This window comes from Vanellus vanellus, assembly GCF_965231255.1.
Source record: "Vanellus vanellus genome assembly, chromosome: 5".
NCBI lineage: Eukaryota > Metazoa > Chordata > Aves > Charadriiformes > Charadriidae > Vanellus > Vanellus vanellus.
The window spans coordinates 8070547-8188169 of NC_138910.1; the positions used below are offsets into that span (position 1 = coordinate 8070547).

Consider the following 117623-nt stretch of genomic DNA (forward strand, 5'->3'; position numbering starts at 1 on the left):
GAGTCAACCGGAACAACTATATGCACACCCACGAGTAAATGGCAAACCCTATGCTTCAGATTAACAGCAAAACATGCATAATAGAAAGGTGAATCTTTGCTTACCTGAAAAAGCACTTTGTTTTCATTAATAACAGCCATAGATTCATTGAAATTGGTAATGCAACCTTGTGTTTTCAACCCACAATAGTGAGTTCCATCCCTGAAGTTTCCTCTAATTCAGATAATTTTCATAGCTGAGATAATTTGGTTCTAGTTTCCAAACTCGCACAGATTGGATTAAAAAGGATCTAAGGAATTTTATGTGCTGCAGACTGAGAGGGGGGACAGATCACAGTCCATGCTTATGAATCCCACCTCTTTCACCTTGCCATATATTTGGATGTTAATTTCTCATGTCCCATGCAGGACAGGAAAAAAAAAGTCACTCTACTCTTTGAAGAGAAAATAAGTACTAGTAAGCAAACTGATTAAGTTGATTTACACTGAATCCCAACACTGGCCATAGACTGGATGGCGATACAGACCAATATAGGTCAGCAGATTTTAATGAGAGGCACTTGATACCTCTGTCCTAAAATTATCCAAACAGTTGAAAGGACTGAATATTAGTGGTAGAACATTACCTGTTTTTGCACTTAAAAATTCAAACAGCTAGCAACAGGTCTCATGAAAACAGCCTTCCAATTTTAGTGCCTTTTATAGGTGACAACAATAAGCACCTACTTTAATAGGCAGGCAGTACAAGGACTTGTACAAGTACAGAAAAGTGTAGGATGACATGTCATATTTATCTTCTTTAGCCTTCAGGATTGCTGACCCCATCTAAACACTGTTGAAATGTATGCTCCTCCCCTTCTTCATCATATTGGTAACACTATACCACCACCATTCGTCCTAAATTCTATTCTCTGTCTGAAAAGTGATAACCACTTTGTCTAGGCAACTATTCTGAATGTAATAATTTTCTGTCTGAAAAGGAGTATCAGCTGTGAGATGAAAGTCTAATACTATGTAGACATATGCTTTTCAGTCAGAAGATCATAAAAACTGTCAATGCTGCACTCTCATTGCTTTCTTTTGCACAACTCAGAGGACACGTGATAAAAAAGACAACATTGAGAAACCATTGCTGAGTTTTATGACAGAAGCCTCCTGAATCATGATACATGGAAAACCACTGGGTCCTTTGTTTCAGGTTCTGACTTGAAAATGATCATATGCAAACCCACTAAATTGACTTATAATGAGCGAGGATATTTCTGGGAACAGAATCTACTCAATGTAATCCAATTTCTCTAACAGGCATCAAGACTTCCATCTCCTTCTTGTTAGCAATGTAGATGGAGATAGGAAGCTTTGCTCTGCCCATGATGGAAGAAATCAATTCTTTTTCTTTTAAAATGAAGGTAAAAGACAGAAGGTGATTTTTTTGTTCTTTGTTAATGCTATTATGGATATCATTGCTGTCAAACAGACCCCAGGAACAGCTGTCAAAATAACTGGTATCAATCAAATTCAGGGCAGGAAATTGGATTAGAAGGATGGAGGTGAAAAAATCTACATTCAACAAACAAAGCGTACACACTGTCAATGGAAATGTAAAATGAGAATTTATTTCTTAAACAGGCTTCTGTTCACCAAGTATTTCAACAGAATCCTTGTGCAGGTCAAAACAGTATCCCTTGTCATAGACAATATCCACCTACCTCATTTTTACTATGATTACGAGTAGTTTACCCCCTAACCCAACATTCAAAAAAAATCAGTCAGTGCTGAATTTCCCAGTAAGGCTTGTTGCAAGTCACTCAGAAATCTCCAGACTGTATGCAGCACCTTGTCTTAGCTCTCAACATTTACTCTAGTTACATGTAAGGCTGTACTTCTCTTCACAAGTTGCTTTAACTTCATTATTCGAGCACTAAAGGCTGGAACTTAATTATCCATCTGTACTGTCCCTCAAACCAGACCAAGTTTATGTGAAACAGTACAGAGAAAGCTGTACTTGCTGTACTGTATATCTATGTTAGAGTTGAAAGAAAATAAAGCAAAACCAATCAATGTATTAAAAATTAAAGCAGGAAGCAGCAGTAGTTGAATTGTTTGTCTATCCCAGCACTGGAAGGCCTGCAACCACAGGAAAGACAGGTGAGATACAAGATCAAGAAGCAGTTGAGGCAGACAGTGCAGTAATATTAAGGCACAGAGACAGGCAGTAAGAAAGTCTAATATTTGCCCCAGCTTTTTACATACATGTGAAAAATTTGTACAGTTTTTTTTTTTTTACATTTGTTATATAGTTTCCATATGCTAAATGTGAAAAGACATACAGACAGAAACTGATTCTCTCTAGTACCTCTACATTTCCTGTAAGCATTTCCAAAACACCTCATACTTCCAAGGTCTTTCAGAAAAGCAATCCTAGGGAAGATGAACATAGGATGCAACACAGAAGATTTCTGACCAGCAACCAGGAATGCTCCATTCACAACTACAAGAACCCTACAAGAATGCTTTTCATGACCAAATTAATTGAAGAGGCTGGGAATGTGCTCAAAACAGCGGGGACAGAGTTGAGAACAGACTACATTAATTAAATAAAAGATATCTACAGTTACACATTTTTGCTGTTAAGTTTGCTTTCACTACAGTTATTTTCTTAATTCCCTAGCTTGGAGTCACAGAGCTGACATTCCTCTACTTAAAAGAAAGACCCTTTTATGCATGTACGTAAGCCAGAGGAATCACAGCAGTAGGTTATTTTCTACACTATTTATATTGTATTCCATCACACTGAGAAGAATCAATGTTGGGGTTACTTACTTCTATTCTCTTTGAAGCAGGATTATAAGGATAATCTTCCCTAGAGAGTAAGTATCAGGAAGGGGAAAAAATACATAAGAGATGCTCTGCACTTAACAACAATTACCTTTACTACAAAAAGACTACAGTAGTGTTGTCCTCATCAGAAGGTGTATTACTACTTAAGGCAAATCTACAAATTCACCTGTTTTTCCTTTGGGAGACCTGAGCTTTGTATAGGATCCATGCTATTTCAAAGACTCTGTTATAGAAGTAGCTGCATGAGAAAAAAAAAACCAAACCAACAAACACTGGCCTCTTACCATAACTTACACAGCAGCCTTGTGCAGCAGGTCCCTCCACAGCTTAAGTGGAAAAAATGATTGGTAAGTACAGCAAAGTCTCTGGGAACAGAGTCTTGCCTTACACCTAGCATATTGGTGATACAAGCCTTCCTTGTATGTGAAGCGCTTTTTTTGTGTGTGTGTGGTTTGGTTTTGAGAAAGGTCAGGACCTTCCCTAGAAAAAGAGATCTTTGAAGACTCATATAAAAGACTTGCCACAACAAGAGCTTTTCCAGCTATTTTTCACCTCAATTATTTTAGGAAATGTTTAAACACAATATAAACATATTTATATTAGCATCATAACCTCAGGGTTCCTGTGATCAGAACAAACACCAGCCCTCCCAACCAACCAAAAACACTTACAAAAAGTTACATGCATTTCTTTGTTAGGTTGAAAGGGGAAAGTGTTCATGCCTTAAGCAGAAAGATATTGATCAAAATTATCTCATTTTTACATGAACAAAAGCTATGGGTATAACTAAAAGGGAGTTACTGCATCCAGCTACTGCTTAGTTCTTGAGGAACACTATTTACACATAGTTTTCAGAAACAATTAATTTTGGGCAGTTAGACCATGCATCAGACAGCTAAATCAGCAGAGAACTCACTGCTCTCAAAACAGAGAGGTCTCGCTGCTGCTTGTTCTCCCTGTAGCCTCTGCCCAATGCTCTTGAAGTGTGGTCCCACCTCTACCTTTGGATCAGCTCTGGTGCTTGCTGAGCTTTTCCATGCTGTGATTCAACAAGAAGTGACCAAAAACCATAAAGCTCTTTTGCTAGGGCAGTTTGTGCTGGGCTGCTGAGCTATGGCGGTGCACAGGAAGTTTATACGAGCACTAGCCAACATGAAGTAAGCAGCAGGAGGGACAGAGAAACAGCTGTATCTCCCTCTTCTTGCAGCGGTGACTTTTATATCAGCTTTGGCCCAGTAGTCAACTAAGGACACTCCTTAATAGCACCAGCCTAATTAAAATAAAGCTGTGAAGGTGCAGATTAATACTTTTTTTGGGGGGAAAGAAAGGTCTCTTAACTGAGACAAAAGATGGACAACTGATAGGCACCTATATTTGGAACAAATTAGTCCTTCCTGGGAAACTTTTCTTAGGGGAGGGGTGGGAAAGGACCAGAAGAAACTGCCTCAGGTGATAAAGGAGAGGAAAGGAGAAGGAAAAACAAAACCAAAAAATCCACACCACCTTAAAAACCCTGAGAGCAAGGGATGATTCTAGAGGGAGCAACAGTTCTGCCCACCAACGGACCAAGCTACGCTCACAGATGCTCTGACAGCCATAAGCCAGGGTCTGCAGCCAAAGTCTCACTCTCCCTCTCTCAGTGCTTTACTTACCTCTGTGGCCCAGGGATTCAAAAACTTTTTAAATCTAACATGCACCTTTTATAATAATATAGCAGCTGATCTTAATATTACCATTCATTTTAAAGAAAATTCAAAGCAGCTCTGTATGATTATGAGACATAGAAACTGGAATTATGCAGAGGCAGCTATTCCCTTTTTCCAAAAAAGCCAACACACATAAACTCTGTGCCCATGCTTTCTGCATGTTGTCTTATGCTTAAAGTTTGAGGCCCATTAAACAACTAATTCAGGAGCAGAGAATCCCAGCCTCCCTACTGAACTATGACATTGTGCAGGTCTGATCTTATTCATAACATAGCATTTAAATAGGAAATTTGTCCATTTTTGAAGCATAAATCAAAAAAATCCCTAAATTTGTTTACATCTATGTACTGGAAAATGCTGTACAAATGAATCCATGCTGCATTGACTTAAATACACTTAAATCAAAGATTTATGCTTTTCCCAATGATACCACCTACACAGGTCTTAAGGTTGTACACTAACCAGTTAACAACTGAATGCTATTTACTGCCTTAGCATTAGAAGATACTTTTTATTTGATTCAATTTCCCAAGCTATTTAGTAATCAGATTTTCAAAGAAACTGTATGATGATAAATAGGAATACAAAAGCATAATGTGCAGTTACTCTACCTCTTCCAAAATTAATTAAGGACTGGATGTGTCCTACTGTCTATGCAAGTTATATCCTACTACTTACTGACTGTAGACATCATTAAAAAAATTAACTGGACAGAAATAGCACCAAATTTACCAGAAGACATTTGCAAATTTTCTTGAGAAAACTCCCTCCAAAGAAAATTCAGAAGACAGAAGGAAAATCCCACAATTGCAAACCCAATAAAAGGCTCTCATAGGTATGCTGTAGTTAACCTTGCTGCACTGGTTACACAAAGTAATCTGCTCTTTTATTTATGTCCTGTCCCTCTATCAGAGTTACTACTACAACAGCAGAAGTTGGCAGAAGAGAACATGTTTATACTTCAATCACTCCAGCCTGGCCTGGTGTCTAAGCTCACACAGACGTTCACTGACTGTGTACACCAAGATATGGGGCTTCACACTTGTCTGACCAAGGCACCATCATATTACCTTCCCACCCACTGACTGGTGCAAAGTCAACAGCCTTAAGAGAGGAAGGAAAGACAGAAAGAGACATTGTCTTAAAGCACAGCAGCAAGATTCACCGAACATCTACTTCATACCTATAGACACTTCAGATAATATACTGCTGGTAACCTGTACCTATTTGCACAATAATAATGCTGCATATCAGAAACAAAATCTGAAACTTGCCCTCAGTCTTGTAAAAATACTTAAAGACCTCCTTCTCTCTAGTGAGAAGTTCTGTATAGTACAATCTCTCAAACAATTGTGAAAACACAATATATTGCCCCTCTTTGTCACACTCAGGGTATAAGCTAGGACACTACCATTGTTCATAAGATAGCTGACAGGCTTTTAAAGATGACACCTTTCAAAGTAATAGGCATGTGAGAAGCCAAGACATATTATTAGTAACTATCCCTCCCCCTTCTTTTATATTTTAAATTCTGAGCAATAATCTAAGGATCTTTAACCCTGCCTCACCTTCTCCTCCGAGTCCACAACTGAATGCAATGGAAACACTTAGCTGACAGTGACAAAAGAATAACAAGGTAACTCCTTCAGGAACATAGATGCATACATGGGAATAAGAAATTTAACAACCAGCAAGACTTGAGCAATCTTTATTCTATATATTGATAGGAAACTCAAAATTTCTGTTCCAGAAAACTTGTACTCCGATAGGCTGAAAAAACACTGGCACCATACAGCGCTTCTTCAGAGTAACCTGGAGTGTTGGCTCCTCAGCATTCTGCATTCTGCACAGAGCACTGTCATTTTCTTATTAGTTCTCCTCTTGGACTTCACTTTGGACTTTTAGGATACAAACAATCAGAGCAAAGTACATCAAAGGAAGTAAACAACTTTGGTTTTCTCATGGCAAATGAAACAGTTCTCAGGATGTAGCACCTGCTACATGCAACATCACAAAGGGGTTCTGCTCAGGTGCTTCCAGCTTCCTGTTAAATCTAGCAGGCTTCAGGTATTTTTCTTTTTGTATGGTGCCAAAACATGTGCTTTTAATTAAAAAAAAAAAAAAAAGACAATTTAACCATTTTAGGAGAAGGAAAGGGTTGGCATACTAGGATACTACCTAAGAAAAAAACCAAACCAACACTACAATCCTTGTTTTGACTAGAGGAACTACCCAACATGAAGAACAACAAAAGTCCTCCTGACAGACCAGGGATGTTCAATCCACATGTTTCAACAGATTCAGGGTTTCCAATGAAATTAAAGTTCTAGCACTGAACAATCTGTGTTGGATTAAAACCGACTTGGCTAGCACATGCATATTGTTATAAAACACAACTCTGTGGCTAGTCCACTCTTATTAGGGCAACTAAAATAATCTTGAATGGTTTATACACTATTTATAGTTGTAGCTCCAGTAGGATCTGTTCTCAGTATTATTTTTTTTTGGCTGAAGAGGGAGAGAGAGGGAAAGAAAATTTCTGAAACAGACTTCAAGACAGTTGACTAAAAACTATTTTTCATATAATTGTCTCACTGGCAAGCATCTGCATAGGGTAACGTATGTTGGCAGACAAAAGCCATTTTAGCCTGAACACCATTACCGCATTAACCTTTCAAAAATTACATACCTCAGAAATAGCATAGCATTAGGTTAGTGGAAAATACAGATGTTGAATGGCTAAGTCCCTCCTCCCCCAAGGAACATGCCTGTCTAAAGGCATAAGGAAAGAACTATTTAGAAAGGCTTATGAAATACAACATGACATATCTTTAGTTTTTGCTAGCACAGTTCTGTTGGCTTGGGAGGTGAAACATGAATGCCCTTCTCACATGACATTGCTGTACCAGCAAAAGCTCTGTAGAAACAACTATGCTGACGGAAGATTTTGTTGGCTTAGCTTACATCATTCAGAGAAACCTAACTGACAGCAGAAAAACTCCTCCTGTCTCTTAAGCCGTTTCTACTCTGGGAGCTTTACAGCATATGCACACATAGTTCTGTGTCTGTGTCCCCACACCAGCACCCTCCCCCAACTTCAAGCCATTTCATCTTTCAAGCAATCCTCAACTCTACCCTTTTTATCTTTATTTTGTTTATACTGCATGCTCACTCATCATCCTTTATCAGCTTCTTTGTCCTCTTGCATATTTTTTGCCCATAAAATTTTCACTCATTTTTAACTATGTATTTAGAAGGCCTCCATCAATTCCATGAAACACACTCTGTAATACCACATAGCACAATACTCTGCATCACCATATAATACTGTTGTGTATCTATTTAATACCTTTAGGTCACAAAGTCATTCAGATCAAGGACCCCAAACTGCAGCATCTACCTGTTTAAAACTATCAAATAGAAATCGTCAGTTGTCTTTTAAAAACAACTCTCAAAAATTGAAGAATCACCCGTTATTAGATCATTCTCTGAAGCTAGATTTCTATCATTAAGGCCTTAAAATGGAACAGAAAGAGAGTCACAATATGCTTTGATGTGCTTGTTTTCCCTTTATGCTGTTATCAATGCTTACTAAATATGGTTGAGGCTTTATAGCACAATAAAGTATAGCCTGGGCTACTTAAGGTTGCTTTAAAAAAAATTTTTAAAACTTAAAACCTTGTTTTATATTACCAAACTGTAAACTAACCAAAGGTATCTTCAAGAGTCTTTTCAGCTTACAATTGATTAATATTAGTATATTAGAAACAAGAGAGAAGTACATAAATATTTTCAGTTCAGATGGAAAAAAAAACATCTTGCTAATCAAAATACTTAACAGACAACACGTAACAAATAAAGTATATGCAGAAAACATGTAACATCAAATAAAGTACATGCGATGTACATGTCCTCAAATGATACAGTAGCAAATTAAAACCTCAAAATAGTCAAAGGATTATTTTGTCCCCCAGTTATTTTAAGTAAATAAATTGAAGCATTGCCTGTGATTATTTTCAGTAAATATCCTTCAAATAGCAGCTTTCTTAAAAGCTACAAATCTTCATTTCATTTAGAAAACAGCCATCCACAACTGCACACAGCAGTTCTAACACTAACACATTTTTATATGGAATTCAGGCTTTATTCTTAGAATACGTAAGTTTACATTTTTCCATTGGTATTTCCACCAATAACAACAGGAAAAAAAAAAGGGTCTCTAAACCAGACACAGACATTTCAATAGCAGATGATAGGAATACTCTCCTAGAGTTACCAGGCCAGATTTAAAATTCTGTTCATGGCTCTAGATCGCCAAGGTTATGAATTGGGCTTGGCTTTCAAAAGTTATGAAGCAAAAGCTTCAAATACAATAGGCACTTTCTTTCCCCCTTATAACAAGAATCACTAACTTGGTGAATTACCATACCATTAAAGTGTCTCCCTGCGTAAAGTAAAATAAAGATAAAAAACACCAAAGCAAACAACAAGAGAAACACCACAAAACTTTCCATGGGTCACTATCAACTCTCACTTATGTATTGTGTCCATAGCTTCACAAAATACTACATCACATCGACAAGGTACATACATACATCATTTAGCAGCTTAAAAACATGTTGATTATAATCATAATTTAACAACAAACCAGAATTTTAAAATTGTCTGCCTAACAAACATTAATCCTTTAGCTGTGTATTTTTGCTCAGTTTATAACAAAGCCATAGCAGTTCTGATGTATGCTTTAATAGTGCAGAAACCTGAAAAATATTTAAATGACCATTGATCCTCATGGAATCAAGCATCGTGATTTTTAATAGCCACCCAAAGTTACTTGTTATCTCAACAAAAGGTGATTTGGTCCACAATACAAAAAAAGAGTCATCAACATCCCACACAAGAAAAAACATTTTTATGTAGCTTACTGTAAACACTCTTCCTATTTTGATTTGAAATTCTATTTTTCAGTTCAAAACTTATCTTTATTAAAAAAATTAATCTTAATTGTAGTTCCTCATTAAAATGGAGATAACAGCAACACTTAAAAAATTATATATAGACATCTCCCCATTTTTGTTGCCTAGGGAAACTGGTTTGTTTTAGCAGAGATATTTATAATGGTTTTCCAGTCCTAGCACAAGTAAAGTATCCAGTAAATAAAAATTAGCAAGAATGCCATTATTAAACCAGATGATGTAAGAAAAAGGTTTTTTTAATGTTAATGTTGAAAGAAAGAAGAGATTTAGGGATAATCGCTGTTAATTGATTAGGCCTAAAATGGCTTTTGTGGAAAAAAGGAAAACCAAATGCAAACTGCAATTTGTTTACAGACATTTTATTCTTCTCCTTTCAGACAGTGTTTAAATACCCTATTTCAGAACTCACATACCTGCATCATACTGGCATTTTGCTTCATTATGCAGTTACTGAAGACGTGCTTTCCATAATATCTTATACAACGCTTTGCGTATGCCTTTAGAGAGCGTACTGCACAGCCATGCGTAGCTGATCACTCGGCGTGCGTAGGTCTGCACTGAAGCAGTCTGTTGAGGCACTTGCTGAAGCCTTTGAGACAATAGAAAATCAACAGCTGGGCGCCGCGCTGTCAGTGACACCCAGCCAGTCACCAGGCACAGCCACCAAAATGCACAGAGCCTATACTGAGCTCCTCATTAGTAATTCTCAAGCCACTGATACAAAAGCCTTCTGAAGCTGTGAACGTGCTATAAAATGGCTGTACAGATTTTAATCACTTTCGCCATTAACAGTCAGACTACTCTCAAAATGAAAGTTTATACCACACTAGAAGAAATTCTGATGTGATACAGAAGTAGGACAGAAATGTTCATACTGTAAAGATCTTAATTTCCTTTCCAAACGTTTTTATTTCTTCAGTTTGGCATTGTGAACACAACTTAAAAAACAACAGTAAGTTAGCTCAGTGCCAGCAGATAAATGCAGTTGTCATCGACAGCATGAATACCATGATAATTTTCTAGACTGGCACATAACCTCTATCAGCACACAAATAAGGAAGAAAAATATTTTCTGAGCAGAGGGGTAGAAAAAAAGGCATTTATTATGATATGCTAATTATCACACTTCCAAAAGTCGGTATCCAGACCAGGGGTCTATAATTTTCTTGATTGTGAGAAACTGCTATAATGACCCCATCTGTAGCACTACCATAGTATTCTGCAGTACTACTGCAGAATGATAATCCCCCTTCTGTACTTCTCTAGCAACCACCCTGAGGAATCCTGCATACCAAGTAAGGCTGGAAGGCAAATGGAGCAGCATTTTGAATATGGGGGCTCCAGAGAGGGGCGATGGGATCTTGGGAGGCTATCATTCCTGAACAACAGTAGATCAGGACCCTATATTTTTAAGTGACAAGGTTAAATATATATATATTTAAAATATATATGCATATATACATACACATACACAAATATACATTTCTATAATATAACAAGCATAGGAAATAATAAATAACAAACAGCAAGCATAGGAAGATTTAGACCTGTCACAGACTGTAGCAGTCTCGGTACGAAAAGATCTTTTTATGTGTATGTTTTTTATATACATTTATAAAAAGATCCGAGACTGCTACAGTCTGTGACAGGTCTAAATCTAAATCTTCCTCTGCTTGTTATTCCTCTCTTCTGCTACCTCTGTGCTCCGTCTTTAAAGCCTCCACTCTTACTGGCTGCAAATGGCAGTGGCGCACACTCCACACACCTTGGCTGTCATCCCTGACCAGCAGGATCATTAAAGGGAAAAGGCTTCCCCCCTGCAACTTGGAACACCTGTTTTCTTCTTGTGCATGGCACGTTCAATGTAACTTCTGGCTATCTCCGTTCTCTACTCAACGGTTACCTCCTTACATTACTACACAAGCCAGCCATTCCTGCCGTTCTACCCCAGGCTATAGCTTCACAGTTCTTTTGATCTAGATAAAGCTGCACTGTATCACACGTGTTGCCCCATCAACACACCCAATTAGCTCCCAACAAACAAGTCTACAATAACCCTAAAAAAGTACATACAAAAGGCATAATTCTGGGAGGCCCTTGATATTTTCACTAATGTTTCACCTCTTCTCTTTCACCTGGCCTGCAACAGGAGCATTGTTCTTCATGATAGACTTCTAGACTTCTTTGGCAGGATGTTAAAGAATAAAATTCCCTTTTTTTTTTTCTTAAAATGATCAAATTATATGATCATATAATGAATTCCATATAGGCGAGCACTTATGTGCACAATACATTCACTGCAGGGTCTGTACTTTGAATGCCGCCAAAGAGAACAGTTTTTAATTTTTCGACACACTATGCAGATTACAATAATGTCAGAATAATCTTTTAAGTAGTCTCCTTACACAACGCTAGGAAAACATGTGTGTGCACATGTATATCTGACTACTGATATAGTTGAATTTGGCATTCACATATATCACTGCAGATACTAGGAGTATTTTTTTAATCATTAAGGTCAGCAACAAGCTGCAGCTATGCCAGAACAGGAAATAAAGCATTATCCAAGGGAAAGAGAGAACTGGGTAATCAACTACTGTTATACTTTGCTCTGCCACTTAAATTGATATTTTTCCTAAAATTCACACACTCACATTATAAAGAGTCGTAAATGTACCAAATACTTATTTTTTTATTTTTATTAGCTTCTGTAAGTCCTATTCTGGAGACTGTCATCCTACAGGAGAGGACAGACTGGTCTGGGTTTACTTTCTCATAAGAAAAGCAAAACCTTTTTTTCCCCCTACACAAATTTATTGGTCTGCTCTAACTGATGGATTAAAAATAGGAATGGCAGTCATTACATTTTCACCCCATAACTAGAAGCTTATCCTTCAGCAGCAGCTTATAAAAAAAAGTCTCCAGTGAATTCCATGAGGCACTTCCACATAATCCCCACCTTCTAGGTGTCCAGATTCTATTAGATAACATTACTTCTTTCCAGGAGCTCACTGTTTCTCATTATTTCCAGATTTCATTAAAGTTGGAAATGGGAAAAGACTGCTGAAGTGAGGGGAAGGAACAAAAAAATAAATAGAGGCAATCTAAGGTGGAAGATCCCCAAATGCGGGTCTACTTATTATGATTTCAATGCCTTCAATGAGGCTTTTTTACAATCACTACACTGAAACCACAAGAAAACCACCAATGCCTACAACAACCAAAGTTTTCCTTAAGAAATGAGAAATAATTTTAGCTTAATATTAAAACAGACCTGAGGGCTTCTGTGCTTAACATTAAAAAGGAAGAGAGGATTTTGACAGGAAACAATAGTTACCTGAAATATTCCTGCCTAGGAAATGTACTCTATAAATGCTTGTTTGTTGTTGTGTCTACAGCTCTATGAACACCTTTATACAGTGCCAAATGCAACTGTGTAAATGAATACAGAAATAACTCAGTAACGTATGTGAAATAGGAAAATAATTTAAACTGAATATTGTAAAAACAGTGCCTTAACTTTTCTTTTAAATGAGACAAGACACCAGAGTTAATACACTTAAGATAAATAACTTTTATCCTGGAAACAGGATTTGAGCACTCAGGGCTAGTTTACAATTCCATTAGCAACCCTGACTTAGTCGATCTTCAACTCGGAACATGCATAAATTGTATTTCTTATCAAACACACACAACTACATTTGCTAAAATACTATCTAACAGAATAGGCATTATAAGCTCAGAAACAGATACACAAATAGAAAGTTTCAATTCAATTTAAATTTCAAAGCAATACCACATATCAAGCATACAAAACAGATATTTGAGAGATAAATGAAAAACAGTGTAGAAAGCAATCAGATGCTTGCTAAGGGAGGAAGGATTCTCTAGGCTTACTCAAGAAAAAAAGTGAAGATATGCAACAGCCACAACCACTTCAAAACCATTTTCCTGACAAAACAATACCCTCTCATAGTTGTACTGAAAACCTCAATACAAGTAAGTGATTGTGAAAATAAGTATCTTCACTTTTTTTTTTTAAACTCATAACAAAATTACACAACTCGGTAAGTGGCCAAAGTGCACCATCAAGTGCCCCCAAACCAGTATCTGACTCACAGAATACAGGAGACTGGACTGCCCTGAAGGAAATTTTCTGTAAAACCTGAACAAGAGTATTGTCACAGACAGAAATCCGAATTGGTTAAAAGAAAATATAAAAAAATAACATGCTCTATTACATAGAATGTATTTGGGAAGCAGGTGTTACTGGCTCTGCAATATCCAATCACTTGAGGCACAAGGGCCCTATATTCTCCCAAACAACTCACAGTAAGATTTATAGGCCTGTATATTTTCAGGGCAGAAAAGGCAGGACACAAATTCCTGGAGGAGGAAACACACAGCTAACAAACTGAAATGTTCTAACAGCCTTTACTTTTAGAAGAATGAACAAAGGAAGAGAAAGAAAATTCGTTCTTTGAGGACTCAAAGAACAAGCTAAAAGGCAAGCTTCTGGACCAACTAAAAGACATTTAAGAAAAAGCCTGAGAAACAAAAAACTTTTTAAAAGACTGGGATAGGATAGTTTAAGTAAACTACTTATCACAATTCCAAAAATGAAGTTTATCTATAAACCTGAAGGAAATAGAGCAGCTTTTCTCAGTTACATGAACAAGGGAGACAGTGTAAGTAATCTCTGGCCTATCTACATGAGCTCTCAAGGCATGTTCTGATCATGCTAATTTTCACCCACTTGACTGATTTTGAGTTTGTCTTTTCGGAACTGCTAATAAGTCTTAAACATTTGATGGAACAGAAATACCTTTATCTCTACCCTTAGAGAAATTACATAACTCCAGACTGGTCATGAATGCCTATTCTCTCTATAGTTCATATCATCTCCCTATAAAAAAGCCTCACTTCCAAGAAAGCACAAATGCTCAAGCACTGCAATTTCATTCCCTTGCACCGTAAGCACAGTTTAGACAGTAAAGTGATGAAGATAAAATAAACACCTTTCTCTGGTGGTTTTATTTTTGTTTCAAGAAGTGAAATATATCCTCGTTCTTACTAGTATAAATGAAACAATTTTACTGCTCTTTACAAACTAGTCACCATTTAACTATGGTTACTAGATAATGACGAAGTGTTGCCCACATCTAAATACAACAGACCTTAAGCTAAAGCCCTACATTTAAGCAATCCCAAAACACTGACTGTGCAAAGCGAGTCTTAAAGACTAAATGCAATTACATTTCAAATGCCTTCTGGACAATGGATAGCAAACAAACAAGTGTCTGTCTGGTGGATCCATTTGTAGGGCTTATTGCTGATGAAAGACTAAGTGATTGTTATTTAAAAAGTCTAGCATAAAAACAAGCTGAAAAAATATTTCTAGCATTCACAGAATTCAAGACTGAAAATCTCTTTACAAGTACTGCAGTTTAAGCACACAACTGAGAAATGCCCCATGCTAAACAAAGAGTGAATATATCAAAGTCAGACTAAAGATCAGTTAACTTAGTTTTGTCACATACATGTTTAATCACTGTATTCTCTGTCCTTCCACCCCCAGCTGTTCCTATTACTGAACATTCTCATTCACTGTTACTTGTAAAAACAGGTCTATAACCCTTTCAAAACCTTCATATTTTCTCCACAAACGACCTAATCGTACTTCATTGTTGATAAAATAAAAAAGATAACGTGTAAATTTAGTCTTAAGATGACAAATTCATGTGAACCTAAGGAACACACTGTCTAGTTTTGCATTCATATCTTGATTTCAACTTTTTCCTGAACTGTAGTTTAAATTGGGATTGTTCTAGACATTCTGCTTTTATACAGTCTCATCCAAATGCCAGGCATTAGCTAAGCAGAAAATTAAGCTACTCATTTGCAGCTTGGAGTTTAAGGTCATCTCAACTGCCTGAAAGTAAAACCAATATACTGTAATATCCTCTCAGCCACATGAGGTTCATTGTGTTTGGGGGTTTTTTAATGAAAAAGCAACAGTCTGAACAAAAAGTAACATCTCTGATCATTTCCTCTGGACTTCCCCATAAGTGACCCAGTAAGTAGACTGATATAGCGGGCCAGGTATATGAAAGTCCCAGATGCTTAACAGAAATTTTTTTAAAATCACAATATCTGCTTTAAGTACCAACACTCAGAACAAACTTGTGTTGTCTCACTGGATATATTTTTCCATTTCCCCCTCATTTTTTTTTCATAACAAAACCTGGTCTCCATAAGGTATGTGATATGCAAATAATAATTTTTTAGAATGTACTGATTTTGAAGCCATGCTGTCCAAACCCCATGAGCAATACAAAGAGCTGCCACACTAGGCAGGGGAGAAGAAAGTTGAGGGGTCCAAAAATCATTTTTTTTTTTTGGTAAAGACACTATCAAGCAACCCATAAAGCTAAGTTTCTATCTATTCCAGCAATAAGGCACAATGACCAGTAGTTTTGTGAACACAGAAATGAGAATAGAGAACCGTAAGAAACTGTTTATTCTAAACAGTGTTATTTTCTGCAAAAGAACAGCTGAAATAGAAGTTCCCAAATAATAATGCCTACCCCCCAAAATAACAAAACCCCAAACAACAAATCTTCTCTCATGTTTGCAAAATTCCATGTTGGATAGCACAACAAATTGTGTTATGATCCCAAGGAATTCTAAACAACTATGAACACGGGACCAGCGCTTCAATGCCAGGTGCCTAAAAGCAAGAAAAGAGGAAAGGGGGAGGCTTCAGCTAGAATCACAACAAGCAATTCCGTTGTAATCCCACATTTCTCAATTGCTTCAGTTGTTCCTTGTCCTTTCCCACAACTTAACATTTACTATGTTGCTATTTATCAGGTGCCTACACTAAACACTCTTAAGATCACTATAAGCCAAAACCAGACAGTTTCTGAAAATAACAATATTATTCCAGCCTTCTGGAAAGCCTGTGATTTGCCAGAAGTCCTTTCCTCCTGTGTTCCCCCTGTGTAGTTCTATATACTCTTAAAGTATATATACTCTATACAGCTGTAGCAATGGCTGCCAGTACCCTTTCATGTCATAAAGCAGGCACAAAGGAAACCCCTAAAGAAATCACAAAACTTCTCATCTCATCAGTTCCAATCCTCAAGTACTTCAGAGGCAAAAGCCTAAGGAATGCATTAGTTTAAATCAAGGGAGATATAACAGCCTGGACAAATAAATATTTTTTCCTAGTCTGAAATTTGACTACAGTTTGCCAGTTTAGCATAAGTCTTTATTACTATCCAGAACTCAGAATCTGAAAATAAACAGGTCAGATAAGACAAGAGTGACAAGCTTCCTCAGAGCAGGTATGTGTTACCTTCCACCCATCCAGAAAGGAATGAGAGTAACAGTAGAGTTGAACCAAACAAATGACAACACAACATGGAAGGAGGATCTGAACCACATATAAAAAAGGGGCTAGGGAAAGGGTTGCAGCTTTTCTCTTGCTTTACGACAATGGAGAGGATTTGGGAAGCTGGATATTTTTTAACATTGTTTTTCAATTTATTTTTCTCTCCTGAAAAAAATAAAATCCAGAGTATCAGCTTTACTCCTCTATTTTGTTCTAACAGTAAATGGTTTTGGTATATCTTGTGAGATAAGTATGTTCAACCTAAAACAGCAAGAGCTGAAGTCGTGAGAGACTTCTGTTAGCTCTGGAATTAGCAGTTTCAAGGACTTTGTTAACACCACCCCTACTCCCACCCCAAATTTGGATAATGTCAACTTCTTCAGCACAAAGAAAGATCTTTTTAAATCCCAAAGTGTTTAAGGTTAAACAAGACCCGATTTCTCATGTAAAAATCAACAGAGGGAGGAAGAAAGGAGCAAGGAGAGAGATGGGTAAAAGAGACAGAGAGGGACCCTAAGAATCTAAGAATACCAGGAGTCAACACCTGATTTTTACTTTCTTGCATATCTGTACAGTCAAGCATCTCTACTCAAATGAGATAATATATTATCAGACCCTAAAGGGACTTTAAGGTAAAACAGCATCACATTTAATATCTAAGACTAGTTAAAAAAAAAATAAATTCACTTAATGCCACATAAATGGAGATTATTATTTTTTAAAAAACTAGGGCTGGGACCTGTAGTAGCCACTCAAGATACATCCTGCAATAATACAGCTTGGATAGAGGGCTTTGCTAGATAAACAAAAGCTTTTTCATAGATGCAACACTAATTTTCAGAATGTTGCTAGGGCAACAGCAGACTGTAACAAGAATTTCTGAATAATGAGCTAGGTGGCAATATATGAAGATCTTAGACTCCTGACTGAATTATTCATATGTACTCCTGAATAGTGAGATTTATAAAAGCAATAGCCTTATTCCATCACCACAAGTGGAAATACTATGTACCCCGTCTAGAATATTTATAAGAGTTCTAAACATGCATCTTTTTATTGCTTTAACACGATATGTAAGGCAAGATCACTAGTCTGAACAAAAAAGGCTCATGGCTCTAGCATAAAGAGACATAAGCAGTTATTTTGCATAAAATACTGTTACACAATCTAAAAGAATAGTTTTTCTAAGTCAAAGCCTAATTTAATTTTCTGTCTAAGATTCTCCTTGTACTGATTCAACAGTAGTTCCAGAGAGACAGGAACAAATCTCAGCTATTATAGAGTAAGGACCAGACTGAGAAGAACTGGACACACTATCCACATCCATAGCAGGAATTCTGCCACATACAAAATGCTATTGGAAGAAGCCTTATACACAGTCTAGAGATAGTCTGTTATTGCACTTGAAAAGAAATGGCAGCAAGACTTGGCAAGATTTTTGTTAATTTAACATTTTCAACTCTGGTAAGTCAATACACCACTAAAACTTCCGAACTAACATAAATACCTTCATTTGGCTTTCCAACAAAGTCTCCAATTAGCTGGTGTGGACAAGGCCAGCTATAACATTCTTCTTTTGCTGAATGACAGAAGAGAATTATTTTAATGTATTCTAGGACTGAACTGTTCCTCCCTGTGAGTTCACTGAGAAGCTGTGATGACATATGCAATTCACACCTCACCCCCCCCCCCCGCAACAATCTATCCCATCTTTTGGGGCTTTTTGCCACAGATCTCAGGTCCCCATTTTAAACACCAATAAAATCATAATATTTGTAATTATTTTAGGCAAAATCCCCAATTTCTGGAGATTAATATAGTCTATGCATTGAGATATAAATTCATATGCCACAAGACGACTGTATATTAATGTTTGGACCTACAAACTACAAAGCTGTTTTACAAAGCTGACATAGTCAGAAGAAGTTGCAAGAACCACAGTAAAAGGTGGATAATCTAATTATTTTATATTGAAGAGCATTTATCAAAACAATTCTCCATGAAGTATCTCTGTTTACTAAGTGCAATTGTTTCAGTTTAGTTGATTTTCAATTAATGTGCATTCATTTCAGGATAAGCCCTGCAACAAGCTACACATTAAATTGTCTTGACATCATGTATGACAGCTGTACAGATCCGAATACCCCACGGACAGCTAGAACTAGTTTTGAAACTGAAGTTCATCTAGCGAAATCTCACAACAATAAGTTGACATCTGGTCAAATTTTACCAGCAAAGCTTTCCATGTCAGCAAAGCTTCTTGATTTAGGTTATAGCTAAACCAGTTTTCTGTGGAATCCACAATTCAAGAAGAATGTTCAGTGGAGACAGTCTAACTTGCAGAAGATTAAAGTATCTGATTCTTACCGCTAGTCTTCCTGCATTGTTTATAAATGAGCTACTGTTCTCTGCAGCAGCTTCAGCCTAAACGGGTTTAAGATCCAGTGCTGAGCAGTGCCCTGCATTGCAGTTGAATCTTGTAAAATTCCTTTGTTTAACTTTCTGGTCAGAGGGAGGTCAGAAGACAACTGCCTCACTAATAGGATGGCTTCATCCAACAGCTGTTAAAGCATGATTTTGTATCTCTAAACTGAAAATCCTGGTAACAAAGTAGAGTAAAATCAGTATCTTGCTACTTCCTAATGAACACTTCTGAAAGCACATTATCAGAAGAACAGCAGCTTAACCGTCCAGACCCGAGCACAAGGGAGACTGAGAGCTGATTCTTCCTTTCCCCAACTGAAAAAAAAACATGGAACATAATTTTCTGCTACCTTGGTACTCATACCTTTCAAAGACATTTCTTAAGAAGTAGAGGGTTCAGTAAAGAAAGCAGTGCTAACTTCTACATTAAGTACCAATTTTTTTGTGACGGCATCTTTTCCTCTTTCACAGTACAAACACCAAAACAAGAGGCTACACGTTAAAGAAACTTACCAGGATCAAACACTGTATCTCTTTCCAGGGGAGGGAGGACAGAAAAGTAAACTTAATGGATTTGGTTTATAACATGATGGATATTTTTATAAAAAAAAAAAAAAAAAAAAAAAAGGAACATAGGACAAATACTGCCACCAGTAAGTTCATATTCTGAAGGATGTCTGTAACTTACACTGTAAAGTTGAGATGAGAAACTAATACTGTGCATTAAAACTTAGTGAATTTATTTGAAAAGTTTCCTGGAAAACAAGTTGAGACACCTACAAAGGCATGAGGGAAATGAAAAATAAGCACCATTGATTTCTTCAAAAATACCTCAAAGGCTGCATGACCAAGCCATTGCAAATTTGCCAGGAGGAAAAAAACCCACACCTTCAAAATGCAAACACCAAATGTACTTTCCCCTCGCTGAACACAGGCATATACACCCAAGTTTGGGGGCAGAAACGTTTTGAAAGCTTAAAAGGAAAGAAAATCTTGCTGGAAATCAGATCTTTCACATTTTAAGTGTGTTTATTTACAACCTGTATTATGCTTTACCTAACATAGGAAGCATGACCAGGGAAGGTCAGTGCTACAGTCATTCTCTGTGATACCAAACGTGGGATCAGGAAAGGAGATGGTTTAGAGAGACAGCCAACTTTAACACTGCTCTACCACTGAATAAGTCAATCCTTAAGAATCCTACTAATACAGTCAGAATATTCGAGCAAATTATTATTATTATTAATTAATAGTATAGCTATTAATAATTATTATGTTAGTAATTAGAAGGCTTACTAACAAAATGTATCATAACAAGGAGTAGATTAAAAGAGTGGACAAATGGATAAGACAATGAGGGGAAAACAGGCAAAGGAGTTAGCACTGGAGCTCTGTTTCATTTCAGTCCTACTACGTGAGACACAATACTAACATCTTCGGATCACAAAATATGGGAAGTACGACCAGCAGAGGCAAAAAGATGATCTTAAGGATACTGATAACAGTACCAACTGTTACCATTGACAGAAATTCTTAAAACAAGTAGTCATCCAATAGAAACAAGATGAAAGATAAATCGGTAACCAATCCTAAGATGGGTATTGATTCTCTGACTAAATTCACAATGCAATGTACCCTTGAAAAAGGTAAATGCAGTAAGATGTACCTACCATTCAAGTTATTCTCAGAAAAGCTACAGAAGCATAAATGCCATTCTAATCAAGTCCTGGTGAGACCTTACATGAAAGATGGTATTTGCACTGGTAAAAACTTTTATGGAAAACATCATTTCATTCTAAAAACAAGGTAGCTGAAAAAGACCATCTAGCTTAGTCGAAACACAGACTAAGCAGGTCAGGCCCTTATTAGATGGCACGTGTGGCTGTAGTAGGTAACAGGTAGGTAGAAGAGCTACTTAAGCTAGAGGAAAATGTTACCACAAAACCACGTGACTATAAGGTCGCCACACTCAGCCAGGCTGGAGGCCAGGAGGCATCACAGAACCAGATTTTACTACTGCTATTCAGCAGGAGAGAAAACAGATAGCAATTTAATTAACATTACAATAAAGTTTGACACAGTTATGAAAGGATTATATTCTGTAATAAGAAGGAACTGGACTAAATGACTCACAGAGTCTCTCCCTTCCATCTTCAGGCATATTCATGCAGTGGACAGTGCATTAAGTTGCATACTTGTCCACAAACATTCCATTATCTTACTGATAACTACTGCTATTTAATACCAGAGTACCCGGATGGCCTAGACTCAGTGGGAACCTACTGAAAATTTGTTCATGCAACTTTACTTTCAATTAGCCCAGTCAGAAGCCTTCTTAGGAATGGCAAGAATTTTCCCTTAAAATTAAAAGGAACTCGAGAGAGTCTAGTTACTTGTACTTTATTTCAAAAAAATTCAAAGAGTTTAAAATCAATTTTACATCCTCCAACATTTTCTATAGAAGCCTATCTTATAACATCAAACATTTGAGAGAATCCATCTTCCTTATAGTAGTCATGCCTACACTTAACATATATATAGTACATAGGCATTCTGACTTCAAATATAGTTTAAAAGTTTTAGAATCACTGCCGTTAAAACCATGTAAGTGCAGCATATGCAGACATTAATAAAATATGGATACAGAAAACAACTACTGATACTGCAAACATAAGAATCACAAGGTTAATAAGGTATGAGCAGTATTAAAGCTGACTGTATGTTAACTTCATGCATGAGGACTTTCTTGTTATATCAAGAGCTAGTCAGCTGCCCAGATACAGACATCTAGTGTGGGCTGATATAACGGATCTACAGGAGACCCTGCTGGCTTTCTGGAGCAGCATGGGGAGACAAGATATTTAGCTGGTCAACTAAGAACCCGTGAGATCACTCTGATCTCAATCAAGCAACAAGCTTTAGAATTGTCACTACAGATCTAAAACATGCCTGAATTCACACATTGTCTGATCAGAGCTGAAAAATCTTTTCAAGGTCTCCCACCCCCAATTATTCCATATGTTAAAAATGGCCTAAACTGTTTCCTGCTTAAAATTAGCCTATGTATCATTGCATATTGGAAGACAGGACAAGAAAAAGACATACTGAGAGAATACCTACACATTTATACTGTTTCATAAAGATCAAGAAAAGTAATTTTAAGCCTTGACACTGCTATGGACCAAGGAAGGTAAACACAAACACACAAACCCAGTTTCTAACATTGTCAACAGAAAAGGCCAGATAAAAAGATGACTATATTCTGAGCTGGGACAGCTTTCACTACTATTGTGATAAGCAAGTCTTAATAAGGGCTACTGTTCTTCATGCTTTTCAAATTAAACTTCACGGTGTCCGTAAAGGCAAGATTAAGTAACAACTAACGGGATGTCACACCTGATGATGAACAGCCAACTGTTAGAATATCATACATTGCAATAATTGGGTTATCCCAGTAATCTCATTTATTCTGTTCATAACACTGCTTTAAGAATTTAGCCTAAAGGTACCAATCAAAGCTCAGAAATGTTAGTCAGACCACGTTATTACTTATGACACTGGATGAAGGCTCTTCTGTATTGAAATCATTACTAGCTAAGCCCAGTCTGGACTCAGTTGCTTCTCCCAGTAACAAGAATGTCCACATAAATACAGGTGTTCCTCTCCAGAAGCCATTACTTGAAAACAGAGAAGGAAACAGGACCTGTGTAGTGTTACCACATAAGGCGTTAGGATGAAAATCATAACATTTTCATAAATTAACACAATAGTTTGTGTAAAAGATTCATATCCCTTTACTAGATCACAGGTCTAACCAGAAGGCATTAGCATTCCTATGGAAGCCTCCATAAAGTCACTTATAGCTTTGCATGTCCTCTTCCTCCTCCCAATCCACACCACAAGGATGACACCTCAGACCAATACTGGTACTGGCTTGTACAGCTTTAAACCCTTGAAAGTGTAGTTTATTTTTCCATGACAATAATGCAATGTGCAACAAAACATGCACCTAGAATACTTTTTAGAGATTATTTGCAATGAAAATACATTAAAGATCATTTTGATGTGCTTAAAACTAAAAAGAAACTACAACACCTAAACTAGGAGACTAATCAGTTGTAATCTTCATTGCAATTAAAAATCAAAGACTCATTACTGCCAATTCTAACTGTAGAACTACTATCAGAAGATACTATGAGTATCCAATTATCCGTTTGACCACAGTTTCTTCCACTGAAGTATACGCAACAGTCATTAACACAAAAAAATTAGTCAGTTCCCCTTGATTTTCCATTGGAAAGCCATTAGGCAAAAGTTCTTGTCCGGCTTCTCAAGTATAAGAAGGATAAGGATGCATCAACTCAAAAAGACAAGCCAAGTTTTATTTTTGAGTCAAGGTACCGACAATCTATGTAGCTATGCTAACCAATCAACCTATTTTATGAGAAGACATAAATTGGCAACGGTTCGGTTCTTGCTTTAAGTTATGGAATAGATTCAATAGATTACAAAAGAAAGGGAGAAAAAGAATCTAATTCTGGCAGAAAGTTTTACTCTTTGAACACCTACAGAGCACACTGACCCTGAAATCTAGCTCTTTATCCAAAAAATAGAGGGATTTACAATGCTTTACAGGAAACAGGCTTTTTGCTGTACCTTCTGTTGAAATACTCCAAATCACACTGTGGCAACATGGACAAGAATTCCCCACAAACTGATTTACTAATTTTGCTACTGCATCATTTGGGCACAAAACCTGAACATTCAATCAAAGCCTAAGTTATAAGGCTCAACAATTTCCCAATGCCTCTTAAAACTCCTACTGTATCTCCACAAGAACATACTGAATTCTTCTGAGCTCACTTAGAATAAGAAAACAGATGGAAATCTTCTTCTGGATCCAGCATGCCGGTCAATGATGCAACTACTCCCAGCTACTCACTACCAGTAGGAGGTTTTTATGCCCAAAGCTCTGACATCAAAAAGGACTGTGAGAACACTCCTCAATCTGCTGTTGGCAGAAGCACTCGAATTAGTTCAAACTTCACTCACCAGCTGCACACCAACAGCCTTTTCTAGATTCAGCTGTGCTAAAGAAGTCACTGATCTCACTTCCAGTCACCATTTCCTCCATCTGCCAGTTAAACTGCTCCTATGAGCCTCCCTATAGGTTTCAATTTGACAGAATAAGAGACCTACATCTTAAACAGCTGAAAGTGAAATATTCAGAAACTCCTCACAATAACAGCTCATTTAACAGATCACAGGGAGCGATAGAGGGTATGAACAAAAAGCTAAGGATATCTCAATATGATGGCCTTTTTCTCAAAGGCAGATATTTGCAAGGAGCACATCAATTTATATCCTGCTTCACCATAATGTAAAGGAAAATGGTTTCGTTGGACACTAACAGAAAGCTATTACACCTCACTTAACTGCAAACATACTTCTTCAAACCAGTTGTGGTAGGTTAACTGCTAGATGATCATACAAAATATTTTTTAGAAAAATACAAAAGTCTGCACCGGACTGGTCAGCTAAACCAAATACAACAATGACACCTTCTACATTTATGCCTTTTAGAGCTTATTTTTTAACCTGGTAATGCAAGTTATCCAAAACTATGCTCTCAGTATGAAGGAGCCAGTATGCTACCCTATTTAGCTTTAACGATATTAGCTTTGTCAGATGGTCTGACAAGCTTCAGCCTTCAGACCATTCTATACACGATTGGACAAAGACCTTTCATAAATGGCAGTAGAAACTTTTTAACAAATAAATCTGGGGAGGGGGCAGAGGCAAGAGTTGAGAGTGTTAAATAAAGGACAAAATTCCATTTTATATACAAATTTTTGAGTTATAGACTAAAGACCAACAAGAATTGATGTTGGGAAAGAAATAAGAGAACAGAAAAACTTAGCAGTAGATGAACAAAGACAGGTGAACAACGCAGTATATAAGCGTTTATGCAGAAACCAATGGCTGCAGAGAAATAATGCCCCATTCCCTTCTAGAGATCCAAGATAAAGAATAGAAAAGAAACCTTGAATAAGCATCCCACAGCCATGCTCTTCAAATCTACAGTTTGCTTCAGCAGCCTGGCTACAAACATACAATAACCAAATGCAGTATTCTTGGAAACTTAATTCTATATATTGGAGAAGAGTTAATATCATAACATGACACATTGACAGGATTCTCATAATACATACACTCATCCATTAAACTGCAGGAGACTAACTTATGCACAAGAGTAGCAGCAGAGGCTGTTCTCTAATTAAGGCTTCTGAGCTTCCATCAATCTGGTTGCAGATATTATTTCCTCTAAAGCACTCCTTCAAAAAGTTATGAAGTCAAAATAAGATTATAGGCAGGCTGAAAGGACAATTTTCCCAACAATATTTAATCATAATCTGTTGCTGACTTATGATCTCCTAGAAATAGAGCTATCCAATATCACTTTCAAAAACATCTCTTAACATTGTTATACAGCACATCAGTCCACCTCAAAGAGAAGCCAACTAAGAAACACATAAAACTTACTTTAATGGGCTTGCATAGATGCAACCTATCATCCAGAGTAAGCACCATATTAAGGAATTCACATAGATTCTTCTTGCCTAAAGAGCACGGTGTGAATGACCTTATTATTCAGGTCTTGCATTGCAAAACGACTCATCTTTCCATTACTAAAAGGCTCAATTCGGAATGCAGCGTTTAACAAAAGCCCCTGGGTCATTCCTATCCAGCCATTACTAGGTGGAATGTACATGGGAAAACTGCCACTAAAAGCTTAACTGGGCTCCCAAATGCCAACACTCCTGCAGTCCTTCCAACCTCGTGGTGCCAGGATTATAGAATCCTCTACCACTTCTATGAAAGCTCCTTATATGTCACACCCATGAATTACAGCATTTTGTACTTACTGGCTATTGCTTAACTCTCTTTATATCTATGAAATAAGAAGAATTACAGTATGCTGGAAAATTTCAGAATGTATACACTTTACTAGTAAATTTATTGGCTACCACTAATCAGGACATCCAAAGTTGGTGCTATTTTTATGCAAGTAGTAAAGTGTATAGCATAGTTACCTAGCTCACCAAAACTGAACAATGCTGTCAATATATATCAAAAGGTTTTAAAAAATTGAATGTGTTACACTGCAGCCCATTCAAAGTTTATATTGCTCCACTAACATTACCTGACAACCCATTCTTTATGAACATGCTGTCAACAGTCCCATCTTTCCCCCAAAGAGTTCAAAAAAATGCAACTGTATCAACTTTTAAAACCCGAGAACACATTTAAAGTTTCAAGGCACTGCATCATTGTGTTTAAAAAGATGTGGCACTACTAACTCTAGGGAGAAGTAAATGTGTGAAAATGGTGATACAAAGATATATAAACTTAAATTAACCGAGTCTACTGAAGCAAATAATCTTTCAACTAAGACACAAAACCATGGTATTTGTTTTTCATAGCCAGAGCTATATCTTAAGCACTTCACCTAGAACATCCAGCTAGTGTGAAGCTGTTTCACAGACTTCAAGCAAGTAGTATAAAATAAGTAAGACTATGATATAAGGCAAATATACTGAAACGTCAGAAGAAAAAAAAAATAATACAACTTGAAGAAAAAAAGCATACACAGAATTACACCTAAGACAAGAAAGAGGAAAGTAGTAGTATCTGCCTGCCTCCTGATTTTCCTTCTTTATTCCTCCGTGCACACACACAAAATCAAAATATAATCAGAGGACCACTGGAACAGATTTAAGTAATTTACCCTTCCCAAATTGTTAACAAACAGTTTCTGGAAAACTGCTAACAAACCTAGCCCAGCACACTGCACACACGTTAAAACTACTGGTATTTGGTCAAACCCATTTTTACTCCTGAGAAAAGTAGTAGCTAATCTTGATAGCAATTTACAGTTTTGAAAAATAAAAAGTGACTTAGCAGTAGTGAGCAATGGAGTTACAAGTACTACATTTCTGACCTTCCAAGATTTAAAAGACACGAGTCTTTGTATTATTTTTGCCACTGGAGCTTTTTTTTTTTTTTTGAGTACAAGCTGTAAATTACGATTTTCTACAAATACAGTAACTACTATAATGTCGAGGGTTTGAGTAAAACAAAGGCTTAATATTAGCTGCCTGCCAATAACATTATCATTTGTAACAAACAAATGCAAGACTGTTGAAGAAAATATTTCCGTTGCAATTTCTTCCTCCTGAATAGCAAATTGTTTGAATAAAACCTTTTGGAAAAATAATTTCTGAACTTCATTTTTGTTGCTTTCACTTCAAAAATAAATACATATTCCTAATCTAACATTCATAAGAAATACTGTACTGTAAGATTGCTGTGATCAGGTCTCCTGCTTGGTATTCAACCAACTAGCAAGTCTCAAGTACAATACTACTTGTAGAAAACAAGACATGAGAAAGCAACTCCATTGAAAATTGCAAGTTAATGCTTCAATGCAAAAAGACTAGTGTCAGACACTCTGTAATAGAAAAAAAAGAACAAACCCAACACATTCCCTATTCTGCCTTAGGCACACAAGATCTAATTTCAAGCTAATGAAAAAAGGCATCAATATTAAAAATTAAAACAATTAAAAAACCACTCCAAAACACCACACACTTTTGTTGATTACCTGACAATGCACCCTAAACAAAGCATCCATCACTCATTTTGGGGTTTTTTCCATAGCCTTCCTAATGCAGCTTTCTACAGAGAACCCACAAATTCACCAACGTGTATCTTGTACTACAGGCTTAATTATGAAAAATAGAATTTGTGCAAGTCTCTTGGTGTGAATAATCTGAATTCGTCTTAGACTCAATGTAAGAAACAGCTATGTCTCGCTTCTTTTTCTGGCTCATTCTGTCTCGCTCATAAAGTGAAACCCTTCCTCAGTGCTGAAAACTCATTTTAAAACGTTATTAAAAGAGACTGTAAAAAACAGGCTGTGACATAGTTCGCTCTCGATTCTACTTACACTTTGAATTCTAGTATGCTAGACATATCCACATGCAGAATTGTCCAACACGCCACAGAAGAAAACCCTTATAATAAATTAACAACCCTCTTCCAACACTATCGTAGGTAGCACGAATATAAGATATCCCCCGCCCCCCAAACCAGCACAAGGGGACGTCTATATAGGAGCCCACGATAGCCGATACGAGCACAGCACGCTTCCATGCAACCATTGCTAACCCGAGGGGCTAAACCCGAAAAACCCACCCCTGCAACACTTAGAGCCCACCCCGGCACCCCTAGAGCCCACCGCTCGAAGGGCTCCGAGGGCCACCAACGGGCTCCCTACCCCCGGTTCCGTGGGAGAGCGCCTGTCCAGGGACCGACAGCCTCCAACACGCAGCAGACCCCAGGCCGGGGCGGCGCAGGGCTGCGGCATGCCGAGGGCGCAGCCCCGGGGCCGACCGGCGGCCCCACGGCGGGGCGGCGCGGCGCGGGAGAGCAGCTCCGGGCCGCCGTGTGCCGCGCCGTGCCCCACTCCGCCGGCCAGCCCTGCCTATATTAGGGAAGGGAAACGGGGCCAGCCTCTCCCCGCCGGACCGGGACCCCCCGCCCCGTCCCTCACGGCGTGCAGGTGCAGCCGGCCCCCGCCGGCCCCAACGGCCGCGGCACGCGCCCCTCCCCCGCCCGCTCCCTCAGCGGCTGCCCCCCGCTCTCCGCACTGCGGGCGCGGCCGACCGCCCCCCCACACCCCGCCCCGGCTTTCCTCAGCGGAGTGCGCGGCCCCACCGCAGCCCCCCGCCCGCCCACAGGGGCGCTTTCCCCGGCGGGCTCCTTACCGCGGCAGCGCGGCCGGCGGGCTGGGGCCGGCGCGGCGGCGGGCTCACGCACGAGGGGCGCTTAACCCCATCGCCAGACCCGACAGCCGCCCGGGTTCCTCCTGCTGCCGCGGCGGGGAGAAAGGCCCGCCCCGCCGCGTCACCGCCGCCAATAGCCGCACGGAACGCTAATGATTAACGGCAGCGCGGGCCAATTAGCGCCGTGGCGCCCTCCCCCGGAGCTAGCAGTGAGTGGTGCCTCTCGGCGCTTACGCGGGCGCAAGCCCGCCCAGAAGACAGCGGCCAATCGAAGGGGACGCTGTGTTGACAGATGGCAGTGACCACCAACAAGAAGAGAGAGACCGGCACCGCAACGCCCGCCCACTGTGGGCAGCCGACAGCCACTAGCGGCGCGGCGGCGCGCAGACGGACTGCTTCCGCGGCTAATGACAGTCCGCCTGTCCTCTCTTCCTTAGCCACCCTCCTCGGGGCGGCGGCGACCCTCTCTTGACCGAAATGCGTCCGAGCGGGTCCGCTGCCGCCTGGGGTACGGCCTATCGCCAGCAGCAGCTCCCCGCCCGGAACCCCCCGTAGCCCTCTGAGTAGCTGCACCGAGAACGGCGGGAAGTGCCTGGCTGCGTGCGCGCTCCCCCCTTCCCCCCTCTCGCAGCGGCGGCGCGTCATTTCCGGGCGGCGGCGGTTTGAGCCCAGAGCCCGCGAAGACGGAGCTGTGAGTGGCACGGTGGGGCCCGGCCTGGCCCAGTCGCCATCGCCTGCGCGGCGGACCCCTCAGGGCAGCGGGGAGCGGGGAGGGGCCGTTTTTAGCCTGGTCGCTGCGGTGACGCTGTGGTGTGAAGGGAGAAGGCTGAGAGGAAGCGGGGGGGGCGGCTGTGAGGGGGAGGCCTGGTCGGGAGGAGGGCCTGGTCCCGCCGAGCGGCGGGATGCAACGCGCTGAGGGGCTCCACAGTGAGCAGGGTCGTGGGGGGGTGGGTGGAGGGAGGCCCTGGGTGGGACTGTGTTGTAAAAGGGACGAATTTCCAAGGTGGCTGTCGTTCTTTCTCGGCCCACGTTTGTCCCAGAAAGTCTCGCTCGTTCCTCTCGCCCTGGCTGCTGCTGGGTTATCGCAGCATGTGCTCGGGTAGTTCTGCTATTGCAGGACGCAATATTCCTCTGTAGGGCATTGTGTAAGTTCCCCCCCTCCCAACCACCTCTCCCCAAATGCGCCTAGGCAGGTATTAAGGTGTCTCTTTTCCTCAAGCCCAGTACACCGGTCTATGGAAAAACTGTTGTGTGCTACAGAGCTTTGTGATGCCCTTTGTTCTGTCTGATATTTTTTTCTTGTAACGTCTTTTAAAATGCTGTATTCTAACGACTTGGGTTTTTTTTCAATTCTTTTATTATTCCACCGGTGGAAAAATGTTTGATGAATCAATCAGCCAAGGCCCCATGATTTTCTTAGAGCCTTACATTCTCTTTTAAGTTTTATTGAATGTGCAGTCGTGGAGAAGTTAGGACCATCAAGAGGAAATTTATGAAGTAAATGCTTGATGGAAATACTCATTTGCTTTAGGTGTCTGCTGCGGAGCTGCATTAAACAGCTATACTTAGTGGCCTGTAAAAATAAAATAGTGGGTTTATGTTACGATATCAGCTTGTGTTGACAAACAACTTAAAAGTTCACATCAGTCTTGCACCCAACCTTCCAATAAGGAAACATATTACCTGGGATAATATCCTCAACAAGTTGGGTCTCAGTACATACCTTTGGAAGGATGTCTATAGTGAAATGCAGTATAGCAGCCACAGTGACAGAAAGAATTCCAGATTTTTAGAATTGATTTTCTTTTGTTTTATTTTACACAGTATTTACACTGCCCTTATCCCTTGATGGTTACTTACTTTTCCAGATCACTTACAAATTCATTGAACATAATAGATGTTGGAGCAGAGTCCTTTGAAATATTGCTGATGTTTCTCTCATGTGTCAACAGTCTACTTGGTTGTATTTAAAAAAAAAAAGTTTCATTACAGTTTTTTCCACATGACAGCTCAGATTTCTTCAAAGTTTGAAGGACTTTCTCAAAAGTTTTTCTGGAATTTATAATTACTGTACAAATACATTTATAAAACTTATTCTGGTTGAATTTAATTCATTTTGAAAAATAGTGGAAACTGGACTAAATCAACCAAATTATAGGTACATTGTTGTAGAGCCTTTTCAAAAAAAATATTGAAGACTTGAAAGATAAGACTCACCTTTGCAAAAGATGTGTTGACTCCCACCAATTAGGTGCATTTATCCTGGTGTTCACAAGTTCTGCACTTCATAATTTTTACTGATTTTTATGCCCTATAAATGAGTCATGATGCAGTTTCATGGGTCTTCCCTGTTCCTGCTTTTAAAAATTGGGATCATTTACCACTAGCTAGTCCTGAGATACTAAAGCAATTTTAGATGAAAAGTTACTGGGTCTAGTAATTCAGCTATTTCATCCTTGGTTTCCTTTAAAACACTTGAGAAAATGCCATACAGTTTTTCTTTTTATTTTTTTACTCTTAAAACTTCTGTAGTTGAGTGAACTCTCTGAGTGACAAGTTGGGTCTCCACACCAAACCTTTTAGGTCTGTTTTGTCTGAGAAAACTGAAGTTCCAGAGCTTGTGATCTAGAAATGTAGGAAGGTTGATGGGATGCATATTACAACCTATTAAGGACACAGAAACAAATGAAAAATTGTAGTTAGAGAAAACATGCACTAATCTTTTTCTGTCTTCTTAGAGCTTCAAATCTGCAATGGGTAGAACAATAGACACAAACTGTTCTTCTGCTACACTGACTAAATTTTTTTTTATTTGTTGACATTACTACAGTGGTGTACCTAACTGATCTGTCTCAAAACAAAACATAAATGACCACCACTGTCACAGTCATTATACACAAGTAAGGCATCAATTCTCAGTATGATTATTACTTTAGCAAATCAATAAAGGGCAGTTTGGTAGAATTAATTTCTTTCTCTGTTGTGTTTCATCACTGTTCTTTCTAATTTTCTATACAACCAAAATAAATCTTTCATAGGGTAAGTATACGTTTTATAATGCCTTCTATAGCTTTGGATATCATAAAATAGTGCTGCAAGTATGAATATATAGACTAATTTTTTTTTTATCACTGTTTATTCAGAAATTGTGACAGAGATCTTTGAATCTTCAGGGTATGATTCTTTGTATTATCATTAAAAAGTGCATGTTACAACAATTGAAGTAAACGTAAAAGAACTATGTGAGTCTTGATTTAAAAAAAAGAAAGTGCATTTTAGTTATCCAAGTTCTTAAAACTTCATTCTGAAGAGCATGTTCTTAGGCAATCACATCTCAAGCATTGAATGTTTTACCTGAGGTATTTTTACTTGCCATGAACTCCATAGTAATTAACCACAAGAGTGGTAGGTTTTATATGCACAGCAGATGGCAAAGTCCATCTTTGAAAGCTTCTAGTCCATGTTAAAATAATAATGTAGATAAGGTAAATGCAAAGGACTGGAGCGTAAAGTTGGTAATCAGGAGAATATTGGGGTAATGTAATCAGGCACACTACTTTGCCTTTCCAAGGAGCAATGCATGAAATGTGTAGTAATGCACAATTCATATTGCTGTCTTGTGCTTATGCTGGTCATTGTATATATCTTTATAACAGCCCTTATTTGCTGCATGTGGACTTCTTTAATTATTCACCTATTCTAGAGTTATTCACCGTTCATTTCTGTAATTATTCACTTAGAGAAAAAAATAAACAAAAACTTAGATATATCTGCTAGTTAGTGCTTTCTGTGTTGCTGTTTTTTAAGGTAGATCTGCAAAGTCGGTTTTAACCTTAGTAGGGACTGATCCAGAAACTTTTTTTTTTTTATGGTAATATTGCTATGTACTGATGAATCATATGTGCCTCCTTTAATTCAGATTTATGCTTCTGAAACTGCATGGTTTTTATTCAATGTTTCAATGAAAGAATCTTGTCATGATCTAATTCAACAGAAAGTTAGTTATGTTAACATTTCATTCTCATGTTGTCACTCACAACAAGCTATGTAGCAAGCTGATCAGAAGAATATAATCTTCTCTGCTTTTATAGAATAGAAATTCATCACAGAAAATGAGTCAGAAATTTTCCTTAGGTGTGAATCACAGAACAGAGTGTTGGACAGGTTTGTTGGGTCCACCAATCCTGCAGCATGCTTGTTTAAGGTTGGCTCTACAGAAATGTTTAGTGTTTGTTTTTGCCAGCAGTCTTGAAGTACCTTAATCAGCTTTTAATGAAAAAAAAATACTCTGTGGAAAATATTCTGATGGAACTATTGAATTGATTATGATTGCTTTCCCAACAGTAAGAGCTGAAACATTTCTGTTTGCTCAATTGAGAGATGAAGTGGGTGTTAACCAGAGCTTTATGGCTTCTTTCCCGAGAAATGCATCTATTGGGTATACAGGGCAAGCCCAAGGCTTTCCTCCTTGTGTTAAGCAAAGTTCACTGATGGACGTGCATCAAAGAGCCTTGATACTGATCATTGTACTTTATCTGCTGTTGAATGTTCCAGAGGCCCAAGGTACAAGAATATTGTTTCTTTAAAGATATGTGAGAGATTCCACTTATAAAAAAAAAAGGGGGGGGGGGGGGGAGGAAAGCCGCAGTCACACTTAGAAGACACAGAAGGTCTGGTTTGCAAAATAAATCCAGTTTTCCTTTCTCTGGCTATTTCATTGACATTCAAAAGGTATCCCTCTTTGTCTTTGGACAGGTTATATTCTAGAAGTTTACTTTAGTCAAAAGTCTCTATCAGGAGGAGGCTTAGCAGCACTGGGCTTATTCTTGTTAGGTTAACATCTTGACTGCATGACCTTATATGAATCTAGGGAGAAAAGATCCTGTCTTTCTGCTGACAGTACCAGACTTACGTGAGAACTGGGCTTTCTGTGCCTTGATGGTGCTATTGGAAGCACAACAGCAGCCTCTCTCCACTAGTGGAGTTCTTATTGCTGTGTGAATCACTTCACTCATCTGGTGAGTAACATCAGGTGTTCAGACCCTCAAGTTCCATATTTTTGAGACCAGGGTTGAAACCATGTTTACACAGAAGTCCTTAAGTGTGTGCATATACATGCCCACATATATCTATGATTCCAGTTAGGATTGTTGTTTTTGTACATATGCAATAATATTTCTAGAGCTTTATGTGTGGGACAAATGATAACTCTTCAAGAATATGGTTCTTCAAATAGATTCTCTAGCAGCTAAGTAATTTAATTCAAAATAGATAAAAAATCCATAGCAATGGTAAATACAAACCTTATGCCTCAACTTTGAGTGTTGATTGATATTTTAAAATTAAATTCACTTTTTTCCCCTCATTGTCCAGCAGAATGCTATGTCAAAATGGTTGTGGTTTCACACCACTTCATTGTAGACATAGTAATAGATGCTCAAGAAGGTATGCACGGAAGTTTTCCAATGTTACCCTGTTCAATATTTTGACAATGACAATCTCGAAGTTGACAGTAGGTTTGTTGGCAGCATTTTCTTTACATTTCTGTGCATGTCTGTGGTGCATAGATAGGTATGCCTATAATTTATCACACAGCCAAAAAAAGCACTTACTCATTTTCTGTCTGTCGGAATGTCATTAGTCTGACTGGTGATGCCAGTGACAGCATAGTCCAAGATCCTAATTTTTCTGGAGTTCTACAACAGTTTACTGGATTTCCAGAACAATCAGGTCCTTTTTTTTCTTTCTTTCTTTTTTTTTTTTTTTTTGGAGGGGCCAGGGAGTGATCCTTTTGTCACTTGGTTTGGGTTTGTTTTTTGGGGTTTTGTTTTGTTTGTTTGCTTTTTTTTTTTTGGTCCAGTTACAGACACTTTTGTCAACAGCACTGACAGTGCCATTTTTTTTTTTTTTTTTTTTATACTGCTCCAGAAGTAGCGAATTCCTGACAACTTATTTTTGCAGTGCTTTCTAGCCCTTTATTCTTTCCTTTTTCCTTTGACTCTCCCTGGTTTAAAGACGATATTAGCCGTCAAAAGGGGCAGTGAGGGGGCTGCCCGGGCCACGGGGGAGGTGTTTGGGGGGGCGGGGGGTCCCGCATTCCCGCTCCGCACCCTGCAGCACCATGGCCAGGGGCCGGGCCGCCGCCGGGCCGAGCACCATGGAGAGGGGCGCTTCCCGCCGCCTTGGACAACCTCCAGTAGGAACCCCCCCCTCTCATCCCAGGGGGAAGGTTTTCTCAGTTGTAATCTAACGTAGGCCCGTGGGAGATGGAGTTATATAAGATGGTTGTGTAGTTGTGCGAGAACAAAAGCCCAGACTCTTCCAACTTGTGCTCACTCGCTCTGTCTATATGGAGAGCAGTAGTGCAGTTACCTAGATTCTTTTCTCTAAAGAGAATGTAACTTCAGCTGGAACAGTGTACATCAAGTTTTGCAGCTAAAATTTCATAAATTGAATTCTTTAGGAATACAGAGGTGCTGATCTTTCACTGTGGCATGTAATTTTATCTGAATCTGTTTTACCTCCTCACCTGTACTCCATGACATTAGAAGGAAACTGGAACCATGCTTTATTATGTTGATTACTTTATCCATTTTCCTTGTCTCCAGGTCTGTCTTACTTTGTAACCAGTCAGTGTAAAAAAAAAAAAACAAAAAAACCAACAGGTTACTGAGTCCTGTAGATCCTTGAGCTGAATAACAATTTAGCTCAGCGCATTCCTTTTTGTGAATATAATGGTTCATCCTGCCAAATCATGTCTGACTTCTTCTGAGTTGCTTCAGAAATATGTCAGTATCAAAAATCTCAGTGCAACATGTTCAGAATTTTGCTGTCAAACCTGGTGGTACAATATCTACTGTTAACAATACAGGAAGCATATTTGGGCTGATATTCTTTTTTCCTATGATCATTAAGGTAATCCTACTCCTCACACAGGCCATGAATCCAAAGTAATTAGGTGATGCTTTGATGTAAACATTTGTTGCTTTCCTCATTTTTAGTTAGGGCACTGCTGCTGAACTTTATAACTGTTTGTTTGTTTAAAGTCTATTGAAGTTATGAAAGAACAAAAGCTAGTATTTCTTCTCTGACCCTGTCCCCTTGGACAGAAATGAATGAAGAATCCACATTTCTGAAGCACATTATGAGAATTTTCATTGATTAATTCTGTGGTTTAAGATTGTTCCTTTCTGAGGGGAATAAAGGAACTTTATGAAGTTCCTCACTTTTTTTTTTTTTTTTCTTCTTTTCCCCAGACAGGCATATTTTGCCCTTTTTTCCTGGTTCGAATCTTAGGATTAAAAAATTTAGAGGACTATTAGTTCCATCATCAGAAGGTTAAATAACCTTTTTCTGTAAATTTTCTGAAAAATGTTTACTAAAAGAGATATATTTCAGTGTCTAGGTTAGGTCTATTTGAATGGCCAATAACTGTCTTCCATGAATAGGGAACTTTCTTAAATAACTATTTCATAGTGTTGAGGAAGTGATACTTGCTGACCTCTCCCTACTGGAATAGTTAGAATATTTTATTGATACTGAGGTGGTGGGCTCTTCCTCCATCATCTGCATTATTTTATGCTTTCTAGGGAGAATTCTCAAGACTTGAGAAGAGTTGTGTAGATATTGAATATTTCAAGATGGAGTGGTTATCATTGTTACATGAGCTTTATTCTGTAACATATTGCAGACCTGTCTTTTAAGTAAGATGTCTTTTTTGTGGGTTTTTTTTGTTTGTTTTGTTTCCCTTAGGTTCAACATGGCTAGTACATTCCAGGAAACACCTACACTTGAAGCTTCTTATTCAGAAAATGTTGATGCTAAGCTGTCCTTTCTCCCTGAAAGACTGAGAAAGAAACTGCTTCCATTTCAGGAGAAAGGCATCATATTTGCACTTCAGAGAAGCGGCAGGTAAAATCCTTATTTTATCATATGCTAAAAATAATTATTTTAAGTAAACATAAGTTACTTTTCAGAAAGACTGTGCAATACCAGCAGCTCTTAGGTGAGTTATATTAGAGAAATTTTACATAAACTATAAGATAACATGGCTTAAAATGAGAGGTTTTGGTTTTTTCCCCAGAGGATGAAAAGATGTTTAATAATGCATTATGCAAAAGAAGATTGTAGTATCAAAGATCTCACATAAGAGGAGGTTGATATCAGCGGGACCATCCTTTTTGTCATGTTAATAGAGAATTCTTAAAATAAGTTAATTCACATTTGTTTTGTTAGTTCTTAATGGCGTGGTAAAGCTGTTAAGAGAATGACTAACAGACCTTGATGCATCTGTGTGGTATTCTATTTTAAACTTGGTACAATTCTGGCATGTAATCAGGGTGTTCTGGAACTCACTGAGCTGCAACAGCAGAGCAGAAGAAGCCTTGCAGAGTTCTCACTTAGCGAGTGTAGCAACTGATAGAGCAGGCATTCAACAATTAAGTACCTGATAAATCAGAAAAATAGGTTATGCAGCAGAGGCTGGAAATATTTTGCTGAGTAAGAGCCTGTTACTGTGTTACAGGGGCAAAGAAGAAGGAAGGGAAATGCTATTTCCACATTTATAAATTTTAGAAGATTTAGGCCAATTCAACCTAAAGCCATGAAACTACTGTATGTTGTTCATTTGGAAAGTAATGACAATTTAGAGGACTGGCACAAATGAAATTATTTTAGCTTAGGTATTAAAGAAGGACAAAGTTAGTTAGATCATTTCACCGTCTTGATCAGAACAACAGGCTTAGGGTCTAAGGGGGTTGCTTGCTAATGTTTCTGATTTTTTTCAGGAGAAAAGAAATGTGCATCTCTTTCTCTAAAGGTGAAAAATTGGAAAGGAAGTGTTTATCATCAGTTTTTGCAATTATATGAAATTCTTGATCAATTAAAATTTCCTCTGAAGATTTTCACTTTAATTCTCTTCATTTGGCAAAAAATCTTCAGCATTTATAACATTGCTGCGTTCAGGGAATGAAGCAAGTCAGACTACGTAGCAGAGTAGAAAGATGAGCCCAGCCATTAACGTGCAAGTCTGAAATATAAAAAGCTTTATGCTGTATTGGCATTAACTTCTCTGTGACCACTGGTCATATTAGGCACTTTTCTGCTGTACAGTGTGACAGTGAGATTGAATGCATACAGCTTTAATGGATCGCTAAGACTTAGATAAAGTAGACAGCAAAGTCTACATTAGAGTTGAATTTAATAAATCTAAAGCCCTTGGCTACCATTTCTCAGTTGATCTGATTCTAATAAGAGGAAGTGAGGTTTATATAGTATGCAATTGAGTTGCATTTGTATATACAAATAGTGACATAACAGAAAACATCAAATATGTATAGTTTCTTTAATGTTAATTAGTGTAGGCTAGTGGATATATTTGAAAGTACCTTAATCTTTTGCAGTGTATTGTAAAATATAGAGGATCCTCAGAAAGCAGCTTAACTGTAAGACTAGATAAATTTTGATTAGATATTTCTTTCTTTTTGTTTGAGACGTAACAATTGCCTGCAATAAGTATGTAAAAAGGTTTGGAATACCTAGGCTAATGTCTCTCTGTCAAGGAGGAAATTGTATTATTTTCATTAGGGTTATGGACTTTATGTTGTTTTCTTTTCTTGAAGCCCTTCATTAACAAAACTGTTGAGTAATTTGGCTTTTGTGGATTTACTGTGGCAGGCATATGAAAGTATTTTGATCATGATTGCAAGAAATCTCATTCCTTGGCATAGCAAATCCTGTATGTTAGCTGGGTCAAATTGAGGAATTATGTGCACACTCTCAGCCAGCCTCTATATAAAGCAAAATTTATTAAGTCAAACTTTCCTGAGGAGTATTTTTTAAATCTGTCCCTTGCTCAGACACATCTGATTTTCTTTCTGTCCCAAAACAGGGAACTAGACCCTCTGCAGATTGTAGCTGAATTTTCTTATTAGTTTGTCAGCCATTGGCTCACCCAAGTCTTTCCCTTTTGTGTGCTCTGTAATGACTTAAGCCTTCTTTCAGTATTCCCAGTGGTATATTTTACTAGGGTCTGGTACTTTTCCATAAAAGTATGTTTTCTAGTTTTAAAAAAACATAAACATAGGACTTGAACTCAGCAGTATGTGTATCTCAGCTCTTCTTTCTTCTCTGCCTCAGGCTATGCACTCCCTTTGCAGTCATCATTTAATCCATGCTTTTCTGTAGTGGCAGGAAACTGGTGTAGAGAAAGTGCTTTATTGTTGGCTGAAGAGATTCAATTAATATTATCTTAGGTTAGACAAGCACCCAGCATGAAAAGGGACTTATTATTAGAACAAACTTATTTCCTGCGTGGAAAAGGCTGGGAGTAACCTATTAATTTCCTTGTTTTTTCCCTGAGCATAAAGTACATATGCTGTTGTGACTTGTGCTTTTGATTCATTAGTAAATGAATAAAAGGCTTTTTTAGTAAGTGCTCCAAAGGCATCATCTAGACTATCAGAGACTGCCTAACACATTTCTAGGAAATAGTAATTCTAGAGCCAACAAGACTGTGTATAGTTCAACATATGATAAGATACCTTTTAGCTTACAGACATGCCTTAAAGGTAAATAACTGCATGGCTGCTTATTCCCTACTAGAGATTATTCTTCAGAAATGCACTTGGGAATAGGTACCTAGGGATGGAAAGTGTTTGATCTTTATTTATAACGTCAAACATTAATGTGCAGAAAAGATGGATGCACAGAAATTCTGTGCTTGAATACTATTTTATTTTTATGGTTTTCTTTTAGGAAAAGTGTAAGTTACTTTTAAAAACAGCATAAATATGTATGTATTTATTTATTTATTTATATGTGCTTTAAACTGTTTTTTAAATAGAAAGCATCAAACTTGCCCCTTCCAGGAACGTAAACTCTTAGCATTGGGCTTAGGGCATATTTAGGGTTGTTAGGGTCAGTTGTGTGTACGCTGTTGGGAGGTGGAGGTGAGCAATTCTCTCTGTTGCTCTTTGTGTGCTGGTTATTAGTCACAGTTGGGCAGATGTAGATAAATCCCCACTTCCTAAGAGCACAGGTAACCTAATCACAAATGAAGAGGCATAAACTGAAAACCTTAAAGCAAAGATGTCATCTTGCTTTTTAGGTTGAGTTGATCTGAGCAACAGAGTGTAGTTTTCAGGCCTATTTTATTCTTCCATGTAATAAACCATGACGTATGCAGGAGGAGGCTGACTTGAGAATGAAGACCTAAACAGGACTGAGAAGTCACCAGTCAGTGGTCAGGTGCTAGTTAAGACGAGGCAGCAGTGTCAAAGCACAGTACTCTGGAAAAAGTGGTAGAAGTTTGGGCAAAATATCGCAGATGTAGACGTATATGGGCAAATGGTTTGATTGTATTGACATAAGGATTATATTCAAAGTCTTTTAAGCCCACATTTCTCTTTGGATATTAATGATTTTTACTGTTCATTAACATAGTACTTGGCAACTCACAATCTCTTTCTACCATGTATTCTTGTTTTATAGCATCTCTTTATAGAAGTGTGGGATGTCTGTCTTGTATTAGAAACAATTTACTCACCTGAATATACTGTAAAAGTCAGAGGCATGTTGATGTTTGAAAGTTAGCTCTCTTGCTAATGGGTAACATGTACAAACCGAATCACTAAATGCTTTGTCAAGTCTTATAATAAAACCTGTCAGCTTATGATTTGCAGACATCATTATTTAGCATTGCTTGCCTTGTTGACGGTATCTAAAAAAAAATGCCTTCAGACACAGATATCTTTTTTTTTTTTTTTTCTAGAAATATTGGCAGAGCAATTGTTTAAGTTATCTTGCTTGTGGATGTGAAAGAGAATTTGGAGATACTTACCACTCATGAAATAAGCTTATCCAGTATAATTGTATGCTCAAACTGTTTTACTGGGGTAATCTAGTTTCCTCCTGTGCTTTTCTTCTCACTATTTTACATAAGGTTCCAGTGCATTAACATTGTAACCTCTATTTTCTGGCAAAAAAAAATAAAAGATTTTTTGATATAAATTTATCTAAATATTCAAATGCTTATTGATATGTTTACCAGGATCTGTATTTCACTCCAGTGCTGATTTATAGGTTTTTTTTTTGCTTTTTAATGGTACCTTTGTAAGTTTTAGAGGTGATACATTAACTTATATTTATATGTTCTGGAGCACGTGATTTTTAGTTTCCTATATGTGCTAGGTTAATGTTGTTTATTGAGTATAGACACAGTAAAAAAGTGGTAAATGATAGTGGTGTACAGTGTGTAATGTTGTTTTGGATAATAGGCTACAGAGAATCATTATGATAGTGTGCTCATTAGAGAATGGAATGTAAGTGTCCCCTATTATAATAACGAGTCAGTTAGCTGCGCTTCAAAATAGTACATTTTTTTTTTCCACTTACTGTGTCTCTGGTCTCTAGCTAGCTACACAGGAGAAATGCATAGTTAATTCTTTGTTAATTAAGACAGATTTTTAGTTCAAAATTTTATCAGTTTGCATAGAAATTAATTACTGCCTCTTCCTCAAAGTAAACCAGAAAAACAGAGGCTCAGATCCAAATTTCCTCAAAGCCTATGAACACAGCTAAAAGGTTCTAGCTCCATTTCCTCACTGGAAAGGTATATACAGTCTGACGAGGTTTTAGTAGTTGAAACGTAGAAATGATAGCTCTTGGGCAGGAAGCAAATAGAAATGTTTAGAATTCCCAGGCACAATATAGTCCTTTGTAGGGCCAGGAATTTCTGATGTAAGTTATATTTAAATTCTTGGGCAAAGTTCTACACAAATTTCTTTAGCTTTCTAGGATGGTAGTAGGAAGGAGAGATGAGAATGCACAGAAATTGAGTCTAGATATCTGTGCATCACAGTAAACTAACATTTTTTTTCCCCTTGAAATTCTAAATTCTCAAGTTCTCAGAAATCCTTATTCAGAATCTCCTTTGTTGTATCTAATTTGGCCTACCTGAACATAAAACCTATAGTCTGCATGTCCAGTGTGTTGGGCAGGGGTCTGGGAGTGGAAATGTGTCTTTTAGTAGAATTTTTTAGACCTTGAGGAAAAGTTTAAGCTTTCTTTGTCTAGACTGTGAACTAGATAGATAGCCTGAATTGGTGAATTCTTCTGTATTACCCATTGAATAGTATGAAAGGTATCATTTCTATTTGAGTTGAGTATCTAAGGGAGTTATATTTCTACCTTTTGGAAGCTGATATAATAAGAAAAAATATGTTCAGTCTGTATTTGCTTCCTTGTGCATTTTAGTTTGTGCTTTTCTCTTACGCTTCTGTTTAACTATTTTTCCCTTTCACTCTTTATTTTTGTCTTTTTTTACTGAGTTTGGTTCTGTTTCTTATGTTGTCTATTAATCTTTCTTTTTCCATCTGTATAATGCCACTGTTGCTTTCTGATTGTATTGCCTTTTTAAGTTACCAGAGCTTTTGCTTTACTTTGCTTTTATCTTTACTATTTTTTGATCCACGATTCCCGATTGATTTGCTTTTTCAGTGTATTTCTTTTCTTCGGTTTCTTATCTATGATAGTAGCTATGAATAAGGAAATTTCAGAGAAGAACATACATTTTTCTTCCATTTCCATTTTGAAGCACTAAGCCTAGATGCATGTTTACATATCTGTTACTGTCTATGTCTAATTTTCTGTCCTTTGTTTGGAAGGTCATAGATTGCTGCAAGTCTGTGTTGGGATTAAATGCAAGAACAACTGCTTTTTATGATAATCTAAAATCATCTCTCTTTTTTTTTTTTTTTTCAGAATCAGCTACATGGTCTAAAGGAATTTATAACAAAAATATTTTACAGGCTATTGCTGGATTGTCCCCCAGTATTATTTCTCAGTATTTCTCTTCTGGGAGACATGATATCTTCATTTTCAGTTGAATTTTGCTTTGCTGTTTTCATCTCTGTTATAAGTCCTCACAACACTACAGTCTATTAGTTTACTTAATGTCTTAGTTTAACTTAAACATATAGCATACAACTTCATTTATGCAGTGAAAACATTAACCATTGATTTTTAAAGGAAGAGAAATGCAACAGAGATGGTTGACATGGAGAGTTCATATTTTATGGAGCTATAGCTATTTGACAGTTATCAGTATATTGTTTTTGACATCAGTATTTATGGAAACATTTATAAGAAGCATTTTTCTTCAAGTTGTATTCATATTTGGCCATTTTGTTTTGAATGAGTTGCTGAAAATCTTAGTGAGCATTCTGACTGTTTCCTTCTAAGCACATAACGACGACTATCGTTCTTATATGCTGCAGATCGGGAAGAAATGGTGTTAAGTATCAAACAGGATATTCTTTGATGACTCCAAATGTTGCAATATCACTGTTGTTGTAAGACTGGAGTTAATCTGAATTCTTGTTATTAAACTTGTGACCAATTAGATCTTAAGATGTAGAGTTCAGGATTTAACATAAACAAGACAAATTCAAAAGCAGACAACAAGATGAAGTTAATCATAGTCTCTTTTGGGAGATCTACTTATTCTCTCTCGTTTTGTCACACTGACTTTGATAGATGCCAAATTAATTAAATTTGCATGTTAGAAAATGAAATTCTGATCACATTTGGTTTTGGGAGGTTTTGGGAGGTTTTGGGGGGGTTTTCAGTCATGTCTAGGAATATTTTGATGAATGTTTCATTTTTATTTTAATTTGTACTTGGTGACTTGAAGAATCAAGTGCCATCAACAAGTGTCTCCATTATTTGTAGATCTTCAGGTCAGAGAGAACTGGGAATAAACATAATTGTAACTTTTTTATGTGATTTCTCTCTCTAATCTCAGTAGGTTGTGGTTAGATAGTTTGAAAGAGATGTTTGAAACAAGGCATAAGTCTCCTGCTGGAGTAAGAAAGAAATCTTCTCTTATTCCAACATATTCAGCAACTCATTTTACATATATGGAATGCTTATAATTTTGTGATAAATCTGAACCCTTAAAGTTTGCATCATAATAGATGAGCAGTTGTTTCCAGTCTTAGAAAACAAAGCTGAAAAGTAATCCTTGGGGAAAAAGAATGGAATGTCTGTTTAATGAATACGTAGAGGATCAAACAGTTAATACATTTCAGCAATTAAATATGGAGTAGCTCTATGAGTACTGTCTTTTAAAGAAAGGTTTCTTTTTTTAAAGACGTTGGTTTGTAATGTTTCAGAGTACATTTCACATCTGAGAAGTGCCAAAGGAGAGAGATGATTAAATGAAGATGCTAGCTCACAGAATGAGGTTCAGATGCAGGAAGTATGAATGAGAGATTGAGCCAAATTCTGCAGAGCTTTCATGGCCAGGGAGGCTTGTTTGGAAGTGATGCTGTAGGAACTGGGAAGCAATTCAAATGGAACAAAAAATGCATTGTCAGTAAGTGAATGTAGAATGTCATTCAGGAGAGGAACTGTGTGGGGTTAAAAAAAAAAAAGGATTTAAGAACAGAAAAAAGCAATGGTAGTAATCTGAGAAATTACCTGGTCTTAAATGTGGACTTTTAGCAGCATTAGTAGAGAAGAAAATACAGATTTTTAGAAATGCAGGGCACATCTGTTAGAATGGAAGAGAAGAACCAAGTGAGATAAAGATTAAAAGTGTAGGCAATAGTTTGTCAACAGCGATGGAGAGAGGGGAAATGAATTTAGTGTTAGCTATGTGCTATAAAAGTTTGCAGTGGGAGAATTCACAATGACAAATTGGTGTGTTTGACTAAGCATCAAGGAGAGGGCAGAAAGAAAGTGATCACTTTTGAGTATGTGAGACAAGCTGCTTTAATGTGAGTGAGGAAAGAGGAAGGTCTTAAACAAGTATAAGTCAAATTCTGACTGACTTAATGGAGGTTAGGAGGAGAGGAAGAACATGAGCAGAAGAGAAAACTACCCCAAAGGTAGCTGGGTAGACAATTTAAGTCCACGTGCTTTATGATGTCTTTGTACTGTGGTGAAGGGAGGACAAGCTAGAGTAGAGGAGATAAAGCAGCGTAGAAAAGATCAGCAGAATTGCTTAGTTCAGAGACACATGTTAGAAAAGAAGTGGGATATTCTGTCAACAATTGAATGGATGGTTGTTTTTGAAGTATTTGGAAGGTACAAAAGTATTTTGAAGTATTGGTATGGAGCAGGAACTATGTGTATGAGAAAACTAACCACTGGGTTTGAGAGCTTGGCGTACTGGAGGGAAAAGACATTGAACCTGGTAACTATTGAAAATAGAGACACTAGTGGCGAGATGCTTTTCTAGGTAATTCTTCTCCCTGTTGCCTGATTCAGCTACCTTTAAAGGAGGAAGATGTGAAGAGAGTTGTTCTTCTGCAGATCATGCAGCAGGAGGGTCACTTGGGAAAGCAGAGTCTATTGGAAAAGTAATGAGAAGTACCTAAATTTCATTGAAAGTCATTAGACTACTAAGGAAAAGCTACTATTGATCACAGGTATTTCAGCGGTGCCAATTAATACTGAGGTTAAGGTTTGTAGCCTAGATTGTCAGTAGTTTAAATTAGTTGATGTTATTCCAACTGTTCCAATTAACTGAAATCAGTTTTTCTTGCATTGAGTCAGCTGGTGAACCAATTTGTCTCTGAAGCCAGTGACTGAATGGATAAAGAGTTTTCACAATCACTACTAGGTGTTGTCTTCACTGGAATTTTTATAAGTTAACAGTTCAATTAATATATTCTGAAAACCTATTGAAGTATCTGAGCTTAACCTTCAAATTAACCACTTTGATGTGTGTTATTCCACACGTCTTTGTCAAACTAAAATACTAGAAGATGTTTGAAATGTGCTCTCATAGCTTTCAAATGTTAAAGCATTTTAGGCATTTTCAGTTGCATCTTGAGGAGTTTTGGAGAAAAGCACAAGACAGCACAACCATTCTCCTCTACACTCCTTTAAAGAATCATTAACACTGCAGATGTGGCAATTTAGTGCATCTTACATTAAATTGAGGGTTGTTTTTTTATTATTTAGGGTTTTTTTAAATACCTAGTGTAGTTCAAGAGCAAGGTTATCATCTAGTTTAAATCTTCTGGGGCTCTATTTTTGGTGAAACAACCTTGATTATTTTTGCAAGGAAGTGAGGTCTCTTTGTTCTAGTTTTAGGACTGCGTGCTGTGATTACTGACACACAAATGTAATGGTTGCTTGCGCAGTTTTATATAAAAACGTACTGAGTTCAGATTCCTTAAATAACCCTTGGTTGAGATGTTAGTGCTAAAGTGTTGGCTTGTGAGTAGGAGGCAAATTATATGTTGTAGCGTTATATAAAACTGACTCACATGAGTAGGTGAGAATCCCAAGAATATCAGGACACCCACACTAGTGAAAGAAAGATGCGAGCTTCCTCTGTACAACATGTTCCAAAGACTGCATTAACAAAACCAGCTTTAGTTTGTTTGAGTAGTAACAAAATTTTTCAGTGTTTTAAGGAATGAAGTGCTACTGCTTTGACTGTTTGTCTTGGAAAATGTATTTAAAAGTGAAGAGGTTTGCTCTGAAAATGCTACCTGCGGTTCTAACTATTCTTTCCTGGGTAAATAGCTGTTGAAAATTAATCAAAAAGTTGAATTATCCCCACAGGCAGCAATAGTTGTATTGGATTGCTATACCCCTTTATCTTTTAATCCTCTTTGTAAGGAAGAACTGTCTAGTTTAGAGAGGATAATACTACAAAATATTTCTGTAGTTGCAAGAAACCTCTAGCACTGACTGTATGACTTAGTAGGGTTCTTGATTGTATAGACCTTAGATATATACCAGTGTGGCGTTAATCGGTATTCTTGCAAGAGCAAAGTTCAAAATTAGATTCTTTGTCTTTGCAAAGATACCTTGCTGAAGGAGCCATAATTAACCAAGCAAACAATACAGTTAAAGTTTCTTACATTAATATTGCTAACATTTAAAAAAAGGTGACCTGAATGTAACCCAGTATTGCTAACATTTAAAAAAGGGTGACCTGAATGTAACCCAGACACACAGAAATAGAAATTATTTTCATTTAAACATTTTTTCCTTCCCTGAAACTCATTTTATGAAACTGTTTTAGCACTAACTTCTTTCTGATGCAGACTATTTTTGTGTGGCTATATGACATGCCACATGAGCTTAGCCTCAGTTTCCTTCTGCTTCTCCAGTCAACTCATCTGCATAAAACTTTAAAGATATGCTTCTCCTTCTGCTTTGCAAAGTTGGTTCCAATCTTCTTGACATTAACACAACCAGGAGCTCTTTCTCTGCTCTGACACTTGAAAGATTATGCTTTCTGACCTTCCAGGGGCAGAACTTTCCTGACCAGAACTTTCGTAGGTCTAGGTTTTGGGTTTCATCCTCAGTTCCTTCACTTTGTTTCTGCTAACTTCTGGTTTCTTTCCAGGGTTTGCTGTAGTAAGACTCTGTAAGAACACCTTTGCTCAGTGCTTGATACAAGGCTGTTCTTATAGTGCGTGCTAGCTTGTGAATATCTGGTTCAGAGGTTCTGACTCATCCAGCTTTGTGTGGTTCCTTAACTTATGTGATTTTTTTTACATTTAAAAGAAAGCTTCAAACACAGTGATGGGGTTTGCATATAACCTTGGGTGCTTGCATTTGTTCTCTTTTGTGTGGGGATCAAAAATAAGGTTTTGGATTTACATGCACCTGAGGTGGACCAACACAGTAGACTTCTTGCTCTTTTCTCTGCATGCATATTCACTCACCAGGATATGTTTTCACACAAAGCTTCCTGTTTTGCTCTTTGTGTTTGCATTTTAATTGAAAATGTTTTATTTTAAAGCTAATAGATCTCAAAATGAAAGGGTTGTTATCCTAGTGGAGACCAGAGTATGTGGCTCCCTTCTAATTATGAAAGATAGTACTGTGTCCGAAGCCAATTGCTAACCCTACAACTGCAAAAGGGTTATGAACAGTAGGAAGATTGTAGCAACATGTGCTGTGCATTCCGATGAGATTCTGATGCTTTCTGTTAGGAAAGAATAGCAGATTTCCTTCATAAATGGAGAGAGAGTCAAATGCTAGACACAGGATTCACTACGAAGAAGGGAAACATTTAAAAATGAAATGGGAAAGAATCTGAAAGAATTTGCCATTGACTGTGGTGCTTTTTGCATGGTTGGGCTTTGCTGCTGAGAGTAAGTGTAACTGAGACATCTAAAATGATATTTTCCCCTGCTTTTCTGAAACTTTTGACCATGTGGGCTGAGCTTATAACAGGATATGAAACTGCGTATCATAGCTCTGATTTATATTCTTGGATAGAGCTATTATTAAGTTGTCATATGAACAGATGGGATATGAATGATGAAGCTCAGATTGGGTAACTACCAGTTGAGAGGAAATGACTAATTGAACTTCAGAGAACAAGAAGTCTGTCTTCTTGCAGTCAAAATACGTGAAACAAAAATACATGTTTGTCCCTTCAGTGTAGCTGAAGATCTGTTTCTTCTGCTTTGACAGCATGGAACCTTTACATTCATGTTGGCAGCTTGTCTGACTGCAATAATATAGAACATACCGAAGTTTGTTTTAAATAGAGGTTGCATAGTTTTAAGATTATGTAAAGTATTGCTTTTTAACAACTTAATGCAACTATTAGACATCTTTTGAGTTCTGTGTGATCTGGCCTATAATGATGGGGATGTGCTTTACATTTCAAATCTAATTGTTGTGATTATAAACTGGGAGCACTTGATGATTTGACTCTCAGTAATATAAGCTATTTTTCATTGCCCTAGTGTCTAATGAAAAAGTTTTGGACTTTTTGTATTTTGTAACTACATTAAGCAGGCATCTGCAAGGTTCTTATTCTAAAACTGTGAAAACCACAGAGGATAGATGCTCTAAAATTAGTTTTATTAACTTCTACCTGCATCGTAAACTCATCTTGTGTGTCATGTCAAAACTTTTATTGAGTGTGTCAATATTGTTAATTAATTGGCATAAATCAGCAATTTTAAAATTGTAGCACTTCAGGAATTCGGGTATGAACAGTGTGGCTCAAAGCAGTGATTCATGTTGCTATCGGTATCATAACAAAGGACTTAACACATTCAGATACTCTCATTGGAGCTTTAAAAACAATTTTGTGCACCTGGTTCATATCAATCTGTGAAGTGTCTAGTTGAATGTTCAAATGACTAAAAAACTATATGGGTTGCAAGTATAGAAAGAAAATCCAAACTACTTATGACAAAGCTATTTCATCATTGGGTGCCATAAGAGAATGAATACTTAACTAAATAGCAAAATATCACTATAGATATGTAACTTTTTAACCATATGGGTGTTTCTGTGGAATCTCTATTTGTATTGGTACTGCAGAAACAAGGAAGATAAAACCATGTTGATCACTTTACCGTGATTATCTTTTAAGAGTGGTTATGTTATGGATAAAATTATGGCAGTTATTTTGTGCTTCCATTCATTTACCAGCAACAAAATGATGAGTTTCTGTATTTAAAAGCCAGCAACTTTGTTGCTGCTACTTAAGAAGATTCACTTCAGACATATTAGGCATAATATGAAGTGAATTAGGCATTCACTTCAGGCAGTTAATAGACATGAAAACAGAAGATACCAGCAAAGATTCTATGAGCACGGTCTGAAAATGAGTGCAAAAAGAAAAGCAGAACTACTTTCTATTCTTTGGCAGATACTCAAGTCATCAAAGTTTAAGTGGATACAGTTCACTCTAAGGAAGAAAAAATACCTAATTTTATGGAAAAAACATCCATTCCTGAGGTTGACGTATATTTAAGGCTTTTTATTTTAATTGCTATTCAGCTTCTAATTGTCAGAACAGTTTGTAATTCACTCTGAATTTCTTCATTTTAGCTTGTTATCCTGAAAAAAAGAATGAGGGTCCAAATTGTTAGTTCACATATACCAAAGAACAGTGCAAGAGGGTCTTATGTATTCTCACTTTGCTTTCTGGGTGTCTGAACTGGCATAATTAACATTTCATTATTTGTGCAATTCTACTAAAATATAAGTTGATATGATGAGAAATGCTCTATTTTTCAGCAGAAGTTGGCAAGGAACATTTGTATTCCTGTCCTCTTCACCACATTTCCTTACTACCAGATGCCACTTGGATGCAATGTACTCTCAGTTATTGCTGTATTTGTACATTTGCTCCGGTATCCTTATATTAAATAGACTATATTATTGAAGAAGGTATTTGTTTTTTTCTTGAGATGCCTCTGTTCTGTAGCTAATTGCCATAGTCTTACTCATTTTCTGCATTTGTGTAAGGAGTTTGAACATCCCTGCAACACAAGGTTGTTGTGCATTCCAATTGATTTCAGGCTTTGAACTGTTTTTAAAAAACATGATTAATGTACTCAAAGCAGTTGGCCTCTGAAAGAATCTGCAAGAAGAAAGGCTTGTTTTGTAAACTTCAGTTCAAGCAATTAACAATGAGTATTAAATGAAAAAAAAAAAAAAAGTCCTTGAGCAAAAACATGATTTTAAAATTAGAATTGTGAATTAGTTGTCTGCAAATAAATGTCTTTGCCCAGCTGCAAATCACAGTCATTAAGGCCCCACAATCATGAGTTGCCACTAAAAATAATTCTCTTCCTGCCTTTTTTTTCCACTTGTAAATCTATGCAGATGCAGGGAATTTGTTTTGTTATGTTTTCTTCCTTTATTTTCATTGCTCCATCCCTAACAACTTGGGGTGGGGAATCTGGTTACAAAGCTATTGCAAGTAGATAGTTTGTTACTTATAAAAAAATTAAGTTATATAAGATATATTTTGAATTCTTCTTTATGTTAGTTAAAAGAAACTGATAAATCATTCTCTCCCTCTGCACTGGTGAGGCCACAACTGGAATACTGTGTCCAGTTTTGGGCTCCCCAGTTCAAGAGGGACAGGGAACTGCTGGAGCGAGTCCAGCGAAGGGCAACTAAGATGATTAAGGGCTTGGAGCACCTCCCTTATGAGGAAAGGCTGAGAGAGCTGGGACTCTTTAGCCTGGAGAAGAGAAGGCTGAGGGGAGACCTTATTATGGCGTACAAGTATCTAAAGGGTGGGTTGAAGGAGGATGGAGCCAGGCTCTTTTCAATGGTTCCCAGTGACAGGACGAGGGGCAATGGGCACAAGTTAGAACATAGGAAGTTCTGTTCAAATACACGGAAACACTTCTTTACAGTGAGGGTGCCAGAGCACTGGCACAGGCTGCCCAGGGAGGTTGTGGAGTCCCCTTCTCTGGAGATTTTCAAGACCCGCCTGGATGCAGTCCTGAGTAATGTGCTCTGGGCAATCCTGCTTTAGCAGGGGAGTTGGACTAGATGATCTCTAGACGTCCCTTCCAGCTCCGTGATTCCATGAAATTTGTAGATGTCAAAATTTACACTGGCAGATTGAGTGAGCAAACAGCAGTATACCATATTTCTCAGAGTATCAAACGTTTATCTCGCACATGATGTCTGAAAAGTGCCAGTGTACAATTTCTGCTGAGATGCCTATTTTGACCGCAGAAATGTCCATTTTGGCCCCATGGCAAGATTATTAGACATATTAGACATATCAATCATTAGTGTAAAGTGGCTGGGGTTTTGTGCAGAAAAGAAGAAAGAAGACTTCTGTTGTGGTTTTGTATAGCTACACTACCTTCAGATTTCCTAACACTAAATAATCAGTCCTGTATTAGTTTAAAAGATTTTTGGTTTCAAAATACAGAATATTTCTATCTTGGTGTTTTAGAATTTATCATAGACATAGAGACCTGCAAGATCTTTTCCATTTTTTCATGGAAGGAACATCGTGTTTGAGTTACATGATGCAGTGGGTCCATATCTAGTTATGTGGCATAGGACCAGGAGAAGTTTTAGTTTCCTTAGAAGATGCAGTGGCTGGGAACAGACTATGAAGAAGAATTCATCCAGAGCAATTCATCAAGACGAGGTTGTGTCCATGACTGAAAGCTATGGAGTATAGTAAGTGAGAAGTACAAGGCAGAAGGGGGGGGGGGGGGGGGGGGGGAAGAAACAGAGTGGCCTGTGAAGTTTATTGCCTTCCACAGCTCAAAATACTTCATCATTTCTGAGACTTGGCACTTTCTTCTGTCAGTAAATATTTATAAAGCCTCAAGCAAAGTGATGGGCTGCATGGAGCTGTCAGTCTATTGCTGTCACTTGGTTCAACCAACAGCACTCACTGCTGTATTTCTTGATCAATGGTTTGACTAAGCTCATGCCCTTTGTGTGGCACTGCGATACCGACTGGTGGGAGTTATTCTCCAGTTAGCTTTTTATGATGATTTAGGAAATTACGCAGTGCTTGAAAAACTTCCCGGATTACTTAGCAGCTGGAGAATTCATCTAATTGCTAGTTATTTAACTGCAGCCCAAGCAGGTATTGCTATCAAACTCTGACAATTCTTATGAAGTTGCAGAAATTCACACTGTTTCAGATCTTGGTTTGGAATTCCTGGCATTGATTCTGGTCAGAAGATACTTAGTAAATCTGCATCTTCATGCAGTCCAGGGTTGCTGTAGGAGAAAAGGGAACTTTAAGTCTTCATCTTGCTGTAAGACTTAAAAGGAGTAGGTTGTCTCTGCGCCTCTTTCTTATCTTCACAGATTTTGCTTGGATTCATGCCTTCCTCTGAATTTGTTGGCATGTATGAATTTTATATACTAATTATTAGCAGTAGAAAAAGCTCTTGTAATTCTTTAGATAATGCTTTTGAATTGGATAGACTTGTTGGTTTGGTTTGGGTTTTTTTTTTGTTTGGGTTTGGTTTTTTTTCCAGCTTGGAAAAGTTTGTGAAGTAGTAGAGGTACAAGTATGTGAAATAGCTGTCTGTAAAATAGCTGAGGGTACACATTTGAAAAGATGCAACATCATCCAGTTAATGGCTTAACTAAATGTCCGACAACTAATTTCCTTTGTCCTTCATCCAGTCTCAAAGATTTGATGAAAAAGGCTGTGTGGGCTAGAAACATTTAAGATCCCTAGATCTTAACTACTTGAGTTAAGAATGTATGTACTAAATAGCTGAAATAAACTAAACTTAAGATACCAATAAGAAATTCATATCAAAGATGGCATTTAATGTTTATAAAATGTAAACATGCCGAACAGAATTTACTAGTTTTGACCGGGGACTTGGGGTTGTTATTGTCTTTACGTGGAGTAGCATTAACTGACTCCAAAATGGGGAAGAAAGCCCAATTTCTTTTTCTAATACTTTAGCTAGTACAATGGGTGGGGGAGAGGGAGTGTCTGTTTTTATTTCAAAACAAATGTGACAGCTCTGGAAAGCAGCTTTTTAAAATAAGGCTGACATATAAATAATCCTTAATCATGAAGTAGCAAAAACATTGCTATTTCTGAAAGACAATAAAATTGAAGATGCACTTCTTGCCTTGAAAATATCTCTTAAGATTACAGTTAATATAGTACTAGACCAAAGCAGCAATTCAGTTTTACAATGCTAGTTCTTCAGTAATGCGAACAAATTGAATATATGTTTTTAGAATAATTGGTATACGTGTTTTCAAATTCATACCAAATTTATTTTTTGTAGTTGATATCTGTAGAAACGAAGTCTACCTTTTTCCCTTTCAGTAAATCCATAACTTAAATTTATAGTAGAAGATTTATAAGTATTGGTTTATCTGTTGTATTCACTCTTAATTTCTTCTTTTTCCCCTCTCTTTTTGTTTCTTATTCAGGTGTATGATTGCTGATGAGGTAAGTGATGCTCCTGTTCCTTTAACACCATTTTTATTGTTTTAATGTACTTCATGCAGATGTGACTTTTTGTGTTTGAGAGATGTGGGCAGAAAGGTTGCTAATGAAAGAAGCCTAATTCCTGTGATATTCAGCAGGATTCTGAAAATATTGGGGGGAGTGGGGGGGCAATGAAACCTGACATAAGCTTAAAAGAATTTTTGAGAAAACTCAGAAGGTTACTTTTAATTGTATTTAGGTACGTTAAATCTCCTGTATTGTTAAATCTTGAAAAGATTAACTCCGTTGATTTTTTTTTTAGCACTTTATAATTGCATAGCTAGCTATTTTTAATGGATTAGGAGACATTTGTGGCCCAAAGAGGTGGATTTTGAACAGATATGTCTTCCAAAGACAAATTTTCTTAAATGCACTGAACAAGTATTAATAATGAAATTCATGACTTTCATACATTTGAAAATGTATATTTTATTCCATATTAGGGAAATTTGAGTCCAGCATTTCTTCATGCAGATAAAATGTTTTTGTAATAGAGTATGATGTTCTTGATGTGTTGTCAGTATAAAACCTTCCTGAAAAAGAGGTGATGTTTAGGGATTGATATAGTCTCCCAATTCTAATTTGGGGTTTTTTTGAAACAGTGGAGGGGAGAGGGAGAGAGAGATTGATTACTGGGATTAAAGCATCTCCTTGTAGTATAAACATCTCATTACAGCTTAAGATAAACTATCCTGACATAGAATGTGAAATTTCTGGAAACTTTGGAGAATACAAAAACATTCAGAGAGGAGAAAAGGGAAGCTTGGGAAAAATTGAAAGATCGAAGTAGCTATTTGTTTATTAAAACAAAGTTTCTTATTCCTTCCTTGAACGACAAAATAAACAGTGTGTAATTATGTTAGCAATAAAAATATATCAAGATATATTTATTCTGAAGTAAATAATGTATATTTCATAATGACAATAGGTCTGGCACTGGTGGAAGTATTGTGCAATGGTGGTATCTTGCGCTTGTTGACATCTCTAAAATAAGAAGAAAGTGTTGGTCAAAGAACTTGTATAGAAAAAGAATTTATATATGAAAACTAGACATCATATAATTACTGTACATATACCTGGATTATGTAATTATGTAAGCATTAAAGTACAATAATGGTATCTTTTTGAAAGGTATTCTAAAAATATGTTGCCATTCTTTCTTGGAGTGGGAACAGACAACGTTTTTCACCCAAAATTTCAGGTTTTCCATGTCATCCATTCCCATGACTGAGAAAGGTGTGTTTAAATCAATCAACTATATTGGATCTAGATTGTTATGGCTGCGCTACTGCCAAGAGACCTGGCTTGTTTCAGCTCAGTTGTCTGGATCATCACCAGTGACTGTGCACTCTGAATTTATGAGACAGCTGTGGCAACAAACTATAAATAAATGTATTCTTTTTTACTTTCTTGGATTTGTTTTCAGCTGGCTCAAGCACTATTGGTGACACAGGGAGGGCTTGCAGGAAAATTTTAATGAAAATTTGGCAATTGTTAATGAAAACTTAGTACCAGAGTAGTTCTCTGATTGTTTTTCTTTCCAATAATAGTAGAATTATTAATTATATTTTCTTGTATACCTGGCAAATCTCCTGGTGATATCATTACATCAGTCCATTTAAACTCAATACTGAGGATATAAGTAAGTTGTTCTTTTGTGTTTGTACCATGAGTAGTTAGATAGCAGCAAATCATTTCAAATATCCACTGGACTCTGTGGAAAACCTGAACAGAATATTTTAAGGCCAGTCTCTGCTTTAGTGCTTAACAGGAATCTGGAATTATCTCTTGCCATGTGAAAAAGTAGAGAAAACAGCTGCATTCTTTGATAAAATCTTGAGGGTTTTATTTTTTAATCAAAACCCTAAAATCTGGATCTTATATTCATCTGTTGCTATCTATATTCATAACCCATTAGATGTCAGCGTTCCTACCTCGACAAGAGCTAGTACTTTATTGTTAAATATACAACTACATATTGTATCTTTACCCTTCACCTTGTCTTTAAATCTGAATTCCCCACTAGGTGGACTTCCTATCCTGTGTTACAGAATAAAGAGAAACTATTAGCTATGGTGAACGACAGCAGTGGTTTCTTTTCATTGACCCACTGGGGTCACAAGCAGAGATCTTCATATAGGTCTTCTTTTGTTCTTCAGTAGCCTATGCAACTTAAGACAAAGTTGTCATTTTTCTGTTAAGAGGGCATCCCATATTTTTGTTTCCTTTGAATAATCTTTTTAAAGTGTTTTTGATAACAAGTTAGCGAGTTTGATCTGTATAGTCTAACCTACTAATAACCTGAGCAGAAAATCTTTTCAAATAAACAGAGATGCTTCTTTTAGCTTTAATGAGCTAACCAGATATAACATATGTATTAAAAAGAAGCATATTCTTTCATAAAAGATGATCTGTGGTAACAAATTGACAATGAAATAGATAGCATATAACTAGCCCTTTGGCTTTGTTTCCTTTATCTGGTTCTGTCTTTGCAAAATATTTTTGGCTTTTCTGAGTGGAATATGCTTTCTGAGCACAGACTTCATTTTTCATTTTTGTCTTTTCTTTTCTTTTCCCAGATGGGGCTAGGTAAAACAATTCAAGCAATTGCCATTTCCTATTACTATAAAAACGAATGGCCTCTCTTAATTGTAGTGCCTTCATCTCTGAGATACCCTTGGGTTGATGAGATGGAGAAGTGGATTCCAGAACTCTCTCCAGATGATATTAGCGTCATTCAGAACAAAACTGATACTGGGTGAGTAAAGTTCATTACTCTTCTATAGAAAGAGTTGTTCAAACCCCCTGCTGAAGCAGGGCCACCAAAAGCCAGTTGCCCAGGACTCTGTCCAGATGGCTTTTGACTGTCTCCAAGGATGGAAACCCCACAACCTCTTGGGGCAACCTGTGCCAGTGCTCAGTCACCCCTGCAGTAAAAAAAAATGTTTCCTGGTGTTCAGAGGGAACCTCCTGTGTTTCAGTTTGTGCCCATTGCCTCTTGTCCTGACACCATCTTCTGTGCACACTCCCTTCAGGTATACATACACATTAAGATTCTCCCTGAGCCTTCTCGTCCCTAGGCTGAACAGCCCCAGTCAGTCTTTCCTCATAGGAGAGATGCTTCAGTCCTTAAATTATCTTCATGGCCCTTCATTGTACTCTTTCCAGTACATCCATGTCTCTCTTGGTCTGAGGAGCCCAGAACTGGACACGGCACTCTAGGTGTGGCCTCACCAGGGCTGAGTATAGGGGAAGCGTCACCTCTCTCAACCTGCTGGCAATACTTTGTCTAATGCAACTGAGGATACCTTTGCTGCAGAGGCACAGTGCTGGCTCATGTTCAACTTGGTGTCCACCAGGACCTGCAGCTTCTTTTCTGCTGAGCTGCTTTCCAGCTGTGTGGCCCCCAGCATATATTGGTGTGTGGGGTTGTTCCTCCCCAGGTGGAGGACTTTGTACTTCTTGTTGAACTTCATGAGGTTCATGTCAGCCCATTTCTCCAGCCTGTCAAGGTCCCTCTGAAAGGCAGCGTGGCCCTCTGGTGTATCACCAACGCCTCCCAGTTTTGTATTATTATATTCTGGTAGTTACTCATCTCCTCTGAAAACGAGAGGTCTGGTTTTTGCAAAGTAGCAAGTACTGGTCTGCTGAAAATTAGATTACTTCAGCATGTCTGAAATTGAACATGTACAGTTATTTCTCAACTCTGATGAATTAGCTTGTATTCATTAGCTTCTGTGAAACATTTTGAACACATTTTTTGAAAACTTCTGGTATGCATTACAAAATAAGGAAGTAATTACTGTTAAAATTCTATTTAGCGCACCGAGAAAACTTGTAAGTTAGAATAAGTATTCTCTAAATAACTGAAAAGGTCATCATGACCGAAGTTTTCTATCTTTAGACTTAATAGCATGAATTCATCAGAGAGAGACTACAAGTCTTGGGTGTTATGAGAATAACTCTCCTATTACACTGAATTACGAGGGTATTTAGTCTGCTTTACTGCAAATGACTTGGTTGATTTCATGTTAATGGCAAGATGTTGTTCTAAAACTTCTGACCTTTGTGTAGTCTGGGGAGTATCAGAAAGTGACTTGAGTGCCAAGATGTGCAGATGAGACAGTAGCTTGGAACCTTCCTTGTAGTAACCAGCTAAATCCAACTGAAAATCCATCTTAAGAACTTAATCAAGGGGTAATTGCTACTGATAGTCAAAATTTAGCTTTATCATAGGAATATGGGAACTAAAATGAGGATCCAATGAGTCTTTTTGGGTTTTTAAGCTATTTAGCTAAAATGCACACAAATTTAATGCTTGTAGTGCTGAATGCAGAAAGAGAAATGAGGAATGAGGGAAATGACGGCAAAAGTAAATGGCAAACAGATTTCTGTCCTTTTTATCTTTTAACATTTTCAAAAGGAGTAGACCTTAACCATTATCACTTAGTTTTATTCAACAACAAAAGAGGAAAACGTGGTTTTCTGCTTGTTTAACTCCCAGGAGGCTTCCTAGCGATAACTGAGGTAGCTGTTGAACTAATTAATATTTTAACATTAAGAAGTGTTTTATGCATTTGCAAGAAAATGCAAATGCAAGAATACAGCTGTCAAACTTGGTTTAGCATTTTGTTAATTTCTGCTTCCATATGTTCAGCTTTGATTTCTCGAAGTTTAATACTTTGCTTTTCTTCAAAACTTCAGCAATGAAATTTGCTGCTTGAATGTTGTTTAACTTCTTAAACAGGTTAAAAGATACTTAGGCATCAATTTAGGTTTTTATAATTTCTAACTAAATTTGAAATTGGATGTTTCTTGAATACATTTGTTCCAATAGGAATAAATAATTTTATTTGTCATTTTTTATCCACCCTTCACAAAGGAGTAGGAGAAATTCTTGTTTTCCTGGTTGCTACGTTTATCTATACAGTAACAGCCAGAGTCTGTAGTGCGTTGACCACAGTGCCAGTAGTGCTCTAACCATTGCCTCTCCGTACATATCCAGAAACGTGAGTGTACACATGCTTTCTCCATCTTAAATACTGAAGGAAACTTCAATTTAGTGGGTTTTTTTGATGTTGCTACTGGGGAGCAAATAAAAATCATGCCAGCAGAGTGGTAGTGTCTGACAGATGGGTAGACCAGCTATGACTCTCATTGTGGTGACTTGTTTGTCTAACAACTTTAAGAGTTCCTGTGCTGCTCAAAGGCTCCTGAAGGGTCACAGTGCTCTCTAGTGATTTTAAAATCGGTTCGTGCCTTAGGCCTATATATGTCTTTAAATTTATTGTAAGAAGTTCATTTCCAGCTTAATACTAATTTTTAATCTTGTGTCTCAGTGATTCCCTGCTTCCAGTTTTTTGTTTTCTTCATTTGCTCTTTGAGAAAAAAGCTGGATAGAGGGCTCTGATAAGAATGTTTTTTTTCAGGTATTAAGGTTCAGCCCAAACTGTACTCTTACAGTACCCAAATACTCAGAGACGGTCTAGTTAGTGGTCTTAGGCTGCTGAGAAGGGGACTCTTTGTACACAGAGTAGTAGGTAGCTTGCATAGAGACATTTTTACTTCAGGTGTTTGGGTGCTCACAATGATCTGACTTGTGTGTGTAGCTGTTTATCCAGAAAGTGGACTTGTCCCATGTGATACTCCTGGAAAGGAGCACAAGTTGAAGCAATGCAGTCAAAGAAATGAACTTCCTTTTAAGTACAATGTATGTCTTCTGAAAATGGTTATGAAATGTGTGTGATTTATAAGTATGAGATATTTTAAACACCAAAAGCTGTTATTGTTAGCCTGACAGCCCACTAATTAATCGATCCAAAAGTTGTCATACATACCTTCTAAAAAAAAATAGTTTGGTATAATTTCTTTGCTATATTAATTTTCATACAATGAAAATTTACTAAGAAAACTTCTGGATTTTCTCTTTTAGGAGAATATCAACCAGCAAAGTAACGATTCTGGGATATGGCCTGTTAACTTCTGATGCTCAGACTTTAGTAGACACTTTGTACAGGCAGAACTTTAAGGTAGTTGTGATTGATGAATCACACTATATGAAATCCAGAAATGCCACACGCAGCAAGATTTTGTTGCCAATTGTGCAGAAAGCTCTTAGAGCTATTCTTCTTACTGGAACTCCTGCTCTAGGAAGACCTGAAGAGGTATTGGACATACTTCGTTTTGCTTTGTTTTTTTAAAAGGATGGTATCAGTAATAAATAAACAATTTTGTAGTTTTCTTGAATATATACAATTGCCTGCATTATGACATCAAACAGTGCACTAGCTGCATTAGGAAGCACAAGTATAAGAAACTAAAACAATGTCTTTGAGTTTATTATATTGATCTTTACAAACTCGTTTCAAGCTCATGCATAGGTGAGTTGAGACAGTGTTTCTTGTAAGTATCAAATCTTGCGCTTAACAGACTGACTGTTGGGTGAAATAGAAGGTAGTCTAAGTAAAGAACTATTTGCTTCTACTGCATTAGAGAGTCCTTGGTAGACAAGAACTTGTATTAGAACTTCTGCTTCCTCATCTGATATAGGAAGTCCTTTGTTTATCACTTGTCTTTTGGATATTACAAATGTTCACTTGTATTGCATAAGTGGAAAAAATATATCCTGTACTTGTTGCAGTCCAGAAAGACAAATTTTCCTTTGAAGGAAGTTCAACTTATGGAATTGGGGAGGAGCAGAGAGGAAATCAAAACCACTTGAATTTTACACTGAACCCAAGATAACTGCCTTTATTTATCAAATGTAGAAATAAATTGAATATAAGAACTAATTTGTATGCAGGGAACGTATAAGCGTTAATCTATGTAATACTTTACACTTTAGTTTCTTGCTGTGTAGATAAAACTTATGCCAAGACTCTTTAATTTGTTCAGAGAGGTTAGAACTTGAGAAAGTGTGTACCAAATACTATGTTGTACTTTTATACAGTGCATTGATACTGAGACCAGTAACTAACATCACTAAAGGTCTTCAGAGGAAATTCCTATCCTTGCTCACAGCAGTGGGATCAAAACTCATGACCAAATGGAAGACAATTAGAGACATTTTTATAGTGATACCAAAATTCTGCCATGGTTTACAAGGCAGAGTGTAAAAAGAGTTATGTCTCTTTAATCTGTTTTGTGTTATAAGCAGAACCTTTCTACGAAGTCTTTAAATGGAGTATGTATAGAAAATGAAAAGCATTATTCATTTATATTTATGTATGTTTATAGCAAGTAATTACAGGCAGTTTCTTGTTTGGCCTAGATTGATGTCAAAATAGCAGCTTTTCACTTGGGCGAATAAATTGGGTTTGGTTTCTTTTTCTTTTTTTTTTTTAATACTGCCTTTCAGTTCTCTGACTTCTGTCTCGAAAGAATCCTGTGAAGGACAAAATTAGGCTGTAGTAATTTTCTTTTTGGGAGAGGTCAGTAGGATGTGATTAGGTAAAATGAAAGCTTAAATGGCAGACGTGATGTACAGTAGACTTAAGAAGATAGCAAGGAAATGCATTTACAAGAGAACCTTCCATATTACTGTTGTCTCTATGCTTACCCCTACTACCTCTCAACAATGTGTCTTGGATCTAGTAGTGATCTTTGTATCCAGAAAGCTTTGACAGTAAAACAGCTTGTAAAGTAGGATTCTTGCTGGTTGTTAAGGTTGTCTAAACTGATATTTACCTCTTGTTACTCAAGCAGGAAGGCGTGAAAGTTCTGGTCTGTATTGACATTGTCTATTTTTTGAAGTAAAACTTAAGAATGAGTAGGATTTTCATGTATTTTAAGAAGCAGACTATTGATGGAATACCTGCACTGAAGCTTTGCCTATGTGCCTGGTAAATGACAAATGTTGTATTTTTAGGAATAACACCTTCTCATCCGTGTTTTCTTGTTCAGTATAAATCTTTTCCAAGTTGTCAGCACTATGTTAATGGTGTTCAAGGTGCTCCGTTCTTTGAGGGCTTCCTACAGCTGTCCTGGCTCAAAACACATACATACTCCTATGGAATATCTTTTGCATGTGTGCCAAGTCGTGTATTTTTTGTGCAGCTGTTGAATGTAAACTTAACGCAATAATCATATAATTTTCTGAATAGCCTTACATTTGCAGGCATTTTTTCACGGTCACTTTTTTCTTATACAGCTTTTCATGCAGATTGAGGCACTGTTTCCAAGAAGATTTGGAACTTGGAGTGAATATGCCAAAAAATACTGCAATGCTCGTGTCAGGTATGACTGTACTTGCTCATTTATTTTCTTACGAGTGTCTGTGTTTTTTCTTGTCATGTGAAGTGAGAGTATCAGTAAGTAGTACCTCTATTGCTGTATCATACCATCTTGCTTGGAAACTCAGGTTCAGATACCATCTCCTCCATCAGAAAGGATTGGGAAAAGGATTAAATTGTCAGGAGACTTTATTTGAGGACAACATTGGAAGCTATGAAAGTTTGAAATAAAGTTTAAGTACCAGCATTCTGTTAAGTAAAATGATTTGTAAATTTACTGTCATTAGTACAAAGTGTATAGATTTTAACTTTAGAGCTGGACTTTCAGCTGCAGCTGAAACTTAGGAGTTTCTGACTCTCAGTCCTACGCTAATATCATGTAATAATTTACAACTGTCTTTATTAGAGGTCCCTCTTTTTGCTATCCCACCATACTTGGGTGGAAAAAAAAAGACCAATAGTTGTCTCTATTTTACAGATTGACTGAGTAAAAGTAAAGGTATAAAACTCCCAAAAGCACAGTAGTTCGTTTGTAATTCTGTTTGAGGGATCAAATATAGGCACTGTAAGTTCTTGTCCACCACCTTGCTTCCAATTTGCCAGGTAACATTGCTCATTACACTTTTTTTCCAAACATGCACCTAATGAATTTTAACCCATTTTTATCCCTTGTATCTTTCATGAATTTTCAGGTTTCATGTGCTTTAAGTTATTAACTTCAGGAGGATTGATTTCCCTCTGAATTGCTCAGCTTTAGTTTAATGGTTGGTTTCTCTAGCTATGTTCTAAACTAGAAGGGACAGAAGCAGCTCTGATTTAAAACACTTAGTTTTACCCATCTGAATCTATGTTACAATCTGGAATGAAAGAGATTGTGAGAAAGGAAGAACCTTTAAAAAATTTCTTAGCAAAAATAACAATTCTTTACAATTTTGCATATATTCAAAATAATAATTTTTGTCAGCTAAATTGCCTAGCATTTAGATTTAATTTTTACAGTAATAATTACATGGTTTCTTTTTCAGATAGCTTGTTTTTCTTCTACCATCATATGCATTTTATCAACGTTCAACTTCAAATAACATGGAAGAGTGCTGTCTAATTTTCAGACAGAGAAATTCTATTTTTTCCATGGTGTTTTGACTGAACGCATCTGTAATTTTCACACCACAAGTGTGCGTGGGTACAGCATGGTTAGCTACTCAATCATAGATGATTATCTTATTTTTGGAATACCATAAATGTAATAAAAATCAAGTTTAGGTTTGGCAAGCTTTCAGTAAGTAACTTTGTCCTCATGACTTGGCTGAAACAAAATATCCTGTGATAATGAACTTGATAGGATTATTTTATGCAGCACTATCTGTGAAAATGTTGTGGGGTTTTTTACCTAGGTGTTCACAGGCACCTGTTTCTAAGGATGAGGGCCAAAGTATTTCTGTGAGGCCTACTATTTATTTTATATCCCCAATGCTCATGCTGGAGGAAGGAAACCTTTCTAAGGACAGCCATATAAATAGACCAAAGAAGTGATGTGAGCAAAAGATCTTGCTATCTTCCATCTGCGTGGTATTCCGAGTGTGTTATGCCAACTACTTCACCAGTGCAGAAGTGAGTCCCTCAGCCCCTTTCCCGAATAATTATAGGCAGCCACTGTTGATAAGCTCAGTAAGGCTTAAAATTTTCTAAATTATATTAAAAAAAAAATCAGTAAAATTACATGCTTGCAGTGTACTCTCCTGGCTTTGGAAAATGCTACCTGGGCTTTTCTCCAAAGGCAGCAAAATCTGTCATGCTTGTTATTTTGTTATCTGCTGGCAGTGGTGACAGAGAAAAGCTGCTGTTCCTGCTGCAGCGCTTCCTGGAAAACAACAAAGCAAAGAAAGAACAAAGAAGACTAAGTTAATAAATTCTTCCTTTTCGATGTTTACCTTTTTAACCTTAAATGTACTTCCTTTGTTTAACCTTGCTCATTAAATAGTATTACATTTAAAGCTGGTACCTTTAGCTTTAAATGTTGTCTCTGTAACTAGGAGGGAATTCTCAGGGGGGACAGACAGAAGAATATCAATGGTGATATTTGCAGCTTTCATGGTAGTATCTCTATCAGTTGTTCCCATCTATAATGTCATAAAGAGCATTTTTGTGGCGATATAGTCTTCTCATTAGTCCACTGAAACAAGAGTTATAAAGTGATACCTGAATGATACTCTCTGTAGAAAGGGAAGCGTAGCTGGGCTGAGATAGAGGACGGTATGCCTCTGATGGGTAGCAATGCCTACGGGCAGCGGTGTCTGCTGGGAAGTTAAAGCAGCTCTGACTTTAGTGTTGGACGGAATCGGACAGAAAGCAATCACCTCTCTGGCGTAAACGGGAACGCTCAGCGTTGCTAGCCAGCACACCTTCGTATCTAACTGCGTTTTAAAGTTAATTGTGTACTGAAGGTTTCTACTGAATTTGGACTAACTAGTTCTTACCCTCGGTGCAATTTTTTCATTTTCAGGTTTTTTGGTAAAAGAACTCAATGGGACTGTAGAGGAGCTTCAAATCTAGAAGAACTACATCAACTTTTAAGTGAAATAATGATCAGAAGACTGAAGAATGATGTTCTAACTCAGTTGCCTCCCAAAGTTAGGCAACGTATTCCATTTGATCTCCCGCAAGCTGCAGCTAAGGTAAATTTTCCACTTTTGCTAAAAACACATTTGTTAGTAATATCTATGTATTCATATGTATTTATATGTATGCATATGTATTATATGTAGTTACAAAGAATGTGTGAATATACAGCATAGCATCTCCGTTATTATTTTTAAAATATACCGTGAAGAACATGAATATGGCAATTTTTGGCATCAGATAATGATAAAATTTGCTCTAATTTTAGTACGATCATCTTCCTTTCTGTCTTCCTTTCCTTTAGATTTTGAATCCTACAGTTACTTTTAGACAAATTTGATAGAGTTCTCAAAAGTACTCAGTTCTTAAATGTTTCATGCTTGAAATATACATGTTGAGGTAGAACATGCTTTGTACTATATATCTAACTACTGATCTCTTCTGCCACTTAGAATTTGAATACCACTTTTGCAGAGTGGGAGAAATTAATGAGAAATCTGAATTCGGATGCCACTGAAAGCCACTTGTCTCAAGTCATGAATCTAATCACGCGCATGTATAAAGAAACTGCCATTGCCAAGGTAAGCGTGGAAGTCTTCTCAATATATTTAAAATACCCAGTGTGTTTTTAATTTAATAAAATTAGTTGTATTGGCCTGAGTACTAGATGAGGTTCGTTGATTTGTTTTGTAATCACGATGTGGAGAAACACTCTTTTTCCCCCGTATGTTTATGGAACAGGCTGAACCCCATTATAATGACCTGAGCTAAGTGTTAAAACTGTTATTGATTAGATATCCACCAAGCTGGCTGAGACTGTCCACACATAGTCTCCCAACGGCACTAAATGCCTGACACCAACTTCGGGATGTACCGAAGGTGGGTACTTCAGGGATGTATCTGTGTGTCAGCAGCTGCTGCAGATGACCCAGGACGGTGCTGATGCAGCCCTTACACAGACTGCATTCTGTCCATACTGGTTGTCCCCATGGATAAATTTGGAAGAACAATCCTCTCTAGCTGGTCTCTCTGTTTTATCAATCGGGACCCCCTGTTCTGTGTTTTCCTCCTATAACACTGTCACTTAAGATGTAAGGAAAAATAGGTTAATAAGCAAAATCCTTTACCCGCCTACTTTTTACCCTGTTAACAGGTTTCTTTATGCTAAACTATTTTTAGAAAAGGAAAAATAGAGTTCTGTAGGCTGCTGGAGCAGTAAGAGTTGAGAATCTGACCAACTCCTTCAAATTTTTCTCTCCTTAACTTAAAAATATCACTGTGGTTCTGTTGCTATTTCTTCCCCACTCTTCTAGTCTCTCTCCTGCCCTCTGTTAATCCATTTCCAAAGAGGAAGTTGAAAGGAAAAAAAAAAAAAAGGAGGGGAAAAAAAGAAATTTGAGGATAATACGGTGGATATTGCATTAACCATTGACCACTGATAAATTTTAACTGTCAGCATTACTCTAATAGTTTTTGTAAAAGATATTGAAAATTATATTTGACACAAAAGAATTCTATGAATATTTAAATAGAGCAATCTTTTATGATTATGGTATCATGAAAGTATCAAAATTATTCTTTCAGTTTTGATATATGGCTTCCTCGGTGCAGATACAGAAGTTCTGATTACACAATATGTTGTCTATTTGAAATATGTTTAGGCAGAAATCAGTTTGGGTTTGCAGGTTTTTTTTAGATATGTCTTAAAACATCAAATAATGTTGTAACTAACAGGGGGTTTACCTGCATCTTAATCTGGAAGAAGGGCTGTGTAATTTACGTGATCTTTTGAGGATAAAGTTGGTTTGGGTTTTGGTTTGTTTTTTTTTTCCTCTGAAGGAATGAGATGTTTGATAAAGTCTTAAATGGATAACAAAAGGTGCGGTCATTTATCTTTTCGTATTACAAGAAATCAAAAGACATTAAAATAAAAACTGCCTTTTTGAACATTTTTGTATGTCTAATTAATGAAAACGCACTCTCTTATTCCAGGCAGGAGCAGTAAAGGACTATATCAAAATGATGCTTGAAAACGACAAACTGAAGTTTCTGGTTTTTGCTCACCACTTAAGTATGCTTCAAGCCTGTACAGAGGCAGTTATAGAAAATAAGGTAATGATTTAACAAATTTGCGCACATATTTAACTTTGGACTTTACAAAATGTATGACCTGTGTTTGAATTCAGTAGAACTACCTCTGTGTAACAGGAATTTATGGATTTTAAGTGTATAGAGATCAGTGCCACTGGATTAAAGGGTTTTAAAGGATTGCGTGGTTTTGAAGAAATGTTTTGTATTTGAGGATAACGTAAACACTCATATCTAGTATGATACATTATTATTGAATCACTGTTATAGGCAGTTGTTTCCCAGGTTTTTCCACCAAAGTGCTTCTGTTTCCTTTCTGTTTTTTGCAGAATGTTTTATCTTGCCTGAATGTTTAATTCAAAGCAATAAAAATTTTTGCAAACAATTTTCATATTATTTTGATCATGTACTCTCAGCCATTGCTAGGGAATGGTGGCTAATTTTGCTGTTTAATATTGTTATTATTAGCTTGGAATTTTAGTAAATCATGTCAAGGAAATTGCAGATTCTTCTACGGAGTATTCCATTTTAAGATCCCGTGTTATTCTGTCTTCTGCTTTTGTAAACAGGGAACACGGAGTCTGCACTTCTCTAGATAAAGAGGCTTAATTATAAATCAAAGGCCAAAGAGTACTGATGCATCTCTATCCCTATGACAGGAATAGAACAGATTTTTTCATTTTTTTTTTATTGGGGGACAGAGAGTGAATGGGTTGAAAAATGGACATGGACTGTTTCATTTTTGTCTCTATTGTAATATGCTATAGGTTCGCTACATACGAATAGATGGAAGTGTTCCTTCTGCAGAAAGAATTCATCTTGTTAATCAATTTCAGAAGGATCCTGACACCCGAGTTGCTATTTTGAGTATTCAAGCAGCTGGTCAGGTAGGACAAAAAAGAAAGTATGTGAAATATGAAACTCAAAGAATATAGATACTAAAGTCATTGGTGACCGCACTGATTTACTGAAGGCAGTTCGTGCAATATGTCTTTTGTAGACTCATGTATTCATTTTTGGCACTAATCATGTTAACTGTTTTAAGCCTCTGTTGAAATTACTTGGATAAAAGAAAGATAAGCAGCAACATCTCATCCTTGAATAATTAGTAAAATCTCAATTTCTCTGACAGTACCAGATTAATAAGAAATAAATGTTACTTCTGTAATGAAAAGCAGTATGCACTCTTTGCATAATATTGACTTATTTTTTGAATCTTACTAAAATCTATCTGAGGCCCAAGGAAAAAATCAGTGTAATAGGCCCATCTGCAATCCAAGTGGTCCCTTTTATCTCCATATAAAAATGTTCAGTACAATATTTAGCTTTGGTTTGTTTCAGATATTCAGTTGTTCGTGTGTGGAGTCTTTTTTTCTGAAATCTATCTACTTATTTTGTTTAGGGATTAACTTTCACTGCTGCTACTCACGTTGTGTTTGCTGAATTGTATTGGGATCCAGGTCACATTAAGCAAGCAGAAGACAGAGCACACAGAATTGGGCAGTGCAGTTCTGTGAATATTCACTTCCTTATTGCAAAAGGAACAATGGATACTCTTATGTGGGCAATGCTGAATCGCAAGGTATGTGTGGAATAGAACCAAATAATCAAGAACTCACTGTGGTTAAGATAGCACTTAAGGGCATGTGCCAAATAACATTCTTGCTTATCTAAAGCAGCATCCTACTATAAGAGAAATTGATACACCTAGAATTATTAATCATAGAAATGTCCATTTGTGTTCTGAGTTAGTCTTTTCTAGCTTTTTGCTCCCTGTTTAAGATCCAAAGATAAATAAGGTAACTTTGCCAAGATGAATGGGATGGTTCATATCTACAGGACATCGTTGGTTTGTCTTCCTTCTAGCTTTTTATTGCTCTGGTTGTTCGATATACAATTTTAAGGTATTCTGCTCACTCAACAGCTAGAGTTTATTGTGTTTTGGATTTTTTTTTTAATTGGATGAATGGTGGGCCTTAAAAAAAAAACTTCATTTCTTAGAGGCAGAAGCATTTTCAAATAATTCTTCTTCTATAGACCCAAGATGACAGTAACATTATCTTTTGTTGCCATTTTCCTCAAGTCTTACCCAGTCCTTGTTAGGAAGAGTAGTTCCATTCTGCCTTTCTTTCCTTACTTGGAAGATCTTTGAGAGTTCACAGGACTAAGAAAAATGATTTAGCTGTTTTGCTTTTGTGACCTTTTTGTAGCCTTTGATACCATTCATTAGTGTCTTGTTTTGATAACTGAGGTGTGTTAGTGTTCTGTCAGCTCTTGTTTTCTGACATTTCCAGAAGTGTCAACACAGAAGGAACTGCCTTTTAAACTCTAGTTGTCAAAATCATTTGAGATTGTGGTTACACAGGATTTGTTCTGATGTAAATGCCAAGTTATTATCATTGTTCCTGCATTTGGCTACCCCTGCGTTGTAGTGGTTCAATTTTTCGTGCCTGTATAGTTACTGTATTGAGAAACTGATAGCCATTCTTTTACCAATATATTCCTCTCCTGCTGAAAACTAATCACAGTGTAAAGAATCTAAGTACTGCAAACTGTATTTGACATTCGGCTGGGGAATGAAATTCTGTCTTCTAATTCCTTTATTTACCTCTGAAAAAAAATCTTAGTCCAGTACATTAAGAGTCTCCTTAAACACGGCTCAGATGGGGTCTCAGTAATTTGCCAACAATTTACCTTAGGAGTTCTGTCACTAAACTGCTTCTCCCAATTAATTTTGACTTTATTTGTCTCCACTTGCCAAGCAAAATGTATTAAGACTGTAAGAGATGTACACAATGCATATATTCTCTTTTAACGTCAATAAATACTGACATTTTGTATACACCTTTTCACAAGTCATAATGTGTTAAATATACTACTTATTGTTAGTCTTGCAGAAATGGGTGCTGGAAGATGAATAGTTTTAATCACTGAAGCTATTTTTAATTACTGTGGAGTTTCTTACTTTGCAAATGCTGAATTAAATTTGCAAGGGAAGCAAATTGAGCGAATATAGGTAAATAAATTTATTCCAACGTGTGAATTCCTTGGAAGCTTTATGCAAGTTGTCTTTCTGCAGGCCAAAGTTACAGGCAGCACCTTGAATGGCAAGAAAGAGAAAATGCAGGCTGAAGAAGGTGATAAAGAGAAATGGGATTTTTTGAGTTTTGCTGAGACCTGGACCCCAAATGAAAGTCTAGAAGATCCCAAAAATGAACTTTTATTTACACATGTAAGACTCAAAACTTATGTTTTTCTTTTTTCTTTCATTTAAAAAAATTACAACCGTTGTCCACTTAAGCTTTTGTGCACTGCAGACTTTACTAATGGAGAAACACTAAGTAAGTGGGGAAAAGTAATGCAAATTCCATTAAAAAAGTTGGATGTAGTTGGGGAAAGTGCTCTGCTGGGTGTAAATGTCATCTACAGGCTTCCGATGGGTCCTTATGGTATGTTTAGGTGACTGACCCACCCTCAGAGTGAGATAAGACCAAGTAATTTCTGTTTAAGTTACAGCTTTGTTTACTATACTGAATTTAATTGGCTGTTATTTTAAAAACAATGTTTAAAAGCCTTTCCTTGTAATAGGCGTCTTCGAAAAAGGCATATAGCATACCAGTTCTGTGTACTTGTTTTCTGATAGTGCTATTTTAGAATTTTCATGAGAATATTGAAAATAGGAGGAAAGTTGAATTGATTTTTCTACTATCTGTTTGTTCTTAAAGAAAGATACCTTTTGAGTCCATCTCTGAACTAAAAATGTCTTCTTGTGTTAGAGAGTAATATTAATGGAGAAAAACCATAATTTTAACAGCCTCTCATGCAGTATTTATAAGTGGGACTTACATTTTTCTTTCCTCTTTCCTAGTTTGAAAAGGAAAGACAGCATGACATACGTTCTTTCTTTTCCCCCAAATCCTCCGCTGAGAAGAAACGCAAAATATTTTCTGGTAATGAATCATTACATAATGATTCAGAATCTTCTGAAGTCACAAAAGAAGACGATGCAGAAAAGAGCAATGAAAACCTGGATTCCACAACAGTAAATGATGTGGATACAATTTGTCATGAAAGTACCTGTGAACGTGAAGCTAAAAGAGCAAGAAGCATAAGTGGATCTACTCCAGTCAGCTCCAGTAAGAAAAAGAAAAAATCTTTGACTGGAAAAAAGCCTCCTTTGTTTTCAGAAAAAAACAATGAAGTCGTTCCTTGTGGCTTAAATACTTCAAGCAAAAGTACAGCTTTAAATAAAGTTTGGCACTGCGGTGTTTGCACATATAGTAATAATGAATTGCTCCCTTACTGTGAAATGTGCAATTGCCCTCAAAGCAGTAATGGTAAGTAATGTGTGCTGCAGAGAAAAATGTGCATTTTTCGTTTCAGTTGTGATTAGTTTCAGAAAATACAGTATTTTTGAGTATATGAATATGCACAAATCCAGGCAAAATATGAAGAATGTTGTCTTTACATGGACAGATACCTGTTAAGTGATCCTTCTTAAATTTGCTTTCCCCAAGGATCTTTTACATTATTATAATTTGAAACAAATGGAAAATTCAGATAAATGATAACAGGATATAAATTCAGTGAGGAAGAACATACGATCCATTTTCTTTGCAGCAAATGTAGGTCTCCTCTTCTTTGAGGTTTATGGTTATTCTGAATCCAACTTTAAGGCAAACCTGTTCTCTGCCTCTCAAAACTAAATTATATGGTATAGATGTTTTATTAACTTGAGTATTGTATATTTGTCATGAGACACATTACCTGGAAAACACGGCGTTTCTTGCTACAGCAGGTCAGACTAGATGTTTTTTTATTAAATGTAGTCAATCTATCTGGAAACCTAATAAAACATTTTTATAAAACTATCCCCATATTTTCTATTTCAATTGCAAAGGAAGGAGTAAGGTTCTTTTTCTTTCTTTTTTCTAAATTTTATATGAGTCTCTGTGCTTGTTCAAGTAAGGACAACTCAATTTCACAGGTATAGATCAATGCCTGGAAGACTACTTTGTGTATTTATGGTGTAAAATAACTGTATATAATATAGAATCACTAACTGCATTATTCATTGTCTGTATTTTGACATTGAGCTGGGTGCATGAAATTGCATAAGTGGAAAACTTTGGTTCATGTGTTTATTCTTCTAATATTAAAGTTAGATCTAGTTTCTGAAGAGGTTGCGCCATAATAATATTAAAGAATAAGATGCAATGTATTTCAATTACATAGTCTTGTCTCCAGATGTGTATTGATTAGGTACCTGTTTGTGCAGGTAGCATAAATTATCGCTTTTCTTGTTTCTTCGTCTATAGGTGAGAGAAATTGTGAAGCTCCCATGAGCCAGACTGAGGAAGATGTGTCAAAGGACTCCAGAAAAAATGAAGAGAGAGCAGAGTGCAGTGCTGAAGACAGAAGAGAAGATTTGGAGGAAATGGTGACCCAGCAATCCGTTGAAATCAGCGAACAGGAAACTATTGAAATTGAAAATGAAGAAAGTGAAAAAAAGCATGGAGAAGGTAAAGCGGGACTCCTATGAAAGAAAGATTATATCCTGTTGCAAAACTGTATTAAATGCCCCTGGCATGAAACGTAACTTTTATTTAATAACCTACACATTTGAAAGACAGACAGAAGTACATGCACAAGCCTGTGACTTGTTTTAGCCTGGGATGTATATTGAATTTCGATGATGGATAAACCCAGCCTTTGCGTGCAACTCCTGAAAATACAGAATTTTTGGCTGACTTAAGAACTATGTCAAACTAGCAACTGTGAACCTGTATAGTTTATTGAAACTTATGATGGCATTTACTTGTGTCGAGGACAGCCACAGGCAAAACGGATTATAGGTAATTCAGGAGAAACAGAAAAATAAAATACACAACTTTCTTAATAGCTTGCTGCTTGATTTGTGTATCTTATTACATTGTTCTGGAATTAGACACGGAATCCTCATGTGGTATGTATTCCTCTGGGTTTTGTTTCTTGCTGAATATTTGAAGGGGGCAGGGGAAAAAAAGAAAAATTTACAGTGTTCATACAGAAATGTGTTTGCATATTCACCAAATTGGGCAATTTGAGAAAGAACTTCTTAAAAACATGTATAATACTATTGTTAATGTCTGAGTAGGCTGAATGAAATGAATGAAGAAAAAAACTTTTTAATATCAACATTTTTTCTCTTTGTAGGAGATGTAGATAAATCAGATACGTTTCCAATATATGACAGTCTTATGTTTTGTGCAAGCAGGAATACTGATAGAATTCACCTCTATACAAAGGTAAACCTGAAATGTGCATGTTTATTATCATTTAAAAATTACGAAGTAAAATGTTGTCCTATGAAATGTGTATGTTTACTTTCATTGTTATACTCTATATAAAAGGTTGGTATTTTTGTATTAGCTGAAACGGACAAAAGTTAGGTAGTTTATCATTCTAGTTCTTTTTCTCAGTGGAATTAAGTAATAATTCACTAAATATATAACTTCTAACACTTCTCTTAGCTTACAAATTTGGGCTAATACATTAGATGTATGCCCACATCATCTGTTAAAAATGCAAGTGATAATTGTTTCAGATTCCTTCAGATTCCTTTTTTTTTTATTGTAGTGTCTTATCACAAAATATATTTAATAGAAGAACGGTCAAAATTAAAATAAAAATGACAGTGAATCCTGCCAAACTATGGAAGTAAATAAAATATTGTTGCCACATTTTCAAAAGAACCTAGGCATTGGTGCTGTTTTTAACTTGGTAACTTCCTGAATAAAACACATCATCATTAATCTGCCGTGGTAATGGGAGTACCGAGGCAAGCAGTTGGTCATATTTCCAGGTCATATTTCAAGGGGGTGCCAGGACTTTCCAATTCCTTGTTTTAAGGAATAGAAAAGTTCACTGAGAAGATTTCTTCAAAGCTACTGAAAGAGTCAGTGTATTCAGGTGCAACTGCAAAGCATCACAAATAACTGAGGTCAAGTCTTTGAGGGAATACTTTTTTATTAGGTTAACTGATACAGCTGAAAAAAAGTTAAAAAGAGCATCCTCTTGTATCTGAAAACTTGTTTAACATACCTAAAGTGTATGCTGCTTCCTAGCTTCCCACATTTTATTCATAGACTAAGATGCATTTTGGATGGTATTTGGGCAACTGTGTATTGCTCTGGGTTGGTTTTGGCTTGAATTAGAGTTTCATTATGCCAGAGATGGCACAAAATCTTTCTGCTAAACCATGAGACACTGGGGAATTCTGCTTTGATTCCTTCTCTCAGATGCTTGTGAATCATAAATAAGTTCCTGGGTCATATGTACCCACTGGGACAACTTGTTCCTTAAAAATTAAGTGGAGGAGAACTTGTTCAGATATTTAAAAAAAAAAAAGTGAAGTATAATAAACAATGCTCTATCTAAATTCTGATTTTAAATTGTAATGAAGTAACATTCTCGTCTACAATCATTCATTTCACTTGGAAACTCAGTCAAGAGGATTGTAATTTCAGTTTCTTGATTTAAGGCAGTTTGTGTGTCTGAACTATTTGCAAAGAAAAAATTTCAGATATGTCCAAAGTTAAAATTTTCACCCTGTTTACTTTTAGATGTGTTAATGTGAATCATATTTCTTGCAACTGCTATTATTGTACATCTGTGGCTTATTCTTTGTTTCTGGAAAAATCCTACATTGAGGGACTAAATTTAGTAGGAAGGGAGGATAATTCACTCGAAACAGATACATTTTTTTTGTAGATTGGGCTACATTGCATCTGTAAACAAAACTGTTTGCTTGTCTAGGATGGTGAACCATTGAATCATAATTTCATTCCGTTGGACATACAGCTGGATAACTGGGAGGATTTGCCAGAGAGTTTCCAGCATAAACAAAATCGTTCATTGGTAAGAACAAATTCTACTGGCACAGTAATCTAATATTTAATACGGAGGGCTTTGACTTATTTTTTTTAAATCAATGCAGAACACTTCCAGGCCTTGGGATCTAGGCACAGTTTCATCAATGCAAGCAGATCTTATAAATGTTGATGTGAATATTAATTATGCAGTCTGTTACTTTGGCAAATTATCATGCCTCCTGTTAACGTTTCGGTAGATGGAATCAACCAGGCATCATTTAATTTCTCATTTACAGGATTAGTAACTAACATTCATAAGTCAACAAAATAGCATTTTAAAGGTTATGAATTAAACGGGGCACATTATGAATACGAATGTGCTAGATTGTATCAGAGCTGCCGTTCTGAGCAGGCCTCCACTCTCGCTTCTTCCTTGGGCCCTCTAACAATGTTCAAAGCAGCGCAGGGCAGAGCTCCACTGAGACATGTCCCTGCGGTTACGTCAGTAACAAAGATCACGTCCATGGTGTGGTTTGAGAACATTAACACTGTAAAACCAAGCGCTCAAGTAAGGAAAACCATAATTTAAATTGGATGCGCAATATTACCTGCTTAACATAGTTTCCTTAAATGTTTTCTCTGTTTAAAGAGAACTATAATTTGGAAAATCAGATTCTGTTGTGTAAGAGCAAAGCTGATTCTTTTTGGTAGGTTCTCCAGCAAGGCTGGAACCTAGATTCATAAGACAAATACCTGACTGATTCAGCCAACAGTTTTGTGAAGCTGCTAATGAGTGGGTAACACAGATGTTGCCAAAGGATTTCAAAGCTGTTTGCTAGACTGAAGAGACGAGTTAAGAATCCCATGTTTGTGGGCAGCGAGTGGCACTGCCTTGTGGAACATCCTGTCCCTATCCCTCAGCCTTCTCCTCTAGATTAGAAAATCTGTATTAGTAAATTCTCCCCAGAAGAATCAGGGAAATACCTTCTCGTTTCTGTTTCCACCCTGCCATTTCATTCACTTCTCTCTTGCTGCTCTGACTCTGAGGAAGTGGGACTCATCTGTACACTTTTACATTTGCCATGTCAAAAGACTCCAAGGAGAAAATCATTGCCATGTCGTAATCTTGAAGTATGGCAGTTTGTTCTTGGATAAGGCTGAAGTCACAATTAAGTTCATACTGCACAATGTGTTTTATTCTTCCCATAGTCTGTGTCCAGAAACAGCGTGATACTGACTGCTATAGGGAGTCGCAAGTCAGCGAGGAAAAGAAGGGAGAAAGGGGAACGGAAGAAAACCAAGCCCCTTTTCACTTGTCATATTATTACTCCCATTTATTTTTCTCTTGTAGGGATGAGGATGGGATGAAATAATTTTTTCCTTAGACACATCCTAAAGCAAGCACCCACATTATAAATTTGAAATTCCTATGTAGGAACAGGGGGTTTTCCCTCGCTTCCTCACTGTTCTGTGGTTACAGTTATTGAGAAAATCCATTAATCATACCAGTCCTGCCAGTTTACAGCTTCAAAGTTGGGGTTTCTTTTGTGGCTTCCCAGCATGTAAAAAAACTATTAGATTCAGTAACAGAAATTAGGTTCATCTGAGCATCTTTATTTTATTATACTTTCAAATTCTAAACTCAAATAAAAATTGATCAATATTATACTATATTCTCCACTTCCACTATGAAATACTTCATTAAACAGTTCATCAGTTTTTCCTCAGGATCCTGTGGTTGAGTCAATTTGAGATTGCTGTAAAAGAAGATGAATTGCAGGTTAAATTGCTCAATACTGTTGTTCTTGGAATATTTTGGTGGTAAAGCATATCTCTACTTGCCTAGTCACGGATGTTAGCGTGCTGCGCTGAGATGCCACAGAAAAGAGGGTGGCGGTATTGCCATAAAACAGATGCATGATTAAGATAATTTAGTGATCTGATTTCTCATGTCATTAATTGCTAATTTACTATCATAATTTTTATTACATATGTTATTCTGATGCTCTACTATTGTAAAGAAATATTATAACCTCTAAACAAGTATGTTAGTGATTCCGTTAAAATTTTAAAATTGGAAAACTTTTGTGAGAAATAGTTGAATTGAACAGCTCTTCCAATTTACCTGTGGCTGGGCCTTTCATGCTGACATTTGGGGCTGTAACACTTAATCCGGTGTTAAGCACGTGTCTATCAGAAGGTTAGAGTAAAGAAGAAAGGTGGCCCATTAAACCCAGTTATAAATGCTACTCAAGTAATGGGAGCAAACTTGCCTTTTCTGGGAGGTCTGGTGCAAGAGGAGAATGGCCACTGTAAGAAGAAAACTCCTTTGCACATCTGTTTCTCCCATGAGCAAAGTCTCGCTTACACGAGAAAGGTTTACCTGAGGCTTTATCATAGAATCATAGAATAGTTTAGGCTGGAAGGGACCTTGAAGGCCATCTAGTTCCCACCCCCCTGCCATGGGCAGGGACACCTCCCACCAGCCCAGGTTGCTCCAAGCCCTATCCAGCCTGGCCTTGAACACCTCCAGGGATGGGGCAACCTGGGCCAGTGCCTCACCACCCTCAGAGTGAAAAATTTCTTCCTAATATCTAATCTAAATCTTCCCTCTTCCAGTTTGAAGCCATTCCCCCTCATCCTATCACTACGTGTCGTTCTTTATCAAGAAGCCCTTCTCCTATTGCTATAGCTTAGATTAGTAAAGGTCATTTCTGGCCTTATTTTCTACCTTCTGGATCGACACACCTATCGTAGCAAACCCGTTATTTTAGACAATGCCAAAGCTGTCAGAGTTCAGCAGGTGGGGGTGGGGGTTGCAGCTTGTATGAAAAATGACTTGAAGAGACTATCTCTGATAACACCAGCTGTTTTCATCCAGTTTTGAATGTATTAATTGATAGCACTCTTTCACTGTAATGAAGCAGTTTTGTGTAATGCCTGTCTTGCCGCTGACAATAGCGTTCTCTACCAGATACTGAGGTTTGTGAAAGAATGGAGTCATCTAACAGCAATGAAACAGAAGATTGTCAGAAAAAGCGGTGAGATATTTTGTAGTCCTGTTCGCACTGCAGAGGAGTTGTGTAAAAAGCAGTCAGCGGTCAGCAGCACAAAAAGGTATGTGGTTTTTAATTTTTCTTCCTCCTGCTAATTGCTGCAGGAGGTTTGATATGTTTAATGTAGTTTTCTGTGGAATGATGCTGAGACTGTAAAGCGGTTGTTGGATGATTGCTTGTCACATAGTGACAACCGTAGGCAACCAAGCCCGGCAGTAAAGCTGTTGCAATGGAAGTGTTCGGGTCCCTCTCCGCCCAGTGCCGCACTCTGCAGCTGTTGTGGCTTCACTGCGCTGCATGTTTAAACACCTGGAACCCGCCGGACATGTTTTAAGAAAAAATCGTGATCTCAGGGATTCAAAAGAAAAGTAAGGTCAAAGAATCTTGTTTTCCCTACTTGGAAGCAGGAATAAATCATTAGTTGCCATCAATGATATAATACTTCATTCATAATTCACAGCCTGCTCCAACCCTTTCTGACACTCCTTTTTATTTAAGCAATTCTGTTCTCTGTGGATGACATTTCTCAAAACTATTGTTTTCCTTGCTGGGTGTCACTGAAAAGGGCTAGTGTTTAATCCTTGTTAAAATCTAAATTTACTTTTTTTCCACTTTTATTTTCCTTTTTCTGATATGCTTTCTTCCCTCACAGACATTTGCAGCTTCAGTGTAGTCATTGCCCTCCACAGAACTACTCATGCGTACAGGTTAACTCAGCAAGGTGCCTCTGCAAACTGTCTAAAAGCTTTTTATTCCTCTCAGTCCCTACTGTTACGTTCTCCAGGGTGACACTATTTTGGCTGTAGGTAAGAATTCAAGTAAATAAATAGAGTTTGTAATTCCAGTAATATAAGGAGAACCAGCAGGTAGTAAGTGTTTCTTAACCTGTTGCCGGAGTGTTTCATTCCATAAAAAGTAGAAAATATCTAACTGTGAACCGAGTTAAAAAATCTATTGTAACCTACAGAGGTCTTCTAAGGTGGTGTATAGGGTTTGGCATATGTATAGTACAGAGAGGTGTACTTATGAGAAATGGCCTGAATAGTGGTTTTTGGAAGAATGATCAGACTGAAGCGATTTTAAGTGTTCTAGTTAACAGCTGTGGTGTTTTGCATGTTTTTACATTACAATAAAGTAGTGAGTTCAAACACTACTAATGGAGCAAGGAGTCCTTCAGCGCTTGTAAAGCTTTCTGTATTGGCTAGAGTAGCAGTGAGACGTCACCCAACTGAAACAATGGCTTTCAGGTTTCACTGTCAGGCAATATCAAATTGCTTTCATTTCGTATTCTTATATACAAACAACATACCTGTTGCTGGTTGGAGCTGAGTCTGGTTTTAGAAAAAGGTATGTAATACGGAAGTATTACAGTGAAGTATGTTTACCCAACCTTTATTCATTTCTCATCCGGGAAACGAGGGATGTCTTCAGAGAATATGCCATACCAATCTTGCTGCAGCCAGGAGTGAATATACTTTGAGGGATATTGTTGCCTTTGTGGTATATTGACAAAATTTTGAATTATTTTAGGTATATGACCAAAGAGGATGTAGCAGCAGCATCGCTTAGCAAAGCTAGCAGCGGCGGGGGCAGCGTGCGCCTCATCTCGAAAGAAAGCGGGGTTTGTCTGAAGAATGAAAACGCTTCTCCTGAACAATCGGGTCATTCCACAAAGTAAGTTTATTAATGCAATAAGGTGATTAAGCTGTTTCTCCACAGATTACTTTTTTTTATAAGTAGCAAAATTATTTGCCATGAGTATTTACCTTCCTAAGTACAGTGTTTAGATAAGAAACTTCCTATAGTGCTAATGAGCTATGTTTTATTCTTCTAACAATTTAGATTACATCTGTTGTCTGCTGGTATAACTACTAATTAACTGAATCTGATTAAAATGAAACAAGAAAATAGTTATGTGTTTCGGTTAAAGAAAAAAAGAACGCTAGCTCAGGCCTGCTTGTGAGGTCAACAGCGAATCGGGGACACCAAATTTGCTTCTATTCTGCCTCAAAATTTAGAAGAAGGGATAAAAGAACATGAAAATTCTAGACGGAAAATGCCCTTTTAAAAAAATTTCTTAAACAAGCAAAGTGTATCCTGCCTGGAGGTAAGCCTTGTTTAGAGTGGGAAATCAATAAATAGCTTTGAAAGTCACATAGAGAAACCAGGATGTTTTCTTTGACTTTTTCCTTCTATTAAAGAAGGGCTGAAACATTTTACATTTGTATGTGTGTTTGCCTGATAGAAGCCACCCTTTCTTTATAAATACAGCATTATTTCAGCTAATAATTCAGCATACGTGTGTAAATGTAGTAAGATGTGCAAAAGAAAAATCTGTTGTATATTATTAAATGCTGTTTAAATGGAAATTAAACCAAGTGGATAATTTGCACTGTGCAGGTATCAACCTGACCAAGGTACTTCAACTGAAACTGGTATTTCAGAGCATAGAAGATACCTAATGGAAATATACAGCGTGTAAAAACAAACCCCCAAACACCAACCCACCAAAACAAACACCAGAATTGTTTGTTGAATACCTCCTTTATTTACAGCTGTACTTTGTTCTCTGCAAACAGGTTGCTTTCAGAAGATGATAGAAAAGGTGCATCAGCTCTTTGTTCGGAGCAGACTGACGCTGAGGGCTCCTCCCTATCCAAAGGTTATTTGCAAGCCCTGGACAGCCGAGGGAACCCGCTCTGTCTCAGCTGTCAACAGCCAACAGCTCAGCTGGAGCCAGGCTGCCAGGCACGTGCCTGGGACACGCGATTCTGCTCTCACGCCTGCCAGGAGGACTTCTCGATTCGCTCTAGTCAGAGCTACCTCAGGACGAAAGTGTTTGAAATCGAACACGGTGTTTGCCAGTTTTGTAATCAAAATGCCCAGGAGCTTTATCTCAGCATCAGAGATGCGCCCAAGAGTCAGCGTAAGAAACTTCTGGAGAGTTCTTGGATGTCTCACCTCCCGCTCGGGCAGGTAATAGTACTGGGTTTGAAGCAGTAACAACTGATCTGTGTATTCCTGTCGCATAGTTCAGAGAAATCCAAAATGTTCTTCTTACAGGTTTAAGAGAGAAGGTTAACCTAGCACCAACAGAATAAGAAAAAAACAAGTAAACAAAACAAAATCGCAGAAGCAGTGGCTTCTAACACATTTTTAGTCTCCGAAAGGCACAGGCATCAGAATGTGATTCCTTAGGGATGTAAATATTGCAGCTGGTTGTACTCGAAATGCACTTCATTAATGAACTTTATGGTTATGAAACAATTTAAGAATGGATGGAGTCTAGCACTACTGGGTTTTTCTGACTTTGCAGAAAGTTTGGTAGGAGCTTAACAAAAGCCCGTTCAGGCAGCTCCTCTCGCTATCGCCTCAAAATGCATTACAAACTACCACCGTTCTTCCATGGTTGTCATTGCTTCTTCGCTGACTTGAAGGCAATGGAGCAGCAAGGGAGAACGTTCCTACGTGAAGTGGTATTTTTATTCAGAAGCTAAAAAACTGTTCTATTTTCTGCTGCAAAGTTGAAATTCTGCTTCTGAAGTTACTGTTTCTAAATTGTTTAAAGAAATTCTGCAGACACCCACTGAAACTCACAGAAGAAAACGTCATTTGCCATCACTTGTCGTATGCATGAGATCACCTCCTTTGTTGCTTGCAGCTTTTTTAAAATAAGGTGGCACACATCCAAAAGACCACAATGAGAAGCCCTGCAGAGCAGGGTCACTTACAGCATGCGAAGTGAACACAACTCTGTGTTGTGTGTAAGTTACCTTTTGAAAGCTGACACGGGGCTTTATCACCTCAGGTTTCTCAATGCTCATTATTACACTTCCCACTGTCTTGATCAAAAACCTACATGACAGATAGGGTCCACTTCTTCAAGCTCTTGCACATTGTTTTTTTACTTGCGTACGTTTGTTTTTTAATATCAGCACTTGATGTTGATAAAGTGACACTGAAGATAACTTACTGTACCAGTCAAGAAAAGGGAACTTTTCATTCTGTCTTTCCTCGATCCACTGCCATGTGGTTCAGCACGCTGCAGGCTAGGTGAAAAGATGCCAACTACAGTTACAGTACTTTGCTTGTCCAGTGGGATAACAAAAAAATGCTAATGATTACTTTCTTTCTCCTGATGAAAACCATGAATACCTACTTCCCTGAATTATTTCCTTCTTCTTGCGGTAGAACATACATGTAGTTAAGAAGAAGTATCTAATTCTTCCAATGTCTTGTCCTTTGTTACTGCAGTTGAATGAAATTCTGACAAACCCGGCGGAAGGGCAGTTCTGGCAGGTAGACCACATCAAGCCCGTTTACAGTGGAGGAGGACAGTGCTCCCTGGAAAACCTTCAAACGCTGTGTACAGTCTGCCACAGAGAGGTCAGTATGGTATAGCCACAAACCCCCACCCTCTCCCACAGCTGTGTTGTGGAACATGCACTGGGGCAGTATTTATTATCACAGAAGTATTTTGGGCACAGGGACCCCTAGAGGTATCATAGCCTGACCGGGGGCTCAGAGCAGGTTGCTCAGCACCACCCGGTGCACTCCTGTACCATCTCACCCCTGTTAGCAGCACCTGCCCACCCTCAGGGTGAAACCTCCTCCCATGTCCTGTGGTGATGCCCTGGGCAGGATGCTGTGGCTGCTGCCAGGTGCCCCTGGGGAGAGCCTGGCTCTGATACCTCCTGCCCCTCCTTTCATCTGCAAAAGACCGTAATTGGGTTCTTCCTCAGTCCTGTGGCCTCCAGCTGAACAACCCCTGTGCTCCCAGCCTCTCCATACCACCCAGTGAAGACGAAACTCAACTGTTACGATGCAATAGTTTCCTCAGGATTTGGGAAAATATCCCCTTAATAAACATTTGTATTTTATTATGTTGTCTACTGCAAAATTAGACAGAAGTTTAACTGTGGGCTAATGCTTTCCATCGAGCGCGCTGTTACCAAGTAACCATACTTACTGAACAGACCTGTCTTTCCCTTTTGCAGAGAACTGCAAAACAGGCCAAGGAGAGAAGTCAGATGAAGAGACGTTCTTTAGCTACAAAGTACGGCTGTGACATCACAAAATTTTTTGTGAAAATGTAAAATGCAAAATGTATTCAGTTACATTAGAACTCAGAAACCAGTATAGTTATACAGACTTCCTTGTGCACATAGACCTTTCTATCATGCTCTTGGTAGAGGGAAGAAAATACAGAATTCGAACCAAGAAATCATTTATAACACTGATTGTCAGAGGGCCTTGGTGAGTGCATCCAAGGTATTGATTGTGGTTATGTTTTTATGACCCTATAGTTTAAAGCTAAAGTTCTCTGTGTAGCCTTAATGCAATTCTGAAGCATTACTGTTTTCCTATTATATGGTGTTATACCTGCAAGAATTTGAGGAATTTCTGTTGAAACTTCCATTGGCCTTACAGGGTTCAGTTGTACTGGGGACATTATGGACCAAGAAGGTATCTTAATTTAAATTCTTTTCTTTGTTCACGTATTAAAATGACTGGAGAAAATACAGGCTCGGACATCTATTATCACAAAAATAGCATAAGTGAGTGATTTGGCTCTTCTGAAACTGCCCCAAACCTACAAACCATTAATAGCAGCCTTGGGAGCGCTCTGATGAGCCATGAAGGGCCAACTGGTGGCACTAAGCCTGGCTTACAGGACTGTGGCATTTAGAATTAATGTCTATTGAAATCTGGTTTTACTCAAGCCAGCTGGTATTAAGAACTTATTCATGATAAGGAACAATAAATATTACCAATTAGCTCGTCAAAGGTAATTTCTGGGAAACGCTAGAGTTGCTTTCTCCTTAACAAGACTGCAGTCATGCTGGTTATTTTTGACTGTTTATGTGGCTTTCTTTACGGTTACTTCAAATAAATACATTTCTCTTTCCTGGTGATTTTTTTAACGCTTTATCTGTCTGTTCCCCCACCCCTTGAATGCCATAAGGCAGTAGTAACTGCTGCTATGCTACAGCCCTTTTTCTGAAAGTACATGACTGCGAAAGTGCAACTAAGACTAGCTTGATAACTGAGGGATTTTCAAATTTATACAGCCTTTACAAGAGGACACACTTTAACGTACCATTTCATGAAGACAGCACAGCGGGAGAGGAGGAAACCAAGACTATCAGGGATGAAGCTCAAGTTAAAGATTCCTTACTCAGTAATTAGTCCAATGTAATTTCTTTTAAAGCAGCTAGACAGTTAAACAGCAGCTAAATTAGTCTTTGTCTTTCTCACCCCCTCTTATCGGGGGAATTTTCTTCAGGTAAATACAACAGCCTGGAGAACAAATTCTGTGACAATTCTTTTTCTCAAGAAAATTAACTCTTCTTTATCCTGGAAAATGTATTTCTCCTTGATACAGGCTTATCTGAGGGAAACACTAAGCCCTGGCCCCTACCCCCTCAAAGAAGATTTAGGGTAACACCATTACCCTACTATCTGAGACGGAACTTCCTATACTGAATGTAGTCAGTCATAAACAATGGTGTTCCTAGGTCAAATCATGCAAGGATAACATTTAAAAAGTATTTTGACAAAAACCATTGCTAGTACCCGAAGAAGTCTGCGAGCCAATAATAAATTCAGATTTATTGAATAATGTCGGCAATACTGTAGCTGTTTTTACATTTCATTTTGTAAAGTAATGCTGTTCTTTTGCTGATTCTCACTAAAACACACGAAGATCACTGTAAAGCAACATTGGCACATACAGGTTGTAGTGTTTGCATGATATCCAGTGGGGTTAGTTCACAGCAGGCAAAAGAATCGTTTCGTCTCAGATCAAAGACACAGTATGCATTCAAATGGTCTCTGTAAATACCAGCAAGTTGCTTACAGTGAAACACCTCTGTACACATCATTTACATACAGCTTTGGCCCTTGCATGCAGGGAAGGATATAAAGTCTCCAAAACCATCAGCAATCCACTTAAGGCTAGCGGGCTTACCGTCCAGTTACAGCCCCAAATATATTCATTTCTGTCTGGGAGAAGTGTCCAAGACAAGATCTTTTTGGACAACTTCTGCAATGCTGGGGGAGTTTAGCATGAACTAGAATGTACTGTGTACTTTAAATAAAATTAAGGATATTTTAGAAGTATTTGCAACTTAGCGATTAACCAAGAAATACTGGGCTCAATATTTATGATTAGCAATAAATACAAATTACTTTATGTTTGCATATCAATTTAAGTAGACTAATATAACTTGATAAAATCTGATTAAGAACTGTAAAGCAGCACATTCTGCATGAATTTCAACTTGAATTATTTGCATACAGCCCATTCATGTCCATTACTAAACAAGCTAAAGCAAAAAAAAAAAAAGCTCCATTTGGACAGAGAGGAGATTGCTGAACTTTCTTCCCCAAAGATCCGATTAAAACTACTCACAAAGCCATTCCAGACTTCCAAGTTAGAGTTGCTACAGGCATCCTTCTCGGCTGCTAGTTCCACTCTGTCCTTGGGAATATGACGCTCCGTCACTAATGACGACCGTATTGTCTCCTCGCCACAATCCAGTCAATCTGTGTTAACTTCCCCAAAGGAAAATTAATAGCATGCTACTTGTGAAGATGCACAAGATAACGCAGCTGGTTACATCAGAAGAATGTTGTATCTGCTGAAAAGGCACCTGCGAGTCGAAAATCTTCCTTTGTCAGCACGCTGTACATGCGCTGGGGCAATGCCTTGGAGTAAGGAGCAGGGCGGGGGACAGTCGTGCGCAGAATCACCTCCCGACCCGTGGGTGGTGGGAAATCTGAAACGGCTCCTGTGTTGAGTCTTCGCTCCTCTGATGAAGCTGATCTCCTCAATTCTTCATCAAGTGGAGGCACTGCAGAAACCTTAAATAAGAGCAGAGGTATGATGACAGGGCAAGCTGTTTCTTAACATTAGGATTCAGAAAATACTTCTTAAGAGGAAGAGAGGAAGATTAGAAATGGTAAACACATCAAAAGGCTTCATGTGTACACAGAGCAAGACACTAATGGCATGTCAAGAAATAAGCTGTGCACAATCAAATGGAAGAACCTTCATGTGTGGATGGTGAAGCCCGGCCTAGATTAAGCTCCTGATTTTCTGGCAGTGTGAAGCGAGGGTTCTGACCAGACGAAATGCCCTTCTCAAGCAGGGCTCTCCCCTCAGCTCGCTGTGGCTACACGAAGCCAAGCCAGCCTCTTTTTAAAAATAACCAGTGCCACTACTGGAGTCTTGGCAAAAAGTCACCTGCCTTTTCAAACTCAAAAATACTACCTCGATATGTGCTTCTCATGGGCAGAGAGAAGCTTGCTGGAAAGACACTGCAGAGCAAGCGAGACGCTGTGCAATCTCCATCGACGCGCACTGCCTCAGAGCCAGTAAGCACCAACACTGAAGTCTGAATACTGGAAGAAGGGCTGGCATGCTCCAGTCAGCCCAGTAAGCATTCCCTAATTATATATATATATATATATATATATATATACACACACCCCAATACCCTAATAGGGTCCTAATTTAAGTGTACACAACTCAAGCTTATTGGTGTCACTCAGGCATGGCACAAGCCACTGGACAGCCCTCGTGGCCCCTCTGCTCCCACCCCTCTCCCCTGGCCAGTCCTTAGGAGCGGGGACCCGGCACCACTCGACTCTGCAGCTTGTGCCACAGAAGTCACCGGGGACAAGTGCCACTTCTTCCTGCAAAAGCACTTCTAGGAAACCAACAGAGAGGATGCTCCCTGTGCTACACTTCACAGTTACCCCAGTTCTTCCCCAAACTCCTCTGTGTCTGCCCAAAAAGTTCAGCAGTGTCCATAAGCAGTGGTATCTATCTCCATGATAGTCAGGTACTGTCCATCTCTACCTAACCCCCCAAAACGTCTGGGTGTTCAATAAACAAAAGACAGCGACAGCAACAGAGAAGAATATAAAAGGCAAGGCCACATATTTCAGCATCAGAAAACATTAATGTTCACTTGAAGAAATGTTTGTTGTTTGGTTTGGTTTGATTTTTGGTTTTTTAAAGATTTCTCTTTTTTACGACCCGTTAGGCTCTAAAAATGGAATCTGTGAATGAGGAAAAACCATTCTGGAAACACAAAATTATTTTTATGCTTAATATGTGAACAACAGTACAAACTAAATCAGGCTGCTGTCTATATCTACTAAAAGGTTCAACTCTATGTAGCTAGGGAAAATGAGTGGGAAACGAGGGACAAAGTTGGTTACCTCATCAGAAGATTCAGTCAGCTTGGAAAGGGATGAGAAAAGAACCAGTGATGAAAGACAGAAACAAAGGCAAGTCAGAGGTGACTTACAAGAGGTTAGAAGGAGATTGTAGGTTTAAGAGATATCATGCACTCTACTTCCAAGAACATGCATTTGCTATCTTAATCTTCCTGAGAAAACTTGAGAATATACCAACACATTTTACACAACTGGGAGAGGAGTCCAGGTTCAAAAGGTAATGAACAAGGAAATCATTCAACTGCTATTTACCGAACAGCTCCCTACTGAAATAATTCATGGCAGATTGAACTCGAGGGGTTCTTGGTAGCAAGTTGGCTCCTGTCCCACTAAGAAGTCTTAATTAGCAGTGACCAGCTCCTAGTGGGAAGTGTATGTAACCTAGCCTTAGTTACTGATGTTTCAAAAGAAACAAAACCCTAGATGTTTACATACATCTTTACATACATCTTTATCGAACATTAACGCTAGAAACTCTTACTCAGCTTTAAAAACATAATTACACAGTATCAAAAAGGGAAGTGCACATGCTTGCATACATTTACAGGGCACAATCTTAGCCTTTGCAGGGAAGCCTGTAAGTAAGGCTGGTTGACATGTTGAGATTTGCAACCAGGTTTTCCCTAGATACTAGAAGGACAAAATGAATGTTCCGATTTTCATTTCTCAGAATAACCATGGTCTGTTTTCAGAATGGTCCTTTTTATGCTGAGTTGCAAATTACAGATTATTATAAAAGCATCTATACCTCAAAAGTGTTTAATACCCAATCACATTTTTACAGCAATGATTTCCAAATGGGATTTCAGGCTCTAAGATGTCTGCAATACTATGCTGCTTTGTTATTACCACTGTAGTTAAATTTTAGTTAGACAATTTGATGCTATGCACAGGTGTAATTCTGACAGAAACTGAAGGCTGACTGCAGTCCAAGAAGTCTGGAAATCAATACTTTAAGGCTATTTATTACTACGGCTGCTTAAGAGAAAAAGGGAGTATTTATACCAATACAGGCCGGGGAAAGGTTTCCATAAAATACATACAACGCTGGCAAGAAGTAAATAGAATGTACAGTTATGCTGGAAAAGAACAGAAACTCTTCCTAAGCACACTAATTTCCATAGAAGAAATCTCAAGCATTCCAAGTATAAGGCTCAGTCTAAAAAGTTGCTCCTAAAGTATTTAATATTATGATGTGTTTCTCTACATTCCTATGTGAAACAATCACCACACTTGATTGTTCTTGCTGCAACGTTGCATATATTGTGTAACTTGAATAAAGTAGAAATTTGTGGCATAACAATAAATCAAACATTAATGACACCTCTATCTACCCAGCTGGCTTTAATTTTTTAACATCCCAGGTCACTTACTCTTTCTTTTTGCAAGGTTCTGTTATTGCCAAAATCGCGTTGAACCTCACAAAAAAAAAAAACCCTCACATTTATGACAATACATGCATATATGCAGACAAAATAAACTGGCATCATATCATAGGTCATTGCTCCATACTGCTTAAATTAGAAGTGTCTGCAAAGCGATCAAGAGCTCGCTCTTACCCTCTGAGCATTCACGAACAGCTTGTGAATAACGCTACCAGCAGGTCCTCTTCCTGCACCAATAACTGACACTTCTGGCTGGTCCAGGAGACAGTTTACGAATCTGGTGGTACAAATCATTGAAAAGGAAAAAGGAATGTTTAATTCTCAGCTGTATCCAGTTTGCTAATCTAAAAGCAGAACTGTTTCCTGTGAGAAGGTCTCCACCTAGCATCATTTGCACAGAGTGAGAACTGGCAGACGCTCTCAAGAGTTCTCCGTTCTAAAAGTTTAAGGAAAAAACCCTGACATTTCTCAACATCCCACTCAAACGCTGTCATCACCTTTTCATCCCTTTACTCCTTTCCCTCTACCCTGAAGACTAAACCACTCCTTAGCCTTCAGTTGTTCCCTCCAACTTTGTTGCTTTGTTTCATGCCAATACAAGCAGCTGTTCTTTCACAGATAACATAGGTCAAAACTAAGCTGAATGCAGCAGCCTCCCACGTAAGGTCAGGAAAGGCAGGATTACATAGTCGTTTGCGTTGCAACTCCAGCAGCAGGATCAATTAACACCTAGGTTGCAATTCAGCCTCTGAAAGGATTACTTCTCTCAAATAACTATAAATGGAACCCAGGCTCTTAATGCACATGTATAAATTCAACATGAAAAGCCTTCACGGTGTCAGCCGCACGGAAGTAACAACATGGCAATTTTTTGGAGCATAAATATATTTCTCTAGTCAGACATCACTCCTCTGAACTCCCAACATGTACTACAAAGATGTCATCTTTCCCTCTCAGCACAGCAGCAAGCTAACGTGTTGGTTTTTTAATGTTACACACTAGTCATTTTAAGCAATAAGTAAATAATCTGACAGCAATGAAACATGGCTTGTCGCTTGTCGTTCATGTGGTTCCTCAGTAATGTTTCAAATTAGTAAGGAGACTAGAATAAGAAAATGTAACTTGGGTGGTATTTCATTCCAGATTAGTTATAGAACTAATTTTATCTCTGTTGTAACAAAGTTCATTAAATATACCTTTTACATACACAAAAAAATAAATTAAATCCCTGGTGCTGTCAAGATAAAAACAAATCCATTAAAATAATCTCTATCACGTGTTTTCAAAGAGACGGTTACTTAAAGGAGCATTTAGAGTATCCACATATAACATCTCTAGGTACCCTAGGGACAGGGACACCTAATGTTTATAGCTACTAAATATGATTCCTTAGTATTTCTGTATTGTCACCACTTCCATTTGTCCTAAATTTTGAAACAACAAAAAAGGGGCATCAGAGGAAAAACAAAACAACACAGGAAAAAGAATAAAAAAAATCATCACTCACCTTTGTAGATCATCTTTCTCCTCCTCATTTTCACATTTCTCTACCCCAAATTTTGCTTTCAGAGACCTGGCTCTGGCGATGATAGCTTCCACACTCATAATCTGAGCAATGATTTCCTGCAGAAGTTCAATAAAAATGAAAATTAAAAAGATGTTCTTCTAGCACTCCCATGAACAATGTAAAAGTCTATTAAGTTTTCAGCTCCAGTCAGTATAAGTGTCTTACTTCCAACTTCTTGTCCTCTGGATTTGGGAACCGCAGAACTTTACTGGAATGGGATATTATCTGCTTAATAATCTTCTTAACTGAAGATATATCTTCTAGTGCTTCTGTTAGGAGGAAAAGAAATGAAGAAGGTGTAATTATTGCATCCGTGTTCACCCTAAAGTAACTTAATAATTTATTAAACATTATTTACCTTCTTCCTTTACCTTGAGTACAGCTGCATGGATGATGCAAGGCAAGAGATGCTTTGCAAGGTCAGCTGGTTTCTGAACTGCAAGGTAATGAAGCACCTATAACAGAAAATTTAACATATTAGTGATCAAAACCACTTCCCAAAGATAAGGTTAACTTTGAAAGATGAGCACCTACATTGAAGAATTCACAAGAAGGGAGCACTGCTGTAAGACAGGACTCAATAGGTAGTTTTACATGAATCCTCAGTGATTGCTTACAGTCCCAAACAGGTTAGAATGAAACTAAAAATAATTACATTTTAGGAACCCTTTAGCTTCCTAACACATACATGCAGATAAAAATCTGGCATATTTACTAATAATTCAAAGAAGTACCTAAGTAATACAGTTTGGGAAGTTACATTCCGCACACTAATTATTTTAGATACTTCAAACACACTGTTGTACAGCAGCAAGAATCTCTGATTAACCCTCAGCCACGTACAAAACAGTTTAATAACTCCAAGAATATAGCAGAATGATGTGCTAATGTTTAAATCTTGCAGGAGGAAGAAGAATGGGCTGCTATAAGCATTACAGATCAGACTATCACTAGCCACAGAGCTTACCTTCTCTGCCTCTCTAGTGTCATCGAAGAGTCTCTTCTGCCTCCGAGCTGGGACCGGTTTTGCTGTCTCCCAGGCCTCTACCCACATGTTGCTAGGAATCTTCATTCGGGCACTCAGCTCGCCCTTAATTACTATATTCCCCTTTTCATCAACCACTTCCTCTTCAATGTAATCCCGAGGGGAGTACCACCTCACAAAATCCTCCAGACAACAGCCAGGATTAGCTGCCTGGAATGAAGAGGAGATAAAATTTGTGCCTGAAAAAGCCTATAAAAACATGATAACCTGGGTAGGAAGGCAATAAAGTTTAGCAGGTAGTGCATAGACTAGGAGCCAAAACTCAGGGAATTCTGTTCACTGTCACCAAACTGTACACTAGGAAAGATATCTGGGAGGGTGAGGGAATAAAGCATAAACCAAGACAATGGCAACGGGTAAAACCCACACCAACAAAAAGGAAACCTTCTTCTAATCACCCCAAAACAGTACATTCATCAGTTATTTCAGGCAAGCTCAAAATTATACTGTTAACTCGAGCTTCTATCTGGTACCCGATACATGCAATAACCATTAATTTTCACTAATTTTTTAGGTATAAGCTTACACCATTAAAGACTTTGAAGAAAAACAGCCCAAGCCTAAAAGAATCACTGGGCCGCAGAAATATGCTTTCAGCACTGGCTTTACATCTTTTAACACTCCAGTAACAAAATTCACCTTTTCTTCTTCCTTTCAAAAGGAACTTAAAACTCCCCCAACCACAACTTCATTTTTCACAGATGCAATGTCAACACAAATAAATACATCCATAAGTCTGGAACACAAAAGGAAACATGGCTTTCTATGCCATGTACCTATCAAGAGCACACTTCTGCTTCAAATTATGGTTTTATATTCTTACTTTGAGTTTTTAGATCACTTGCACCATAGAAAAAAACTCTACGTATATCTAATATGATGAGTCACTGCTAATAAACTGTTACTGATATGTTATACTCTTACTCTAGAGTACATCTCTATCCTTTTACTACAGACATTGCAATAATTAAAAAAAAAATACATATAGCTATTTCATGACAGAATCTCCAATCGTTTTAAAGCTTTGAGATCATTTGATGACAGTAGTGTATGTGCTTTTAGCTCCCTCTGCAGAGCTCAAAAGAAATGGAACAAATCGCCCAAAACAACAGCTAGTCCAGTCCAAATTTGATGAACAGCTGTATAGGACCTCTAAAGAGTGATAAATTATCCTTCCTACTAAAGAACAAAACATCTTCAACTACACATAAAAATTATGTCCACCTCTCCAAAGTCCAAATACAGAACTGTGAACGTGTCAATAGATTTTTCTTTATATCACCTTTACATTTTAACCATTTAGAGACATTTTATAGAGCTAGACATAGTGGAAAGTACAGGTAAGAGACACTAAATGAAACGTACAAGGCAGTGGGAGGGAGACATGTAATTTTGATTCAGAACTTTCACGGTCAGTTTTCTTCTGACATCATTTTGCATGTACTTGTCTGAGTTTTAACTCCCAATTTATCAGCTGTATGTTTTGAGGGCTTTTTCCCTTCCCACAGACATTGTGCAAATTTACTGGAATGTTACAGCATAATAGACTGGACAGTCATAGATTTTTTAAATGTTCCAAGAATTTTATCAATAGTTTTTTATTTTCAACTTTAAACTGTTTTGAAACTGTTTTGTGGAGAAAAAAAAAAAAAAAAACCACAACTCATCAGAAAAACCTTCAAAATTGTCCAACACAAGCAAGAGGGATAGTTTAATTAAGAAAGCAGTCTCACAGAATTCTTCAAGTAGTACTACCTTAAAAGACTCCATATCTGAGAGCAAGCAGGCACTCTGCATGCGTGCCCGAAGATGAGCACCTTCTGCTGATGTCCCTAGTTTTGCCAGTACCTCAGACTGTTCTTCCAGCAAATCTTCAGTCATGGGTGCTGGTTCCTGCAACATGGAAAAACACAAGGTTACATATAACCTCTTCTAGACTTAGCCCTTTTTAAGGAAGAAGGAGCGGAAAGCTCCCTGTCACCAAAACTTCATTCTACTTTATTTGTACACAAAGGGAATAATCATAACTTTCTACTGCTTAAACTGTTCAGCCCAAAGCTGTGCCTCTGAAGATGACACTAACAAAAAGAAACTAAAAAGAAAACAACCTGAGAATGAAGTAACAATATAAGGACATATCGTTAAAATGCCAAAATCCAGATGAAGTCCAGGAAGTGTTTGACTGATACTGTTTTGTTGAGATGGATGAAAATCCACCTAAAGCAATGTAGAATTTTTGCCATTGATACTGTTAGCACATAATTAATTTACAACATTTTGCCTGACTACACTCTGCTCATGCCTTTTACCCACGCAAAGCAACATTCATTAAAACTAATTTCTCTCATATGAATGAAAAATACTGTATTCTTCATGCATAGCTAATTTCAAACTACTTCCTCTGACACCACTGCTTCCTATTTCATCCTTAGTCACTCTACAAGAAAGTTTGTGTCAGATAACACTTCTAGTAGTTTGATAATAAACCTGCTTTAGATAATGGTACCAAAACCTGATGACTATGGCCTTATAGATATGAATTGAGAAATGTTTGTTGGGGTTTTTTTTAAAGAAAAAAGAAAAAAAGTAGCAGCAAAACTGATCCAGTACTCTGGTCAGTCAGCTAGAAATCTTCGTGGATTCATGGACCATGGCAGTTCCTACTTTACAGGAAAGAAAGTAAGGGGGGGATAGAAGATGCTTCAAGAGCTGGAAAGAAAAAGAATCCCAAATTTAAGGTAGACAAGACAGCTTAATTCTTGTTTAAAAGAATTTGGTTTGAGTGAAATTTGGTAAAGTGACCCATTCTCAAATAAAACGAAGAGCATGTGAGATTTCAGTTTAACAGCATCATCAAGCTTTAAAAACAGAAAAAAAGATCTTAGGCCAAAACCACTTAGAATCATAGAATTGCTGAGGTTGGAAGGGACCTTTAAGATCATCAAGTCCAACCATTAACTTACCCTGACAAAAACCACTTCTAAACCATGTCCCTAAGTACCACATCTACCCTTTTCTTAAACACCTCCAGGGATGGTGAATCCACCACCTCCCTGGGTAGCCTATTCCAATGTTTAATAACCCTTTCAGTGAAAAAGTGTTTCCCAATACTCAATGTAAACCTCCCCTGACATAACTTAAACCCATTTCCTCTCGTCCTATCACTTGTCACCAGGGAGAAGAGGTCAGCCCCCACCTCTCTACAACCTCCTTTCAGGTAGTTGTAGAGGGTGATAAGGTCTCCCCTCAGCCTCCTCTTCTCCAGGCTAAACAACCCCAGTTCCCTCAGTTGTTCTTCATAAGATTTGTCTTCCAGACCCCTCACCAGCTTCACTGCCCTTCTCTGGACACGCTCCAACACCTCAATGTCCTTCTTGTAGTGAGGGGCCCAAAACTGAACACAGCACTCGAGGTGCGGCCTCACCAGTGCCGAGTACAGGGGGATGATCACTTCCCTAGTCCTGCTTACCACACCATTCCTGATGCAGGCCAGGATGCTGTTGGCCTTCTTGGCCACCTGGGCACACTGCCGGCTCATATTCAGCCGGCTGCCCACCAACACCCCCAGGGCCTTTTCTGCCGGGCAGCTTTCCAGCCCCTCTGCCCCAATCCTGTAGCGCTGCATGGGGCTGTTGTGGCCCAAGTGCAGGACCCGGCACTTGGCCTTGTTGAACCTCATACCATTGGCCTCGGCCCATCGGTCCAGTCTGTCCAGATCCCTCTGCAGAGCCATCTTACCCTCAAGCAGATCAACATGCCTGCATAGCTTAGTGTCATCTGTGAACTTACTGAGGGTGCATTCGATCCCCTCATCCAGGTCATTGATAAAGATATTAAAGAGAACCAGCCCCAGCACAGAGCCCTGGGGAACACCACTTGTGACTGGACACCAACTCCATTCACCACCACTCTCTGGGCACAGCCATCCAGCCAGTTTTTCACCCAGCGAAGAGTACACCTGTCCAGACCATGAGCAGCCAGTTTCTCCAGGAGAATGCTGTGGGAAATGGTGTCAAAAGCTTTGCAAAAATCCAGGTAGATAACATCCACAGCTTTTCCCTCATCCACTAAGCGGGTCACCTTGGTTTGTCAGGGATGACCTGCCTTTCACAAACCCATGCTGACTGGGCCTGATCACCCTATTCTCCTGCATGTGCCGTGTAATGGCACTTAGCTATTTTAACAACAGATAAGAATATAACCTGCAAACTATACACAATTTCACAGTCCTAGGTATGAGCCACATTGCATGAGAGTCGTATTGCACATCTGTCTCAGCTCTTGCTACCTAACCTGTGTTATTGGGATGTAGAGAGGCTCTCCTGGATGCAGCAGCGTCAGCTTTCCGTGTGGATGCAGACGACCTTCTGGTTTCAAGTTTACAGGTTCTTTGTTGCCTTCTTTTGCTCCTCCTTTCTTTCCATTTTCCTGCCCGTTTCCTTTAAGATCTTCTGTGTCACTTAGACATTCAAAAAATTCCTCTTCGCTGTCACTCCATGATTCCCAGGACTTGCCAACTTCTTTTTCCTTATCAGGGTTATCTCCAGAGTGGTCTGCTCCTTTTCCAGTATCACCAGGGGAACGATCAGACATAGTCCCCCTTTTCCCCTCATCTCTTGCTTTCTTTCTTTCTATGCAACAATTTAACATCTAATAAGTTAAAGGTGAAAAAAAAAAAGTTTAGCAATTACTTCTCGTATGGAAACAATGTCACAGAAAAACTTGGACAGTCACCAAAAATCTCTTATAATTCTAAAAGATAATAATTCCATTGAGCTTGTTGCTATAATAAAGATTTTCCCCAAAAATGCAGTCCAGACCCAATAATACAGGCATAACCAAATCTACAAAACCAATATATTTAGCTAATAATTGCTATAATTTTGACAGTTTCCTTAGGAGAAAAATCATTCTTAAATTTGGGATATTTACCTGAAGTTTCTGATGCAGTAAACAGCATCTCAGATCTGGAGGGCCATTAGCTAATCTAACAAAAGGTAGAAGTGTAACCATTATCAATTATCAAGTTGAATCTTTTACACAAATGTGGTCTTAAATCATATGAAATCCAAAAGAGGCACAAATATCCACACTGAACCCACCTCCACCATTTCAACTATGCATCTCTTCTTCTGTGGTCTCAGAAGACAAACCAGTGACTGAACAAAACCAGAAGTTAAACTACATTTATCTCCTAGAGGTCATTTCTGAAGCTCAGAGATCATTCACACTAGTACAAAACAGACACAACCTCTACCTCCTGGTCAGTTTTCCGTTTGGATGTTAAAAGGGTAACTGTTTTCAAACAAAACTTAACCACCTTTGACATTACTTTTAAAACAGCAATCATACAGTAGAACCATCTCTATATATTTCAAGTTCTATTTTATTTCTTAGTGTAACCACTTGAAAGTATAAACCGGCAAGTAAATGGCCAGTCCATCCCATTAAAAAAAATAAATAAATAAATTAATTTTTGCTCTACGTTGATATCTCATCTCGACAGAACCCTTCGTTTGGTCTGCAACAAGCTCTGCTGCAGCAGACATAACCTGGAAGGGCTGGAATACTTGAGACAGCATTAGTTACCTAAAAAGGCTAGTACACCAGCAGGAATTTGGAACAGCTCCCTTAGAAAAGTGACCAACTTGAGCTTCCTCCAGACACATTGAAGTTTTCAAAGGAGGAAACAGATGTTTTTCCCTACTGCCTAACCTTTCCTGCTTTAAGAAAGTAGGGTAATAAAAATAGAGGATAGCATCTGCAATTTAAAACCCAAACCAACAAACAGTATGTTACAAAGTCATAGTGAACTCACTCTGTCTCTGAAATAAAGAACATTTTCTATGACAAAGCAACAACAAAACACACCTTACCCCGGAATAAGGTAGTTGTTCTCCCATCTGTAGCGCATTTCTAACACAAATTCTTGCCAAAGATGTGCTACTCCTTTTACTCCTCCATGGTAGAAGTTTATCATACAAAGACACAAAGCTAGTTTGTATGTCAGACTATCAGAAGGAGCAGATTTAAACTGACTGAAGAGATTCTATGTAAGAAATAAAAGAAGGTAGGAAATACAGGAACAAACACATTTTTCCAAAACCATACGATCTCTTTCCTGTTTGATAATACAAGTGGCTAAATACCATTTTAAGCCTGTAAATACAAACTAAAAAAAAATTACAGTCTTTGAAAGAAAAAAAAATTAGAAGGAAAAACCTAAACAAAACAAACCCCCAAAAACATAAAACAAACAAACAAAAAAAACAACCCCAAATCACTATTTCTACCTGGAGATTCCACGAAGGTAACTTCATCTTTCCAAAAATGATTTATTACAAGACATAGGGCAACCACAGTAAAGTCTGTATGAACACACCCTCAAAATTCCTTTCCCTCTCTCATGAGTGCCAGTCAAAAAAACTTACATAATCTTCACTCTCTGGAGGAGGATTGTTTCCTGCTGGAGTGCTGGTTCTGCTTTCAAATCCATCTCCGAGTTTGTCAGCAGCATCAGGAAATAAGAACTTCAAGAAAGAAAAACAAAATCCAAACTTGCACCAGAACGCTTTTTTCCTGCTTTTCCCACTTTTACCCTAAAGCTACTGCTGGTTACATACCAGCAATCCCTATAATTAAAACTGTTAGCAGAGTTCAGAGTTCATTTTCATTCTACTTTTATTGTAGAGACTTGTAACAACTTAGGCTGTTTCAGAAAGCTGATAAATGCAATTCAAATAATGGAACTGACATCAAGGCCTTTCTTTATAAATCTGCCATAAACTATAAACCAAATGCAGCAGTGGAAGCATGAAACACATGTTTTGTATGCATTTAACGTGCAGAGACAGCTCACTTACCAGAAGAATAGTGTTCAGAACTTCATTATTTAAAGGTGATTCATCTACACCTCTGTGTTTGCGAATTTTTTTCTTTGCGCTGTGAACCATATTTGTGACTGATAATTTATGGATTGGGACTGGTGCTGGCTCTGTGAGCTTCGACAAAGCATGGGTAATATCAGCAACCTCTATAAAATAAAATAAAAATAATTAAAAAAAAAAAAAAACCACAAGACCGTCTCTTTAAAATTTCACCTGTCGTATTCAGTCTGTTTATCGTGTACCGGTTTTTAATGCCCCTGTGCTGTCAGGTTCCACACGTTATATTCACTGTTCTTAGTCACAAAGATAAAGCAGGAGAACCAGGTCATGAAGGAGTCACAGACTGTCCTTGATTTATTTTACTGAATGAAGGTTGGCTGTAGATAGTGCCTGCCACCTACTGTAGTAGTACTGCATACCTGCAGACAATTACAGGCAGAGCATCAGCAAAAAGCCCGCTGACAAGCCAGTATTTAAACTTTCTTTATACACGAAACCAACAAATACCAACGAAACCAACCAATGAAACCAACCAACGAATACCAACGAAACCAACCAATGAAAACCAATGAATGATGGAACAGCTTGTTCTGGGCGTCATCTTAAGGCACATGGAGGAAGAGAAGGCTATCAGAAGTACTCAGCATGGATTCACCAAGGGGAAATCATGCCTGACTAATCTGATAGCCTTCTATGATGGTGTGACTGGATGGATAGATGAGGGAAGAATGGTAGATGTGGTCTACCTTGACTTCGGCAAGGCGTTCGACACGGTCTCCCACAGCATCCTCATAGGGAAGCTTAGGAAGAGTGGGTTAGATGAATGGACAGTAAGGTGGATAGAAAACTGGTTGCACAACAGAGATCAAAAGGTTGTGGTTAGGGGCGCAGAGTCTACTTGGAGGTCAGTGACGAGTGGTGTTCCCCAGGGGTCAGTACCGGGTCCAGTCCCGTTCAATATATTCATCAACGACTTGGATGAGGGGATAGAGTGCACCCTTAGCAAGTTTGCTGATGATACAAAGCTGGGAGGGGTGGCTGACACACCAGAAGGCTGTGCTGCCATACAGAGAGACCTGGACAGGCTGGAGAGTTGGGCGGAGAGGAATCTTATGAAATTCAATAAGAGCAAGTGTAGGGTGCTGCACCTGGGGAGGAATAACCCCATGCAGCAGTACAGGTTGGGGGCTGACCTGCTGGAGAGCAGCTCTGTAGAAAGGGACCTGGGAGTCCTGGTGGACAACAGGATGCCCATGAGCCAGCAATGTGCCCTTGTGGCCAAGAAGGCCAATGGCATCCTGGGGTGCATCAAGAAGAGTGTGGCCAGCAGGTCAAGGGAGGTCATCCTCCCCCTCTACTCTGCCTTGGTGAGGCCACACCTGGAGTACTGTGTTCAGTTCTGGGCTCCCCAGCTCAAGAAGGACAGGGAACTGCTGGAGAGGGTGCAGCATAGGGCTACCAAGATGATTAGGGGACTGCAACACCTCTCTTATGAAGAAAGACTGAGGGAATTGGGTCTCTTTAGTCTGGAAAAAAGACGGTTGAGGGGGGACCTGATCCATGATTATAAATACTTAAAGGGTGGGTGCCAAGAGGATGGGGCCAGGCTCTTTTCGGTGGTGCCCAGTGACAGGACAAGAGGTAACAGGCACAAACTTGAGTATAGGAAGTTCCACCTAAACATGAGGAGGAACTTCTTTACCTTGAGGGTGGTAGAGCACTGGAACAGGCTGCCCAGGGAGGTGGTGGAGTCTCCATCTTTGGAGACATTCAAAACTCGCCTGGACGCGTTCCTGTGCAACCTGCTCTAAGGTGTCCCTGCTTTGGCAGGGGGGTTGAACTAGATGATCTCCAGAGGTCCCTTCCAACCCTATGATTCTATGATACATTGTAGATAACAAAGACTGTTCAAGCATATGCTAGAGCTTTAGATAGGCCTTAAATAAATCCATTATTAATCACTATACATACAACCTTACATGGCGTCACAATTCTGTTTTAGAGTCCTCAGGTAAATTACCCAATCAAAATATTTTTTCCAGAGTTGTTGCTGATAAACTTCAGAACCTCTCTTATAATAAAATGAATTAACCTTGTTAAAAAGAGGGCAGACAAATCTAAGTGAGTAATTCCCAGCAGCCTGAAAAACCTCATCTTGGCAAACAATTCAAGAAAATTAGAGATAAGGAGGGCTAAAGAGACTGTATGTCAAGCACTAAGAGTCATACATACATTACTCTGTCTAAGACCTTTTTAAGCTAACTAACAAGCTCCTTCAAAACTAAGACCAAGTATAACCAAAGAAAACACATTGATATGGGCTATATTTGGAGGGAAGAAAGGTGACAAGAGGCAGGAAAGAAGGGAATGTTCACCATATACAGCATGAAAAGCAAAAGAAAGGGACAGAGACATCAAGAAGTCAGTACCTGTATTTTTGGGGTAAAGTCTGACCTGTTGGTCTGATAATTTTGGTTTGTTTTGTTGATTTTGTTTGGGGGTTTGGGGGTTTTGGAGGATGACACCAAAGCCTCTCAAACAGATTAAAGACTCTTTAAACTGGCTGTTTTAACATGCACTACATAGTACTTCAAAAAGCATAAAAAAGTGGAAAAATACAAAAATACATAAAAAGATGCAGACAAATCTGTTTTATGTTTGCTCAAAACCAACTCTTGTACACATTAGTCAAATTTTAAACCCTTGTTTTCCAGTGAAAAAAAAAAACAACCCCAGAACTATAACAGAGGCAATTATCCTCTGGGCTTTGGGAGCTAAGCTTGCCTAGAATTCCTGAGAAATTGTACCACGTAGCACTGACCATAAAATTCCTAGGAGTATTACAGAAAATGCTTAACAATTAAAATCAAGTAACAAAAATCATCAACATTTTAGTTTTACCTTTTCCTTCCTCTTCAAATGCAGATCTTCCAAGTATCTCATCAGTTGACTCCTTCCGACGGCAAAGCTTGAAGAATTCAGTAAGAAAGTCACCTATAAGAGAAACAAAGTTTCTGAACAACTACTCAATTAAAATCTCATTGAACCAGAAGCTAACCCTCAAAGGGACAGTAAATTTTATATTTTCATCTGAAAGAACATGATAATTTGTTCTGAAGCACAAATATATTTACAACACATACTAGAGCTTAGGAAAATGCACATCTAGACAGCTATCAGCCACCTCTCCAGAACACAATTTTGCATCCAGTTTAATCCACTTCACCCAAAGCAAGACGAAACTTTTGCAGCATGTTATTTATTTCTTTTTTTTAAGTTTTGGAGCCATTTTCCCCACAAGCTAAAAGGCGAGGATAGACAATAGCACAGCTCTCCAGGCATACCAATCCTGCCTGTCAGACACTGCTTCAACTAAAGAAATGAATATATGCAGAGGGCACTTCATAAAATTTAAAGATCTGAGGAAATCTAAATTTTCACAGAACACACACAATAAATGCTTATTCTCTGGAACCTGGTGAAGTAAGAACAGCAATGAAGTTCATGGTACACAGACACAGAATAACGTACAAGAGAAACATATGTTTTCGCAAAACTCGTGTTCTTGAAAAAGAAGGCCAAAATATTGTCCACTCAAAAAAATAAGGGGGAGTGGGGAAACAGAGGTCATTAGGTAATCAGCTTCTCAATCCTAACTTCACAACTTAACAGGTTAAAAGCCATAAGAGAAGATAGGGAATTCTGATGTTTTACCCAATAGACACTGAGGGTTATCTGCTTTTCTGACTCTCACGGACCACTGGGGTGCTTGAATAGGATCCAGGTCACTTGGAAAAAAAACAACAAACAACAAGTGTCATGCTGTCACCATAAGTACGCAGAAGAGTAGTATCAAATTCTCAACAGATGTAATGTCATAGCCAGTTAGGCCATGGAAGCCATAATGTACACATTACATAGAAGAACATGACAAACACTATAAAATGAAAGCAGGAATCCCTGTTCTCATGTACATACGTAACATGAATAAGAAACACACGAGAACAATTCCGTTCAACTAAATTGTCTTCTTTTAAAGTGTATTAACGTTGAAAACTCATTTCTGTGTTAATTAAAACAATAAACCACTTTTTTTTTCTTCTTTCTTAAGTATCAGTATACACTGTTCTTCCTCTTTAGGAGGCTTAGCAGAAAATCTGGATGATAATTTTTGGGAGAGGGATGTCAATCAGTTAATTCTTTTTGCTTTCTACCTTCCACCATCATCTTTTCCAAGAAATATGCAATACACAAAACTTTTAAGTCTAGCATGAGAATATGCCAAAAAATGGAGGTGCGTTCTGTTGAGATTATGATACAATAATATATTCTCACACAGAAACGCATTTCAAAAAGTGTTTTCACAAATGAGATGTTCTATCAACTGACCTTAGCATTCCTCAAAACGGGTTCCCTTTCACACACATTTTAGATGTCACTAAAATGCAGTAGTTAACAAATAAAGTATATTTCTAGATAGTTGCAATTCAGATGAAATACTTACGAATAAACATCATTGTCAACAATTATACCCTCCGTCAGGTGAGGCCATGTGGTAGCTAAATGAAGCTCACTGAAACAAAACAAGAGTTAAATCTCTCAGCACTAGTAGAAAGTGTTCTCTCTATCATAGTTAAGCTCTTGAAAGGTATTTGTGATAGTTCATATTTAAGTCCCTTTATGTATTTTTCAGCTACATCCAGAAATATGCATGTTTTCCAAAGAGTTTTCTTGCTGCATACATTCCATTGGTTGTTCTACAGCATGTCACCCAGTATTGCACTAAACTTTACTAGTACCTGGCATACAGGACTCTTTCAACTCCTGTCTACAAAAGCAGAGATTGCACATTGTATTTTAGGTATCCAGGTACAGAGGAGAAAACAACTTTCATGAATTGCCTACAGCATCGACCACTGTCTAATACACTAAAATGATTCCTAGATTTGCTGCGTAGTGATGGGGTGTTCAGAAGAGAGACTGTAATAATTCAGTTTACAGACCCTCTCAATGTAATTCTCCTACAACTGTCTAAGTAAAAGATAAGAATGAGTCCAACCCCTGAATGAAGGCACACCATTTCTAAAGTTAATCTCCAGTTAAGGTATACTTCAACGTAATAATTTCAGAGATAAACAGAGTACTCCAGAAGTTTATGGTGAAAGATTTATTAGCTAGAAATTTTACAAATGGTCTTATTTGCTATTAGACCATCACTTTTCTCAGATGTTTCTTATGTACTTGAATAATTACATCACCTGTTAGGGACACATTAAGTGACAGGCAGGCAAAGCTAAGATTTGAAATAACATACCTTTAAGTCCTCCATTAAGGAAGTTAAAACACATAGTTTTCTGAACTCTTATCTTACCTAATAGGATCCTCACAGGCACCAAATGGTAACTTCCCAAACTCAAGGCCTCCAACTTCTCCCCCAACTAGAGCATCTATATCTGAAGACAGATCAATACATTTTCCATACAGAATTTATGGAATATTTTAAGAGACATATCATCTTAATTTCATATTAAAAAGACTGTAGCATGTAGGATGACCAGAGAATAGCTGAGCAGCTAAGGTGACAGAGCTATGAAAATGCAATCCTAGCATATAGTCAAAGTAAGTGTTTGCAGCAGAAACTGGGCAGTAATCATGTAACAGGACATTCAATAAGACAGATACAATTCTTGTAATTCGTGTGGAGGGAAGGTTGTTCCCTTCGTACAGGCAAAGATGATAGCTATAAAGGCAGCCTTAAAGAGTCAATGTTGACACAAGAACAAATAGACATGAATTTGCCATAAAAATGTTGGGCATGAAATCAGTTCCAAGCAGAAAAGGAAGACTCCAGAAGAGCAACTCTGCAGAGTGAAAAACTACTTTTAAAAGGTTGACGATTTTATGAAGAGAGTGCTATGTTATGTCTCCTACAATTAAAGACTTAACCCAATGATCTGGGAGAGTCCTTAAAGATGCCTCCCAGCACCCTTGGCCACTTCTTATGTTATATCCTTCAAATATATAAACCAAAAATAGACAGCCTTCACTGAATAAAAATTTAAATGGGTAATAAGGTATTCTAATGCCATTATAATAATGCTATTACAGCATCTGATCCTTAATTTTAAATGCATCTGGCAAACTGTTTACATACAAAACAAGTAAGGTATTAGAGCAGAAGTATTTGGATAACTTAATTACATAATTTCTTCTTCAGAGAAGACAAAAGATGCATTTAAATTCTTTGGTTTTATTTCAGAAGAGCTAACTGAGTGCGGGTAATAAAGTATGGGTCTACTTCTTCACAATGAACATAAAACCACAACTGCACATAGCAACAGCAGTAAAAATGATGTTGTCCATCTCCAGTCTCTGCAATGCACTATGCTACTAGCTCCCTTAACCAGAATCCTCTGAAAGAGTACAATTTATTGAAACTGCTCAAATCAAGAGATATGGTCAGAGTGGTACAAATAATTCATCACAAAGCAGGGATCCTGACTTAGTAAATAACTATAGAAACGCAGAGAGAGACCACAGAGAACACTGACTTCTGTGTCTGCAGAAATAACAAAAGTATAATCTGTAGAAGTAGCTTCCCAAGTTCTTTAGGTAAACGAAGTTTACCTACAAAGAGAAACTATCACTCAAAACAGCCCTGATTTTCTCGGACCCTTAAGAGCAGGATTCTCTTTTCAACATTTCTTAGGTACAAAGCACACAGGATCAACTTCACTACAGACTTCTTTTTTTTTTTAAAGCCAAACAATTAGGTAACCAGACCAAGGTCACACAGGTTCTGTCCCTCTAAGTGTGCCCTTAATACTTAAAACCTTCTTACATAAAACTACTACCAAGCCAAGAATAGAACATAGGCATTTTAATTGTTCCACCACCTTGTGCCCAAAATACCACATCACTAATAAAACGTATGTTAAGAAGGAACTAACATCTACCTTTTTCCTCCAGATTTGTCTACCTTTGAGCCAGGAGAAGTTTATAATTTATTTTCTGATGCTATATATAAATAGGTCTGTTAAAAGCAAATCTTGTGAATTATTAGCACCTGCTAAAAACTGAATCCAAAAGTCTCCCTATGGAATTCAGGGCAGAATTCTTTACAGACCCACAGTCAGTCACCTTTTTCTCTCCAAATAGATACTACCATTTTACAAGTATCGCTATATCTCTAAACACTAATAAAAAGGCGTATTCCTAGACATAGCCCTGTCAAAACCGTAAACCACAGACATGATTTCAGAGCAGCTTTAAGCTTGCTAGCCTATCATAGGGAGTGGGATGGCACTCAGTTGTAACTGAAGCCTTTCCTAATAATGCAGAAAACGTTTTAATTCTTCTGGCAAGGTACGCAAACATTTTCTTCAGCGTTGACTGTTGATCTCAAAACAAATTATTCTGAGGACACAAATCTCCTACCTGGTGGCTGCTGTGGCCAGAAATACTGCTGCCAGTCTTGAAGCACATATGTAAGCCGAATAGCCATGCTAACTGGAGGCAGTGGTGTTAAAGGGCATCCCTTGAAAATATTAGACAAAAAAATTTATGTAAAGAGTACATGCTCTCAAACACCCCAGGCCTTGAACAGAACTTAGTTATTATAGCCTGTATTAGAGCTAATTTTATCAGAACTGCAAGAATTACTAGTAAAGCCATTGCTCAACAAGACACTCAGGTAAAAGTAAGTACATAAGCTTTCTAAAACACAAGACATTCATATGTTCCATTTAACTGGTAACTCACGAGTAACTCTGACACAGAATGCATTAGCTTTTCATTAAGGATATTTTCCTCAGCATTTTGATGTGATTGCTGACTACCAGTATCAGTTGTGAAGTGCAGCAGTCAGCATGCCACTCCATAAAAAAAAAAAAAAGAGTCTGCTCCTCACTTTTCATCATATTGTTCTTCACTCTGAACTTAGCTATGGGAAGCTACAAAGTATCAGAATAAAAACCCACCTCTCTCCTCTTAAACAGCAAATCAGAATTTGTTCAGGGGAGGGGGAAGAGAGGGTTGTTACAAGGAGACTATAAAACAGACACATTCTTTCACATGCCAGTAGAAAATAAAAATGGATGAAGGTGGCAACGCTGAGGAACAAAACCCCTACAAATTTGCACTCCTTATCACGAGATACTGGCAATATCTGAAAAAGACTTTCTTGGTATCAGCAGCACAAGCCTCATCCTTACCAGAAAAAATGTCCCTAGAAGACAGAAGAGAATCTACAAGCAACCAAGTAATAAAATAATTATTCTTAGCATCAGTTCTATACATTCCGATGCACTTACAATCTTGGATTTGAAGATATCCAGTAATCCTGATAAATGAATATACTGATTTGGCACTTTGCGAAGATGAACCATTTCGAAGTCGGTTCGAACTCCTGGACCCTGACATTCTCCAACATACATTCGTCGCCATTTATGATGTATTTGCACAAACAGTGGTACCTGACTATAAAACATGAATATTTCAGATTATTTAAAACTTCATGCTGTCTTGTACTCTTTAAAACTAGCTAAATATTTTAACATAATTTCAACAGTTTCATATTCGTTACAATATATTTTGTCTTGGTGGAACGCAGTTTAAAACACTTAACGGGAATCAAAGAAAAATATTGTTAACTTCACCACTAAGTGGAACGCCTAGCAAATTGTCATGTCATAAGCATAGCGCTATCCATGACTTCAACTACCTAACTTTCAGTCCAAATATTTTTGAGGAATATTAGACAGTTATTGTTACCACACACATGGGGAAGAAATCCTCTTCCAAAGTTACATTTTGTATACCACTTGTTCCAACAACTTCAAGCAGATTTTAAAAGCCTTTGAAGTTTCTAAACAATAACGAACAAACAACAATCAATCTTTTTAAAGCTTCCATGGTAAATTTCTTTTTTTAAATCCTTCTGTAACAATATTATGGTGCAAATACAACAAACTCAATGTATTTTGCTAACAGTTTAACGCTTTTTCTTCACAACAGCAGTATGCTAGAGTTTCACCTGGACATGCAAAAAGGCTTACACCTACCAGCCAGTGTTCCCCAATGCAATGGAAACGGAACTCAGCAAAAGGTTACATTTGGATTCACTAAGAACTGCATCGTTATTTGCAGCTGGAGCAATAACAACAAACTCACGTAAGCCGTACCTTAAAAGAGAGAAAAATAAGAGCACATCCCTATTTTTTTAGCACATCAGCTAAAACACAGAAATTTTTAGAAATACTGTAACCTGAATAACCTTATAGTCACCAATAGGCTATGGAATCTACTATTTTGATGTGAGTACCTCTTTCAGAGAGGTCAAGAACTGAGTGGGCATGAAGTGCTGCAAATTCTCAAAACACAGACTACTGGAGCTTAACCAGATTTAAACACAGTATTCAAAATAACGTGAAGACTTCCAGGTCTATCAGTCCTGTAACTATTTATACATAAAAACAATCTCTCTGATAATACTATAACATGCTAAAGATCTGCATTACTAAGGATATGGTTGTTGTTTCTTAAGGTGCTGCAGCTTTCCTTTTTAAGAATGCATCTAAATATTATAAATGTAAAAGCTTGGCTAGTCTATGACCAGGATAAAACCAGGATATGGGGAAAGAAAAAAAAAAAGATAGGCCCACTATGGTAGGCTTTTTTGAAGTCTTTTCCTGTGTCCAGTATAATGAATCATTTTACATAAGCTTTAACTCTTTATGGAAAAAAAAAAAAAAACCGAAAACAAGTGATTGAGCCAGCATCACAGATTCTTCAATTGTTATCCTTATCTGTATTAAAGATGAGAGGCAGCATACATACCATCTTACCAGACAGTGAGCTCTAGGAGGAAAGTCATTGTTCATGCACAGCAAGTCCTGCATAGGCAGAGGAAGGGCATCTGTCAAAAAATTGATACATAAGAAGAATATTAGCATCCATTCAGCTGACTTACAATTTACTTATGTTAGCAATTTGTTGAATCCAAGGCATACTAAAAGCAGAAATCTCAGATCACACCCATTAGATCCCAGAAATTTTCACACAGAAGCAAATCAACACACTGTGAATTCCACATTCTGAAATTGTCTTTTGTCATATCCTTAAGGACATGTAAGAGAACTATAAGCTACCTTCTACCAGTTCTTCTTTCCCATCTTTGTCACTGGGTTCTTGTACAAGATAATGATGGGTAATTGAGAATTTGAAGTCTGCAAATGAAATTTCATCTGATTTCTCTTCCCATGATCCTGTGGTGTATACACCCTGCATATAAAAAAAGATATTATTTGATCATATCACGGAATCACAGAGTTTCAGAGCTGGAAGGGACCTCTATCTAGAGATCATCTAGTCCAACTCCCCTGCTAAAGCAGGATTGCCCAGAGCACATCACTCAGGACTGCATCCAGGCGGGTCTTGAAAATCTCCAGAGAAGGGGACTTCACCACCTCCCTGGGCAGCCTGTGCCAGTGCTCTGCCACCCTCACTGTAAAGAAGTTTTTCCATGTATTTGAACGGAACTTCCTGTGTTCTAACTTGTGCCCATTGCCCCTCGTCCTGTCACTGGGAACCACTGAAAAGAGCCTGGCTCCATCCTCCTTCAACCCACCCTTTAGATACTTGTACGCCATAATAAGGTCTCCCCTCAGCCTTCTCTTCTCCAGGCTGAAGAGTCCCAGCTCTCTCAGCCTTTCCTCATAAGGCAGATGCTCCAAGCCCTTAATCATCTTAGTTGCCCTTCGCTGGACTTGCTCCAGCAGTTCCCTGTCCCTCTTGAACTGGGGAGCCCAAAACTGGACACAGTATTCCAGTTGTGGCCTCACCAGTGCAGAGTAGAGGGGGAGAATGACCTCCCTCGACCTACTGGCCACACTCTTCCCTATGCAGCCCAGGATTCCATTGGCCTTTTTGGCAACAAGGGCACATTGCTGGGTCATGGATAATTTACTGTCTACTAGGACCCCCAGATCCTTCTCCTCAGAACTACTTCCCAGCAGGTCCGCCCCTAACCTATACTGGTGTTTTGCATTCTTCCTCCGCAGGTGCAGGAACTTGCACTTGCTTTTGTTGAACCTCATTAGGTTCTTCTCTGCCCAGCTCTCCAGCCTGTCCGGGTCATGCTGGATGGCAGCGCAACCCTCTGGGGTGTCAGCCACCCCACCCACTTTGGTATCATCAGCAAACTTGCTGAGGATACACTCTGTCCCCTCATCCAGGTCATTAACGAATATATTGAACAAAATTGGACCAAGTATTGACCCCTGGGGGACACCACTGGTTACAGGCCTCCAACTAGACTCTGTGCCACTGATCACAACCCTTATATATAAATTTAGGTTAACATTCATAAGCCTTAAAAAGTATACTGCCTACACAATCTGCAATAATTATTCATCTTTTTCTACTGCTAAATATTCTTAAATAGGTAAGCACGGTTTAATTTCAAAAAAACAATTCTCAAAGCACTTCATTACAAAGCTAGCTGAATGCTAAAATCCCTGTTGCCGACAATCATGCTCATTTCAAGGTCCAGATATACCCCTGAGAAGTCTTCAGAGTTATATGGCAATAGAGACAGATATATCTTCTCATATGCAACTACGACTCTTAAACGTATGCACCTTCAACTTTGTCCAAAGACAGAAGTTTCCCACCTGGGATTTTATCTATATTTATACCATTCTATGCAAATACTACCTTAATATTTAGTTCAAATATGCTTTCACTGATAAATGATTTTTTATCTATAATTTGCAAAACTCCTGTGTGTAAGGATAATTATTTTTTAAACAAAAATACAGCATAGAAAAGTTACTAGGAAAAAGTCAACATTACCGTATAGAATTGTACGCTGCTAATAAAACAAAGCAACTTGGACTACCCTTTGATATGTAAAGGGTCTCTTCTCACTAGAAACCAAGAAAAGAGGTCTGATCTTGAAAAGAAGCCATGTAGAAATACATGGACAGCTAAGGTTGAAAATTAGTTAATGAGATAACATAAGTTTTTGTTCTGAATACTCCGTACCCTGCCTAAAATTAAGAATCATAAAACTTGACTGATAACACAGCAGCCATTCAATCCAGAACAGCTGAATTTATTTGCCCTAGTACACAGAAGAGCGCAGCAATTTTCTCTGCATTTTACAGGACTGAGAAAACACTACAAAGGCTCTAATTAGACTTCAAAAAAAATCTCTCCAATCTATGAAACATACTGAGTCACAAGTAGTACTACAGAGACCTCAACCATAAGTATGCAAGGCGTGACAAAGGCACAAAGCAGAGCAAAAAAACCCACTTAGAACAGCTTCAACCATGTTTCCAGACTCAAAACTGGATATGAAAAAAATCACTAGGCCCTATACGAAGATCCAGCTTTAACAGGGAAACAGCCTGTTTGGCAGACAGCCCACCCATAAATTTACAGCAACTGTTTGTCAAAGTGTCACTTTTACAAGTCAAATTCCCCAATACAAATCATTATCTGCCACACCTGAGAAAACAGCAATACATGTAATTTCTAAAAGAAAATTCAGAAGTAGTAACTGACCTTTTCTAGAGGTTTGCCTGAAGAAATCCCAATAAGCTTCCAGTCATTCAATACTTCTTCAATTTTTGAAATAAATCTATTGGGAGGAGAAAAGACATTAATATGTGCTGAACACTAAAACTGTATTATAATTCAGCTCCCTAAAAACAGGCAATATGTTGTTCTACTAAGGAAATCCTTAAAAAAACCCCTAAAGAACAAACAAACAAACATCAAAAAAAAACCCCAAGCATCAAAACAAAACCAGAATAATTCTTCCTTGTAGAAATAAAATGGTCCTCCTATGTTTACATTTCAGATGACAGCAACTTTTAGCCACTGCTATGAGCACGCTTCGAGTGATTACTGAATCTCACCATTTTGTTTTTCTGGTATCGCAGCATATTAGTTTTAACACATATTCCTGTTTCACTGTTCTCAGATAAATACACATTTTACACAAAATTATTAACTAAATTCAGATTTAAAATGCAGCACTTAGAATAACTGTTGCCTTCTGTCATGGACATCGTCACCAGGAACTGCATTTTAAAAAATAATACATTAACACAAGAGCATTCTCCACCTGAAGTTTTCTTGTGCATTGTTTATTAACTTTTAAAGGCTTCAGCTATGAGATCCCTATTTTAATGATGAGGCAGCTACTTAAAAAACACATAAGCTTTTATTCTAATCCCTGGCAAACAGATATTAAACCAGACCTTTCACTAAGTTGGGAAACAGCTTGACTCGATCCTCTTAACCAACTCATCACTTGCGGCCTGAGCCCCCGCCGCACAGACGCGCCGGTAACGCCGGGACGAGGCTCCGGCTGCCACCGGGTACCGGCCAACGTGGCCTCCTAGCCGGCGAGGCCCGGCTCCCCTCGGCAGGGGACACGGCACAGCCCCCGCCATCTGGGCCGCGGTGAGGGGAGCGGGACCTGCGGCGGCGGCAGCACCACCTACCTCTCCCACTCGGAGGCGGTGGTGAAGTCCGTGATCTCAAACACCTCCGACTCGGGCTGCGGGGAGAGAGCAGGAGAAGCAGTGAGCGGGGAGACCGCCGCGACCCCGACGGAGAGCACAGGGAAGGGGTGAGGGGGGGAGACACTCACATCGCTGTCCGCCGCCATCTTGCGCCGCTGCCGGGACAGCGCCCCCCCCCCCCCGCCGGCGCAGAGGCTCACGGGAAAGCGGCGGAGCGCTGTGAGAGCTGTCTTGCCCCGCCGCCGCCTCACGGACCGCTCGGATCAGGCTCCCTCACGGAGCCTCCCAGTCCCCCGGGCGGCCTTCCCCGCAGCCCTCCGTGGCAGGGGACAGCCGGGCGGCTCCCGGCCTGAAGTGCCTCACGGGTGCTGCCGAGGAGGCGCCCGCTGGGGCGGTCACCTCACGGCGGTGCGAAGCTGAGGTGTGGGTTGCTCCCAGGGACCCGCCGGCTCCCTCAGGGGCAGCCCGAGAGGGTAAACGAAGTGCTGGATCGCCGGGTGTCCGGGGTGTGACTGGTATGGCAGCTTGTCACCGTTTGGCCGGTTGAGCTGGGTACCTGCAAACGTATGAGTAATACAGAATCATAGAATGGTTTGGATTGAAGAGACCTTAAAGATCATCTCGTTCCAACTCACTGCCCTGGGCAGGGACACCTCCCACCAGACCAGGTTGCTCCAAGCCTTGTCCAACCTGGCCTTGAACACCTCCAGGGACGGGGCAGCCACAGCTTCTCTGGGCAATTTGTTCCAGTGCCTCACCACCCTCACAGTGAAGACTTTATTCCTGATATCTAATTTAAACCTACCTTCTTCAAGTTTGAAGCCATTCCCCCTCATCCTATGGCTACATGCCCTTGTAAAAAGTCCCTCTCCAGCTTTCTTGTAGGCACCCTTCAGATGCTGGAAGGGGCTATAAGGTCTCCCCAGAGCCTTCTCTTCTCCAGGCTGAACAGCCCCAACTCTCTCAGACTGTCCTCATAGCAGAGGGGCTCCAGCCCTCGGATCATTTTTGTGGCCCTCCTCTGGACCCACTCCAACATGTCCATGTCTTTCCTGTGCTGAGGACTCCAGAGCTGGATGCAGTACTCCAGGTGGGGTCTCATGAGAGCGGAGTAGAGGGGCAGAATCACCTCCCTCGGCCTGCTGGCCAAGCTTCTTTTGATGCAGCCCATCTGCTGGGAGCTGAGGTGTCCCCAAGGCCTGGTGTTCCTGCTCCAGCCTAACACAAAGCAGGCTGCGTGTCCCCCCTGACACTTGTGCTGCTGTGTGCCAGGGGACAGCATCCCAGTCCATCTGGCACCCAGCAAACCAGTTCCCAACTACACACTTTCAACTCAGCCTGAGCCCAGCTATACCTCTTTTATCCTTTCTTCCCTCCTAGCTGCTTAAAAAAACATATATATATAACCTTGCAGCCTGCTGTCTAAGGCTGCCAGAAAGGAGATTAAAAATTATTCATGGGTAAAGTGTTTAGGTGAGGGGATTGACTGCAAAGTTAAAATGACGTAGAAATAGATGAGGTACTAAAAGCATAAACGGAGGTAAACAGAAGAGAAAAATATGCTTTGCTTTTGGGTACTGGAAGAACTGGTTTGTGATTAGAGTTTCAAATGCTACTGTTCAGTTCAACTTGTGTTTGTTTTCATAGGTCACTACTGCTGTCTGAATTAAACTACTCCAAGCAAAATGTCCCCCCCACCCCCCGGGGGAAGTTGCCTCAGCAACATCGTGTAAACTCAACAGCCTCGTGTAGCGGGAGCTGCCTGTGGGATTTTCCTGCAGAGGAGCCTGCCTCAGTAGTGAGTACTACATGCTCTGCAGTCCGAAATCATGCCGCAAATAAAATCAAAGTAGATGTAATTACTGTTTGAATTCCTTGCTGCCCAGCAAAGGAAGACAGCTGTGAGCTAAAAATGCTCTGTAACTTATATTTGGGTTGCTGTGCCTCTTTCACACTTCGCTACTGAAGCACCAGGTAAGATGTCGTTTATGCCTTTTTATAGAACTTTTTCAGTTATTATTTTGGAGGGGTTTTTCTGTATCCAAAAAACCTGCAAATTTTGAAGAATATCACCAATATGACTCTTAACAGACTAATACAATGGGATAAACATTTTAATGGATTATCTGGTGTTTAAAGTAAGAATGAGAAATCAAGAGCACTGGCTTCTATAACTACTTTTGCACAGTTCGTTGGATGACCTTGATCATCAGCTATAGGTCATTCAATTTTTCTTTATCTGTTTCCTCTTCTGTAAAGTAAGAATGACAGTACTGTCTGATGTCTGGCTGCTACATTGTCATAAAATAACACACATTATATTAAAATTGTTGTATATTGTTATATATAGAAAATTGTTATAAAAACTAACCTAGGATAAATATGCATGAGTCTCTTGGAAAGACTGCTGCATGCTTCCAAGAAATTGTATTTTCTGCTAATAGAATCAGAAACAATCCTAATTCTTTTCTTGACTAGCAGTATTGAGTGGCAAAATGCTACTGAATCCAACAAAAGCGACATAGGCCCATCATTTCAACTGACCTCTGTAGTGACTTTGAAATGGAATGATTCCTTATGGACAGACAGCTACATTGACTGTTGCTTTCCAACTGGTAGTACTTTGACATTAGGCAGTTTTTCCATATACATTAGTAGGACTACTGAGAGCCCTGAGCTCAGCTGCAAAGGAAAAAAAACACAGGTATTTTAAATAAACTAATAATAGGTATTTATGAGGGAAGTCAAACTAAAAAAAAAAAAAAAAGATTCATAGGGGTAGTGCCCAAGATTGTTGTTCAGAATAATTTGGAATAAAATCTGTAATAAAGGTTGAAAATGTTATGTGCTACTATGTATGGAAGATGTATAAAATAGACTATTTTATTCAGTTGAGTGGTGTAGCTTTCTTTTAGGCTGCCATACAAATTAAGACCTAAAACAACTTAATTGGGCAGCATGTATATGGTGGTTATGCAATATTTTTGTGTGAGGGGAACAGGTGTTGCATCAAATTAAACTGAAGATGCAAATGCAAGAAATTGGAAACTTTTTTGTGAAAGATAATTGTTTTAAATGTACCTAACCTGTGTTTCTTCCATGATTAAATAGGAGAACCCATGGCCACATTATATCAGTTATGTCGGTACAACAGAACATTTCAGACACAGAAAGGAGTAAGATGTTTATGCTATGTAAAAAGCTAGACCTTGTTCAATAATATTAGCAAGAACATACATATGTAAAAGATATAAATTGTCATATTACATACTTCTTGATTAGCTAGTAGGAAAAAAAATCCTTATAGGCATATTATTACATAATTTTCTATTATGGACTTTGTAATACTCCTCTCTAGCACCCAGAGTTACACAATGTAAGAATTTGACACTGTTATTCATATATGTTTCAATATATATTCATATTCATTCGTGTACGTTCATACACATAAAATCTGACAATATCTTATTAATTTTATGTACGGTATCTTATGTATTTTATGGGGTTTTTTAAAAACTAGATGTTATTTACTAAATAATAAAGACTTTGGGAAACATTTTAATACAGATATTAACTAATATTCATGATTGTATTTTCTTTTATTAATTTCAGTTCACTCTAATTACATGTTCTTGTCACTTGAGAAACAAAATTTCACTATCTTTTTGAGAAAGACCCCCACATCTATCAAAACTATTAATTGAGATTAATTTTATTTCATGAATTAGCTGTCTAGAATTTCAAATTTTCAAATCCTTTGACTTCACCCTCTCATGTTTCCTCTTTAAGAGTCTGCAATTTTTTATTTTCTGTGTTGTTTAAGCTACTATCATTTTATGGTATTGTTAATATTTGAGTTTACTCTTAGAAAAGAGGGTTGATGGTTTTGTAATTGTGAAACAGCTCACAGTATGCTTATTCACCATATTCAGGAATAGCGTTAACTGTAAACAGGATCAATATTGCCCACACATTAACTGCCCACATATTAACTGGGAAGGTGACAGTTAGCTCCTTTCCCACAGCTATTGCTGATTAGTTGTGGTAAAGTTTCATTACAATCTTCTAATTAAGGGTAAAGCCTAATAAAAGCATCTTTGTCTGGAAAACCTAATATTTAGGGACAGCTTGTTCCCACTGTGGGAATTCAGTAATGCCTTAGAGATGATACAGCATAGGGGGTAATAGTTGTCTGAAACAACATTAAAACTTAAAATCACAATGGTGGTATTTTCAATTAAAAGTGTGGGGAGGGTGTTAATTTATTTTTATCTTTTTAGTGTTTTTCAACAACTATCAGCTTTAAGTTTTTTACCACAAGATACCATTTTTTCAGAAAGAAACATCATTTAGATCAGCTACCATTAGGAATGCAGATACAATAGATAGGAAGTTTTAAATGAATAGTATAATTAATTCAAAATACATACTGGTTTATTTCTGAAAACAATATCAAAAATAAATATGCCCCACTGAATTAATATATTGAAAATCTTTACACTTTTAGATAATCAGCATGTTTTCTTTGTATGTTAAAAAAGATTTCTAGAGCTTAGGTAACTTTGTACGATGATGCAAGCATCCACGCTAAGTGTGAGAAAAGAATCTACGTATTCTGCTTCACAGGTGTGTGCTTTAAGATCTGAACTGTTGTGAAATCTCGGTCCCACTGAAGTCACTAACAGGGCTACTGGGTGTCTGAGTTTCCCCAAGCATGTTCTTTTCTGCAAGAACTGCAGTATTAAATTCCACTGCAATTATGGAGTATGAAACTGCAGGTTTCATACAACCTGCCTTGCAGATTATGACTTTGCTGTCAGTTTGGACAAGCACCTAGCTGTCTACTGTTGATTCTGCATGCAGTTGTTAACATAAGGTATAGAAAGTAAATGTATAAAGAGAGAAAATACTTGCTGTTTTAATTTCCTGAGATCAACTTTTGAAAAAGTTTATTTGAAAATGTTTATTTTTAGACTTGCTATTGTGGGTTTGTAGATCTTCTTGAAAATCCTGTTGTGTTAAACTGAAAATACAAGGCATGACTACTCACAATGAACATCATTCTTACTTATGTTTCTGCCTGAATACTGTAAAAGCAAAACTTTGACTATGCAATAATTTATGGATGAGTTAATCTCTATAGGGACTGATTCAAGGTTGGAAATGGATCTCTAAAGATATTAAAGCATCATAATTTGGGAATCCAGATGGAAATCTCTTTTAAGCCTGTCGTGTAGCTGTAGAGAGCTCATATAACCTCATAGGAGGCCATCAGTTTCACAGAATCACAGAATTTTCAGAGTTGGAAGGGACCTCTAGAGATCATCTAGTCCAACTCCCCTGCTAAAGCAGGATTGCCCAGAGCACATTACTCAGGACTGCAGTTTACTGTCCCAGACTACAGATGGTACATGGAGAAGTCTGTTAGTCATTTCCTTGAGCTACTGTTATATCTCTCAACAACCAGGAGTTAAAATATCAAATGTTTGTCATACTGATTTAATGTAAGCTTTAAGGTGTTTTGGTTTTATAAATGTAGTATAATTAGTAATATATTTTTCTAAACATACAGAGGAACTAAGATGCTCACAGAAAGGTACACTCATGGTTAAGTTTCTGACAATGCAGTAGCTTTAAGTGAGGAGCAAAAGTTTACTACTAATGAGTTAATAGGCTAACTCTGTCTTGGCTACTGAGTCTTGGTTATATCAAATTCAGTCGGATGCCTTGCACAGGTCACAGAAATTCAATGGCAATAAAAAGGCGATGCCAGTTATTTTTTATAATTTGTACAATTTTTGAACACCAAAAATTTAACTTTGTAAATATTCAGAGATAATACATTGGCCTTCATGTATTTATGAATTTATGATAGGTCTGAGATAAAGCATGAAATTTATACCTTGTTGACGTCAATGAAATTTTTGTTAATGTTTTCAGTCAAATCAGTCTGGATTCACTGGCTCTGTAGAGAAAAACGCCCAGCTAAGTTTTGAACATATGTTTAAAACTAGACTGTATTATGGGACAATTGCTTCCCAAGATGCTTAAAAATTAATCACAAAGTAAATTATATACTTTTCTGAAATTTATAGAAAGATTCCAGTTGACTTCATGTTTTTTTGGAATAAGCTATCAAAAAGATTTGTTGAGGCTGCAGTGTACAAGCTATTCTG

At 38.1% G+C, this 117623-nt stretch overlaps 2 protein-coding genes across 2 annotated transcripts; one reads left to right on the forward strand and one right to left on the reverse strand.

The window, feature by feature from the left end:
* Positions 1-36949: 36949 nt before the first annotated feature.
* Positions 36950-83754, forward strand: ZRANB3 (zinc finger RANBP2-type containing 3; the record flags this gene model as incomplete). The annotated part of the gene is made up of 20 exons (XM_082484348.1): positions 36950-37101; positions 53872-53890; positions 56509-56687; positions 59862-60093; positions 62079-62164; positions 64664-64835; positions 65232-65360; positions 66772-66891; positions 67635-67754; positions 68270-68449; positions 69947-70099; positions 70736-71204; positions 72186-72389; positions 73063-73154; positions 74665-74766; positions 77695-77837; positions 79307-79450; positions 80356-80752; positions 82031-82162; positions 82774-83754. The coding sequence occupies 20 exons, from the start codon at positions 36950-36952 to the stop codon at positions 82870-82872; spliced, it is 3324 nt and encodes a 1107-aa protein (XP_082340474.1). The 3' UTR covers positions 82873-83754.
* Positions 83755-84368: 614 nt separating this feature from the next.
* Positions 84369-111593, reverse strand: RAB3GAP1 (RAB3 GTPase activating protein catalytic subunit 1; the record flags this gene model as incomplete). The annotated part of the gene is made up of 23 exons (XM_082483437.1): positions 84369-85642; positions 88585-88687; positions 89918-90033; positions 90143-90246; positions 90336-90432; positions 90945-91172; positions 92778-92915; positions 95316-95672; positions 95955-96009; positions 96899-97071; positions 97454-97552; positions 97886-98055; positions 100811-100903; positions 101624-101697; positions 102414-102482; positions 103281-103362; positions 105347-105446; positions 106222-106387; positions 106972-107091; positions 107747-107825; positions 108058-108190; positions 110480-110555; positions 111427-111593. 23 exons carry the CDS (start codon positions 111591-111593, stop codon positions 85400-85402), a joined length of 3042 nt encoding a protein of 1013 aa, XP_082339563.1. The 3' UTR covers positions 84369-85399.
* Between the last annotated feature and the right edge of the window lie 6030 nt (positions 111594-117623).